The following is a 144179-nucleotide window of genomic DNA, read 5'->3' as shown; positions in this document are numbered from 1 at the left end:
AAGAGCCTGCTCGTTTTACAGATTAAAAGGAAGCTAACATGACGACGCCTGTTTTGTTGTATAATAATTATATGCCATTGTAATATTAAATGAAATGTAACTTAATTTTTATATTTATATGTTAATAATGGCAGTAAAAATATTGAGAAATACATCTTCAGCAAGTAGATCAATTTTAACTTTATTAATCAGAGAAATAAAATTATTATTATATACTATATATATGTCATATTGGGATATGGAATTCGTTGGGCTTACGAATTCCAAAGGGATTCTTTCTTTTATTCCGAATATTTTTTATAAATATTTTTTATTCCATATATTCCTATTAAAAAAATATAAAATATTCATTCTAACCTATTATGTTTAATGTGATATTGGGATATGGAATCCATAGGGATTCGTAATTTTTTAAATTCTAAATCATTTACTGAAGGCGTAATTTTATATTTGAAAGATCTGATTTTGACGGTAAATATATTCCAGGTTTTGCAGAGTAACTTTTCTATGAATTTCAGGATAATTTGATGAGTTTTTTTTTAAAACTTACATCAAAAATTTATCTATAAAAATTAATTAAAAATTAAGAAAAATTCGAAAGTTTTCTGGTGAATGTGTCTGAAATTTACATCCTGAAATACAATTCCCGTCAAATCAAATTTCTTAAGAATCCAGATTCGGGTCGATTTTTAAAAACAGCCCGATTAAGATTATAACCGAAATAATAATATGTAAGCTTGGTGATTTTGCTCGTGGAATGGCATAAAGATTAAGCTTCTACTTGCCAAATCTTGAGGTTTATATAATATTATTTTGGATAAAATCTTACCACCCAAATTGGGCTTTCTAACAACACTACCTTCACTTGATTCAAAGTTGAAAGATTCCAAATTCTCATGAATTCCATATCCCAATATCACATATATATCTCGTCCTAGCTCAATGAAATTAGTTACAAATTTTTTTAATTTGTTTGTCAACGAGTTTGCCAAAACTAATCTGGTATTTTTTTTTACGACCAATTAAATAATTTCTTTTCTAACTTTGCAATGACTAAATTTATACAAGTTAAAGTATAATATTATTTCAAAAAAAAGTAGCCTTATTAAATAAAATTCAGATCTTCCCCTTATTAATTTGTATAACAAAATATTTTAAATTAAAATATTCGAATCACATTTTTAACCCACCTAGTTGTTTTTTAATTGAACAAAAAAAACACACATGATTTATTTCTCGGAGATTTGAGAATATGAATGAATAAGTAAATTAATGTTAAACGAGTTAATATGCCTTTTCAGCTTGGTAAGAATAAATATTTTATATTTTTAAAAAAGGTAATATCTTTGTATATATGTATTTAAAAAATTTTTTATAATAAGGGATCGAGATTTCGAATCTTCATTTTGGAATTCAAAAAAATAAAATTAAAAATATTTTTAAAATATAAATCGTTATGATATAGATGGTAGGAAAGATGTTGTGATAGGTAAGTTATATTCTATTATTATCCAATTTATTATTAACCATATACGCCAAGAATTTAGTAGAATGTTCAAATATTATAATAAATGCAATGTGTTAAATCAATATAATTTAGGATCCCCAAATAATAACACTGTATCCATATCTATAGGTAAATAGATTTTTAATTCATTATCAATTTTTCTTAGTATATACCCACTCTGCCAGATCAAATAACAAATACCCTCAATTTCTCTCACGATACATTATATTTAAAAAAATATATATAGGAGGCAGTAATATTTTTAAAAAATTAACTTTTAGGCAGGGAAGAACCAAAATAAGGTTCAGGAATTCAGAATTGTTTGGTTGCACATTTTAAAACCACAAGCCAAGCTGGAACCGATTTATGAACAAACTCTCTAACCCGGGGTAATATGGACTCGGGGCGTGTTCAGACTCATTTAGGGAAAATATTCCAATTAGATTCTTATTATCAAAATTTCCGCTAATTATAGTTTAAAATTTCTGAAACCTATTTGGGTTCACATCCCTTCTTAGTAAATTATAGTACAATCTTTTTATATAAACAAAACTTAAAAACAATTATTTTCTCCTTAAGCCATATCAGAATTATCCATAAAATTAAAAAGCAAACGACCACCACATAAATTTATGAATTTAAATATTTTTTACAAGTTTCGATAATTTATATCATCATTTGCTTGAAGGATCGACTCAAACCCAAATTGAATATCATTCATAGCTATATAATTCCAGAATTTTCAGGAATAAGGGGAGGGAGGGGGTGGATGGGTAGGTTGTAATGTTGTTCGTTAAATAGTTTAACTTTTATCAATTCCAAAATAAATTAGTTATATATTTTTTTAAAATTGGTTTTAATCTCTATGTTGAGCCTCAACTCATATGTTTTAAGTAATTTTTTAAGGCTAAAATTTTGGTTAAGTAATCTACTATAGTTTCAGGTAATTTAACAACATTAATTGAGTGGTTTTTTCTTCATAAACTATATTGGATAATTCAAAGCCTCCTTTTTGAGGATCCTTTGCCATATTACAAAGGGATTTTTTTCCAAATAGTTTATATTTAGGAAAACTGGTCAATGGTGGAAATTTTTGCTTCCTTCTCCATATCGTTAAGCCTATGTAATAAAATGTAATTTTCTCTTTTAGCCAGCGAGTTCCAAACAGGGATGATAAGTTTATATATATAATATTATATAAGATAGTTTCTAATCAATTTCATTTATTTATTTTAGTCTATGGAAATATCACAATTACAGCCTATAAACGTACATACAATATATTTATAAGGATTTAACAGATTATCGTGATTTTAACAAATTATTTGAACAAATAAATTTTAACAGATAAACGATTTAGTGTAGATTATAGAAATGGTACGCAAATAACATATATAATTTTGTTTAAATTATATTCGACGATATACAACGAATCAATAAGGAAATTAAATTAACCCCCAGTTGTAGGGCGAAAATATTAAAGTGCTGGCTTGAATGTGATCCCATCTCCATCTTAAAACTGTCATATCTCACTCAAATTTCTAAAGCAGAGATTCGGGTCGGATTTTAATTTTTTAAAATATCCGAGCCGGGCATAAAAATTTTTTAAAAAAATACCCAGGCCAGGTTGTGTATTTTAAACCCGAATATTTTAAATCGACATTTTGCATAAAAATTAAAAATAAATGTAATACATTTTTGTTAATCTTATATTAATTCGTATCAAATGTTGCAAGATAATAAAATCAAATACAATTTTTTGAGAATAATTTTAAAGTTGAAAAATAAAGCCAAATTGTCTATAATTTTTATAACATGCAATTATCAAATTAATTAGATATTATACTATAAACTTAATAAAAATGTATATTTAATAATTGGCGTCAGGGTCAGAAAGGGGGGGGGGGAGAGAAAATTAATTTTTTAAAATAAGGACCCTTTAAGAAATCCTAAATCGTCAGTCAACTATATATGTTTTGGCAATCGTTGAATTAAAAATTTACATAATTTTGCAGAAATATAATCTTAAAAATCTCAAAAGGTGTTAGCTATATCCCAATATTCCACTCTAGGGTTCCCGAAGCAGCAAGTAGTGCAGTTAAACCACACGTTTTGAGCCAATTTTTAAAAACGGCTAATTCAATATTTGCGCCACAAAAATATTGCTCTAGATTTCGCTAATAAATGTCCAAACCTTTATGCTATCTAAGAGCAAGATCTTCAAGCCGTTTTTAAAAATCACCTTAAATCTAGCCGAGTAGCAAAACACCTGCAAGTCAAAAAAATAAAACTTTATAAGCAATATTTATAATAGGTAATAAGTTTAAGTATTAAAAATTTTAAATGATAAATTTTAAAGTTTGTTAAGTATATTTATGACGTCGTTTTACTCACTTTCATCAGATTGGTGTTCCATTCTATATTGGTTTTCTTTGGTTATATGGAATTTGATATCATAGATTATTTTTCATTGACGGCGGATTGAAACTGGATAATTCAGTGCCTCTAGGGAAAGTGTTGCAGGGGGGGGGGAGTAGGAAAAGTTTACCTTTACATTATGAGGGTTTAAAATATATTTTAAAGTGTAAGGGTTGAATTTTTGATGGAATTTGATATCATAGATTATTTTGACGGTGAATTCAAACTGGATAATTAAAGCTGTAAACAGTGCCTCTATGAAAAGTGTTGGAGGGAGGGGGGGGGGGTAGGAAAAGTTTACCTTTACACTAAGAGGGATGTTTAAAAACTATTTTAAAGTGTAAGGGTTGAATTTTTGTTGGATTCAAATTATTTTTTTCTTGCGATTACTGACTGTAAATTGGACCTGAACTGAGTATCTGTTTAATTTCGCCAGAAAATTTATGTTTATCAGAGATTCTATGGCATATAAGTACCATTTTTAATCAATAAATTTTGAACATAAAAAGACAGGAGTTGTGAAAAATAATGTTTAAAAAATAATATTTATTTTTCAAAATATATATATAATGCAATTACATAACATGTGTGCCATTAATTTTACCTAAAAATAATTCAAAATATAGGAACAATAACTGATTACTAGGGAACAAATTACAAATATGCTTTAATCCTGGGATTCGTAATCATTAATTTTATGTCAATTATAATTAAAAAAGCTTTAATTTTATATTGCTTAATTTTGGGATTCATTATATTCCTTATTTTTATATTGCTTGATCTTGGAATTTATTCATATATTCCTTTTATATATTGCTTACTATTGTGATTTATATCTAATATTATATTGCTTAATTTTTGGACCCATATATTCCATTATCTTTCCTAAATTTTAATTGTATATAGCTTAATTATTGGATTTCATATATTCATCAATCGTAGGTCATTTTAGAAATTTTTTCTTTATAACTATCACTTAATTATATGATTCACATTCAGTAAATCTTTATTTTTCATTTAAATGGAATTGATTATTTTATCAATAAATACATATAAATTATCGTGAAAGAATTGTGTAATTTAATAGTAGTGCTGTAAACATTTTTAAAAAAATCGAACGCGTTCGCGTTCAACGTTCATTGACAAAAATCGAACGCGTTCACGTTCACGTTCAAATTCAAAAAAAGGAACGCGTTCAAGTTCATGAACGCGTTCATACGTTCAAAATTTTATGATAAATTTTTTTTTCAATTTAATTTAATATAAATAAATGCCTTATATTTTTCAACACAATATATTAGCCATGATAAAAAATAATAGTTTTATTTTAATAATATAATTATAAATACAATATAATAGAGCGATAAAAAAATTTTCTTATTAATTTTTAATAATAATTGCTTTTCAAAATTTTCATCTGATAGGCATGAACGCTTGTCAGTTAATACAGCGTTAGCTATACTAAAAACTCGCTCAACAGGGGCGGATGAAGGGATTGCGGTGTTTTACTTGATAAACAATTCTTTTAAAAGGGGGAATTTATTAAAAACATTTAATGTTTTATCCATTGTTTCAAAAAATTGAGCTATGTTATCATCCTCCAATCTGCCCTCTTCTTCCTCGTCAAATAAAAAGGATATCTCGGAATTGATTTTAAAACAGTGAAATATTTTTGATATTTGGGCCATGGTAATTCTAATTCATCTAATATTGAATTTTGATTTTCAGAATCTGATGATGAAATATTTATATCCATGCAAATGCTAATCTATTAAATTAAAATATAAAATATTCAAATTAATAAACTTTAATCTTATCTTCTCTAGCAGTAGCACTATGGTACGTTAATTGCAATATGAAAAAGGAAAAAGTAAAAACAGCTGATTAAAAAGTATAAGACTTTTTTGTTAAAAAATTGGATTAAATATTAATTTTTCAAATAAATAAAAATATAAGACTTTTTTGTTAAAAAATAATGCGGATTAATATTAATTTTTCAAATAAATAAAAATAAAAAGTGTTTTTAAAATTGAACGAACGTAAAATTGAACGCGTTCATCAAAGAAAAGGAACGCGTTCGCGTTCAAAGTTCGTCAAAACAAAAGGAACGCCGTTCATCACCTTTTTTCAAAAAAAATAACTTCGTTCACGAACGCGTTCATTTTGAACGCGTTTGTTTACAACACTACTTAATAGCAATCTTGAAATTAAGTTGTGAACCAGAATAAGGGTTCAGGAATTTTAATTATTTAGCAAGAATTTTGATAATAGGAACTTAATCGAAACCAATTTTCTGAAAGAGGGCTGATCCCGCTAAGTGTCTAAATTACCTTGGGTTGATGGTTTACACATTTATCGGTCTGTTTGGTCTGTGGTCTCAAAATTTTTAAATTTCTGAACCCTAATTTAGGTTCATTTAAACATTAAAAATAAAGGGGGGGGGGGGTATTAGAGCCCTTTAAATTCAATTTTTTTCGACCTAAGCTAGGCCGCTCGAAATTTTCATTTAAAAAAATATAAATTGAAAGCATTTACATGAAGATAAAAATCACTAATTGTAGTACTTATTGCAAGTAAATTCTAATTATTTGATAAAAAAGAGCTTTTGCAAGTTATTCATATCGATATGAAAAAAATTTACTAGGTTCCTGGCATTTTTTACATAAATTTACAATTTTAGGAAAATATATTCTATAATACATATTGCCAATCGGCAAAATCTGAAGATAAAAAATGAGAAATATTTAAAATTAAATTCATCTTTTTAAGCTTGATTTTTCAAACTCTGGAAATAAATAACCATAAATAGATCAGATATCAAATTTTGAGAAAAGTTACATCATGTAAAATTTAATACATGGGGGTGGGGGGTGTTAAACTTATGAGATGCATGAGAAACCACTTTTATTTATCCATTCAGTGAAAAGACCAAAGGATGACGGTAAAAAACGTCTTGAAGGAACTTTGGAATTATATTTTTATATAGTGACTAGAAGGATTATCTTACTGATATTCTGCTGAATGTGGATAATTATAAGTGATTGGCAATCCACAATAACCACTTTTCCTAAGTTTGACTTGGAATAGAAGGCATCATAGGCATGGATATTAAAGGTCAGTTGTTTTGTAGATAATTGAAAGCCAATTATGATAGCCTTCATATTTAGCTGGATTGGGATTTTAAAATGGAATGAGACAAAATAAAATGCTAACACATTTTAAAAAACACTCTTTATTTGTAAATATACCAACTTATCAATCTTTATTTGCAAATTATTTGATGTCTATTTTATTTAACAGGTATCTTTCTTTTTGAAACTCCAGGCAATTCATGTTCAAGCTCTGACCATTAATTTGGCTTATAACAAATTAAATTACATCAAAGAACAATTTTTTTTAATGATGTGTACATTAAGTTAAACTAACTCCAAATCAGAATTTGAATAAGAAATTGAAAATACAGAATTTTATCCCTAATTTTTAAAAAATTATCCATTTTCTTGATGAGATAATATGAAAGCATTTATAATTACTTTCATTAATATACTTGTCATGCTATTTCTATCCTACAGCCCTTTCATTATTAGATCCATTATTTTGATATTAGTCAAGTTTTTTTTATCACCTTATTATCAAAATAGCCACTTACAGTTAAGATGTTAAAATATGCTTAGGCTAGCTTTGAATAAAATGATTTTAATTGGGACATGTTTTAATAGAAAATTTCAATGTCCAGATATTATTTTAAAAATCTATTATAGGAATAAATGATAACCAAATAGGTAAAAACCTTTACAAGATTTGTCTATTTGATTAAATATTTGTATTTTTTTGAGTTCCTTTATTTTATTTGTTAACCTGTTGATTTTTATTTGAACATTTCATTGATTCTATAATAACAAATATACTGCCTATTTTTTTAGCAGCATTATGCTGTATGTGGCAAATTCAGACTTCTGGAAGTATTCTTTATGCATTAAGAAATAATATTAATTACTCAGAACATGGATAATATTTTAACCAGTTTAGAAAAATAGTAGTAACAAGAAATTTTTGGCTAATTTTAGACTTTAGCATGGCTAGGTCCAAGTTATGTTTCAATTCCCTAAAGTAAAATTACAGAATAATTTTTTTTTATTCCGTGATCCATGATATATAGTGCATATGCCCTCTGGCATTGAATAAACAACAGAGCTACGCTAGGTATTCCTCATTTCCATCTAAATGGAACATAAGTTAATTTGGGAGAAAGTTTTAAAAAAATAGGAGCCCTCTACACATTTGTGGGCAAGCCGTACGTATTTGTACGTGCAACATTTTGAAAAAGGTTACAGACATTCATAGGCTTTAAGAAAAAGAGCGGGGCAAAAAAAGAGCCTATGCCCAAGAAATGCAGTATAAGTTAATTACTTTAAAGGTGAGTTGAGGCTGATTTTAAATTTAATTTTTTTATAATTAAAGCTGTAAAATTCATGCTAAAAAAAAATTTGAGCATACCAATTTCATTTTAGTTTGTCCTTATGTCCTGAAAAGGTTTGGAAAATACTAGTTCATTATAAAAATAAGCCTAGATTTTTTATTTAAAATATTTGTCTTTGATTTTGAAAAGCTTCTTTATGAAATTTTTGCAGTTATTTATGATAAATTGTTTCATGTTTAAATTTAATTCCATATAATCTTTTATGATTTTATACCATAAGGATTTATATTTTGTGTAATTTTTTTTAATTAATAAAGAAAATAAATTTTTTTAAAAATATTTCTGTGTTTATCATATTTTAAGTCACGTATTTAAACAGATTATTAATCTATTATTATATTTATGCAAACATTATAACAATTAATAATATATATTATATTTGCAATATTCACATATAAATTTGGATTTAAAAATAATATGTACAATATATAGATAAAAATTACAAAATGATGAAGCATGATATTATCTATTCATAACCTTCTTGTTTTTCTTTGATTGCTTCCTAAAATATTACTTATTTAAATTTTTCATTGAATTATTACTTTAAATCTTTCTTCCATTAGTGATAATTCACTTACTAAATCTGTAATTGCATTAGTAAAAGCATCATAAGGGGTATAATTTGAGGTTGTTTGAATTCTTAATATTACCTTGTGATCTAGAGGATGGGGGCATTTGTAACCGGCAAATATAACTTGAGGGTCTTTAAGAAGCTGCCTTTTAAATAAACAAAGCAATTATAAATAATATTAATTGAAATAATTATTACATTCTCAATATATTTCCTAAGGTGTGATCTTCTTTATTGATAGTAAAAATAGCGGCATTTGGAACTTTTGTATCTTTGTAGAATATTATTCTTTAAATAAATATAATAAACTTTATTTCAACTTAATATTACTTTTTTTCCCCTTCAAAAAGTAAAAAAGATTCAAATGTTGGTGGTGCGTTCATTTAAAAAATATATGGATTGATTATTGATAAATCGCAATATGATACGAGATATTTTCAGAAAATACTATACCTTGACCAATATAAAAATAGCTCATTCAGTGGTTAATAACAATGAATTTTGAAAATATCAAGTTTATTTATAAATATTTTTTTTAGTGTTTATTCAAATAATTTAGAAATTATTTGCTTTAAATATTATAAATTAAGTTATAAAGTATAAAAAATTATTCATATAAATAATAGTTTTTAATTGTTAAAAAAATTAATATCTACTGAAAAGAAAACTATAGAATAATTTTTTAATATATCTTCCAGAAGCATAATAAAATCAATAATAAAATAAAAACACAATAAATAATATGTTATAGCATATCTGAGTTTGTGATCAGGACCGCAAGACTTTTGACCTTGAACTATAATGAATTAGGTAGTATTTAAAAATTTCTAATTAACTTAAACTTTCACATTTTTACCACCCCAGGACCACTAGCTTACCCTCTCTCCCATTTACAATGGGCTCGCTCTATTATATAATTTATTTTATGGAGCTGATTGAAATAGTTTTAATTAATACACTATTATAATAGTATATTGTCTCTAAAATTGTGGAATACATATAGATATTTGCAATTTATATATAAATGTAATGTTTGATTTACTTTGGGTGGGGCTTAACCTTTTAAAGGATCAAATTAATATCTTTTACAAAAATGAATTATGAAGCAAGATAATAGTTCTTTAAATATATAAGGCCTTCACATTTATTTTTTCAATGAGTAATTTTTTTCTATAATCTTGAATACTTTATAAATTCCCAAAGAAAATTTATGGATAATGTAAAATAACAGTAAAACTATAATAAATAATATATAGCATTAATTTATCGTAAACAACGGTAATTTTATATAACAAATACAACAATAATTTTACAATTATAGTTGAACCTTTTAAATGCGAATAGGTTAAATGCTATATTCTTAAATGCATAAAAATGCACCATTTTGAATATATTTCATTAAAACTGTTAAATGTTATAGTATAAATGCAAAAAGGTTATTTTATCAGTTATATATAAAGGTGTTGAAGTGCCTTTTATATATAAGGTAAAATAATATAGGTTAACTGCGAATAAATATATTTTTAATCACACTTCTTAATTATTAATATTGTTAAACATGTGAGAGACATCAAAAGTCCGATTATTTATTAATTAAAATTAAAATAGAAATGATAATAATGTATATAAAAGTATTTCAAAATTGAAAATATGTATGTGATGTTAAATCATAAATAAATTTATTTGCCCCACAAATGTAAAATAACGGATAAATATCTAATATTACTTCGCATTTACAAGGTTTCAATTGTATATAACCACTACAATTATATAATACTGTTTAAAAATTATATATTTATTTATAATTTTCTAAATTATCCTTCAACAATAATTTAAAAAAAAATTAAAGTAGTTTAGACACCCACATTTATCATTAAGAACATGTTTTGCATTACTAAACAAGAACTCCACTAGGAGAGCTTTCAGTCAATGGCAAAGGAGCATTCTATTCTATATAGACTTTTTTTGAAGATTTACATAAATATAAAAAATTACATGATTCATCATTTGAATTAAAAAAAATTTATTAAGTGAATTAGCATTTTGCTATATATTTTTCCCTGCGGAATTTGAAACTTTATATGGTTGAAGTGTTTAAATTTACATTATCATGTTCTTCCTTCTGCTATTTTAATAATTGCAATTCCTTCTAGACCTGCCTCTTTAACTTGATTAGTTATAAGATAACATAATTATTGTTATGTTTCTATTGTTTTCAATATGATTGTTAACCTTATATTCGTTATAATTTAACTTATTCTATAAATATTTAGGATTATTTTTATGTGAATAGTATAATATAATTATAAAAATAAAAAAAGTCATTTATCACTAGATATGGGAACCTAATTCTCAGTGATTAGATTCAGTAAAGATGAATCATAGAAGAGTAACAAATGTCATAATTTTTTTTGAAACTTTTTTGAATTTCTTTGAAGAGATTGGGTAAGAATATAAATTGTAAACATGTTAAATCAATATTTCAGTGGTGGTGAATCATAGAAGAGTGGTAATTGTCATGATCGTTATTTTTTAACTTTTTTAAATTATTTTGAAGAAAATGGGTAATATATTTTGTAAATATCTTAAATTAACATTTTAGTGAAGATGAATCATAGGAATAACTGCAAATCTTTCGATATGATGATATTATTTATATAATTAATTGATTTTTAGAAATGGTTAATAAATATGCCATTTAAGTGAAGAAAATTGTTACTTATACTAAAAAAAAATTTTTTTCAAAATGTATTTGTTAAACTAATTGTGATTAAATATATATATCAAAAATTTAATAGTATTTTAATTAATATATCGTTTTAAAAACAATCGGATAAGAAAGAAAAGATACAATAGGGAAAATTTCTGTTATAAATCGGATGAGATAATATAATTTATTGACCGAAATTTTGGTGTATTTTTTTTCTCCTTTGCGAATAATTTTATTTAAAAAACGATTTCAACTTAGAAATAAAATACAAGGTTAACGATATCAAGATTAAATATATTTTAAAAAACAAATAAGAGTATATTGAAAATTATCTAAAAAAAAATATATAGATAAATTTTATATTAAAAACATTCAAAAGAACTTTAAAAGAGAGGTACATATCACCCTAGAGAGGAGTAAAAGTTTAGAAAATTTAGAAACCTTCGAATGCCTTAATCTGCCTCTATTCTTATTTATGACAAATATAAATTTATTTTAATTTATCTTAAAATTATTTTATATTTCCACTTCTTTAACAATAGTTATCAATTAATGACTATTATTGTTATCATATATAAACATATGTTTAGATGAGTTTTGGTGGAAGAGACATTGTTTAAGTATTAGGAGGCAAAATTTAATGTCAGCCAAATTTTTAATCTATAAAATAATTTAGATTATTAAAAAAAAATTATTATATGAAATATAACATTTTATTAAAATTTGTTTAAAAGCAAAATTTAATGTCAGCCAAATTTTTAATCTATAAAATTATTTAGATTATTAAAAAAAAATTATTAAATATTATATGAAATATAACATTTTATTAAAATTTAAAATATAATAAACCTTTAAAATCAATCAGAAAACCCCTAAAATGAAGAGCTCTCGAAAAGCGATTTAAGTGATTCCATCATCTTTCCCTGATACACTATGTCATTAAAAAGAGTTAAATTAATATTTTTTTAAAAAATGTAACCCCATAGCTTTTAAAAAGCGGGCCTAAAATTCTTTTATAAAAAATCATTTGGGGGATAGGAAGGCCCAACGGCATTTTCCCTTTTGAATGAATCATATAATTTATTATTGTAATTGTTACGAATAATAAAATTTAATTTTTATTCGATTCGCATAATAACGAATGACCAATTATTCAATTCGTTCATAAGAAACGTTTTTGAAAAAGCTTAGCCTAAGGTATCAAGCGTAACGGATTACATAAATCAAGAAATAGAAGAATGTCGCAACTTTAATCAAGATTTATAGATATTTTTTTAATATTACGCATAGATTTCCAGAGCTATTAACTTTTAGAATACCTACGCTTTAATTTTATAATATATATATAATAATATAGTACTATATATATTATATTCATAAATAATATATAAATTAAAGGATAGTGTTTGTTGATTAATTTAATACATTTAGAATTTCATTATATATATATTTTTTAAAATAAATATCAAAGACTGACTAGAGATCAAACTTTAGGGCCTACCTTCCCCGAATTTGATTATTTCTCTTCTTCTCCCATTTTCAAGCTTTTATATGTTTTTGCAAAGGATATTGAATTTATGAGCAACGAATAATGATATTTTAACTGTTTAATTAACAAAAATGTTTATATATATTTTTTTAAAATTGGCCAGGTCTGATTTTTGCAAAGGAATTTATTTATAGGCCCGACCCATGTATGTAAATTTTAATATTTTTAAACCCGGTCAAGGTTTTTAAAAATTATATTATTTTGCCGGGAGACCAGATATTTTGAGCCGGAGTTTCTGCAAAATAATCTTATCTAATTTAAACCTTTTGATTTAATATAAGATATCGGCTAATAAAATAAATTTTATTTTGCAATGATTTAACATAAAAAAAGATATCAACAAAAATAAAGATTTTTTTTAAAAAAAAATTCTTATGATTTTACTATGGGAAGATTCTTTTATGCATAAAAATCATAAAAGATTTTGGAATTTTGGGCAAAATTTGATCAAAAATCATGCTTAAAAATTTTCAATTATATAAAAAAAATCTTCATTTTTTTTTGATTTGAAGAGTTTGAGATACTGATAACATAAATGACGTTTATTCTTTTATTTACAGTTTGAGTGGAACATAAAATTTATATATAACATGATATCATTTTTATAATTTTATGTTTGTGAAAAATCCGAAAAACTCTCTCCCATGTCCGAATAGTCAGAGTTCTTTTTCTTCTTGTATGGACTTACAAAACCCTTTTTAGGTGGTTCTGTATCTTGATTAAAACTGTTGTTCAACGCTAGATCAGAATTATTTGCTTCATCATTTTTAATTTTTGATGGTTCATTCGCATTATTGTTGGGGACGTAATTGTTAGATTCATAATTAAACTGAGGGCTGTAGTCGAAAAATTTCCACCAATAAGATTCAGCTACTAAGCTAGTACTTTGGTATTGCTTGAATATAATTATTGCTATTATAACCATGATTATAATAAAAATGATCATTAATGATATCCAAATTATGGGCTTTTTCAAAATAGATATGGTTTCCTTAGATTTTGAACCCTTATTGAGATTATTATTATATGTTGTATAGATTTTATTGTATACATTAGTTTCTTGAGTGGTATAGTTATATAATGGACTTATATAAGGAATGGTAGATAACATACCCGAATTTATTTCTAATTCTTTCTCGGTACAATGAAATGACGTGTTTTGGAAGCTTTCTAAAAATATATTAAATGTCAGATTTGCTCCATTGATTGCGCATGTCAGTTCGCATTCTTCGTATCTCGTGTAGGTTTCATAATAATATTCTAAGGTGACTCCGGCTTTTTCATAATTTACGTAAGTATTTAGGACAGATTCGGTTAGCGTTTCCTTAAAAGTGGTAACAATTTCACTAATTTGTTTTATCAATTCATCCCTGCACACAAACTCGTTTTCTTTTAAATTAAGATTCTTAAAACGTTGAGAGGTGATCGGAGGCAAATCTTTCATTTCGTTGTAATTAACGGTCAGAAATAGAAGGGATGGCGGAAAATTTAATTCCATGATACTCACAATTCGATTATTATTTAAAAAAAGCCTTGTTAAACTATTTAAATTGGCAAATAAAATTTTGTCTAATACCTTGATAAAATTGTACGATAAATCGAGATGTATTAGCTGGATGTTATTTTCAAATGCACAATCTTCCACAAAAGTTATGTGATTATTTTTCAAATTAAGAATTCTCAATTTTTTATTATGTAATAGATTGTAACAAAATATCTTCTTCAAATGATTGTCCTGTAAATCAAGGACTTCCAAATTATGTGCGCAATTGAATACACCTTTAGATATATTGCTAATTTTGTCTTGTTTGAATAAAATTTCTTTATATCCGCAAACGTAGAAGGCCGTAAATCTATCAAGAACATATACAGATACATCTTGAACATGTAATTGGGTGTGGTTATAGGTTATGTTGAAGTTAGTGGACATAAAATGTATAAGAATCGAGTAGAGAACGTTAGTACAATAAACAACGTAGCCAAGTTCGAAATGGCAGTTTCCGTTCTTCATAGTACATGGCATCATATCTTTTTGTGCAATAAGTAATTCATTCTTCATAGATTCGGGATACTTGCAACAAACTTGGTTGGATTGGAAGATGTTATAATATTTAATCTGGGTATTATTATTCGAAGAACTTATAAACTCTTTATACCAATTAATATAATCCTGGCCATTACAATCACATATGAATTCATTATTTATGATGAACAATTCTAATATTACCGCGTTGTAATTGTATCGCATTGAAAAACTTTTCATTTTATTATTTTCGAGCCTTATGATCCTAATGTTTTTCAGGTATCCTATCTCAGCAAATTGGAGAATATTTCCAGTTAATATTAAAGATTCAATAGTATAGGCTACCGATTTGGGAAAAATATTTGTATTAAATGTGTAAATCTTGTTTTTCCTCAAGTCTAAAGTTTTGAGACGTTTAAACGGTTGTAACATATATTCAGCGATAGATAGGTCAGAGATTGTATTGTATCCTAGATCTAAATAATCAACATAATTTGTGAATTGAAAAGTAGAAATGTCTAGGGTACTTATATTGTTAGATTTTAGAATCAAGATCCTTAAATAGGTCATGTTATAAAACGCGTATAAATCCAAGGATTCTATAATATTTTGTGATAGGTCCAATATTATAATGAATGAACCATTGAATGTACCCCGTTTTATTCTCTTTAAGGTTCCCCTAGTTATTTTTAAATAGTTTAATCGACTGGCTAAATAAATTTCTTGGCTAGAAATCCCTGTAAATGTATGATTGTTAATAATCATTGATTTTAAAGTAGAATTAGCGTAAACGCTAGATAAATTAACTCGTTTGTTGCAAATAATAGACATCACAGAAAATTCCCCATTGCATGTACTTTCATACATTTCAAACTCCATAATGCTATTACAAATCTTTTGAAATATCGTGTCAGTATTGTTAGCGCAATGTGAAACGTTTTTTAAAATCAAGCGTTTAATCGCCATCGAATCATCAATAGAAGATACATTTGTAGTATCGATCCATGTCTGCACTTGAACCATGTTTCCATTTTGACATGTTAAATTCCCTTTTTGGAAATTACAGATTTCTGATATTCCAATAACTAGCTGGTAGAATAAAAAGACCGCCTGAAAATATTTGCACGGGCTGAGTGGCTTAGTGGTACATATCTGATTTAACATTCATCTATAAGTCAATAGGAGATAGACCTTTAAATATGAAATTGGTATTTAAAAAAAAATTATTGAAATAATAAAAATAATATTTAAATCATTAGTAAAAAAGAATTTATAATTTAATTTATTTTTTAGATCATTATTTTTTCTAATATGGTTGTCATTTAGGCGTCATTATCATTATCACAGTAATTATTGCTGTATTTTCATATTTAATGATTTCGATAATTTAACATTAAAAATTTATTTTATCATTTTTTTAAATTTATATATTTTTTTAAACCAAATTTAATTTATTTATCTATTATTTAAAACTCATGTCCTATTTGTTAATACGCTATTCCAAGTACAGTACAATATTATATTTCGCCAATAAGCAGAAGTAGAAAATAATTATTAAATAAACAAGGTATCATGATAAATGATATTATTTCTGTTAGTTTACATATCATGTTTAATAATCCATTATGAACAACAATGTTCCTTCTATATGAATAAGGTCACGTGTAAAGATGGAGACGCATTCGTTTACACTTTAGAGAAAATAAAGGATGATGATGTGTCTATTGAGAACGTGGACTTGTATACACCCGATAATATGCTTACTGAATATGTATTTGGTAGACATTGTCAAACAATTGGTTACATAAGTATAAATAACATGTCGTTACTTTCATTATCATTCAAATTTATCATGTGTTGGCCGGGTTGGGTGACATACTTGGAAGCAATAAATATAGTTGATTGTGATATAGGAGAAATGTTGCCATCAGAACTTCCCTTTTTCAAATATTTGCAGGACTTTACTATTACACGTGGGAAATTTTTGCAAGTTAAAACCAATCACTTTAAGAATTCTTATACTATGGGTTTGCATTTGACTTACACAGCTTTGTCGGCAATAGAAAAAACTTCATTTGCCAATATGAAAAACTTAAATGAGGTCAATATATCCCATAATAATATAAATGAATTGCCAATGGATTTATTTCAAGGGACATTTTATATTACTGTCCTAGATATTAGCTATAATAAACTGATCACCATACCTAAGGAATTATTTAAAGGTTTCAAAATTTTGAAAGAACTGTACCTTCAGAAAAATTCCCTCAAGGAGATTTCTTTTCAAAGACCCGAAAAATTATTCCCAATTATAAGTGTATTAAATGTGTATGGAAATGCATTAACTACCATTGAGATGGTTAAGATTGAAATTTATAATTTAGTATTAGACAACAATCAAATAAGAAACCTTTCGGATTCTGCAATATATTATCCCTCTTTATCAATGTTTTCCATTTTGAATAATCCACTGGTCTGCGATTGTCACAGCCTGATATACCTAATAAAGTATAGAGATTGGGCCTTAAGCTCAAGACCGTATAAGTTGTTCAACGTTAAAAAATACGAACAGGCCAAATGTTTGTTAGACACTGGTTACAAATTCTTGAAAGAAATTATCTTAGAAAATCTATGCCCAATTCAAAATAACTGTTTCTACCAACAAAAAGCCCTGATTTGTGAAAATACATCTTTAGCGGATGTTCAAAAATACTTTAAATTGCAACCAAAAGACATTATTACCATGATGCTCATTAATGTTAGCGTTATCACTTTAAATGGATCCGATGTTTTTTGCAAAGTTGAAAGTCTATCAATAAATCAATCCAAAATCAGTACAATACCTTCCAATTTTTTTGGTTGTTTTAAAAATATATCAGACCTTTCTCTATCTCTCAATCATATTTCAGAAATCAAAGAAGGGGCCTTTTCAGTTATCGATCATTTAATCCATCTAAATATCGATAGAAACGAAATAAAAGAAATAACGCAAAATTATTTTGGAAAAAATTACGATGTAAAATTTATTAATATCTCTAAAAACAGTTTAACAAACATACACAATCAATCATTTATCAACCTAAATAAATTAATAGTACTTGATCTTTCAAACAACATGCTAAAAAGTTTAGCGATTAGGTATCCATCCTCAATCAAGGTGTTATACTTGCATAATAATCTGTTATTAACGTTGCCCGCCATTTTATCGAAAATTATTTATGTGACCTTTTTTAATAATTTACTGGATTGCAATTCCTTAGCACCCTTTATAAAAAGCTCCTACATTCAGAATCAATCCATTTTGACTAACATAACTAATTTGGTGACTGACTATCATATTTTAGAGGTAGCTCAAACCAGTTGTCAAATAAATTGTCCAAATCTTAACGAAAGTAAGGTACTTTACGTCAAGTCGTTGAAAAATCTCGAGATGGTAAATGATAGTTGTAAATTTTTGCCATCACTCCCGACTAACCGAGATGTTTATATAATAAATTATACCCAAATAAATAATAATACACGTGGTGGTTTTACTGTTATAAATTTATTTAAATGGAACGGCAATGGCAGTCGAGAATTGTACAGAAAAGTCGTCAATGACTCATATGACACTAACATTAAGAAAAAGGACAAGCATGTTGATAGCAATATAATAGTGCTAATCATCAGTATAATCGTATCGCTAGGTATATTTTTATTCACAGTTTTGTTGTTTTACAAATACCGAGAAAAGTCCAGATTGGCTAAAAGGTTAAAAGAGGATTATTTAAACTATAATACCTTGTACGAGTACGGCCCTGAACAATATAATTACAATGATGCCCAGGACACTCAAATGAGTTATGATAATGAAGATAATTTTAAATATTCAGATAAAGATTTAAAATATCATAGCCCTTCACATAAAATAGAAAAGCGAAGTTCTAGTATATCTTTGTCAGATGAAAACGAAGACTCTTACAATAGAAATAGACTTTCGGAAATAGATCCAAACACAAATGGCATCGATAGCGTGAGTCCATCCTATGATTCATATAATTACGATGATTTAGCCACCTCAGGTTATGATATGCAAATGCTAAGGAAGGATGGCTCAGAACTGGATGAGAATGAGGTTCGAAAGCCCTCGAAATCATTTGCTAATTACGTTATCGACGACAAATCATCCGATTCCAAAGTCAATCATTTCGCGCTTTACAAAGACAAAATGGGCGAGATATTTCCTAAGGAATTGAAACATTGGAGCATTCGAGATATTAACGAGGTAGAACTCAAGTCGGATAATGAGGATTTTGGGTCCGGGTCAGGGGGTTTAAGCCATTAAATATAATTAACGACGTTTTATTATTGAATCTTTGAAAGGTGTCAAAGGGTAGTATTATAATAAATTTAAGTTTGATGACATATAAATTTTTATTTAAGGCCATCATTTAAAGAATTGTTTATACGTCTTGGTTCTTACGATGTATATAAATATAATTTTAAAATAAATGCTGCTAATATATACGAGAAACGGAAATCAAGTATCAAGAAAGGTTTTCAGAACCCTAAATAAAAATGTGAGGATTGGTTAAAGATCTTTTTTTTAAAAAAAAAGGATATGAATGATTAGTTATATAATTCAATCATTAATGTTCTGTTATTATAACACCCTAAACTTAAAAGGTTCAAATCTATTTATATTTTAAAATTTCTTAAAATATTGTCTAACTATTTATGTATGGAACAGTTTTCTAAAGAAATAATAGATTTAAAAAAAAACAATATTTACTTTAATCATTTGCACCATAATTAAAGAAATTTATTTTTAAAAAAAATTTTAAATCTTAAAAAAAAAAATAATTTGGTGAAAATAAAATCTGAGAAAATATGAATTTAAATTTCAGTATTTTTGATCCTGAATAAATAACAAAAAAATGATAAGATTTTCAGAATATTTTCGAAAATTAACCTTACATAAACCGGATTTTTCAAAATATATAAAATTTATGTTGAAAAGGGAGATAAATTTATTGGGGTAAAAAAATGAACCTAAAATGCCCGCTTTGTACTTATAATAGGTGATAGAGACTGAAAAAATTACTAAATTATCTTTACATCACATCAGATAAAGGTCACATTTAAGCAACTCTTGCTTATACAATAAATCGACCACGACTACTTATTAGCTATTTTAATACATATCGTTTATTTAATTTCAAAATTATCAAATCATATTTATTAATTTATAAATTCGAATGTTCCATTCTTTTTTTTTATAAAATATATAATATAATATTTAATACAATTTATTACATTTTAAAGTTAGATTTCCTCAATAAACTTCTTTGTAGGTTTACGGTTTCTTGATGAACAACGTAATGCATATTTGTACCTGCTTCATTCACTGGTACAACCATTTCTGTAACTTCCGAAGAAAATTCATAAGTTGGAATAACTAAACGATTTCTTAGCATCTGCATGTTTTCGCAATGTTTTTCGGAAGTTTCAACAATATAAGAAGATAGCCCTGTTCTTTTTTTGATCACTCCCTCTCTCCAACATTTGGTATTCTCATTGTTTAGCCACACAGATTGTGAATTTACAAATTCTCTCTCTTTCGAATGTAAATTATGATTATGACTTTGTCTATTATTTGCCTTTTCTTTTCATGGTCAACATTAGATTGATCCAATCCAAACTAGTTTTCAATTGTTTACCAAACATAGGAGATCTCCCTGTAGAGCTATGCTCCCCCGATCGATAGGTTGTTAAAACCTATATCATAGCTTCTTCAGGATCAGTAATAGACTCTCACGTCGCATAATACCGACCTTTCAAAAGCTAATCCATTAGTTTTTGGATGATAGAGTGCCGAACGTATATGAAGTATGTTATTTAAATCACAATACCTTCAGAAATCCCCAGATAAGAATTGTGGTCCATTGTCTGACACAAATTTCTTGGGCATTCCAAACCTAGCAAACCATTTTTTTAATCGCTTAATCATAGCATCAGCAGAGTATCCTGCATTAGATCAACTTCTAACCATTTGAAGTAGGAATCGACACCAATCAGCCAATATCACGAATCTACTGGTCCAGAAAAATCAATATAAATTCGCTCCCAAGATTCCTTACCAATATAGTTCATAGAAGTACTTCTTGAATACTAGGTCTATTTTTCAGCATCCAGAACATATTTTGATAAAATTCTCTATATCAACATCACATCTGGGCCACCAACACAATCTAAAAATAGATTTTATTCCATTTTCCCCAGGATGTCCCCTATGAATCATTCCTAACACTGCATACTGCATTTCTTAATTTACTAGGAATAACCAATCTCCCATTCAATTCTATAATATCACGATCGACAGAACGCTCTTCCCGACGATTATAGAAACTAACAATTTCTTTATCTTTAAGATGATAAAAGTTTCGCCAACTTTGCTATATGTGAATTGCTATTCTTTTTAATATTACATCTTGTTTCGACTCACTTCGTAAAATATTTTCTGACAATTTCATATCATCCAAATCAATACTTCGAATATCCAAAGCATGTTTAGAATCTTGATTCTCTTCCGTTTATAATATCGGAATTATTGATAATGCGAAGGCGATTACATTTTTATTACCAGGTCTATATTCTATTGTAAAATCATAAGAAGCCATCTTCCCGGCTTATCGTATTAAACGATTTTTAGAAATTTTGGGTATATCGCGTTTCTCCCCAAATAATCGCTCTAATGGTTTATGATCAGTTCGAAGTAAAAATTTTCTACCATAATTGAAATTTTTCAATACCAAATAAATGTGCTCGAGTTTCTTTATCAATCGGAGCGTAGTGTTTCTCTGATTCTAATAAAGTACGTGACGCGAACGTAATAGGTTTTGTCTTCCGTCTGCTAATTGATATAACAACACAGCACAAAATCCTGAATCAAATGCGTCGCATTCCAATTATAGGCAACTGCGCATTATATGGAATTAACGTTTCCTCGGATGACAATAATTTCTTAACCTCATCGATGGAATTTTATTCGTCTTTCGTCCAGCGCCATGGTACTTTCACGCTCGTTAATCTATGTAATAGAGCCTCTTTACAATGTAGATTACGAATAAAACGTTCATGATAATTCACGAGTCCTAGAAAAGATCTGTTGTTGTATATTTTTAGGTTTTAGTGCATTTCGGATAGCCATCACCTTTTCTGGATTAAGATGTATATACCGAATTTAACAATAATCAGCCCTAAAAATGAAACCGATTTTTGTAAAAATCTCACTTTTGTCAATTTCGCCGTAAGACCTGCCGTCTGTAATCTGTCTAACACGATTCTCAAATTAATGCTCCTCATCATTTCGACCAGAAATAATTAGGTCATCTAAGTAGACACCAGCATTTGACAATCTTTTAGCAACTCATTCAAATATCTCTGGAATAAAGTATCACTTGCCAAATCAAAAGGCAATCGTCGGTAACGGAAAGGCCCATTATTAGTCACTATCGTTAGTAATTCCTGAGATTCTGATTCTACATCCATCTGTAAATAGGTATCTTTCAAATCTATCACGGTAAATTTATTACCACCTTGGATTTTCTCTAACAAATCGTCGTAAGTAGGAATAACATGATGGTCATACAATAAACACGGATTGAGTGTAACTTTTAAATCAGCTCAAAATCGATGTTCCCATTACTCTTGCGTACATTTATGGTTGGCGTTGACCACTGTACCCTAGTTATGGTCAATCAATCTTTCCGATAATTCCTCCAGCCACTAATCGGTCTAATTCCTTTTCAATTACTTTGCGAAGTGGAAATGGTACCCTACGGGCTGGAAACGATCTTGGTACAGCGGTATCCTTTAAATGTATTCGCACCTCAAAATCACGTATATGTACCATCTTATCATCAAAAATTTCTTGATGTTTAATAATCAAATCCCGAATTTTAGAACCTAGTGTTATACAACTTTTTTTTCAATAGTGTTGACCAAATTGGGTACTTGTTTAATCATAACCTGACGACGCATTACTAAATTGAATGCTATAATCCATAGTAATCCGAGGCACCCCAGTTGTATTCATTATTACCACTGGTAAGGTCCTTGTCTGTGATCCAATCCTAACATTGACTTAGGTTTCGCCCTTAATATCTAACAGATGATCACCATATGCAGTCAATGGACTGGTTGGCCTAATTTTTGGTCGTCCAATACTTGTCATTATATCAATTCCTATCAATGACGCTTGTGCACCAGTGTCAAATTCAATTCAACATCTCACTCATTTACCTCTGCAGTTAGTTTTGCTCGATTCTTTCAATTTTATTACTTGCAAAATGACTAATTTTTTTACATTTATACATGCCGCGTTTGAAGCTGGACATCTCACTTCTCAGTTATGTCGTGATCCTTTTTTTAAAAAAAGGTCGATCCTGGATTTCGATTCTCTTTTTTTCAAAAGATCGTGATTCGATCTTTTTAAAAGGATCGATTAACAAGCCTATATTAATTTAATTAAGGTTATATAATAATTTAAATAATAAAACAACTAATTAAGCTTCAACTGCTAATGCTATATTAATATTTAGTGAGTGATATTTGTCACAGTTTGTAGAATTTAAGATTGGGAAATTAGAATCATTGTCAAATAAAGAAAGGTTAATTAGACTGAAATGTCCATAGAACATAATGTTTCGGTAACAAATGTTGTAATTGAGAATTAAAGAGAATACAAATAAATAGTATAAATAAATTAACTACTAATACTTTATTAATTAATATAAATTGTAATTACATAATCATAACTAAAATTAAAATAATATTAAAAAAAATTAAAATTAAAAGATTAAAAATTATGTTCGCAAATTCATAAATATTATTTTTTAAATAAAATATCCTCACTTATATATACTTTTCTATACTATTCATTTACATCGTCTTTACTCAAATAATAAAATAATTCGTTTCGTTTTTCTGTTTCAGTCGATTTGAATATTACTTCTTTTTTCTCGATTTTATTTAATTTACATATTACAACAATATTGATATATCTTTAATACAGAATTTGATTGCAAGCTGACAGACAGAGTGAACATATAATTTATATGTAAATAATTAAAATAGTATTTATTTAATAAAAATACAGATAGTTTTATTAATTTTTAAATAATAAAATTAAATCTATATATCACTCAATAGATTTATAAAAGAAATCGTTCAGGGGGAAATTAAAAAAAATTTATTTTTAGTTCAAGGGGATATTAAAAAGCAATTAAAAAATTTTTTTTCTGCTTCAGAGGGCTATTCAAATTTTTCAGGGGGTTCGAGCCCCCCCCCCCTTCAGCGACGCCACTCTTTTGGATATTTTTTACCAAAACATTTTTTGATCTGATGCATATACCAAATTAAAGCAATAAAATATACTAATTAGGCATTACTTAATGGTGTGTTATAGGTTACAAAATAGAATTTTCAAAATCTTGGCTCATTTCACATTTAAAGAATTAAATATCTCCTTTTATTTACGATAAAAATTTATTTTGCTAGCGCAAAACTAATTGAGAAATTGATAAGTACTAATAGTTATATATTTTTTTTCTATGAACTACCTGCCTGCTAAGTGAGTTAGCTAATTTAAGTATAGATAAAATGTATAGATAATACTTATGGTTGGTTTTTTATCATGAGCGATAAAAATTTGTTGCCACTAATTTTTTGCTATGCTGTCTATTCAACAGAGTATGGCCCTTATTATCATTACCCAAAATATTGGAACTGAATTTAGAACTAGTGCTTCCAATTGTTCCATCAATTTCACGGAGATAGCAAATGAAATATTTTAGAGAAAAATAACTGAAGAGATATTCTATAGATAAAACGCAGAAAAAGGCAGGTGGATAAAAAAATTTAAGAATCCCACTCAACCCTTCTATATTTACAGAGAGATTTTTATTACACCACTATTTTCAATATATTTATCCTTTTTAAATCTATTTTTATATAGATATTTTTTATAAGAGGATAATTGAAATAATTAATATTATATATATTAAATAAGTGATACGTTAGATAAACTTCATCTATATTTTATAAGGATTTATAGTCCTATCTTTAGTATATTTTTATTGTGGATCATGATATAAATGCTTCACTAAGATTAATTTAAAAATTTTGCCCGCACTTCAATATAACTTTAAATTAGCTAAAGTTATTTTATTTATTTATAATGGCTTCGAATTCTATAATGTCTGAGAAGAAAATTAGAAAAGAAAAGGAAATTTTACTGGAATTCGATCTAAATAGCAAAGGTAAATATAATTTTCACGATAATTATATTACTTATCTATAAATACAATACAATCGGTCTAACTATTTTCTATCATTGGTACATTTTCACTGTTATCTATAGTGATATGTACCTTTTTTTTATATTTAATTTTTTAAAAATATATTTTTAATTCAACAGTGTATATATAAATGTTTATGCTTTAAAATAAAATAAGATATTCAGTTTAAACAAAATCAATCTAAAATTATTACAGACAATATGCTGAGATAGAAATTTTAATAATTGATGAAAACTTTGGGTCAATAACCATATTATGGTTGGTTAATTATATTATATTTTGATTAAAATTGTTATAATAGTAAATTATAAAAAAAAATAATTATGTTTTTTTGTAATAAAATATATTTAAATTATGTTTATATTTTTTTTAAAAATCTTTTTATAACAGATTAGGTAAATATATAATTTTTTTTTTCCATTTAAGATATAAATTATTTTAAAGATACATTGCTAAACTATTTTATATAACAATAGAATAATGTAATTTATGTAATTGGCTGTAGTGCAAATCTTTTATTTGTTATTTTTCTAAAATCATTTTTTTTATTTGGAATATTTCTATTAGGTCTATAATTGCTTAAAAAGGGTTTTTGGGCTTGCGCCATAGAATAATTTTGACCAAATTGTAGCCTGGCCTATATTAATTTTTTTTATAAATTAAAAAGTAATAAATTTGCCTAATTTAATTGTAAGCTTTAGAATTTTGGTTAGGCCTAGAAAGATATTTTGCATAAGTTGTCTAGTCAGCCAAAAAATTCTTTGGTATAACTTTCAAGGTGGACTTAGCTGGACAATGCCAACTTTTTATCTGTATAGCCTTGCAGATCCACAATTATTTTATTGATCAAATCTAATAAGTTTGAAAAAAATCATTAAATATTTGAATTTTTTTAAAATATATTTTTGATTTTGTGAAAGATTTTTTATGCATAAAATTTCAAAAAATTACTTTTAAAAGACATTAACATTTTTAGGTAAAATTTGATCAAAAATATTTCTTCTACAAAGAAAAACAAGATTTTTGAAGATTATTTTCAAACTCTGCTTTGAACCAATGTCAAAAAAAGAATATTTTATACATAAAATCAAATAAAATAACATACTAACTATAAGCTATGAGCAAAAAAACTTTAATCTTCTGTTTTTTATTGCTAAGGTGATATTTTATGCATTATTAATGATTAAGTGTATATTGTTTTTTTATTCCCCAAAAGTTAATTTATTAAAATATAGGTAATGTTTATGGCTGAATAGATTGGTTTAATTTTTAAATTCCCCTTTTATTGCAATTGCAAATAATTTAACAAAGAAATAATATCACATTTAATAGTTCTTTTTAAAATAATTCTATTTTTTAAACATTACAATTAAATTGTAATTTTGTTCATTTATTATTTATCAGAGACCTGCAGATGTACCATTTTGTAAGGCTGGCCCAGATTTTTATAAAAAATTTCCGGCCCAGCCCTGGTTTTATATTTTCAGACCTGGCCCAGATTTTTTTGAAATATATAATATATTTTTTCAATTTTTTAGTAATGACAATTTAAACAATTAGGTTTTGAAATATATGGCTTAGCCCAGTTTTTTTGAAAATTTTTTTATCCCCTGCCTGGGTATTTAAGCCCGGTCCAGGTATATTTAAAAAAATTAAAATTTGGCCTGGCCAGTGTACCTCAGCTGGGCTTAGGGCTAGACCTGCAGGCCTCTGTTATTTATAAAAATTATAGATAAAATAATTAATATTATACAATTATAATATGCAATCATAAAATGACCCAAAACATTTAAAATATATGATGAGATCAGTTTTTTAAAAATTGGCCTTATTCAATTTTTCTTAAAACTGTAAACATTGTTTTCATTTTCAATATTTAATATTGGCACATCCTTAAGAATCTATTATATATGAAAAGCTCATATTTTTTTAAACATTAGAAACATGTTTTTTTTTCAAAATCATTATTCTATTTATAAATATAATGAATAACAGTTAATGTTTGCTTTTTTTTTGTCTCCTGAGCAATTTTTAAAATACAAAAATTATTTTACATTAGGCTTAAATAAAAGGATTTCACATTTAGGCCATGGCCTGATCTAGACTAGTCTGCACATCCTGGCTTAGGTACACTGGCAAAACCTTAAAATATATATTTTTCAAAATAAACCTGGGTCTAGGAACATATATTTTTAAAATACTTGGGCTAGGTGGAAAATTTTTTTCTTATGTAAACCCAGGCTGGGCCAAATATTTAATCTTGATTATTATATCCATTGTATAAATAAAATAATGATTGAAGTAAAATATAAGATTTTTGCATAATTAAATAATATATCACATTCATTCACTTCTCATACTTATATATTTACAAAACCATTTTATGGAAAATTTTTCATACACCCAGACCGGGCTAGAAATTTCATTTTTTAAGAAAATATTGGCCAGGTTAAAAATTTAAAAATTCAGGTTAGGCCGAAAATTTAAAATCCAAGCAAGACTGGAGCGATTTTTTTTTAAAAAATCCAGGGCAGGCCTTGCAGTTGGTATTTCTACAGGTCTCTGATATAATATATCTTATAAGCACACCTGGTGTTTTCTAGAGTTCTGAAATTAAAATTCGTTTAAAAGTTACGAATTTTTATGTCACTTCATTTATTTGGCATTTGAAGCCAATATCTGATGGCTCTGTTTGATTGATTTTTATGCAATATATTTATGTATCTGTAAATAGATACAGTTATAGCTAAAATTATATCAATATGATTGATATAGGTATAATTGAAACTTTATCTAAATATAAATATTTTTTAATAAAAATGTATCTAGATAAGATACGATACAAGATACAAAATTTAATTAACATTGAATATAAAAAAATCTCTAGAGTATTAGTATTTTTTCTCTTATCAAATTATTATCGATTTTTTTTTTCAATAATATTTTTTGTCCAATTTTTCAAAATTTATGCAATTTTTTTTTTAAATAAGAAAACGATTGTTTAATTAAAATAGGCTATTCTTTGTTCACTAGATCACTTCTTTCTTTCTTTTCAATAACCAAGTTTTTTTTATCTTCTAGTAGTTTTTTGAGTTGTCTTGTCAATCATATCTTATCTATACAAGGCTACTGAACAAATGTAACAAAAATAAATGAAACTGTGAATTCGTTTTTTTAGTTTTAAATGTTTACAAGTTTCACTATCCTGTTTGGATAATTTTTAGTCCGTTTCAGAAAACCTTAGTACGCGAAAAGGAACAGATTCTTAGTTTCTGTTTTTTTCCCTTCGAAACCCTATAACCAACCCCCCTCCCCCTCCTTTTCACATAATTCGATCAAACATCTATAAAAATTTAGCCTGCATCCTCCCGCTCCTTGGTTACATTTTTTTGGCCAACAATCTTGCCATTTTTTTGAATATCTTGTTCGGTTCTCGAACACCATCCGAATTCTATGTCTCCGGTATTTGACTAATAACCTAAAAAATGACGAAAAAGAAAATTTATCTTTAATTTTTTATTTTATTAATTTTGACTATTTAAAAAGAGATATAAATAACATTATTATTTATTATTAAACCATAATAATTTTTTATTTTAAATATAACAAAATACGTCCATATTTATAAAACGGTACAAATGTAGCATTTTTTTCGGATATTGGAAAGAAGGAGTGGGTAGGGTGGTGTAATAGCCAAATTGTCACCAGTATTATTTATTTTAAAATTTAAAAAAAAAATGTACTACAAATATTAGAATAATAATCATTGTTTATAATAAAAAATAATGATAAAAATATGTTTTGTTTGTTGCTTTGCTATTAGATTAAAAATTATTAGTATGCAATTTTTTCCATATATAAATTCAATACATTTAAAAAAAGATAGATGCATTTAAATCCAAAAAAAAAATTCGGTTAAATTAGGCGTCGCGTTTTAAAATTTATGACGGTTATTTACCTTAAAAAAATTATTTGTTTGTATGATAAATTATGGATACACATTTTTTTACACGATATAATATAATTGAATGAGAATTAATATTTTTTAAAAATTTGATACACCTTTATCGATACATTTGAAAAGTATCTCTTTTTTTTATAAAATCATATATAAATTTACAATGATTAATGATGCTTCTGCTTGATTTATTTGCCCTTTCTCCGGTAATAACGCAATTAAAATTATACTTGTTTGTTTACAAATTTTTAAAAAACTAACTGATTGATTATCTGTGCCGATGTGAGATGCAATTATAAATAAAGTTTATAAGCAAGGAGTGGAGGTAGGAGAGAAGGATTGATGAAGGAAAGAAGTGAAGGGAGTCAATGGATATTGTTTTTTTAAAATCTGCATCTTCTCTAGAAGACATCCAACTTTTTTAGGTGGACCTGAATAGTTGGAGGGATTGTCTAGAAAAAATCTTTGGAAACCTCTTAACTAATAAAAATTAATGATTACCCTAGGTTATTGACTCGGCTGCCTCATAATCATCTGAATTGCAACTTACAAAGAGCAGACATAGGTTAAATTATATTAAAGGTCAAGGCCGTCGACAACATCAATCATTAATAAATAAATTTTCTCAGCCTATTCTTAAAAAAGGCCTGATTCGTCAGAAAATGGCCTAAGACCCGTCACAACTATGCAATGGGCCATGGTTAAATCTTTCATTTAAGATTATACTTGGCTTTTCCACTTTCCTCGCAACTGTTAATAGTAACACTGACCCTAGCAGAAACCAAAAAAAGAATAAACAAATACAAAACACTGGTTTACCTTAGCCACACCCGCCAATGGACAACTTTCCCCCAAAATAAACTTTGCATAAAAAGCGTATCTAAACATTGGAGGCCAAAAATAACGGCATAAAATAAAAATTGTGATTTTTTTCTCAATTGAGAGTACCCCCCCCTCCCCCCCCCTTTCCTCATATCTTTTTTATAGCACAATTTTGTATATTGTATATGCTTTAAAATTTTTTTTTTATCGTGTTCTTATATTTGTGTTTGTGTATATTAGCGTCAATGTGTTATTTTTTTTTCTTTTCAACTTTTAAATCATTTGACCACCTTTTTTTTAAAAAAATTTTTAAAAATCATGATTTTATTAGAAATGTAACATCATGTACGTGGTTTTTGGGAAGTTTTGCCCAAGACTTTTGAACGATATTCGGAGCTCACATATGTTTTTTTTAAATATTTTAAATCATTTTTTAAGCGCGTTTTTTGAATTTAAAAATTTGATTTTTAGCGGAAATGTATTATATCATATTTGGAATAGCTAACTTATGAATTTACGACAATTTTTGACATGAATATATGGATTTAATATTTGACAGATTCCATTTATAAATTATACATTTATTAGTTTTGTCAAAAATCGCTACAATATTTTTTTTATATAAAATAATTGACTAATTATGTGATTATTTTTTTTGGAAGGGGAGAGGTAGTAGGACTTTTATCACTTACTCATTGTCTAGGCTCGTCAAAAAGTAAGAAGTTTTTTAGACGTATTCCGCTGTACCCCCTTTCTACCCACTAGCGAGTAGCGATGTCACTGTTTGATTTTACAATATTTAAAATCCATTTTTTTATGATTCTTATGTAATTCGAATGATATATTCGACTATGTTTTCGATGACGTAGTATAATTACTTATATTTTTCCACAATCATTCATATTGAATATGAAGACGTTATAATATTTTTGTTAATATATAACACATGCTTGTAAAACTACACGCATTTGTTTTACCTGTTGTATTTACTACAACAGATGATTTTTTTTAAAAAAAATAAAATAAAATATCTTGCCTTAAAAGGCGTAAAAATTGCCTAATGATAGTTATCATATATAAATTTGGAATACACTCTAACCAATTTATAATATTTATTACTGTGTTGGGCAGATTTAGTTCAAAACATTTCCATATTTTTTTTAATTCATTTGTGAATAAAATTATTTAACTTGTGAAAATTGTGAAGAATAATAAATATGTTATTTTTAAGAATTTTTTTTCCAAGTCGGATAATTTTATTTTCAAATGAATTAAAAAAAAAATAAGGAAATGTTTTACGTCAAATCTGGTCAACACTGTATATTTTATATTTATGAATATTCTTGTTTGATAAAGTATCATTATCATAAACCGATACAATTAAATTATTTTAATATAAATTCAATTTAAACGCTGTAGAAAAGGTGATATTTTTATTAGTTTTTTTAAATTTCGACTGATTCATCCCAGTCTGACTATCTTGTCTGGCCCGAGAAGATCTTTACTCAAAATTATGAGAGGTCTAACAGTAACCTCGAATTTTTGAATATTTGTTGATCATTTTTCAGTAAATGCAAACCCCCTCTAGGAGCTTTATGATGATAACGCTATGATAAAATTTAAAAAGTATGTGTTGCGACGTATAAATATCAGAGACCTGCAGAGGCACCATTTGCACGGCCCGGTTTTAAATTTTTTAGGCCCGGCCCGGATATTTTTTTAAAAAAATTTAAGGCCTGGCCCGGATATTTTAAAAAAAAATTTTTTACGGCCCGGCCCGGATTTAAAAATTTCAGGCCCGGCTCGGAATTTTTTAAAATTATATTCGACCTGGTATATACAAAAATTCACCTATGAGGTATTTTACCATATTTTTCAGCGATTATTATCGCTTATTATTTAGAAAATACATGTAAAAAGCTAATATTTTGAGAATATTATATTGAATTTATAAAAAATATAAAACTTATTTATAAAAATGGATATTTTGAGCATATACTATATTTTATATACTTTGAATAAATTTGCAAAATTAATAATTAGATCGATCTGTGGGTGTTAGGTAGTGTTAACCATCACCCAATATTATATTAATCATAACTATAATATAATATAATCTTATAACCTTTAACTCATAATGTAAAAATTTTTATAAAAAATATTAAGGCCCGGCCCGGGTTTAACAATCTTAGGCCCGGCCCGGATATATTTAAAAAAAATTTTTTAGGCCCGGCCCGGATATGTTTAAAAAAAATTTTTTTAGGCCCGGCCCTGCAGGTCTCTGATAAATATTATTAGCGCTATGTAGAATCAGCTGTGATTTCTGATAGCGTTAAATAACGCTACGCTTGAACATAACACGTATACTCTAACTCTACATCATTTACTAGTTGCCGCCAATTCGAGGCGAAGTATACAAAATGTTATATAAATATAATAATTTTACTATTTAACTTTCATTTTTTTTATATATTCTTCTCGAATTCGCCGTGACTGTGAATGCATAGTAAATGAGGCTTAAAGGCAGACACTAATCTCCTTTTCTAAATAGACGCAAAAAAACAATTATTTTTAAATATTTTTGTTACCATTTTTACTAATGGAATAATAAATAGTATTAAAATTAAAAAACTAAGGGAATAAATAAAAAGAAAACTTTATCTTCTTTTATTTTATAGTTTTTTTTAAAAAAAAACAAACAAATTTTAAATACCAATTATATATAAAGTACGAATTTCGATATTAAAAAAAAATATAATTTTTAGGGAAGAGCGAAAAATTAAAAAAGTTTTAAATTATATTTAAAATTCAAATATGGCAATGCTTCTTTATTGTTTGTTCTTTTATATTAAATCGCTTATATAAAATAGTTTATTTTTTATAATCTCGATTCATTGTCACTTTTTTAAATTATAGAATATAGAATTTTGGGGTGTTTTTTATAAAATATAATTATAATATAAATATATTAAAACTCGAATTATTCCAGTCTTTTACCTCGTAAGATTTAATTTTTTAATTTTCTTCTGCGAATCGTCCAACCCAGACGATTATATATAAAAATTTTGAAAAAGATTTACCCGGGTTTAGTGAGAAAATTTGATGGCCTAGATATGAAGTTTACTGTCGGTTATAAATTATCCGAACCCGAAGAGTATTCGATTTATTTATTTTTAATTAGGAATCTCTATTTAGGTGTTGTTAAGCGGGCCCGTTTTGGCTCCATTTTTAAAAATGAACCGGTATAGATTCTAGCCAAAATAGATGGGAGAAAGGTTTGGACTTCTATTTGCCAAATCTCGAGGTTTACATATTGTTAATTTAGCTTAAATCTTAAGCGCGCCGTTATCGGGATGGCTTGTTTCTTTTCTTTTATAAAATATGCCCAGCCGAAATATTATATATATAAATATTTTTATTGTAAACGTTACTTTTGGTAACGTCGTTACCATGAATCCTTATGTGTGCATAATATGGTATCTATGAATAAATGGTATTACATTCTTGTTAAGTTTCTTCTATAGCACCATACTGGTTACTTATCATTATAATTAAAAACTTACGACAAAAAATGATAATTTTCACTTGTTTCGGGTCCAGCTTGAGAGGAGTAATAACGGCAACTCTTATCTGCCTCAAAGGAGTCGATTCACGTAAGCACGAGAAAATCCGCTTGGAACACAAGAGAATTCCAAATCTGGATTCGAATCTAGAAAATCCTAACAAGAAAAATCACCCTCTACCAACTTTATCATTATACTAAAAAAAGTCAATCCATCTGCCTAGTACCCTTAAATGTTTGACCATATTTGCCTGTAGTAGTGCGGGGAACTTGAATCTCAATATAATACAAAATAAAGGCTCTTTCTTTAAGAGCAAAATAAACAAAAATATGCCGACTATAATTTTCAAAGATTCACTTTAAATAGTAGTTTATGATTTATTACATAAAGATTATAATATTACTACAATGCAACGAAATTCCTCAATGGTGATCTCATCCTCTTATTATCCCCCCCCCCCCCACTCCCAAACCCTTTATCCTTTTAAAAAACCTTATCCTCCATTTATATAGTTAATCTCCTATGATTGAATACTTATTCAGATTATTTATGGTCATGGAGATTCATCATGCAAAAATAGCATGACATTAAAAAAACAGACCTTCTTGATTTTAATAAAAAATGAAATCGTTTTTTTCCCTTTTATTATCGTCTGCGAAAAGAGAAGGGGGAAACTTTTTTAAAATAAATATCGTCTGCGGAGAGAAAAGAATTTGTTTATTCTTTTTTTTAAAACATTCAATTCAAGTCGTTTAAAAAATTATATAAGACCATTTAAAAGATATAAGAAATTTTTTTTTACCAGTAGTAAAATAATCGTATATTTAAAATTACCTTAATTCAAAGGTTAAAATCTTATTTCTGTTTGAATGACTTATTGATATAGTTCGAAAGGGGAGAAAAAAAATGGAAGACAGAAATTTATGTCTGCCATAAAGTGATTTTGTTAAAAATCTCTAACTTAAAATTATTAATTTTTAAACCTGGTAAATAGATAATTTATAAAAATTTATCGCGTAACTTCATGGTTGTCTTCCATATAGTATTCATCTTTATTTATCATCAATATTTGTGTATACATTATTTTTTTTATATTATATCTTATCTAGGCTTCTTCTCTTTAGTTAAAAAATAAGAGTTGTTAGTTTGCAATACAAATAATAAATCTTCTCTATTTTTAGATAATCATACATCATTCCTCATTCGCTAAATGTCATTTTATATACACTGATTATTCATTTTAAAGAATAAATTAATACATGAATAATGGAAGAAAGAAATGAAGGAAGAAAGAAAGAAATGAAGGAATATACGTTTTTAAACTATTGTTGCGCGACAATCCTACTGGAACGATTTAGAAAAACTACAACACTTAGACTTCGTTTATAGAAAGCGCAATATATCGGAAGCGATGCGAATTCTTTGCAAAGTTAAGTTATATTATTTAACTATGTATTTTACAATTTGCGCATTGCTTGAAGCGACATCACGGTATTTTGCTCTCATTATAAACGAGGCCATAGAATATTTAAATTTTTTAACTTTCGTTTTTATTTAAAAAATAAAAATTCCTATACCAAAATTATTATTTTTTGGGACGTTCCTAAAAATACGTCATGCTCTACGATATAGAATTGAGAATTCAACTCGGGAAAGCAGGCAATCATCCATTTTGAATGTTCTGAAAAATAAGTTAAAGAAAAAAATCAGAATTATTAAATCACGCTAAAAGAAGGTATCGTTATAAAAAACAGCTGAATCTCAGTTTCTCTTTTTTGCGAGGATCTAATATACCATAAATATAATACTTATTTGCCCCTATATCAGATCAGAGAACCTGTCAAGGTAATATTTTAGGATCGGACTGAATTTAATTTTTCAATTCAAGTCCAAATTTTCAAAATCATGCCCGCTCCATGTCTTGTCAAATTTAGGATTGACTGGTTCCGGTTCGGACTTTCAAGTCTGATATAGATGGACTATTGTATTTCTCAAAATATAACCCCTCATTCACAGTTGGCGCGAATTAGCCGCGCGTTATAAATTTTATAAAGTAAAGAAGGACAAGGATTATTGCTTAATTCCATAAAGGAAGAGGCGTAGGACGCGGGCGATAATTTTTTTAGATGACAAAACAAGGGTAATGTTTTTGTAATTTTTTCCTTATATATTTTCGAGTAGCGTCTTGGTCAAGTCAGTTCAGTGCATATATCACAATCTAATAGTTCTGGGTTCAAATCCAGCAAAGGTCACTTTTTTATAAAGCCAACTCGGTGGTTCCGTCCTTGGGTGATGATATATAGTAGATCGGATTCGACCACGCGATTCGTTAATATAAAAATTGTTATCAAGTAGACTAACGTGAATCATTACCCCCCAAAAACAACTCTTCGATCATTTTGAATTTAAAAAAATAACTCAAAGTTTTTTTAAAGAAAAATATCAAATGGATTATTTGTTATAAAAATGTATAAATACGAAATATAAAGCTGATATATTTTTTTTTTCGTCGGTAAGAATTATAAATTTTTTTAAAAATATTACCCAACAAGAGTTTTAAAGGGGCAAAAAATATCGATTTTAATTTCTGATTAGATCTCCTGGAATATTTTGTTGGAATAATTATGTTAACGGTAGATTGAATTGTGTTAATGTTTTATCTCTTCAGAGTAACCCTTCATTCAAGGTTAGCTCTAATTCGCGTCTATATTTTTGTATTCACCGCCACGAACGCTAACTGTGAATGAGAGGTAAAGGTGGAAAAAAAATCAAAATAAGTTAAAAAGTTGGGTCAAATTTTCGCCAACTTTTATCTGCTATATCTTAGAAAGTATTCTAAAATGAGGTCCAAAAGTTTTTTAATTTAAATTTTTTTATATTATATTCTGGATTTGTTTAAAAATAAATTTGGTACCATTACCTTAAAGAAAAATGGTTATATTAGATAGAATTACATTTTCCTTGTTGAACAAGTGCAATAAGTTTTACTTCCTTATAATGAGATTATTTCGGATATTTTTCCCCTCCTCCCTTAATCTGAGTAATCGTAAATTCCCATTAGCGATCACTAAGGAATTAATCGGCTCCTAGCTAATAATTTAATAGTGATCTATTTATAGTCTTCAAGGTATTTAATTTATAAATTATTAATTGAAACATAATATTAAAGTCTAAAAAATTGAGTGAGACTTACTGTCTAACTTCATCTACAATAATTATCTAAGTATAAAATATGTAGATTATTACTAATAGCCTATAGAAAATATCTTCCAATATTATTCTTTTTTTTCCTTCTCAATTTTAATTTCGTAGTGGTATCACTTTTCTCCCCCAATAATTAATGATTCATGGGACAAATACCAACCCTACTCTGGTGTGCTTTCATAATTAAATCGTTCAAAAAAAAGTTTTTATTATATATAAATAAAATTTTTACAAAAAAAAAATATTGTTTTTTTATTGATTTTCATAAGCCTCTTTTTATCTCTTCAAGAATTTAAAAAAAACGAATTATCCTAGTCAGTCCCATTAAATTTTATGCGATAATTCATAAATACCGTTTTTATTTAATGAATAATAATGATTACTTTAAAAATTAATCAGACGAAATTAGATTTTGTAATTGTTTGTTTTATATTTGTGTCCAAATTTATTTACTATATTTATGTGATGAATACCCTAATTATCGCGTCAGCTAGCTCAAAATAATTGAACTCATTAATTTCATATTAGGGTCATTATTAACTGCCACTCATTACAAAAAAATAACTAATAAGCGAAGGTTAACAGTCTTGTCCTATCGGCCTTAAGTCTGGGCCCGACCCTCTGACGGAGTGGTCTTTTTTTTGGAGAACCATAGCCCGTTCTTTTATTTTTATTTAAGTTTGCCTTACTATTCAATTCATATAATTTTTTACTAGATTTTTATGTATATATTTTATTTTATATTACTTTTCTAGAGAAGTTACTATAGTTTTTGTGATTCTTTTTCTTTTTTTTAAATTCATTTTTTATTTTGCAATATACTTCGAAAACCAAAAGTTTGTCAAAAAGCATTTTATTTTTTAAATTAATAATTATTATTACTTTAATATATTTTTCATATTTGATTTGATGTGGTTAACATAAAAAAATATTTTTAAAATAACAAAAAATGGATCAGTCTTGATATTTAGGAGCATGGTCTGGATCGATCTTTTATTTCAGGACCGTGATCCGGTCCGTGTGTAACGGCTGGTTGGACCAAAGATTTGATCGTGACCTTCACCGGCTGGTAGTCACAGGGTGTCCAATTAATATGGTTTAAAAATACCTATATTATAATCGTGGGACAATTTAGAAATATTAAATAATTATTGCAATATTTTAAAAACATTTTTTATATCGTATTATAAGAATATTTTATTATTTTGGTAAATATATTAGTTTTTTTCCCTTTTCTTGTACTAAATCTTAAATAAGGTCAGAAAAAATAAAAAATAATTTAATTATATTGTCTTTTTTTTTACTATTACACACAATTTATTTATTGCATAAGAATCCCCCCTAGAGTCATATATAATAAATTATAATTAAATACAAGTATTTTAAATTTTTTTTATAATATATATATTATAAATAGGTACTATAGAATAGAAAAGCAACATAAAAATCATAATTTTTTTTGGAAACAATCTTTATATGATCTCTGAAACGGTGATTAGATTGAAAGCTGACCTAGCAGACCAGAATGCTAGTAAAAAGTTAATTTGGCAGATTTTTTTAAAAAAATAAATAAATGAATGATAATGTTCTCTATATATAAAAAAAATTAGGAAATTGAAGGATTCTAGACTACAAAATTGTTCTAGTACTGTTTTTAGCCAGAACAGCATTGCCTAAGTGTCAAGATTTCGTTAATAAATTAAACCCTTGTGCCATTAATGAGCAAAATATTTGGGCTTGCGTAATATTTTTCTGGATAAGATATTGAGTTAACCTTTTTTAAAAATTAGCTCAAATCGAGCCGTTTAACAACACTATTGGGTTAAGTAGGGTTCAGGTTCGAATAATTTTTAAAATAGGGTTTGGTTTAAACTATCTATCGGATAGAATGAGGTGCTTATTACATCTAAAATTTTTGCTGGTAAATTTTTTGAAAAAACGCGGTAATCAAATTGTAAGTAACCTAATAATCATTTTATTTTTGCTAGAAATCAATCATAAAATGATTTAAAATCCATCGCGTTCTGTGCGGGTTCATTAAGTGAAATATTTATGGTTTCTTAAAACTTTCGCGCTTTAAAGACAGTCTTAGAAAATAGGATTCTAGTGAAATTATATATTTAGGCCACAAATTAAGGGTGTCCCTACAATCAACTAATAAATCTGAAATCCAAACTTTCCCTGCCATAACGAACTACAAAGTACTACACTATAATATTTTTTAAAATGACCATTATATCAATTATTTTTAAAAAAGATTTCATTTAGAATGAAAAAAAAATGAACAACAAACCGCTCGAAGAACTAAAACAGAAAAATTGGGAAAAACCAATCTTGGTTTGTTCAACAATTATTTGGAAGTAATTATGGCCCCTGTTGCATTTAGTAAAAGTATAGTCGGCGCATTATTGGCAGTCACGGGATATTAACTCCTCGGGGAAAAAATATCAAATATGAAATAAACTTCCCTTCCTTCCTCAAAAAAATTTTCGGGGGGAAATCATCCGATTACCTCATAAAAGGACTACCTATCGCGCATTAAAGTTGAATAATTTCAAAAAAAAAACGAATTCTTAATCCATACACTCCGCTAAGCATTGAAACACAAGTTAATTTTGTGCTTTCTTTAAAGTTCATCTATAAATATTTTCCTTTTTTAAACCCGAGGCTGGCCGTAGTTTCCGGCTAAAGATTATGGTTAAACCCCTCTCTTTTTTAGCCGGCTAAAAATTGGAACTAATACCTAATCGTTCACAAGTACAGATAAAGATAATAATTTATTATCATATTTAGTGGATTTGTTAGAAAAAAAGGAAATATAAATTATAACCCAGCTTACTATCTACAAAAGTTATTACCAGAAGAATTTGACTATTGGCTACATACTAATTTTACCATTAATAAGCATTTTTTTAACTATGAGTTTACGAATTATAATATATTTAAGGATAAACCCAATTAGTCAAATATTGGTAAATAATTATAATTTAAAACTTTATAAAATTTTTTCCAGCCTGACCTAGAATTTTTAAAAATTTCGTTACTTCATCAATTTGAAAATAACAAGTAAAGGAATATTAAAAGCTCCGCTCCAGTATATAATTTTTTCAATAAAAAAATTTTTTCGAAAATAACTACAAATTAAGGGTATTTTTATTTACCAAGAAAAAAAAGTAAAATTCAGCATAAGTGCTCTTCAAAATTAAAAAATCTTCAAAGATTTTGATCTTAAGATTTATTTTGAGAATGCTTAAGTCTTTTTTTGATAAAAATTTTAATTCGTTTATGATTTCTTTAGCGACCTAATTAAGGTTTTTTCTAAAAAAAGCAAACCAGTTTGCACTAGCACAAGAGAAATATATTCATGCTTGAAATAACTAATTTTATTAAAAATGATCTTGATCTTAAAAAAAATCTTAAATTTTCTTATCTTAAAAGATTTTTTTTTCCATACTCTAAAAATGATATTAAAATTTAATCAATCCATCAGTCGGGGAAATAGTATTTCATAACAGTTTCATAACATGCATAAAGCATTTGTGACTCATCAGCTGGATTCTATCTAATTAGCTTAAGAAATTATTCTGACTTATCAACCCCGTTTATTTTCTTTGGGATAGTGTGGGTTTAAGAATGCCAGTTCCGCTTATAATGCTAAGCAATTTTCAAAAAAAGTATTTGTCAATCTTATTTTTTGTAAAAATTATTTTGAAAGAAGATAATATATATTGGACTTATATCCCATTAAAAATAAAAAAACTTTTGAAAATTGAACATTACATTATTTAACGCCATCTATTAAACTTAATAATATTGATTTTTTATAAAAATTTAGTAATTTTATCAAAAATAAAATCTTTTTAGTAATTTTACCAAAATTATATATTATTTTTTTTAGCGATGAATTAAATTTATTGGATGAATTAAGGCCTTCATAGAGCAAAGAAATTATCCAGAACAGACCTCCTTAAAACTAATTTTTTCAGATATTTTATTTAGTATAAAGCAAAAAAAAGATTCAAACATTTTATTTAATAATCATACGGTAGATAATGATAAAAAATAATTAGTTTTTTAAAAAAAAAGTTTTTCCTAATTGTTTCCTTCTTTCCATGTGATTTTTTTTAAAAATAATATTTGTGTCTATAAAAATAGACATTCCCAAGATGATTTACTTCTGATTGGATAATCTTATAATTTGTATTTGTTTCAATTTTTAAGGAAATTTTAAATAAAAGTTTATTATCACAATTTAAAAAAAAAAAATCCTACCGCAAATGTCAGAAAATTTAAATATTTAATTCCCAGTGGCTTATAATTAAAAAAATTAATTATACGATTTTCCAAGATATACGAATAGTATTCCTAAATTTTGAATCGAATAGGGAATCTAAATGAGTATAGAATATTTTCTGATGTAGGCCTTGTTGTATTATTCAAATTATTATTTTTGTTATATTCAATTGCAGGCATAAAAAATTATATTTTGTAAGATGTAATTTCAAGCATAAAAGATTATTATCTATTCACTTTTATGCTTGGAATTGCACTTACAAAAATATAATTTTTTATGCTTGATCTGTTCATATTACAATTCATAAAATACAATCCTTTTCTGAATTAATAATCTTTGCTTGAAATTACATCTTACAAAATATAATTTTTTATGCTTGCAATTGAATATTACAAAAATAATAAATTGAATAATACAACACCCACACACTTAAGCAAGTCCTCCACCTCTTTCTGAGTCTTTATCAAGGATTATATTACTGCCTCCTGTCTCTACCGATAATGATAACAAAGAATTATTATTAGTCACATATATATATATTAGGGCACACTCGCATCATATGGTTTCCTCCACATGACCAGCATTCTATCTTTCTTTTCTTCACCATTTCTGAGTCCCATCTTTTAGCGACCATCATTCGTTTTGTAGGTTCCTGTAACATTTCTCCATATCTATGTTGAGCCTCTTCCCTTGCGGCATTCAACCTGGATTCTACTGAATCATCGATCTCTCTAATTTCTATCTTTATAATCCTATTTCCTACTCTAAAATAGGAAGCCATCTGTAACAGAATTAAACTATACATATATATATTACCTTATAATCTTACCACATATTATTTTTAACAAATCTGAAAGAATGAATCATAGATCTAAAGATTTATAAAGATTAAATTTTAAAAGAAAATCATTTAGGTTTAAAAATAATATGTGGTATGATTATAGGGTAATATATATATATGTATGTATGTTTAATTATAGATGGCTTCCTATTTTAGAGTAGGGAATAGGATTATAAAGATAGAGATTAGAGAGATCGATGGTTCAGTAGAATCCGAAATGATGGTCGCTTAAAGATGGGACTCAGAAATCGTGAAGAAAAGAAAGATAGAATGCTGGTCATGTGGATGAAACCATATGATGCGAGTGTGCCCTAATATATATGTGACTAATAATAATTCTTTGTTATCATTATCGGCAGAGACAAGAGACAGTAATATAATCCTTGATGAAGGCTCAGTGCTTAAGGGTGTGGGTGCTGTATTATTAAAATTATTATTTTTGTAACATTCAATTGCAAGCATAAAAAATTATATTTTGTGAGATGTAATTTCAAGCATAAAAGATTATTATTCAAAATTCAGAAAAGAATTGTATTTTATGAATTGTAATATGAACAGATCAAGCATAAATAATTATATTTTTGATGCAATAATTTCAAGCATAAAAGATTATTATTTATTCAGAAAACGATTATATTTTATGTATAAATATATCAGAGACCTGCAGGCCCGGCCCTAAGCCAGGTCGGGCCCGGGTACCAGGGCCGGGCCGTATTTTAAATTTTTAAAATATACCCGGGTCGGGCCGGGTCTGAAGGTATTTTTTAAAAAAATTTATACAACATGAATTATTATATTCGTCAATTAGATATGGTTATAATGATTATATATAGTTATGATTAATATAATGTTTGGTGAAAGTTAACACTAGCTAACACTCATAGTATCTATTACATAATAAAATTATAGTTTTCCTGCCATGGAATAAATGCGCAAATGATTAAATACATTATTATATAATATATATGTTATATTTTTTATTAAAAATATCATTTTTATTTTTTTTATAAATACATAGTATTTGTAATATACTAAATATCTGTTTAGAATAAAAAAAAATAAAATATTTAGTGTGTTAAACGGCTCGTTTGGAGCCGATTTTTAAAAACGGCTAACTAAGTTTTTTATCCAGAAAAATATTATGCAAGTCTGAAAATTTTTCTCATAGAAGGAGCAAAGGTTTAGACATATAGTATCGAAATTTCGAGTCTTAGTCAATATTTTTCTGGCAAAAATATTGAGTTAGCCGTTTAACAACATTAGCTAATATACTTGCTTATTAAATGATAATACTCGCCGAAAAATATGATAAAATTCGATTAATTTTTGAATATACCAGGTCGAATATAATTTTTAAAAATTCCGAGCTGGGCCTAAATAAATTTTTTTTAAAAATCTAGGCCGGGCCGGGCCGTAAAAAATTTTTGGAAAAAAAATCCGGGCCGGGCCGAAAATTTTTTAATCTGGGCCGGGCCGTACAAATGATACCTCTGCAGGTCTCTGAGATATGTAAAGCATGATATAAAAATCAAAAAATTACCATTATGATTATTCAATTTTTATATTTTTGATAATTATATCTTAAATAAATTTATTTTATATTAATCAATTGTGTTTTACAGTAATTAGATTTATTGTATATTATCTTTAACTAAATTAATTATTCTCAACATAGTATTTCTTTGTCTAACACACACAACTCTTAAAAAGCCAAATTCAGATAGAACGGATTTTATTGGAGGCCAATGTAGAAATATGAATCCTCCAGTAAAATAGAAACCCTCTTTCTGTGTACAAAAAAATAAAAGAAAGAAATTATTATTTTTTTCTCATCGACCATAAATAACGTATTATCAGATTATAATTTTTCAAAAATTTAATTGTTTATCAAATTAAATTATTTCCTGAATACAGTAATTTATTTTATATGATACATTTTTTTTTCATGTGTAATATTCTTCCACTATTCTTAGGGCTGAGGACCAATATTAAGAACCCAAGATTAACGAAATATTATATTGATATTGGGTCTACAATATTGGTATTGGTTTAAACAATATTTTCTATTTCTTGTATTGGTATTGGTTTATATTGGTGCATATATTAGTATTGGTTTAAATATATTATAACTAAAAGATCTGAAATAGTGATTTAAAAAACACGTAATTTGTAGTTTTAAATAAGCATGAAAAAAAATCATGAATGCATTACTGTTTTTTTTACTGAATTACAAATTCTTTTATTTTAAACTTGGAATTTATGAAGTGATGTGAATAATTTTTTTTTGTATAATATATATAATTTTTTGTATCAACAAATCTATACACCAAAATATAGCAAAATGAGTAAACTAAAATATCACTAACTGTCTATTTATATAAAAAACAAGCGCAAAAGATTGATGGAAATTTAATATAAGGTAAAGTAATTTTATGACTTTAAGAGGACCCTGCATGCGCATCCAACCTTTTAGGCACAGGGCAAGCTTGGATGATATGTTCATCTAGTGAACAACGTTGGTCCGTTTATAAATGATCCACGAAAAAACCAAATAATATTATATATTTCTATTTTTAATATTGGTGTTGGTTTTTTATATTGTATTTAAACAATATATCAAACCAATATATTTAGTTAATTCGTATTTAATTATATATTGGTATTGTAAACCATTAATATGTTTGGTATTGTTCCCATTCCTAACTATTTGCACAATATTTAATTATGTAATACAACATTTTCATTCATTTACCTAAGGATTATAAATAAGTTTACGAAATTGGCCGTCTGCATATCCTAGTCCTTCGATCGAATTTTTAAGTCAAAATTTGACTTTCTTGTTATCTTTATTTAAACTTTAAAATGACAATTTTAAGTTTTCTTCATTTTTTTTTACTGTAGTTACATTTCAAAAGTAACTTTTACTGATAACTACATTATAGAAAACTTAAAGGTGTTTTGTAGACTTCAAAATTTATTATGCTAATTATTTAGGATTAACTTCCACCATAATCTGGCTTGCACCATTATATTAAAAATATAATTAAAAACTCATCTTTGCTATCTTTACCCAATATTTTTTCTTTAATCTTTGTTCATGTTATCTATCCGCTATCCTCTATTATCTTCAAAATAAAAAACATTTTTTTTTGATAATTGATAATGAACCTTTAAATTCTTATATAGTTTTTTTTTTAAAAATAAATAGTTCTTCATTAGTGTTTTCAAACAAATGTCGAGAATTTATTGTTTTGATCAAATAAATAAATAAGGGAGAGAAAAATAATATCTATTTTTTTATTGGAATCGGAATCGATATCCAATCAATACTTTTAAAAAAATTAAAATTTTAAATAGCAAATATAAAGCCTGTCAAATTTGAACCTTTAAAATCCATATTATCCTTCCTAATTTTGAGATCTATTTTTAGTTCTGTCTAGTATATATCCTTTAAAGACAAATGGCGGAAGGTGTATACCCTCTCTCGATTTTAGCAGGATTTTGGAGGTTTTTTTAAAAATTCTGCTCAAGTTTTTATATTTTAAAATAACCAGCTTTAAAGTGTAATATGTGCATATTTTTCTTAAATAATTTAATTTATTTTTTTTAAAAAAATATTAAAGAACAAACCAATTAAAAACGATATGAATTTGGGAGGAGGGGGGGCGAGACATCTGTCATCACGCTTTAAGATGGATTAGAGAATTGATCGGAATAATATATTGTGGGTGTCGGATATTTTTCTCTATGGAATCGATTATTTAGATTTAGATATTTATATAACCCTTTAGCGTTTTTTTTGTTATTCAAATTTTATTTTATTGGTGGGACGGACTAGTGGGGAAAGTTTAAAAATAACTTTCAGAAAATGAAAGAAACGATGTGTCGTAAATCATTAAAAATGGTAACTGCACGCGAAATGGGTAGAATAAAATGGCTAAATAAATTACAGAAGCCAGGGACACGAAATGACCTCCAGCCTGAGCAGATTATTATTTTTTTTCCGCTAGGCTTGATAAGATTTCTTTTTAAGTCTCATCGCTATTAATTTTTATCATTTACCTTTTTTTATAAATTATTTGATTTGCTTAAACGAATCTAATACCCAATAATTCACTATTCGATTCATTTTTCTCTTTGAAATGATGAGCGAGTTTGGATTCGGTAAAATACGACACTTTGTAAAATAGTCCCAAATTATTCAAATTAACAAAATTTTAAGAATTCGGGTATGGGGTGTAAATTGATCACAAATAAAAACCTGGTCGGGTCTGAACATATATATTTTTTAAGATTCGAGTTAAGATAAAAATTTTGTTGACTTATGGCAGGTCTATGATTACAATACTGCTTTAAAATACACTCTTTAACTATATTTGTTTAATTATTAAAATTTTTAATGATATTACTTATGAATTATAGAAAATAATTGATTATGACATTTATTGACATTACCAATTTTTAGCAGATTTTATAACACTCATATTTTATTAATTGTATCCTTTTTTTGCTGTTATGGAATCAAGGCTTTTAAAATAGAATCATTTCGAGGTCCAATAATTGTTTAGGACATTTTATTTCCATTTTTAAAAAATATGAATTACGTCAAATACTCAAATCAAGATTAGTTATAAAACGATCACCGCGGTACGGTATACATATACGTTTATACACGTCGTAATGAAGATGGATGGAGAAACTTATATTTGGAGCGGATTTTTTAATTACAAAGTTTATAGTAATACCCTATGAATTTTAGCTTATTTGCCATAAAGTTTTGGAGTAATTTTATAAAGGAAAAATTGAATTAAAGTTAAAGATGATTTTAAAATTTGCGACAAAATGGTCTCAATTTTATAGGTCAGGGAGACTAACAAATTGCTGAATACAATTCGGCAAAAACGTGACAATTTACTGACAAAAGAGAAGGTTATGATATCCCGATGTCTTGTGATTTTTGTTTAATTTGTGCAAAATGTAATTTACATTTGGGAAATGCTAAGCGCTCTAAAATATCCGCAAAAAAATCGTTTTGTCCATGGGGTGGGGCGATAGTTATACTAAATGGGAAAAGCCAAATAACTCTAAAAACTTCTAGATAAAGAGTGGAATTCAAATTTTTTGTATCATCTTCCTGGTGCCTATATTGTGGGATTGGTTGGCCTATGCTTCGATTGATTTTTTTTACTTCCTAACAAAAATGTATTTCTTTAACCTTTAAATTGTGTTTGTATTTATTTTTGGGATATATCTAATTTGCAGAGTACTGTTGTCACGTGACTTCCCAAATCTCAAACATCTTTATACGGATTCTTTATGTTCTACATCTACACATTTCTTGCCCCTTAATCAAAATCCCTCCAACCTCCTACTAAACTTGGAAGGTTTTTTTCTTGTTAACCCTGCATTCACAATTAGCGCGAATTCGCGGCGAAGTTTACAAAAAAATGCATGGTTATCCTAAATTTTGGCGGGGAAAAATTCTTCTGGCAACCCTCGATTTAAAGCCAATAACTATCTTAGTTATTATTATAAGGTTTCCTGTAATTATTGCGTCACCCATTCCTCCATCTGACCAGTAATTACTACTTTTATGGTGGAAAAATCATAAATTTCCCTAATTCTGATTCTTACTATATTAATCTTTCTCTAACCATGCTTTTTAATTTTAAAGATCAGTTTTAGCAATTAATATTATTCCATTTAAAAATGAGAAATTAAAAAAAAGGCGCATTTTTACCAAAAATACCCAAAGATGAAATGGAATAAAAAGTTTAAGAAATGGAGTGTATATTTTGACCGAATCCACATCGCTTCAGGGTCTTACGTGTTAACCAAGTGAGCAATATTTTAAATTTAATATAATAATAAGAAATAAGTCCAAGGGTGCCGTCGTCAAAGATAATGAATGTTTCTTTTTTTTTGTCACAAGCAAATATATAAAATTAAAAACGCGTATGCGCTTCAATTAGGACATCGCGGCCTAACACTTATGGTCAATAATCGCTGCCTATTTATTTTTCAAAATAGTTAAAAGCTTCTTATGGGAGGGGGGGGGGCTCGTAGATTCAAGATTTTTTAATCAAATTTTCTTATTTGTTTACATATTTTGAATGCGGAATTTGCGTGCGTCAATTTCTATATCTGTAATTAAAAATTGGGATTGGGGACCTCTTTTCTTGGTGTAAAACACTCCCCCCCCCCCTCACCCCTGATGTCTTAACTCTTTTAGATCCCCCTTTTAAAAAAATATTTATATTATGGAATAATAATTTAGAAATTTTAGATTCCATCATTTATTTACTCGACATTTTTTTGGCAAATTATTTATAAATAATTAACTTAGTCTAAATATTATCCTAGATTTAAGGACCCAATTGAATGAGCAACTCAAATGCTTGGATTTGAAAGTCGAAACGGAATTCGCCATTTTATCGGAGATTCAGGATTTTTTCAAGAAAAGATCCGAGCTGGAAATGGAATACTCCAGGAGCCTCGACAAAATGGTTCGAAATATTCAACTAAGACATCGCAACGAAAAATCCAAGTTGATATTAAAATAAAATATTAGATATTTACTCCATAATTCCATTATTTATCCTGTCCCTGGATTCTTAAAAATGTTTTTAGGGACCGGGTTTTGAATTAGGCCGGGGGCTTGGAGCTTTCTATTCCGTATAAAATCTTATTATGATGGCCTAGCACTCAAAGGTTCTTACGTTTTGGCCATTATAATGAGGTTAAATTTAAAATAAGTAGTAACATAAAAAATTAACGCGTTGGGGGGGAGGGCGGATAATATTTTAAAAACAAACCCAAAATAAGCCTCTCCAAGCTTTTTCTGATAGAATGCTCTATTCAGAATTGATAAAAAAAATGAGACAAAAGACCTACCTAACCATTGTTGTTAAATAATATTGGTTTTTCCTCTATAAATAAATTTTTGTTTGATAAAATATTCAAGTTTATTACGGGTATAAAATCTAAATGATTATTTTAAAATTTTTATCGATTTTTCCCCCTTTCTTATATATTTACAATATGATTAGAACTTAAAAAATAAAAAGCTAATTAACACAAGTACTTAAAAATATATATAAATATTTTTTAATGATTTTTCTTCTTCTCCTTTTATTATTTGTATTCTGATATTATATATCTTGTTTTAGAAATATATATATAAAAAAATTAAATAAAACTTTAAAAAATTATGATAAAAAAAAAGAAGAAAAAGAAAAGCAAAGTTAAAATGAGATATATAAAGAAAAAAGGATTTGAACTGTAAGTGGAAATGGAATGCGATGGTTAAGAAAGGAAATTAAATCTTTAAATCTATTATTTTTGAATTCATAAAAAGTTTAATTATTTTATTTTGGGTATTTCTTTAAAAAAAAGAAGATGTTATCAGTTGTTTGAAAAAGGGATAGGGTTCGCCTTAAAATTATTTGTTTGACATCATGACATGATTGATGGATGGCTGATATCTTCGAGCTTACTACCTTCAGTGTTTGTGGTCGAGAAAGTCTTCACGTGTGAGTGACACTGTCAAATTTTGGACATCCGCATTTCAACTAATAAATAGGGGCCCCGCGATCTTTATTTTTATTTCGTTACCAATAAAAAGGTTTAAATTGAAAATTTTGAATAGTTGCGATTCGAAAAATTGTTTGCATAAAATGTCTTCGGACCTCTTTAAGCTAGAGATTAAAATTTCATTCGCTCATTGAATCATTCTTGATTGACACGTCGACTAAAAACGAAATACCTTTAAGGTTAGATCACCAGAGATATTTCATAATATTAGTCACTCTAAGATCATACTAGCATTTGCCATAAAATACGATTTCAATTTTTTTGGATCTTTTTTAGTGAATAGCTAAAATTGAGAGATTGATATATTACTTTCAAAGGCCTAGCAACATTTTTAAAGCTATATTATATAAACATCATGGCGTCTTTCTGGTTCTCTGCAAGAGAAAAGCATCTTACCGTTGATACTGCTATATTCCAACTTCAATAAAATTATTATATAAAACGACGATATATATATATATTATACACCTAAAATATATTTGTCAAGGTGGGCTTTAATAAATAATTTTGTTAGTAAAAAGCCTCATCAGCTAAAAAGTGGTAATTCTATATTAGAATATTAGGCTAACATTTAGTTTTGGAACGAGGGTGAGTGTATTTTAGGGTGTCACCTAGTGTTGTTAAACGGTTCGTTTTGAATTTTTAAAAACGGCTAATTCAATATTTCACCCAGAAAAATATTATGCAAGCCGCCTGAAGATTTTGCTCATAGAAGGATCAAAGGTCTACAATACTTTTCTGCCTTAAATTTTGAGTTAGCGGTTTTGAAAAATCGGCTCAAAATGAGCCGCTTAACAACACTAGTGCCACCTTTTTACTAAAAATTTAGAACAATGGAATTATTTAGAAACTTATTAATCTTTATGTAATATGCCAACTAGTGGATTTTTATTTATTAGCTAACAAAATTGCAAATTAACTCTTGGGGTAATTATAAGGCAAAGATATTATTGTCTACTTTTCGTGGATATAAATAATAGGTTTATATAATTACTAGAATTTTATTTTTTAGTTTGCATTTGATTATGATTGATTCGATGAAACCAGAGTGTAGAAAGGAACTGCAAAAAACGAACTATATAATTTATTATTTTTTTTATAAAGTAGATACCCTTTTGTAGAAATTTTTTTTAATAGAGTTAGTCAAATCTATTGTTATCTTATCTCTTTAGCATATATCTATGCCATGCAATTTTTAAAGTTATTAATATCATATATTTATACATTATATGGTAGTTGCAATTTGTTACTTTTTAACTATAGATTAATTTTTGAGCGTGTTTTTTAAGATTTAAAAATTACCGTAAATGGATTTTATCATATTCTGAATACCTACACTATAATCTCAGACAATTTTGACATAAGTTTTTGAACTTATAATTTTATATTAGTTTTCCCTTAAATTTTTTATGTAAATATAAATTATAAAATACTCAAACGTTACCGGCAAAATTGTCAACAAATCATCAGATAGGTATTCTAAACTTGCTGGAATACATTTCCGGTAAAATAAGATTTTTTAAAATTAAAAAAAATACTCTCAAAATAAATGATGTAAAGCTGAGAAAAAATAACACGTTGCTGGAAGAAGCGCATAAATGCACGATTGAAATTAAGAAACCTTACTACCGCTTTTGCTAATTTCTTCCATAAAATCAAGGGAGATAACTCTTTAAAAAAGGGCCCTCCTGCATGTCTAATATCTTAATCCCCGATATCAAATATTATTATCAGATGGAAAGAAAAAACAGCGAAAGCCTGCACCCAAAGTCCTGCTTGCCACCGGATGTACAGGCCGGTACGTAAAAATGTTCTAAAAAATATACCCTGTCCACGAAATCCGGGCTGGGCCGGATTTTTTTTTAAAAAAAATTAAAAATAAGTGCTCATATTTTCAATTTACAAAACAGGGCCAATTATATAATACTTGCCAATTTTATATTCATTCCAATAGTCACATCCACTAGCGGCTTTTTTTCGCATATAAAATTTAAATTTATAAAAAGTCTTTAGACAAAAGAAAAATAGAAAAGTCCAATTTCTCATTTTCTGCCATCGAAAAAGTAAAAGTCCTTAAAAAAACAAATATGTGGGCCTCAGCAACACAGTGTTCATACTAATCTTTACCAATACCTACCTTAGGCAATTTCGGAAGTGGGACCCTTAATTTCATTAAAACCTTAGGGGAAAAATGAGACAGATCACAGGCGACCAAGGATTCTACATTCGTCAGCATCTGCCTCCACTTACATAAGCAATCACTTCTGTCTAAGTTGATGTGCAATCTTTTTTTTAAAGTTCTTTTTTAATGGTTTTCTAGATAAAATTTATAGATATATATTTTATCTTATTTGTTTATTTTTTAAATATATTTTTAATTTGATATTGTTCATATTTGTATTTAGTTTTTTTAAAAATGAAATCGCTTTTTTAAAAATAAAAAATATACTACCAAAAAAAAATCAAAATTTTAAAATATCATTATGGTTCCTTTTTGGGAACACAATCGATTGATAAAATCCATAATATATTATACAATTTTAAATTTTAATTTTAATATTTTTCTTTATAGATATTATTCTTATAAATAATTGTAAATAAAACAAATGAATAAAAAAATAATAATTATGGAATTTTTAAAATTGTTCGGGTCTCGTATAATGTTCAAAAATATATTATCGGGTTGAACTTTTAAAATCAATTTTTTATATATACATAAAACTGTCTAATTGCTAAGACTTGAGAGTTGAGATTATAGAGTATGAATTACTTTTCAAAATAAAAATCTTCAAAGATTTTAACCCCCGGAAGATTTTTTCGGAGAATGCTCTAACAAGTTTTTTTCATCAAATACCGAAAATGATTTTATGTGTATCTTTTATTATTTTTAAATCACTAATTTTTTTTAAAAAAGTGATTTTGATCTGCTTTATAAAATCTTCAATTTTGTTATCTTCAAAGATTTTCGCTCATAATTTTGGGACATGTATCTCCAAAAAATCTTTGAATATAATTTTTTTCAAAACTCTAAGAATTTTTTTTAAAAATAATCTTGCAATTATTTTATTTTTCATAATTTATTTCAAGGATTAAGGAAATAATTTATTTATTAAAAACAAGTTTGCGTCTTTTTAAATTTAAATATACTTAATTTACATATACTTTTTTTTAGGCAGGGTCACACCGATACTTTTAGAATCGATACAAACTCTCATACTTTAAATTTAAAAAAAAAATGGCTTACATTAAGTCATGCCACGAATTGATAAGAAAGGAGGAAAAAAAAATTGATCCACAATTTTAAATATAAGAAAAGGAAAAGCAATTGTTAATTTCTCTTTTCTATAATCGTTATTTTGCTATTTAAATTTTGTTTGCGGAATTAACCTTAAGGTTAGATTAAAATTAATTACGGAGTTTTCATTTAATATTTCGTTCAAGAAAAGACATTTTTATAGCTTTAAAAAATTAATAAAAATTTTAAGCGTATATACTAGAAAATTTACCTTTATAAAATGATATACATTTTTTTAAGTATTATATTGATAACCTAATCTCGTAGTAGGAAGTAGTGATGTAAAATTATACCATTTGAGTTTTAACTAAAAAAAAATATTTCATAAACCTCAAGATTTCGCTAATAGATGTCCAAACCTTTGTACCTTGTATGAGCAAAATCTTCAGGCTTGCATAATATTTTTTTCTGGATAAAATAAAAATCGACTCAAATGGAGTGATTTTACATGCATCGCTAGGAAGAGCATTGACAAAAATCTATATATATTTGCAATTTATTTCTTACCAACGCACATCCGAAAACTCGTCAATATTTTTTAAAAATGAATTATCATTATTCCATACTGGTTATAAACACCTTTAATAAATTTAAGAATAAATATCTAAATGTAAATGTAAATATATATGACATATTGTAATCAATGATATATATATTCTACTAGAAAGGAGGTTATTTATCAAAGGTGTCCATTCATAATATACGAATCATCTATAGCGACATTTTGTGGTGTGTACGTCTATCAAGATATGAATGCACGTTTATATCATTTAATTGACTTGCAAACAGCTAACTTCCACATGGATGGACACCTAAATGCATTTAATGAATGATTTGTCAATCTAGTGTTATATATATATCATCATTGATTGGGATATGGAATCCATGGGGATTCGGTATCTCTTAATTTTATATCATTTGCCGAGGAAAATTTCTACAATTTGAAAAATCTGATTTGACCGGAAATACATTCCTGCATTCTGTAGAATACCTACCCTATAAATTTCAGAGAATTATCTCCATTTTTAAAAAAAATATATTATAAAGTTGATATAAATTATAAAAAATATTTTAAATGTTATAGCCAAAATTGTCTTAAATTTAGAATGTCGATGCTCTCTATACATGTTGGAATACATTTCCGGTCAAAAAAATTCGCCCTCGACAAATGGCCATATTCCAATACGACAGATTTATAATATATTAAAAAGCAGGCCATAGCTGAAAATTAGGAGAAAAAAGATTTAAAAATAATAAGTGTTTTGTGTTTTAAGAAAAGCCTAATTAATTTCCATAAATAATTTATTTTAACTTTGATGTTATTAGATTAAATTTGCCTTATGTTACTACACATATTATACTATAAATAAATATAAAAATCATAGAATATACCCGGGACGGGCCTAAAATTTTTTTTTTATATTTTAAGGTATAATATTTTAAATCGCCATTATTAGCTATATTCGGAGCTAGCCTGGTGTCGTGCAAATGGTACCTCTGCAGGTCTTTGCTTAATATAGTGGAAATAAAAGATAAATATTTTTAAAGTTAATCCTTTGGAGGCTAATTACCTCCCGAGCCTCAGTCAAGCAGGAGTTATTCCCCTCGAAAAAGAAAATTTTCTCTAAAATTTTTTTTTCTAAAATCTCAATTAGATAGATTTTCATGATCAAAATCGTTCTATATAAAAAACATAAAACACAATAGCATGGTTGATTGTATGAAAATATAATTATTTTAATAGAAATAGATTGCATAAAATAATGCCAAAAAGAGTATTATATTTCATATTAAAAAAATTGATATATTTATTGATTCCTAAAATATTTTCATTTATAAGCAAGTATCGCTGTGTATTTTTCAAAAGTTAGGTATAATTTATAATTTATAGCTATAGAACGTGTCGCTTGAACTATACGCTCTTTTAAATGTGGCCTAAGAAAAAATTATTACACCTCGGGACTACCTTCTCTAGAGTTTAAATCTGAAAAAACCATATTTTAGGCCAAAAATATCAGGCAAGCACGGAGATCTTGCATAGATAGCAGAATGGCTTGAAAATCTATAAACAATATCTCGAAGCATGCATAACTTTTTTGGTCCTAAAATATCGGGTTAGCCGTTTTTAAAAATCTAGTCGTTTGACTTTAAACATTATATTAATTTTTTACAATTATTTTATATATTTTTATACAAAATTAAACTAATTGAATTCAACGGCTAAACTAAACTAACATAAGTGTTATTTGACATTTATTTCTAATAAAATATTAAATGCATTTATAAAAAAAATATAATAGATTTGAATGAACTTATTTTATTTTTTTTAAAAAAATATGTAAATGAACGTTGAACGGGAAACATATTCTATTATTATTATTAAAACGTTGAACGCGAGTACAGCATTACAAATATGACCTATTTCAATATTCTAAGCTGCTTATTAGCTCCCATTTTAAATGGATTAATTCGTTATTTTCAGTAAATGGGGGGGGGGGGGGTTTAACTGGACTGTCGAATTCATTTTCTCCACTGGTTGTTGTCTTAGCACGGCTCTTGATCGTCAGGTAAATGGGACCTAATTTAAAAAATAATTAATTATTCAATATTTCGCATTTAATTGATAATTTAGCATTTATGGGCCATAATTAAATTTTTTTTAAAATCAAAGTGGCGCTAAGTAATGTTAACACCATAAAACGATATAAAATATAAAACGTTTAGACAAAAAATAGAAAAAAAGACAAATATCAAACCCTGAGCCCTATATTTTATATTAATTTTGAAACTATAACCCCTCTAGGAAATTCAATCTTTTTTTAACCTTTTCTCGATTATGATTTAGGCCCATCCACGATCTTGACAGATTTTTTTTAAATTATAGGGCCGACAGGGCTTTACCCATAAAGAACCAAAAAAAGTCCCTATTTTTCTCTGATCATTTCTAATTACCTTATTAAAACTTTTTATCATCCTTTTTCTTTCTTTCTTTCTTTCTTTCTTTCTTTCTTTCTTTCTTTCTTTCTTTCTTTCTTTCTTTCTTTCTTTCTTTCTTTCTTTCTTTCTTTCTTTCTTTCTTTCTTTCTTTCTTTCTTTCTTTCTTTCTTTCTTTCTTTCTTTCTTTCTTTCTTTCTTTCTTTCTTTCTTTCTTTCTTTCTTTCTTTCTTTCTTTCTTTCTTTCTTTCTTTCTTTCTTTCTTTCTTTCTTTCTTTCTTTCTTTCTTTCTTTCTTTCTTTCTTTCTTTCTTTCTTTCTTTCTTTCTTTCTTTCTTTGTCAGTATCCATTTTTTTTCTTTACCCACGAGAAAACATCTCATAAAATGAATCTTTTAGAATAAATTATGAGATTCAAAGTTAAACAAAATTGAAAGATATATCAGAGTCTTCCACGTTCGGCCCAGTCCGGGTAATAAAATATACCTGAGCCAGGCCTTAAACCTTTTCTAAAAAAATAATCTTGCAGGCCCAGAGAAATTTTTTTAGGAAAATACCCTGGTCGGGCTGTATATTTTAAAGCAAAATATTTTAAATTGCCATTATTACTCATAAATAAAAATAAATATAATACATTTTTAAAAAAACGGGCCGGGCTGTGCAGTACCTCTGCAGGTCTCTGAGATATAGATATAACCACTAGGGAGTAAATATTTTGAAAAAAATCCCCCAGAAACCAGAATAATTTGCATTTTTTGCTTCTTTTCTGGTGGGACAACGAATAAAGTACTCAAAATACAGGATGTCGACTAAAAAATATGGCAAAGCTAGTTAGTTAGGATTCAAATCCCGATTCGGGATCCAAAAATTTGAAATGATTTTTTTGACCATTTTGCCAGCATGAACCAAATGTAAACAATTTTTGGACAACTACTCATACCCGTATTTTGACCGGGGCGAGTTCGGACAATAGTTGTAGCATTTTATAATTATAATATATTTTTTGTTTTAAGATAAATTATTCTTTTTCATTCATCATTTATTATAACAATTACTCATACAAAACAAAAACATTTTTGTAATATATATTTTTTAAGGAATGTGACAGGCAAACATGACAAATGTATTATTTGCCTGACAAAAAAATATCGGTAATAATGTACTTCATCAGCCAGGCTTTAAAAGAAAATATTAATACAATTTAGCCCCCTTGCGTGATAAAAAAATAATTTTTTAAAAAAATTATAACCTGCATGTTTTTATATTAAACTTTGTTCTTGTTCCCCTCGATATTTCCATTCTATGACAGTTATAACTTGAAAATATCGTTTTCAAACGGAATTTAAATGGTTTTTCCAAAGTATATCCTGCTGTACTTAGCAGACACTGCAAATTCAGGGTTTTAGTCCGATGTGTGTTTAAAAAACTTTTTTAAAACAACGGGTGGGTGGGCAAACGGATTCTAAATATTTCATCGGCTTGAGCGGAACGGGAAAGATTTAGTCGTAACCTTCAACGCCTCATGTTTTTAGATCCTAGATCATATTTGGGCCAACTTTTACTTCTCTTCTTAAATATATTATGTATATTTATTTTATAAATTTAATCTTTTTTTTTAAAAAAAAAGGAGAGACCATTGGCACCTGTACACACCTTACGCCTGCTGGCAAAATTTGCTGCAAAGATGCAAGGAAGAAAGTAAGGACCACTCCGCCATTTCGGACCTATACCTAGCAGTCATAACCCCTCGTATATCTCAAATCATCGAAGATAATCTAAGGATACACAAACGAGTATATTTTATAAAATAAATTATCGATGATTATTTATTTCAAGAGCGAGAAGACGGACTTGCAAAATTTTCCGGTTCGGAGTTTATATTTTCTTCTTTTTTTTAAAACATCGAATAATTTGCTACTATTTTTGCTATTATTTATTAAAACCCAAACTTTATTAACCTTCACCATCAAATAATGTAAAATTATTATATTTTGTATAACTTCGCCACGAATTAGCGCTAATTGTGAATTCGGGATTAATCAGATTTCCACAAACCCATTCATACGAATGGTCAGAATATTATTTAGCCGTTTTAATCGAGATTAACAACACTACTTCATACTAACTTTTTATGAACTCGCTAATTTTCTTTTTCTCCTTTTATTTTTTTGATTTAAGATAAGAATCCGCATTTATTTTATATCTAATTTTTTTTTGTAAATTATGTATATACAATTAAAAGTGCAAAGAAATCGGCCTGAAATGTCACGAAGAAATATTCAAGGTTCTAAACGAACTTAATACGGTAAGAAATATGATAATTTACGTTTTTGGAGAGTTAAATAAATTTTACGATATCTTTTAATTAATTTTCCCATTATAATATATTCCTATTTTTTTAAAAAAGAAAATTCTGTGGATTATAAATTGTTCTTCCTTCTATAATTCTCGTTTTTTTCCACTTTTTTTAAAATATTTGTACATCATACAATTAATGTAATTGTGTTTGTAAATTATATATGTATTAGATTAGTTTTTTTAAAAAAAATGAAATGAAGTTTGTCGAGAATACTTAATATAGTATATCTTATAAACTTATCTTATTTCGTTATCATATTAAAAGATGTATATTTTGTTTAGCTTTTGGATTAGTTTTAAAAAAATAAATAAAATAAATATTAATTTGTTTTGGTAATTTTAAGTGTATGATGATAATTAAGTAAGTTATTTTATGGTAATAAGAATATTTCATTATCTGCTCAAAAAAAATTGTTTTTGCAAAATCCGTAAAAATTTTTTTAAAAATATATACGAATAATTAGTATTTAGAAAATAAAATACCCGGTTTATACCGGACCAAAAACCGATGTCGATAAACCGAACCGAATTTTGACCGATTACAAAAAAAATGAAGCGAATCGAAGACAGTTTAGAGCTTAGCCTTTGATCCTCTATATCAATGGCGTCGCTATCTATTATTTTGGCGCGCTAAAAGGGATGCTTTGAGAAGATAACTGTATGCTCAAAGCGTTTTTCGGCGCGAGCGATATTAAAATTTTGCTCCCTCCTAAATACGATCACCATCTTAATTTTGGCAGACTAATCAGTTTTAATAAAAAAAAATAGGGTTGTCAAAAATCAATTTATTTTTAAGTTTAATAATATAATAAAAATATTTTATTGTACGTGTCTTTGAAAAAAAATTCTTAGTTATTAATTAAACACACATTCATTTTATTACATTAAATTTGTGAAATTTTTGAAAAAAATATTTTATCAAATGTAATTATCACATTTAATATTAGCTAAATTTATTCTTTAATACATTACAATTAAGAAAATATTTTATAACCATATTTAATTAATATTTTATTTTTATATAATTTAATTTTCTTAGTATTAAGTATTAAAGTTTAAATATTTAAAGTTGAAATAATTATAAGGATTTTTCTAAAATTTAAAACTATTAATTGAAATGATTTTTTTTTGTGGAGTTTTATTATATTAAAAAATTTATTACAGGATTCACTCAATATATATATAATAGCAATAAATTACAACTTATATGCAAAATTGATGAAATGTTTTTATTTAAAAAATCATTGTTTAAATTTGCAAGCAAAAAAAGAAAATATAAAATCGATTTAAATCAATTTTGATTAAATCATGTCCAAAACAGGGTTAAAATATAATGAATAAATACATTTTTCTTGAAAACTTTTTGAAAAAGGCTATGAAATCGTATCACCTATATAACACATCCTTCAAAATATCCGAGCAAAAACTTAAAATGGCCGAGACCCAAATGAACAAACTGGAAATCAAGGACAAGATCTCGACAGCGAAAAAGAAAATCATAACTAAGACTGGCAAGGTAAATAAATGAATCTCAAAAGGACTAATATATTTTAAAAAAGTGTTTAAAATAACGAGTAAATCTATGATCGAAACAAGGGCATTTTCTTCGTCCATTCCAGTTACTCTAGGATTAAAAATTTTGAAACCGGAACGTTTGGGATCGTAACATCTAGTAGGTGTTCCAACCAATAGTTTATCTGGATTAATTTTTTTAAAAATCGTTCATATATTTTTCATGTGTTTTAAACAGTATTTTATTTAACTTATTTATATTATACACTAAAAAAACCATCTAATGGGCATGCATCCATGTAAAGAAATAACATTTGATCGGCATACTTCTATTCCGATTTTTTGTCGAATATAGAAGCTCTTCGTATCTATCCCAGTGTTGTGAGGAAATTTTTTTGCCGAGTATTTTTAAAAATTTTATGAAGAAATCGGGACTCCTGGTGCTATAATTAACTGGATAAAATTATGAGAAAAAAGTATTTTATTAGTTTCTACAATTTCTGTGGAACGGTCGTTATTATTCAGTACTTCGAATTTTCTGGCATGAGTAGTAATAAGCGTGGTCAGACCCAATTGCCAAGAGATGAGGGATATTCCATCGACGATCGTTTATTGTTCTCTAGTTTAGAGAGCAGGCGGTACAATTAGGACCTAGCGAATTATATTATACTACAATTTATGTCTAACTGTGTCGTCCCTTATGTTATTCGTTTTTTAAATAGCCTCTTACAAGAGAGATTATTTTTATGACTCAAGTCGGAGGAATCTACCACAACTTGAGGAATGAATCCACTCAATCGGAATTACGGTTTAGGGGTTCTTGGGTGGAGATACTTTAAACTAGTATTTAGTAACGTCAAAGGTATTTTGAATATTTTTTTTAAGCAAAACACGTTACTCGTTACTTTAAATTATTGAAAAAATGATATTTTAATGTATTAAAAAAAATATGGAAAAGATCATATTTTAATATATTTTTAAATTATATAAATAATCAGCCTAGTTTTTAATTCAGATCAACCACCAAGTTCCTTCATTTTTATTTTAGATTTTCCTTTGTTAAATATTCAGTCAAGATTATTAATCTAATTAACACAAGGTATGTTAATTTATATTCTTATTCTCTAATATTATAATTTATTTTATAAAGTATTATATCAAATGTACATATTTCTTAACATGAAAATTATCTAACCTTGCTCTCCCCACAATATGAAACATTTTTTACACCAATAAATTGTGTCCCAACTCAAATTTCAACCTGAATTGTGGAATGAGCATGGAGCTTCAAACTGTGCAGCCATTTTTAAGGAAAAATGGGAAGAAAATATCTGATTAAACCGGTTGTAACCTATAACTTTATGAAATGAATGGATAGTCTTATTAGAAAATGGTCACAAATTTGACTAATCTTGATAAATCCAAATTACAGAGATTTTCAGATGATGTCAAGTCGTTTATAGATGAATATTGTCTGATTAGTGTTAATTAAAAAATATATGATTTTATAGGTTATGGAACCTGTTGCTACTGCTCTTTCGATTTTAGAGAACGAAGAAAAAATGCATTTGGGATATCTTTCTCACAATAACTATTATAATATTAAAACTTTAAAAAATGGCTTTAAATAATTTCATGCAAGCCAATTATTAATGCAATTCTGCAGTTTACAACTTATATTTTGATTATATTTCAATATTCAATAGATTCGAACACATCTATAGAGATGAGTATATGCTATCAGCAATAATTTACCCGCTATTTAAATCGGATTGGCCCTGGATAAAAATATCAACGAAGGAAGAAAACTTGAACTTATTTCCGGTTTAAGAAAAGATCTTGACAAAGAAAAAGCAAACTTGATTTCTTTGAAGAACAATCCATACCAGATTATTTTCTGATAAAGATCAAAAAAAATTTTTTTTTTGATGAGGATGAAGATTCTTTTGAAGATGATCTTTTTTCAAAATAAAGATTTTTATTTAATTTTTTATAAATACCCATAATTAAATGTTTTTTTTATTAAATATTATAAAACCCTTCCATATTTTGCGCCTTGTGAAGGTTTCTTTAGCACGGCGAAAGCAGTGTCGCTCTTGTTTATCTGATCAAAAGTTTGAAAATCAATTGTTAAAAATAAATAATAAATGATTACAATAAATATCTTATGGTGTATTTTTGTATAATTTTATTTAATTATTATATAGTTTTTTTTGTATATGATTTTTTAAGTAATGAGAAACGCGTTACTTTTATGAATAGCAAATTACTAGTGAAGGTCATCGGTCCGGTCCTATTGGTCCTAGACCAAGATAGGGCCGATTGTCGGACCGATTTTTTTTTGAGGACTGTAATCCAGACCGGTCTTTTATTAATATTTAAGTTTGCTTTACTATTCAATTAATATAATTTTTGTATATTTTATTTTATGATTTTTCTAGAGGAGTTATTTTAGATTTTGTTAATTTTTATTTTACAATATGAAAATCATAAGTTTGTCCAAGAAACATTTTACTTATAGTCCCAATAAAAAACATAGAGTTTGTGTTCACTGCAGTACCAAATTTAATGTACCATCAGCAACAAGTAACAAAATAATTGTTTATAAATAAATTAATCAAAATAAGCAGTATTATAAAAATATTTTGGTTATTATTAATATAGTTCTATTTTTTCTTAAGAAACTGTCTGAAGAATTCATTGTCAAAATAACTTAATCTTATTCTTAATAAAATAATTAGGTACCTTAAGCAGACATCTGATAAAACATAAAATATATACCTTTAATGATGAAAATGAAAATATCTTAAAAACACAATCTACTCTTAATTATAATATGCCCTCCACAAGCAAAAATCACTTTCTTCAATACCATTGGATAAATTTCAAACTGAACATATGAACCAATTAATAATAAAATGGGTAATAATGGACTGTCTGCCAATGAAGACTTTTGAAAGTTCATGTCTTCATTTAATTAAATATTTAAACTCAACTGCTACAATTTGATCTAAAAACAAAGTTAAAAAATTTTATACAGCTAATTTTGAGAAACTAAGAAATTCTTTAAAAGATATTTTAAATAAAAATAATTCTTTAATAAGCTTTACCACAAATATGTGGGGCAGTATAAATAAAATTTCATTCATAGCCATTACTGCACACTATATTGATTCTTCTTTTACATTAAAAAATATTTTACTTGATATAAATCATATCCCATTTCCTCATACTTCTGAAGAAATATCCTTAGCTATAAAAGAAGTAATTGATGTATATCAATTGGAGGAGAATATACTGGCCTGTACTACAGATAATGCCAATAACATCCTAAAAAGCATGGATATTTTTAAGAATATTTATAAGGAACAAAAATTTAAAGTCCCTCTTCTAATTCCTTCCATGGCAGTTCTACAAACAAAGACATTAGCATTTGTATTAATTATTATATTATTCATAATTAATTTTATATTGTTTATATAATACTCTTATATTTAATATAAAACAAATTAAATTAAGTAAAAAAAATATGTTTTTTAAACATAGGACCGTCTGGACCAAAGACCGGACCGTGACCTTCACTACAAATAACGCTTGTTACTTTTTTAGACGTAACGAGTAGCGCCGTTTACAGCACCGCTTTAAACGTTTAAATGGAAACCAATATAAATATTATAAAAACAAAAATTAGATTCTTGCTCAAGACACTTACGCATTATTTTGTTCGTTTTCTATTTAAGGCGACCCCTCGCGGATAAGATTATATTTCCTTAATTTTGATAAATTCAAAATTATGAGAATATTTTTTATATAAAAAATATTGAATTTAGAAATACCTTGTACACCTGACATTTATTTTTGTTATAAAATAAATCAATTTTCTTTTAAATAAATGTTTACCCAAAAATTGGCTAATAAATATATTTTTATATATAGCAAAATAGAAATATCCTATATAAAATCGAATATTAATATTTCATTATAACTTAAATAATAAGAAAGTTTAAACCACTAACGTCACCAGGGGGAAGCGAAGGGACTCGAGCCCTCTGAAAAATATATTGCGCTCCCTAAATTATTAGTAAAATACCTAGAAAATATAAGTAGTTTTTAAAATATTTCCTAAATAGTTGAGCCCCTACTATTGCTTTATCAATTTTTTTTCTAACTCATTAACATTAAGAAATCTTAAATATCGGTATATTTTTTTAAAATTTTATTTTTAAAGAAAAATTAGTTAAATACTAACTGCTATTTACATATGGCAATTTTGATTTGTGGTTTTTTTCTAGGGCAAAACGATTTTTCGGTTAGACAATGTGTGAAAAATATTTTAACGGGCTGGGTAATTTCGCATTTTAAAGCTTATAATTTATAAAACATAAAAATTTTATAGGCCGATTTGTACGCGCCATAGTTTTTATATAATTTTATTAATTTAAATCATGCGTTAAACTATGTATTTCGACATCTAAAAATGAACTATTTTCAAGAATATTTTGGAATCTAAATATATGGCATATAATTAATTATAAATACATATTTATTTACGGAAGGCTAAACAATTATTTGGAAAAACAAATCCTGGGAACAAAAATATATTTTTTTAAAAAATTATAAAATATGATTTTAAAAAATATCACCAAAAATATATATATAAAGAATGAAATAGAATGAATACGCTGTGCGCAACGTTAGCGATTCTAAATCGTCATGTAATATTAGATTAAAAAAAAACACTTTTCTCATATTTTTATTATTAAAAACTTAAAAATAATTAAATATATATATTTATCTTTCAATAGAGGCAGGAAAAATTCATGGCCAATAAACTGAAACTGGATAGGTCAAGGAACGAATACCTACTGAGCTTAGCGGCTGCTAACACCACGATCTACAGGTATTTCCAAGAGGATGTCAATGATTTGATAGACGTAATAAATATAGAGATTTTTTTAAAAATGATCTATTATTTTGAATACTATTTATACTTAAACCATAATCAAAAGAAAACTTATATATATTATTTAGTATTTTTTAAATAACGCGTAAATTTAATATGTTCACTATTTTAAGAAGAAAAAACGGAAATATTTACAGGAAAAAAAATAGTTTTACATTTATGGATACATTTCTTTTATTATAAAAATACATATTTATTTTCACATTTCTCATCAAAAATAAGTGTAGTACAGTAGGCTTTCTTCCATCCTTGTCGGGGACTTTGCAACTGTACTTACAGGGGGAAGATAAACTGCTTAATTCGAGACAGGAAGGTATGAGAGATACGCTAAAGGCTATAAACGATTTAGACTCCAAATCTGATAAGCAGCGATTTCTGGAACTCTACAACAATCCATTCCAACTGCCAAACAAAATTGGCTTTCGTCATCACAGAGGCGATTCGGTTTTTATTTATATATTTTACTATTTCTCCTTCTCTCTCTTCTAGCAGATAAATTGGCATTACCAGAATTCGAATCGATTAATTTTGTTAAATTACTTGGTACATCTAACATGGAACTAATTTGTTATCATTAGCTTAACAAAAATGAGAAAAAATGGCATTTAATCATTATTACATTTTGGAAATATAACCATGCCGAAAAAAATCACCTAAGCTTAGAGATTTTGCCCACAGATGATATAAAGGTTTGGACATCTATTGCTTAAATTTAGAGGCATAGGTAATAATATTTTGGTTATAATTTTGATTTATTCTTTTTTTAAAAAAGAGGCTAAATCTAGGCGTTTAACACATTCAGCCGTAAACATTGCCCATATATTTGGAGAATAAAAAATATGACATTTGTTCATAGGTAGATTTTATTTAATAAATATCGGATTGGATCAGTTGAAAATTTGTAAATTGGCATGGCCCCATGGAAAAGGAAAGAAGAATTCATTTCTATAATTATTTACCTTTTCAGGTAGGAAGCTTTTCAGCTGTCCCAGAATTTGCCGAGGAGCTCAACACTCGTCATGCTCAGTTAACTTCTCGCCTGGCGTCTCTCCGAATCGAGAACGACGAAATTTGGAAAACTCTAGAAACGGCCGAGGCCTCTCTCTTGGCAATCATATGGGCGGCTTGTCAATACAACGTTGGGTCGCTCTTCGACAATAACAGTTATAACAGTGGGAATAGTGTTTACCCCTCCCACATTCAACCGTCGGACGAAGGTTTTCGATCAGGTGCCGGGGTGACATCAGCGGTCGCAGCAATATCTGGGTAATATGAATGGATTCTAAAGGAAGGGATAGAAAAATTGCCGAAGAAAAGGAAGGGAAAAATAGAAAAGCCTTAATTAAGTTTATTTTAGGCAAATACATATTTAGATTTACAAAATTGGCATTATAATCTTTATAGGTAGGTAAGCATTTTGACACCAAAACATGACAATACTAAATGAGTAATAACATGGTTATGTGAAGTAAACTTGAGAAAGAAAAAACGAATATTTATGAATAGGAGGCACCATAATTATTTATTCTATTATATAATTATGTAATGAATTAAGTTTAAAAAATTTCATAATTATTTTTCGGAATCGCCGTCGTCGTTTCATATACGTTCCTTAGTTTTACCCAAGTTCCGTTTCCTGTTTGTTAAATCCCAGTAAGTTGGCAACTCAAGTTAATTGCGCAGTAACTATGTGACTTTAAAAAAATAATAAATAATGTATGTTTAGAGGCTATAAAAAATCGCGTAAAGTTTGATTGGCATATTATTTTTTTAAAATTATAGTAACAGAATATTTATTTGCTATTTAAAAAATTATACTCATCTAGAGGGGCCACCCATTCGGTTCATGCAAACGGGATTAAATCTTCCTTTTCTGCCGCTTCAAATTTGGCCTCTTTGTCGTCCATCGAGGCATCTGATCTGTTAGCCTCAAGTGATATCACGTCAATCATAAAGAATAAGACTGACAGACAGGATGTCGAGGAATTTTATATCAAGGTTCACGTTTTTTTAAAAAAATTTATTATTTCATATTTTTTTCCGGGAGGTATACGGGTATATGGGAAAATTATATTAGTAAAATAAACTCCCGTCAGACCTAAAAATATGAGAAAATTTTACAAAATTTTGGGATGGGCAGATTTTTTTTAAAAAATATGAGAATATTGTTGGGATCATAAATTAATGCTGTTCGTATTTTTCAATTTCCATTTGAATAATTTATAAAAATATACAAAGCCAAAATTATTCAAAATAAGCGAAATTTTTAAAAAAATTCTGAAATGTTCAGAAAGTAAAAATTCTAACCAGGCAAAAAGATTTTGTGAAAAAAAAATACAGGGCGGGTTAAATCCAGGCCCCCGTGTAATAGGTACCTTTTCAGATTTCTGGATTTTAATGCAGCATTGTCGCTGGCGTGAGAGGCCAAAAGCGTTCTCATCTCACCCTATATTTAATTTGAGCAAGCGTGATGCCATATTGTCTTTAATATGTAAATATTTTTTATATGATATTTTATTAAAATTATTGGTCCTTGGAAAACGTCGTTGAGAAAATACTTTTGTCAGATAATTACTTTTGCTAGGCTTATTATTTATTATTTTTTTTAAGAATAAAGGGATAAAAAATCATTGAATTTTAATCAGGGTTCTCTATGGGGATTCATAAATGTTCAATTCATGCTTGAGCTATGGGAGGATGGTAGGTATATAAATCATTAGATTCCTACTAAAAAAATTAAGAATAAGTCATGTCCTGGTTCTGCAGATTTTGCTATGAAACCCTATTTTGATTTGTATGTGTGCATAAAATAAATATTTTGGATTGGCAAGAATCACAAAGGCACTACTTAAATCTAAATAGCCTATGTTTTTTAGAATGTTTAAAGAAAGATATAGACGGCTAAGTGGACTGCTGTTTAAAAATTTGACGAACTAGGACACGGACTAATAATTGGTTCGCATAGAAACTTGAAAAAAAAAATAATGTGTCAAATTATATTTTGATTATAAAATAATATTTTCAGATTCTTTATTACTGAGAGGTATAGCTTGGGTAATGGCCTAAGAACGACTAATTCGGCTCAATGTTTTGTGTCATAATATTTTTTTATAGATGAGCATCGAGACACGAGTTATCCCCTCCCCCCTCCAGCTTTTTAAAAAAAGATTTAGCAGAAAAATCTGAGGGTAAGATGACAGTTTTCAACTAAAAACTCATCTTGGCCGTTTCTGGAATCGGCTAAAAATGTATTCATTACCCAACAACTAAACTAATGAATGAGAGAAAACTAGAATCGTCCTGTTTTTTTATTTTCTCTAATTAACCTTGAAAACATTGTTCATATTTTTTTACATCGACCAACCTTGTATTTTTATTAATCCCTAACTCCCGTGCAGAAATTTAAGGAATATTTATTAACCGGTGATTTGATTGCTCGCCTTCAAGCTAAATTCCTCATGATTCATTCCGCCCTGCAGGAACTGCACAAACTTTCGGGTGGCTCGGGAAATTTCGAGAAATTCACGCTGCTCACTACATCCCTGATCCCCTCGGCCCATGGCAAAACGCCCAAAAAGAAAAGGGTCATCGGTCAAGCTGGAAAGGTCATACCAGCCGGACAGAGGCCTAAATTGTTTGGCGGTAGCTTGGAAGAATATCTAACGGTATATATTTTGCGTACCATGCTTATATCAGAACATTTATTACTCCATAATTTAATAACCCTATCCTTCCACTTTTTAAGCATTTTATGAAAGTTTCTTAAAATTAGGGTATTTGTTACGGATATTTCAAATATATAAACCAATGAAATTTAGCAATTTTTTTTTTATCAACTTTGAACATTTTATTTTTTATTCATTATTTATAATATATTATATATATTTATACTCATAGGCCACGGGTCAAGACATTCCACTTATAATGCTTAGTACTATTAGGGTCATCAACTTATATGGTAATATTTTAATAAACTGGGTTCTAATCAGAACTTACTAGTATTTCAATTTTAATTAGAATTAACGCTTAAATACTCCGTTCGCTCATACATTTTAATTAGGTAGCGACTTCTGAATAATCATGTATTTTATATAATGGTATATATAATTTCTTCATAAAAGCGGGGCAATTTTGATCTAACCACTAGGGTTTAGTTTTAAAGTTTTAGGATCAACAAATATAAGCACCTGGAAGAGTGATAAAAATTGTCCTCCGCTACTTCTCTTTTTTGTAGAAATTTGACACTCCTATCTAATATGCTTTAGTGAAGGAATATAAAAACCGGCCCACACCGCGTTTATAAAATAGATTTTAATTCTAGCTTCATCATTTTAAATTTTGAAAAATGTTAACAAATTTATGAATCAACAAGACGTTTTTAATACAAATATCTAATCAGAGATGCATTACACGCAATATCGGTATAGACCCGTTACTTATTGTAACAATATCGTCACTTTTTCGATGCCATTATTGCCCTAAAATAATATTATATATTTTTCTTGCAAAATAACGTTTAAAAATTGTTAGTGTTTATTTTTAAAACCATTTTTATTTTATATAATTTTTTTAAAAAAGGATGGTATCCCTCTTTATTTAAACCCTAATTGATTACTTTTTCGGTCTTTTCAAAAGAATTGGAATTTTTTGAAAAAAATATTTTTGATGTGCCCAGTGCGGATTTCACAAACAGGAGTGCAGAGAGGGGTCGACTACTATGGAGGGTCCAGGAATTTTGGGAGTGGGGACAAAGGAGACCAGTTTAGTTGGAATCTTCGTCACCAGTTGCTAATCTAAAATAGTTTTTAGTGTAACACAATCTAATGCATAGTTATAATAAAATAAAGAAATCTGCATCAAAATATTTATTTTAAATTTATTAATATTAATTTTTGTTAAAAGAAGTTATCTCTTTCATAATTACGGAATTGAGATAAGGAGGGGGGGGGTGTATAGAATTCCTCTCTGATTCTTACGGTCACATGGTTACTATGAATATGAATTTTATTTGGGAGATTGAATGATATATTTATGGAATTTATGTACCTGGTTGTTATATATAACCGCTCCAGCCATTCCCACGGTTCTGTTATCTTAATTTTCTCATGCTGTCGGAGGTTAATTGCTCCGCATTCCCAACGATTGCCATCTATATGGGAAAAGGTCATCTCTGGATCCTTAATTGCATGCTCAAGTTTATTAGCGATTCTGCTTATTCTCTGATGTTCTCCCCTTGCTCGAAGTGGTAGTCAAACTTATCCCATACCCCAAAACGTAATTACGAAAGAGACATTTTCATTTTACAAAATTACTGTCAATAGTTTTTTCGGGTTAAATATTTTGAAATGGATTCTCATATTTTCTTATAACTATGCACCGATTGTGTTACACAAAAAAGCCATTTTAGATTCGCAACCCGATGGCTAAGATTCCGACAAAACCAGATCCTTTTGTCCCCACCGCCCAAATTCCCGACCTCTCGATCGTAATCGATCCCTCCCGTTCGTAGTACCTGCGTAGCGGGCACAGAACATAACAGGTATGGCTGTCGCTCTAAAAAAGGAAGAAAGAAACCATTCTTTACTATAGTTTAAAAAAATTATTCTAATTTTACCGTGGAGTTTAAATAAACTATATTATCGCGTATTATATGTTTAAATGATTGTTGTATTTTTTTCAACAATATTTTGTATATAGTAGTTATCAGGGAAAAAAAGTGGTTTAGGTGCATCCTAATAACACATTAACCTATACTGGCGGATTCGTTTATTAAAGGTTCGCATACATTAAAGTCAGCTGTAGTTGACGTCATTGAATGGTATTTCATCTAATTCACTTTTAATGGCTGACTTCAATGTAAGTGCACTTTTAAAAAAATATACATTTTAATAAATGAAACATCATTATAATAGGTCAGTGTTGATGATCTAAATATGAACTACGATACTTAGTATATACAAAGTCTCTCCATGACCTAGTTTTGGGTTGGTTTTATAGACAAGACCTGTAAACTCAAATTAACTTTCACGAAATTTAAATAACTCTTTCCGCCCAGTCCTAAATACCTCGGTTTGATCCTTATTTCTACAGCAATTTAAAATTTCTGAAACTTAATTTGGGGTTCTCAGAACCGCCTATAGGACCATCGTTGAGCTTTATTTATTTTATATATTTAAAAAATATATATATTTCAAAATTTTAGGATTGCATCATCAAGGGATATTTCGAGTGTCCGGATCTCAATTGGAAATCAATGAGTTCAAGAATGCTTTTGAAAGAGGTTTTTTTTCTTCCTTAAATAAAATGAATACAACTTAATAACATTTAATTACGGGAGGGCCTTCTTTGATCTAAAGATTTTGATCGTATTTTCGTCCATTTCGGGTAATTATTCTATTTATGCATTCACCAAATAATTTTTTAATAAAGATTTAAGAAATATTCTTAATTTACAGCTATTAAATGGACCAATTAAAAAGGTGAACGAATTTACGATCATAGCTAACCTTAATTACACCTTACTCGTTTTTTTATATTAGAAATTAAAAAATCTCCAAATAAAACATTGTTTTCGAGAAGAATTGTCCCTTTTAAATTAGATTAGTTGTATGAAGAGACTGGGGGAACCAATTGTAAAACAAAACACAAAATCAAAAGCTAAAAATTAAGACAGAAAGTGTGTTTTATAAATAGCAAAAGTAAAACAAATTTCACTTTTTAATATAGATGAATTACCAAAAAATTCATTTAAAAAAAACAGAGAGGCTGCATCATAGCTAGTCTTTTTTTTTATTTAGAATTCTAATTGGCTGTCTGAATAGAATGTGATTTTTAGACGAAAGTAGATAATATACCATGTATTTATCATTTTAAAAAAAATCGAAAATACGGTGTTCTATTTGCTTTTCTAAAGAGAATGCTCTTCGGAATTTAAAACAAAGAAAAGTTAACCAAAAATAAAATTAAGATGTGCCATGACGTTGTTAAAAAATGCCATTTTCTTATATTAAAACTAGAGTTAATTCTAATTATTTTGGAAAAATATCATATTGAATATTTTAAAAAAAAAGTAAAATTTAAATTCAAGATTTTAAATAGTTGGCCCCAACCCACACTCAGGAAATACAATAATTGTTTTTTAAAACTAATAGCGTTTAAAGTAACGGAGATTTTACAGCACTTTACTTACTTATTATTTCTCTTTCTAAATTTTTTTTAAGGCGAAGACCCACTCGTTGATATTAAAGATAGTAGGGACATGAATTCTGTGGCGGGAGTGCTTAAACTCTACTTTAGAGAGCTAAGAGAGCCGCTCTTTCCTATATGCATGTTCGATCAATTAGTCGCCTTAGGTTCCAAGATAGCTTCTTCATCTGGCTCTAGTAAATTTTTATTATAAATCAGTACTGTAAACGTTAATGATTAAACAAATATACCGCATTCCCGTTACTCGTAACTTAATTTTTAATGTATAAAATATTAGAAACAATTACGTATCCTAGTCCATCGGCCGACTATTTGTACGAGCTTCGAGACCTGATTGCCACGTTAGCTCGTCCGGTTTATCTGACTACCAGATACCTTTTCGCGTTTTTGCACCACCTATCCCAGTTTAGCGACGAGAATATGATGGATCCCTACAACTTGGCTGTATGTTTCGGCCCTACTCTGCTTCCCGTGCCAGCCGATAGGGATCAAGTTCAATGCCAGGCCGGGGTCAACGAACTCATAAGGGTCATTATAATGTGTCAACAAAAGATTTTCCCCGTAAACAAGTTGAGTTACGCATCTCAAATTAGTAAAGCGACGACAGGAGGAAAGGCGTCCGGAGACAGCGATATAATTCTAGGGGCACCTGGTGATAAAGAGGTTGGAAGTGGTGATAAGGAGGACATAGAAGATAACGAGGAAGAAATAATCAAGGGTGAATTAACTAATGTTTTGTTATATAACAGAAAGTATACTTTGTCTAAGTTATCAAAAAAGATTTCGGTATATATATCTCTTGTTCATAAATGTAATCTACTCGATTCACCCCCCCCCCCTATCTTTTCTAACCATTTTTAGTCTCAATTAACTTCTCTTTTTTTAACCGATTAGAACCACTTTTACTTTCCATGTTATTATGTAAAATAAAAATATTTAATTTTATTTGTTGAAACTAGACGCCATATAACATATATCTTTATGATATTCTGACACGTAGAAAAGATGGTTGTTTATCTATAAATTATCTTTATCAAAAGTGTATCTTCATATCCATTTAAAATTAATTTGCCAAGTTTACCCGGGTAAGCGAGTTTCCTATGATGCCCACTCTCCATTGCGGTCCTGCCCCTCACTATTTGTGAGATCTATTTTTCCCATATCGTCCGTTATCACTTTTATCCAAGTAGTCTCGGGGTTTCTTAATGGCCTTGCTACACATCTACCGACTTTTTCTTTGCCAAATCGTCTTTCGCTTGACATGCCCAAACCATCTCAGTCTATTTTTATTTCATTATTCCAAGGGCTGGATTATATAATATATTCTCCATAACTTTATATGCTTAATTTGGCCAATCACCCAATATTTTATCCAAAAATTATTACGCGAGTGGAAATTTTGCTCATAGATGACACAGAATGGTTTTGACATTTATTAACGAAATATCGAGGCTTGCATAATTTTATTTTTGTCTAGAATCTTGATTTAAAATTAACTTAATTGAGACCTTTAACAACACTACATCCGCCACGCATTATTTGTGACAAACTTAAATCCACCGTTTTACCCTTGGATAAATTTTACTAGCATAAGGGTGACCGCGGAGTTGAACAATGGGCACTTATCTTTTTAACTTTATATTGAATTTAAAAAAATTACTGAAGCCATTGGGGGTTCTAACAATTACTACAGGAACGAAGGCCCATTTTACGACGAATTTTGTCGCTACCCGGTTCAGGGAGAAAACAATCCGACTGACTTGGACTACTTGGAAGATTTAGATTTGGTGGATAAACAAGAGCTCAAAAAGGAAGCGTCCCTCGAAAGAACCGAGGATGAACTCGAAATTGCTCGAGATAAAAGTTTATTTTTTATGCAAATTTTTAATTTTAAACATTACAATTCGTGGCTTTAGTGTTGTCAGATAATCTAGTTCTTTCTACTCAGAGTCTATAGTCGTAAATCGATTTAATCGACTAACTTAAGTTACGAACTCGGGTTATGAAGTCGAGTCATTATCACTTGATTTATAAAATTCCTAACCCTGACCCTTAAGCTTTTAAAATATTTTCTGTAATATGTCAGGTGTCTAAAATATGATTTTTTTTGAAAGAGATTGCATAAAATGCTGGTGTAATTAAATATTAAATTATTTGTTGATGCATTTAAATAGTTCATCAAAGCGTTTTTTTCTCAGGATAAGCTTTTTTAAGGCCATTTTCCCATTTTATTAAGAACGCATCTTAATGGGCTTCTCAAGCTTGGTAAAATCAGTGATTTATTTAGATAATGAAGAATTTTTCTAAAAATATCTCAATAATCTAAATGTAATAAAGAGGGGAGGGCATCAGTTCACAACCTAGACTATTAGATATTCCAAGTTGACTATTTCCCCTTAATCTTTCAGTTTTGGTACTTTCGTGGGGTCTATACGACCCCAAAGGGATTCCATAGCAAATCAATCACACGCGGCCATCGATTTTGATAAAATTTTTCTTATAGGTGAATAAAGTGTTGTATTTGGTGAGTCCAAATATTTAGGCTCTTTGCCTGGGATTCAAACGAATATCGGTTCAGGTTCGGTTCATAAAAAATAAAAATATCGGTTTGGTTCGAACCTCTAAAAAACGGTTTGAAAACTTTTGTATTCAAACCTACATTCGAATTATGTATAGGTAAGAATATTATTTTTTTATTTTATCATTAAAATAAAAAACACATATATAAAACCTTCATTTTTATTAATTTCATATTATAAAATAATATTTAATTTATAAATATAACAAATAAATATTATTCCCCGCTAACACCAAATTTCTTTTTTCTTGTTACCAATCCCCTGTCATGTTTTTTTACGAGAGTAATGTAAGTTTTAATAGTAGCTGATATTAACTTTATTGCCAAAAAAGCAGGACAAAATTTATATACAAGAAAAAAAAAGAATTAAGGGGTGAGATTTTATTTGTAGAATGTCCGGAAGTAAACTATGAGTTTATGTTAACTAGAGGTCTGCAATGAGTGGGTTTTTAGCCCGCTTGCCTGTTTTACGGGGGGGGGGCGTTCAGGTTAAACCCCGTTCATTGCAGACCTCTAATGTGAACCTTATTATTAATTTTAATTAATTATACACCAACCGAATGTATAGAACACGGGCTCACCCTGAGTTCAAGATTAATTCACGACTCGAGCTCATAACTTGAGCTTAGGAACTGAGTTTGCAACTCGAGTCAGTTTTTGGCTCGATTACTTTTGACCCAAAATTTGGCTCCAGTTCTCGTTCTATAACTAAATTTAGTTCTTTAACAAACACTGCATGACCTAATATAGGTCGTTTTGAAAAAATAAGGATTAATTACTATTTCCTGTATCGGCCACTGGAATCCATGGACTTCTATCAAGGAAGAGGGGGTGACGCCAGACCGTCTTTTAGATTGGAGGGTGGTAGGACTGATTTTTATTTCCGTTTTTACTCATTTGGTGGTGAGAAGATGGGTGGGTAAATTTAAGAAAGAGTGTGGTAGTTGGTAAAATTTTTCAGGGGACTAAAATTGTCATTTGCTTAGTGGGGGTGTAGAAGTCCCTACTCTTATCGGTGCATCATTAAAATTATATGATTTTCAGTAATTAATATCTTTATAAACCTTACAATATAAGAGTAGAGTTTTATTTGTTTTTAAAATATTATATATTAAAAGCACTGGAAATTATAGTTGAAATATGTTTAATTTTTTTATATTCCAAGGACTTTTAGACGATACGGATCTGAAACTGGGAGCGAGAGAATCCTTTTCCATTTCGGAAGATAACTCTTCTGATGAGTCACCACCACGTTCTCCTTCTCACGAAGATGTAAATGATATCAGCGAGGAAGAAGGTTTCTAATATATTTTTTTAAATTGTAATCAGCTTATTATTATACTTTTGTATATCCCCATTTTTTTACAATTAAAATGTTGAAATATAAAATTTAATAATCTAAAGATGTTGGGCTATAATACCTTAGAAATATATATATATATTTATTTTTAGATTCTATCCTAAATTTTTAATAAAGGAAATTAAATAAAAACTTCTCCAATTTAAGTTAATTATGGTCACGAAATATTAGCTATAAAAAATATACAACGTCAGTGGATTTCACATTCTTTTTTATTTTTTTTTATTTACCTAAGAAAATTTAACCGTTACCGAAATCAAAAAAAAACGTGCGTCTTTCAAAATCCATTTTTAATTCGTGAAAAAAAGGTGTTTCATCGTTGGGTCAATTTGAAAACGACGTTATAAAATAACAAATCCTTAATTTATAATTGTTATCAAATGTAAATACTACCCAGTTCGATATAACTACGTCATCTAGTGAAGATCACAGTCCGGGCCGATTACCGATCCGATATCACTAATCTGATTTTGTTCGTTTAAACATAATTGATATATTTTAATTTTTATTAAACTATAAGATAAGTCATATAAAAGAAACTTACCCTCCTTATCAAATTTTAATTAACTTAACATTATAGGCATATTTTTTTCACTTATATTTATCAGTAAAGGTATATAATAAATATTGATAATTCATTTTATTTATAGAATAAAAATCGCTATAATATATTTTTTTTATCAATAATCATAATCAACATTCAAATAAAAATAAAATAAATTTATGTATTTAGTTTTTTTTTTTAAATTATCATTTCAATTATTTAAGAAGACTTAAATATATTTTCTTATATTAATAAATTTAAATGAGACGCAATTTTATCGGATCCGATAGGAAAATTTGATAGATAACCGATATTTAAAAAAAGACTGAATTGGTCTGATTCTATAAAATACAATCCGGAAAAAAATCATTTTATTTACTACACAAATCTTGGATAAAACGGTCCGGCCAATTTTTTTGATTTTTCGGGTTGTGAAGCGGTTCTGAACATTTTATGTTGTTAAGTTTATCCATCCCACTATATATAGCACAATTACTAGGAGAGACCATAATTTTATCCAAAGTTATTTCAATATATAATATATTTAAAAATCAATTATTTTTTAAATAAACGCTATTTCTTGGTACTCAAAAAAAGGCAACAGAAAGAAATCTAGCTTCATAGGCGAAGGCAGGAGAAGGCGTTCATCATTCTCCTTTCTGGGAACCTCGACCGCAAATTCTTGCATCGCCGCCGCCGATATTTCCGAGAATCATAAGGACGGTGTCGATATTCTCAGCAAAGACGATTCTACCGGCCGCCATAACTCGGGTAAAATTTAAAACATGAATGCTTGTATACTTTATTATTTACATCTAGTTTTCGCAATTAATATTTAATAACATATGTTTAAACTGTCTGACTTTGATTGTTGGTCTCACTAAAAAAGGGGGAGAGTAGGTCCTACAGCGCACGCTCTCTGGCTGGATTTTTTTTAATAGCCTAATGTATATATTTTTCTTTTAAAAAATAATATAAGCGAGCCAATTAGCTGTGGCCCGGTTCAATTTCAAAGCCCGAAACTCCAGCGAAATTTCTTTCGAGAAAGGGGACATCTTGAGGCCGCTTTACAAAATTAGTCCAGATTGGTGGAAAGTTAGTTTAGTCAAAACTGGTAATAAAACGGATATTATCAAGAAGGAAGGCCTAGCCCCTCATCGATTTCTGTCTCTCGTTAGCGTGGATACCGATACCAAAATCAAACGTGGGGAAACCGGTGAACATAGGTTAGTTCACTGACATGCCATAATTTTATTACTCGATTCTTCATGCCTCATAGTTTCAGATTTTTTCTTATTGCCTATTTACCAACCCTAATAATTTAAGAATCGATAAACAATTATTGAAAAACATTTAACACCAGAAACACCTTGACTTCGTCTAGAGTTTACAAATCCCGCGCAAATAGCGATACCAACGTGTCGAACCCTCCGGCTCCTTTCCCTATCCAAAGCATCATTTCAATTCCCGCCGGTCCTCCTAAAAATGCCCCTCCCTCGCCTCCCTTGACCCTCAAACAAAACCCTGTCAAGCGGCCCAATAAAATAACGAAACTCGGGACATCCCTCAAGGAAACCCTCAAGAGTTCTAAGAGCTTAGCACGTTACAATGACTCTTCAACGTTGCTAGCAAAGAAAAGCGATTCTTTCTCTTCCCCTTCTCAACGATCTACAACGTTACCCTACGGTCAAACCGACAAACATAATCACACTCTCGATACGATAAAAAAACATGACAAAAGAAATATGGTAACCGAAATTGCTCCTGCGTTGCGAGGTTACTACTTATCGGATAGCGAATATTCCAACCCTACGCCAAATTTGACCAGTCGCAGGATCACACCCCACCACTCCCCTCCTCTCCTTAAATCCCTGTACAAGAGCCTAAAACCGGCATCCAATTATCCTTTCCCCGAAAAACGGCCGTTTAGTCCCGAACTTGGCTTTAAAAAACAAGTTAAACCTGTTGGTGATTATTGGCTTCCTTATGATGGTTCTTCCGATAGCCCGCCCGTTATACGGGATATAGATGACGATGAAATCCAAGAATTTTCAAATATCGAAAGTATTTTTAAAGGATATATGATTATTTTTATCAGGGTTTCGTACCCACTCATAATTTTGGTCGGGGTTTAATTTGAGAAAAAAAATTTTAAAATCAGGTTTGCTATAGAAATTTTTTAGTAAATCAATTCCCGTTTTAAGAAAATATACAAGTTTTTACTTATATATTCTTTTACCTTGCTAAGCATTTATTTTGTTGTTTTTTGACGACTCTGTCAGGTATTCCTTCATTCTGACTCCCCAGCTTAGGGAGTAACCCGAATAGCAGATCTTCGTCATCTCGATCATTGTTTTCCCGTCTATTTCTGGGACATTTATATTGAAGGTGTCCCTTTCATGACATCCATAGCATCTCTGCGAGCCCCCCCCCCATCAATTGCACCCTTGGCAGTTGCAACCCCCCCCCCCCCTCCTCCCCACCCCTTTAGCATTAACAACATTAATTTTTGCACTTAAATTATTTGGTTTTAATTTATTTACACATTTATAGGTAAATTCACCCATATATTATTTTGATTATAGTGAATTTAGTGTTTCATCCGATAATTTGGACAAATTTCAAACACTGAGAAGACTCTTTCAGAATCTTTTGAAGTTGGTTATTTATCGTATAAATTGCATTGTACAATTGCTGAAGATCTTCAATACGCTTTTCAGTATTTTTAGACAACATTCACATCTTTTTATTATCATGTTCAATTCTCCTATAGTCATTGTCTCGTTTTTCTTCGACCAAAACATTTTATTGAAAAACAATCATTTTTATTTGCGACCATGAAATCAGTATAATCTCCCATCTCTCAAAGAATCTTTTCATAATTTCGATTGCTAAATTTAATGACTGTTTGGATGGAACCATGCTTCCTTTTTTAAGGTTCATCAAGAGACTTATTAAAGTTAGGTTCATATGTTTCTCAATACGCTTTTTGCCATGTTAGGGATATAAAAAAACAAATTATTATCTAAAAGTTTACCGCAGATTACATGCAGATAATACCATAATCTAAGTGTTTTTTTGCGAGATACATCAAGATAGCCAAAAAAAATGCGCCTGCAAGTACAACCCCAACATGTGTAAATTTTTGCCTCCTGGTTTTTAAAAAAAATATTAATAACAAAATCTGGTATTATATGGAATTGTCTTCCCTTTAAGTCTAAAGGTAATTGTGTGTCGTTCAGGCGATAAATACTCCTGAACCAAAAATCTCTATTATCTTTGTGAAACCCTGTGATAACTACGGGACATTTCATGCCAAATCGATCAAATAAGGCACATTTTCGGCCGACCCCTTTTTAAAATTGTTAAAAATTTCTGGAATTATTTAAATTATATGAAAAAAATGAGTAAACCGTTAAATTTATCTCTCTCAGCACACTTGGTTTCCGAGAAACAGGGCCTCATAGGTGCGACAAATATTGACTTTCGAATTTATAAAGTTTTTTAAATGCATATATCTCAAACCTTAAGAAAATAATTCCAGATGTTTTGGCAAATTTAAAAGAGGTTGGCCGAATCGTGATTGATTTGGAATGGAATTTATTCTCTCCCCTCAATTATGATTTAATAAAGTAATTATAAAGAAATGTCTTTCTTGAATCATCGGGATCATCTTAGCTACCGCATCGACAGATTAATTATAAAGACAACATTTTTGTGCCTGGTATAGATGCGGGTTGAAAAATTAATGTCCTAAAAAAATTTGAATTTGGTAGAAAATTTCCTGAACTCAGGTTCGACCCAGTGATTTGGGATTATATAGACCCAGTGATTTTTATTCAGTTTTTTTGTTTCCATATCTCTTCATTACCTTTTTCTACTTTAGACATTATCCCTGATCTTTTACTAAACCATACCATGGGCCTTGCAGATCACAATTTTTTTTCGATATTAATGTATTGGATGGATTTAATACCTCACAAATGTATAGCTCGCAGTGTTATTCTTCTTTTTAGTGACCCTTTCCAGGTTTACCTGGGTAGGCCATTTTCCCTTTCAATTCTCTTTTTCCGTTGCACTAATTTTATGTGATTATCTTCCACTTACAGCCAACGGCATCTATTCAACCAATCGGCCTTTGCCTTTCGTTCAACATATCCAAACCATCTCAGATTATTTTTCCCTCACGACATAACCTTTTGCTTCTATCCCAATCCCTTTTCTTTCTCTCTCAGAGCCGCCCCATAATATCCATCTAATCATTATTAACTCTTCTTTCCAATTTGTCTTCGCTTATGGCTTTAATTTCCCATGTCTATCATACAACTTCTCACACAACTTGCAATGAAATTTTCCCTTCAAAGCTAGAGAGACATATTTTTTTTATCCGTTAAGATTGAATACCTCTCTAAAATCATATAATAATTATAGAATAAATATCGAAAGATAACGGCATTATTTATATAAATATAATCGTACTAATAGCCCGACTCAACGACCCAACTAGCGCCCTATCCAGCAAACTTCGCACTACCACGGCATACTTGGATTACCGACACAGGATAGACAACACTGATTCCACATCTCGAAATGCCTCAGATTTTTCGAATAGCGAAACCCAAATTTTCGATATCAACGATTACAAAGGTGACGCTAATATTAATAAAGTCGATATCCATAAAATTAACCACCGGTTATCTTCGTCTCCTCTCTTCGCCGATACAAGACACAAGCCCGACAATTTCAATGTCCTATTAAGCGGGTTTCCCGATTTGGTTAGCGACCTTCCCCGTAAAATGGGCCAAGAAAATTTGCCGTCCCCTAAGGCTAAACCTCGCGATAAACATAACCTTAACAGCGAAGACACGACCTCTTATTACAACATTAAGGCGAACTCAAATAAGGAAAGATACGGCCTCCAGAGTGATAAGGGTGAGTGAAATTATTAGTATTTTTTTAGATCGTTTTATCTTATTAATTATCTCGAAAGTGGGCAGTATTATAGGTTGGCACTTTTTTTTAAAAAATGATTCGGTTCTTTCTTTTCTTTCCTATAGTTTTTACGTGTAAAAAAATAAATAATTTGGTATCTAAGATGTGTTAAAATCTTTATTCTTATCTAAATTTCCCGCTAAAGTTAAATTTTAAGGTATTATTTTTACATAATCTTGGCATCTCAATAATAATTTACCTAATAATCTGCCCTAAAAAACAGTCAATTTCTAGCCCAAATTTTGAAAACCGATTATATAAGGAAATATATATTCAGAATTTAGCTCATCGGACCCGAGCTTGATCGACGACAGCCTGCCTCCCCCTGTTACCCAAATCATAAAGGGATTCGAGCGAAAAGTCGATTTTGGCGATAATAGTTCTTCGATAGGTTCCTTGCCGCTTATCAAACCCGCTCTTAGGATAAAGCCGGCTTTCCTCCAAAAATCTTCCCCATTTTGCCTCGATCTAGAACCACGCCCCGGCAGCAAGTCCGATTACGACAAAAAACGCCAAAATCAGCAACGGAATTAGTTCGGAAAACCAAATACCCCTCTTAATACCCATTCGCGTCGTTAAATTAAGGCATTCATATACCTAACGATTTTGCTATTTTAGCACACACTTCCACGTTTTACTTTTTACAAAAAAAAGATCCACTATTAATAACCAAATATAATAGGTTGAGAAAAGGGCATTCTAAATGACTAAAAAAAATATCCGAAAATTAAATAATTTCTGTTTGTAAACCTTAAAATATTATATAAAAATTTGAATCTCTTCCAAAAAAATTAATGAATTTTTGGGCATAATTTGATAGGCATTTTATATAATTAAATTTTAATAATTTTTTTTATTCTCTCATATTTCGTTTTTTTCTCATTATATTTTCTTGTAAAAATAAATGAGAATTCTTAAATAATGAAATATCGCTGTTTAATTGTCTAATATCATCGTTTAAATTGTCATTGTTTAGAATATTTGCTTTTAACACAATGATAATTATATTTATCGATCGAAATTTGATAGAACAAATAATCATTTTCAAGATGTTCATTTTATATGCTTAAAGTTTTTTGTGTCTTTTTTAGACACTTTTTCATTTCAAAAATCATTGTAATAAAATTTATATTCCCCTAAAAAAGTATTTTACTTTTATTTCGTGCTTCCAAGCTTTTATTATTGATTATTTATTTATTCTTGTTTACAAGCGCAATGTCCCATATTTTACTCTTCCCAATATTTTTGAGCCCTTTGGACTTGTCATTTCGAGTTTTGTCATATCCCGTTCTACCCCGGATACAAATTACAATCAGAACTTAGCTATTATTATAATAAAAAAAAGACAGTAAATTAACATGAAAGTTTTATATAAATTTATTTATAACATTGTAATATTTATTATTTTTCATTTTACAAATATATTTATCCTTTTTTTTTGTGAACATAATATTTTAAAAGATTGTGTTTTTTTTAGTTAGATGTAAATTATCGCAATATTTTTTTTTTGAAAAATAAATATTATTATATTATAAAATATATTGTGTACATTTATTTCTTCCTTTGCGTTTTAATGTATCGATGATAAAATTTAATTTTTTTTCAAGTGCCGTCCTACTTTTTAAAAATAACATGTGGGAATATATACTAACACCTGCCAAAAGAATGACCTTTAAAAACCTTTTTTAAGCTAATAAATAAGAAGAGTTTTTTTTCAGAATATCTAATTTAATGGCATATAATGCTGACGATTCATTCATTTAAATAATGTGTATTAATAAAATTTTGATGGTGGCAACGCCATTTTGGTTTCCCCATGTAATATGTAATATACTTTAAATAGATATTCTTATATGAGAAACCAAAATGGCATACCACCAGCTGATTTGTATTTTAACAACGCGATGAATGAATTAATGTCATTGTATCAGGTATTTAATTTTTCTGTTGTTCCGCTCGGTCGATTCATTGGGAAAAAAAATTGGGCAACAGGTGTTTATTCCATAATTTTTTTTAAATAATAGCAGACAATTATTTTTATAAAGTTATCTAGCTATGGCAATGCTGCCAATCAGAATATATATAACTTATTTTATCAAAAACTCGTAGAGAACAAAAAACAGGGGAGAACTGGCGACACTATGGCCTTGTGGGCATTTTTTTTATAGAGGCCTCATTTTTGGTTCCCTTAAATGGCTTCTTCGAATTACTTGATTTTTATTACTTCTTATTTTTGAAAATAAGTTCAAACGATTTACATTTGTAATAAAAAAAAAGAATTGTATGACACGATAATCATATTTTATTTTAAAAAATTGCACATCTAAAATCATATTTTCCACTTATAAAAAAATATTCATTGCACATATATATTTTATATTAGATTTACAACCATATTGCACTATAAAATTAAATCATAAATCACATGTTAAATATAAAATAATACTTAATATATAAAATCAATTAATTACACATAAAATCATTGCAAATATACAGTATTGCACAGAGAATAAAATTGCTGCACTTATAAAGTCAGGCACCTATTACATTGTTAATCTCGGCCTCTATTAGCTCTCAGCCTATTTTTAATTTACTAAATGTTCTCTCGCAATTAACCTGCATAAATGACAAATTAAATTGTATTCATATGCCAAAAATAAATTAGTGTATGCACTTGTGTGCATATTGTATCTTTTAAGAATTTTATACACGCATATTAACTTGTTACATTTATTCTCACACTCTGAATTATTATCATATTGTAAATTCCATCTTCATTTGACTCCTCACTTGATATGATATCATCGTCCGTTTCATTTAATTTGCTATTAAATCTTTGATTACACTGGTAAATTAACACAATTTGTGACGTAATTTAACACTCAATATATTTGCCAATTGTGACAGTTTGTACAATGCCATTTCAGAAATACCTTTGCTATTTATTTCATCAAAATGCCTTGGATGCGAATATTGCTCATTCAAAATAAGCGCAGAAAACCGTTCCGACAAGCTGCCCATAATTTGATCAATTATAGGCCCAAATACTTCGACCCTATAAAGGTCAATCGCTACTTGAGGACGTTCATCTTGGCCTTTTTCACTTATATATTCTCTTCGCTGTTCCTATTCGATATTTTGGCAGAGCAATCTGTGCCCAGATACTCTCCGGGAGCTTGAAATATGAAAGTATTTCATTTAAATTAAAAGCCATTTTTATTGAGTTATTTTGAATCGATGTGTTAGTTATTGATGATAGAGAAGACTTAGCATCTTCTATCATTTTCCATGCTGACATATCTAAATTTTTAGTTGAAAAATGTAATGACAGTGGCCCCATTATTTTAAAAATTTGAAAATATATTATTGCTGTACTAAGGGTCATAAATTTACATAAATCAGCGATCAATGACTGCTCTTCTAATGTGGTTTTTGCCTCAAATGATTTATTACCTATTATAAATTGAAGTGCACTTATCGTTATTGGGAGCAAGCTCTCCCATATATCCATCTATTTTCACGTGCCCACCAGCTTGTCTCACCTATTTTTTGCAGACTTCTCAACTTAGTTTGGCCAGATAAATTATTCTGTTCCACTCAAGCATCCATCCTTTTATGTGACTCCCTAAAGAAAGTTGCTAGTCTGTTCAATAATCCAAATAAAATTTTGCCATATTATCGCATGAATCACATATACAGCGATTTAATATCGTTAACACCAAATATAAATACTATCTGGAGTTGCAACCCAACATATTAACCCCTCCAATTATATTTTCTTTTGTATTCCATGTTTTAAAAAGCATTCACTCAAGATATCAAAAAATCCTTTTCCAGATGAATTTGTATCTTTTGTAAGTGCGAAAAGCCATTTTGCCATTATATGTGTATCGTAGGAAAATGGTTGCTTGATCATAAACGCTAATGTCTTGAGTACTATCCATTTGCAAACTAAACCGTTTGTTACCAATCTCCTTTTTATTAAATTCCTGATTTGACCAAGAACAACATCAATAATTTTGTTAACAGTTGTATTTGACAACAAGATTATGGGAGAACCTCTTCCCTTCGATTTTGATTTTTCAGAAATTTTATGCTTTTCTTTTCTAAAGAGATCTCTGAGGATTTGATCAATCTTTGATATAATATGAATCATCATTTCCAGGAAATCCCCATTCAAATTTTCATTTTCAAAGTGTCTAAATGTTTCAGTAGCATTTAGCGCTCTGTAGGGTAAGTTTTGTTTGTCTGAAAACTTTATTATCTAGAATATTTGTTTTATTATATGGACATTGTTATAAATTTGTCGATTTCTTTCATTCAATATTTTAACACTAAATGAATTATCAAATGGCTTGTTTTTTGATGCTCAGAGATAGGCCTCAACTGCAATTAAATGTACACTTGAATTTTCATACTGAATACATATGTTGAAAATTTATTAAGCCTATTGTGAAAATATTTTCGCATAAAGCAAATGCCAGGCAGATTGAGCAGTACACAGCTTTGTATTGCATATTGGTTTTATTGTAATCCATTCTAGGTATTTTTTCACTCATTATCATTCGATAATATAATTTATCATATTTACTATTTATTGGTTGTATTGTAAAGGATGTTGCATTAAAAATGTTAGTTTTTGAGATATAGTAGCTGTTAATTGCAACTTAAAATTTTCACGTGTATGCATATTCAATTCTGAAGGAGATACTGTATGATCTCCTGAATCGATTTGTGGCAAGGAGTTCTTTAAAGGAATAGATGATGAAATTGTTACAGATGAGTGTGACGTTAATATTTCTATACATAATTAAATTGTTTCCGATATCAATAATCCCTTTGTTATATATCTGAAGCCATTATTAATGTAGTTGCTTCTGATAAGTGCGAGGATAATAAAGATGGGATTGCTGTAATTGTAGATAATGTATTATTAGGGTATTGAATGATTTATCTGCTGTAATAATGGATAATATAGTTTTTGGATGTGGCAATGATTGAACTGATGCAATAATAAATGAAGATGTTGCAGACAATATAGTTGTTTCAGGTAGATGTGAATGGGAGGCAGTTGTGGATATTCCTAAGAAGATAGTTTTTTTACATGAAGTAATAGTATTAGAAAAAGAAAGATAATTTAAGTTGTTGTGGATCAGCACCTGATACTTTGAGACCAGCAGCATTTTTTTTTCTTAATTTCTCAGCTCCACCTTTAAATACACTTTTGGCATAAAAAATTTGGATCATACGTTCAAAATAATACATACCCATGATAACTATAAACAAGATAAGTGTAAAATTATATTTAATATAATTTTTTTAAAGAATTGTATTTTAATATAAGGCAATAAAGTAATCATGTTAGGTTATCCTTTCATATGATGTTGCATAAAACATTTACTATTATTAATTTATAACTTAAGGCTAAGCAATTGCATGAACTATGATTTCGATTTTAGGGATTCGATAAAGATTGAAAATTGAATAGAAAATTATATTTATGCATCAATAATGATAATAGATATTTTCAGGAACTCGTACTCGAACCTGGGAACTTAACTTTATACTTTTAATATTATGATAACAATTTTAATTCAAAGCATGTATTATATAATTGAGAGGTTGAATCAGGAATGAAATTTTGTTACAAATATACGAAAAAGTTTTTAATCGTTTATATTGTTTAGCACTTTGATATAAATATTTTTGATGTGTCTTCGCTTTTTATTTATTTTTTATTATACCCCTCCTACCTAATCACAGTTACTTTTATGGAATATGTTTTGAAAAAGTAGCATAAAGATCCTTCTCCCAATATAGCAATTAAAGTTTATTAGAAATTCATGATTAAGCAACTTGTATCTCTTTTAATTCTTGTCTTAAGCGAAACATTAGTATATGATCTAACCACAATATATATATCAACAGCAGAGTTGGGCAGTACCGCGAATACTTGTATCTAAGATACAAGATCCTTTTGTATCTTGTACTCAGTATCTTATTGACATTTTTAATAAGATAAGTATCTGTATCTAAGATCCTTTATTTTGAAAAGTATCTTGTATCTTTTTCATTTTCTTTAAAAAGAAACAGATACAGATTCTTTTTAATATTCATGTTTAAAACATTTACATATCACACAATGTAACTTTATTTTCTTCATGAAATCTTGTATTATTTTCTTTATTTTTTCCTGCTATATTTTAAATATATTGATAACCAAAATTAGTTGGAAATTTTACAAATCACAAAGATAGATAGATTAAAAATAACAACACCAAAACTAAATAAGTAAAGGTTATATTTTATATGTAATATTTTTTAATTTGTAGAATGTTAAACATTTATAGTAGTGAAGATGAAATTATGGAGATAGGTTCTCCTGAATCAAACCTGAATCTTAAAATTCTAGATGGAAAATTATATAAAGTAATTCATGTGAAAAAGGACAAGGTACAAGCCGAATGTCAAAATTGCACAAGTAAAAAAGTTATTAAAGATTGAACAAACTCCTCTACAAACTTTGTAAACATATTAAAGTATAATGTATTCATTTTTATTTTATAATTATTAACATAATAATACCTATATTTAAGTCCCTCTTAGATATTTGTTATTAAATTATTTTACAGAAGATACTTGATTATCAAATTAAAATCATTTTGGATATATATATATTTTAGGGGTGTACTGATACCACTTTTTAGAGGTCGATCCGATCCGATATTCCTGATATTAAATTGATATCGGCCGATTTCCGATCCGATATCATATCTAATTTAGTATTCTGTAAAAATAACTATGGTTTTAATTTTTAATGCAATTCTAAAAGTATAAAAAATATTTTTATTGTTAAATCACTTTTATATAATAAGTAATAACATTAATCTATATACATATTAAGTAATAAACAATTATATTATGAAATTTGAAATAAATATTTAAAATAATATTTAACATTAATATAGCGAAGATTTCTTTTTAGAAATACCAATATTTCCAATTTATCAGAGGTCAGCTTGCAGCGATAGCAACTGTCAATATCACCAGCTTCACTAAAAACAGATTCTGAAGTGATTATCGCACACTTTTATAAACAGAATGAGCAAAAAAATAACAATAGGTAGTGTGTTTATTAATTAATTATAATTATTAAAAAAATATACATAAAAATGGGTTTCGATTTAATTTATAAAAATAAATGATTTTAGATATAACTATTTTTAAAAATTTTATAACAGTTAAAGAAGCCATTTTTATATCGGATCAAATTTTATAATATTGACCGATAATTGATATTTTAAAATGGGTGAAATATTGGCTCGATCTGATTCGATAAAAAATATCGGCACATCCCTAATATATTTTATATTTAATTATTTTAGCAAGTTCTTATTAGAGATAAATATTTAACCTACAATTGATATATAATATTAGATATTTAAAAGGCTCTTAATAAAATAATTATAATAAGGTAGAATTTAACTTTATTAGTCACTTTTATTTATTAATGATATAAGTAAAATTACATTACAGTATTTATTTACAAAATTTAGTCAATTTAAAATGCATTAAAGAAAATTGTTATGTAATTAATAATTAAATAATATAATGTTGTACATTATTTTCATATTTTTTATATATAATTAATGATTTTGCAAGAAATATAAAAAAAATTTGAAAAGAGATTTAAATGATATTTATATATATGATATTACAAATGCAAGAATTAATAATTCATATTAGAAAATAAAACTAATTTAAAAAATACATAAATATCACAAACAAGTAATGATAAATATTTATTAAAGATAATGAATAAAATAAAACTAGTAAATTTTTTTTTAGAGATGCCATTTAGCCATATACTCCGAATATAAGCTATATTTAAAACAACGCAGAAAATAACCTGCAAATTCTAATAAATCATTTGATTTAATTTTTTTTCTTATTTGCACATTTTTTATTACCATTAAATAACTCTCCCTTCCCTGTTTAAGCTATTAATGGGTAAAAATTAATATTAAAATCCCTGGTTATTATAATTAATTCATCAATAAATATTTTATTAATTATTGCAAATATTCATTCTTATATGCGTATGCTATGTTCTTCACAAATAAATAATATAAACTGTATTTTATAAACTATTCTAATTTAATTGGTAATGATAATTTAAAAGTATCTTGTATTTAAGATACTCTAATTTAGTAAAAGATACAAGTATCTTTTATCTTGTATCTTTTTGATATTTTGAAAAAGATACTAGTATCTGTATCTAAGATTCATATTTTTTATAAAGAATCTGTACTCTGATCAACAGCACATGATTTATAGTATAATATTTTAGGGGACATGGGATGAATTGATTAAACCTATTAAAAGCATCGCTCTCAGTATGTTTGTGATTTGAACCTTTCACGCGGTCAAAAAATATCTACCATTTATTATATTAATTGACCGTTTTCAATAGATCTTTAAGTTATCAAAATCTTATAAAATTTCATCTCTCGTTAAAAATACCCTTAAATTACAACTCAATTAGACTACCACAAAAGCGAGTCAAGGAATCAAGCTGCCCCACAACTTGATAGTGAAGGGCAATGTATAGTTTGAATCAAAGCCTGATGTCGTTATAGTTTTCCTGCAAAAATACAATATTGAATTTCACAATTTTTAATTAAAAATAAGATTCGTTATTTTATATAACTGATTTCACATAAAACATAATGGGTGTGTTTATGTCCACTATATTTTTTTTAGTATGGCTATATGGTATACCCCCCCCCCCCCCCCAACTTTATTATGCAGCATGAGCCCTCAAATAACTTCATTTGTTATTACCAAATAATCCAATAGGTTTATTAATTCTTTCACAGAGACAATTATTTATCTGTTTTTTTCACTCTAATATCAAATAAAATGTTATCCTAAAAGAATTAACGGGGAGTATTTATCTAATGCTACATAGCGTTTAATTATTAATATCTGTTTTAATAAAAATTAATGTCGTAATTTTATCCTTATATATAAAAATAAAATGTTGTTTCTGGGTAATATATGTGGCCAAATCGGTGAGTGCATGTCACCTACAGAATAGATCTGAGCTCGAACCAGGAAGGTTTGAGTTTTTTATGTAGCAAGCTAGGTAGTTGGGGCATGAAGAATATCATGAGAAACGCCTGATTAATTAGTATATTTTAAAATAAATGTGCATTATAAATAGGTCGTTATTTAGCTGTATATTATAACCCCTAAAAAAATATATATATACTAATCCACACCTCACTATTTTCTCTATTCGACATTGTTTTAGCTCTTACTTCTACCTAAACTATCATATTGAAATAAATATCTATCAGATTTTGCCATTTAGAGTATTATAATTATTGCTAATACATACAGCAAATGACAACATATATTAAATTCAGTTCCATTAAAAAATTAAAGTATATCCTATCTTTTAAAATACAAACTTACATCTTCCCAGTGCCTACATGAGATGGAAAGGGGGGGGGGGATTGCCTCCAATTTTTTTGATGAGGGATTGGTATTTATAGGGGTATAGAATAAAGTAAATATAAACTCCATTTGTAGTAAAATAACTAATATTTGAATTTATTAATAAACATTAATTTCGATTTTAATGGTTAATTAAATTTTGTATCGTTCATTCACACAGATCATTTTCATACAGTTTAAATTTATGCACACTCGTGGCGAACTTTTAGTAGTTAGTAACAATTAGTTGATTGTCACTAGCAAAGGTTTACCTGTTATCTAGGAGAGAACTGCAATGGTTTATAGCTCACCGTCCTATTGGCGGAGGCCTCAGTGGGCGAATTGAATAAATATTTTTAAAGCAATGGGCGGACAAATAAAAAAATCAACAATAATTTAAAACAACAAACGGTTGTTAACCATTTTTCGAATACCATTTACCGGCAAACGTTCATAAATGTCAGTCACAAACTGACATAAATACATACCCTTTTCATATTCATTTCAACTCTAATTTTATGAGTTAATAAGTCCATCAGTCAACCATAATTTTACTATTAGGCACGAACTCATAAACATTATACATTCCACGAGAGAAATTGGGGCCATAAATCGCCTCAAAAAGTTTTCTAAGAAAGCGGGGGACTCCAAAATTTTGCCTTACGCCTCTGCATGAAGTGTTTGTCATTTACAAGGAAACAGCGCTACTAAAGAAGCTCATTACATCTCTATATATTTTGTAAATGGTGACAACAACTTAGACCTAAATCATTAACGAATTTCTTCCCTCAGAAAATAAAACCGATATTTCCAATATAGGTTTGGTTATTGTCAATTATATTCAGATATATTGTTTTATCCCTGAGGTTCAAACTAAGACTCATTTACTTATATCTAAAAAAAAATTTTTGGCACCCAAACCTGGTCCCCAGAAAAAATATTTGGCACCCTGGCCCCCAAAAATTTTTCTGCCCCCCCCCCTATCACAAATTTGAATTTTTTTTTAGAATTGATTATTTTTATATTTTTAATATAAATTTTGAATATTTATTCAAAAATATTCAAAAAACATGTCTATTTAAAATTGATTATTTTTATATTTTAAAATAAATTTTGAATATTTATTCTACAAACAAGTCTAGTTTGTAAATTTTTTTCTATACTGTTTTATTTTTATTTTTACCCAATATTAAATTATCATTCATTCATTTTTTTTTTCATTTTTTTTTGTTGTGTATAACATTCTCTATCTCTATAGGTATCACATTTATATTATAATATATAACCAGTTATTTTACTTTACAGCGTTTATTTTAAAATTATGAAGAAACAATAGTTATTAACTCTTATTTTAAGTTAAAGTTAAACAAATGACACGCAACATCACCTCTACAAACTACTAGTAATACTACATCAGAAATTTCAGAAACTGATTCTTCTCATAGTTAGTATAAATTTATATTATTATTTCATGACTTATATGATATTGGTATAGGGCAATATCTATATATTATTATTTCATATATATTTATTTTATATAAGATAAGAGACAGACATTTATTATTAATATTATCATTTTTGTATAATAATTTTAATTATTAAAATAAATATATTCACTCATATTTCAAAATATGAATGGAGCTAATAACCTAGAAAATGATCCTCACTACACTCAGGAGGAAGAAGATGGTAAATAGTTTAAAATTTAACCCAAATTTTTCTATTTATATATTTTTGACAATATCAATAGGAATAGGAGATTATGGTGTTTCATTATTACATTTTGATTTTAAAACAAATAAAGACGAAGAAGAGACTCAATTATCTTCATCTAGCAGTTCAGTCTCTCATAAGAGGCAACTAGTAATTGATTTATAAATATAAAAATATTATATTTTTTTGTTAATCTTTAAAGATATAATGTTTATGACCTTTTTCTAGTTTTTAATACTGAATATCTATAATTTTACTGATCAACTTTACTGATAATCTTCATCAGGGTTGGGCACTACAGTATAGCAAATACTTGTATCTTAAATACAAGATAAATTTTGTGTTTGTTCATTTTCAGCATGCCTTTCCTTCGCCCATCCTGATGACCATTATTACTTATGACCCTTTCCCTCATTACAATTTATTAATTATAATATTTTTAGTGTCAAAATACTCCTCTAATGGTTCAATTCAAATCCCAGGTGACCTTGGCCAGAATAAACCAAATCAAATCAAATTAAACAATTACGTGAAAAAAGATATCCATGGAAGGCAAAGATCATTTCAAAAATCATGGTATAGAGGCCGAGACTGGTTGGAGTATAGTGTAGAAGCTGACGCTGCCTTTTGTTTCCCATGTAGGAAATACTTGCGTAATCCAAGTGATGAATTTGGACAAATGGGATTCAGAAATTGGAAAAATGCTTTAGCTGCCAAGAAGGGACTGCTAAAACACGAGAGCTCAAAAGCTCATTTAAATTCAATTACAATATGGCATGATAAAAATCAAAATATAAACAAAGGTACAGAAATAACTAAAATGTTGGGAGGTGATCAAATTAATCGTAATCAATATTATATTAAATCAGTATTTTATTTGATGCTATTTCTTAGCATAAAAGAACTACCTTTCCGTGGGACTGGTTCAACAAATATTACGGATGCTGCAAAAGTTGAAAACATAATTTATTCTTCTGGGCTATTTATAGCAATGTTTTCCTACACCATCCAAAAAGACCCTGAATTAAATAAAATTATGAAATTTATACCCCAAAATGCCCAGTATACATCACCACAGATTCAAAACAAAGTAATATCCATTATGGCAGATATGGTGCTTGAACATATTTCAGACAAATATAATAAAAGCGAGATGCCTTTTTTTTGTCTTAAGGCTGATGAGACAAAAGATGCTTCAGGTTGTGAAAATCTGAGCATAATAATTCGCTATATTTTTTCTGGAGAAATCCAAGAAAATTTAATAGGAATCATTAATTTAGAGTGTCTTTCTGCTGAAAGCATTACAGATTGCATTTTAAAGCAACTTAATGATCTAAATATTAATTCAGCTAATATAATAAGCCAGGCATATGATGGTGCAAACGTTATGTCTGGCCGAAATAGAGGAGTGCAAACACTTCTTCAAAAAAAAATTAATTAAAATGTTCCTTTTATACATTGCTACAAACACAAGTTGCATCTTGTGATTTAAAATTGGTATAATATATTATTTCTAATTTTTTTTAATTTATCAAATGCATTGTATAATTTTTTCAGGCGTTTTAACGTATCCTGTAAATATACAGGCCACACCCTTAAGAGACTTTTAGACCAGAGGTGGACTTGTCATTTGGAAACATCTCGTAATTATTTATGAGAATTTTGAGGCTATTGGTGAAGTATTATTTTACTTTTCTAATAGAACTCTTAATTCAGAGGTTTCAATTCATGATTCAGTAGAAGCCTCAGGTCTTTTATCTCAGTATTAATATAAATTACATTATATTAGCCATCATAATTTATGAGATATTAATTACAATAGATCCACTAAATAAGTAACTACAATCAGTAGGTACTAATCTAGTTGATGCTAAAAATTGTATTGATTCTACTATCAATATATTAAAAAATAAAAGAAGTGATAATTCTTTTGTTTTGATTATGATTAAGGCTGAAAAACTTTTATCAAAATTTAATCTTACTCCCGAAAAAATCATCATGGGTACGTAAAACGCCTAAAAATTTCCAAGATTATTTAGTTGATAGCAAACTAGAATTCGATTGTGAAAAAGACTCCAATTGGAGTTCTTTAAAAAGGATATATTATAAAATTATAGATAACTTTGTGGATCGTTTTTTAGACTGATTTACAGAAGATGATTTTAATCTTTTAATACATTGTCCCCCCTTAACCCTGATTATTTTTTATCAGATAAAATGGCCCCATTAAAATCTCTGTTAAATTTAAATATAGAAACACTGCATCATGAAATGAAGATAGCAAAAGGATTGCTAGCTTCGGAAGCTAAAAAAATTATAATTTTAAAAATATCTTACATATTATGTATAAAAAAAAATATAATGCATTTAAAGAATTATATAAATGCTACTCAGCAGCGATAATCCATAGGCGTAGCCAGGATTTTCATAAGGGGGGATAATTAAAAAATTACTGGGGCTTCGCCCCCAGACCATCTTTTGGGCGGCCTTCGGCCTGCTTTTTCCCGGTCTTCGGCCGGGTTACTTTAGTCTATATATGGTCATAAAATATTTTTACAAATTTTAATAAAAAAAATAAGCCTGAAACAAATATGAAATATATTTTTATTAGTTTATATAAAATAAAAATATAATAAATTACTTGTATTTTATATACCTTAATATAAAACATGGTAATAATTTATTCCAAACAATTATAAGAAATTTATTTATAAAAAGTAAGTAGACATATAGTTGATTTTACACTATTATATAATTAGTTATAAAATACTAGGTAAAATTCCACTTTTACAGACATATAATATATTACAGTTAATAATTTTACAAATTTTACTAATCAATGCTCTTGATAACGCCATCTATTTGTTTTAAGTAAAAATGATATTTAAATTTAATCTTCATATTATTCATCCCACAATGTCTTAAGATATTTTCTGATGTCCTTATCAATATTTTATTGTTTTCTGTAAAATATATAATTCGCTATATTGGTAAATATTACTTGATTGTCATTTGATAATTAGATATACTTTAAATCTACGACATATAATATTCCACTGTTTGTATTGTGTTTTAATATTTTTTTAATTTATGATTTAATTCTATCAATAGTTTTATAATTATATTTTACTTTTATTAAGATAAATAAATTAAAATTACTCACTTTATAAAAAAATATATTTGATATATTATTTTATTTAGTAATTTTATGGATCTATTATTAATAATTATAATACATTTCACTTCTGTCTTAAGACTTATCTTTGGCTTATATTCCATTTATTAAAAAACATTTTTGGTTCATTTTATATATTTATAAATTTATTTTCCCAAAAATCTATAAATTATGATGAATAGTTTTATTAAAAAATATCAACTTTTACATTCTTTCTTTTAAATTATTATTTAAGATATATGCATACATATTTGAGGGTCAGGGAGTAGAGGGAGGACTAAGGGGGATATTTTTTATTAACTAAAAATGATATTTACAAAAAGTGATAAATTTCTGAAGGGGGGGGGGAATTTCCCCTTGTTCCCCTTCTGGCTACGCCTATGGATAATCATTGGGATATCAACGGCTTCTTATGAGGCCTCGTTCTCTACATTAAAGAGAGTTTTATCGAGCAGTAGAGAGTCTATGAAGGATAAACGTAAACAAAATTTAGTATTAATGGCGTATGAAAAAAGAATAACGCAGAATTTATCTTTTAGTTCATTTATATTAATATTTAAAAATAAAAATCGCCGTATTCTATTATAGTAATATTTTGTTTTGTATATGCATATTATAGTATTATTTTGTTTTGTATATGCATAATATAGTATTATTTTGTTTTGTATATTTATATTATAGTATTATTTTGTTATTAAATTTTTAATAAAAATAGGAAAAAATTTCTATGAATGCGTAATTATTTGTTTGATTTTAAAACAATAGTGCCCCCCCCCCCAAGTAAGCACTTGGCCCCCCTAAGTGAAAATTCCTGGCTACGGCGCTGTTTTCGTATCTCCCTAATGTATTTAAAATTTAAGGAGACTATATAATGTAATATTAAATTTTTTGCTATTTACGAGAGTCGAACCACAAACCGCCCGTTTCAGGCGTATGATTTACGCATGCACCAACTTGAATATAATTAAATTTAAAATATTAAATATATAAATTAATTAATAGCTGATATTTTTAAAATTTTGTCGTTTATTACCATAACTAGATGACTGGCGGGCTTGAGAAAATTTTCTCAAAATGATTATGAGCATGAACCTGTTGGGAATTTTTTTATATTAGATATTAGGCATAATATTTATATGGGTCTCAGGTAAAAGCTAATTTAAATATATTTTTACTCAAATAGTATTCACTATTAGTCCTAATGAGTTGGTCTTGGTCTGAAGTAGGATTGAGCGGGATTATAATGAATAAAAAATAAATGTGGTTTTTAGAGATTTACCTATCTCCAGGCTTGAGAAAAAAGTTTCAAAATTATTACGCGTTGGCCAGGTTTGAGAAAATTTTTTTAAAATTATTATGGGTGGGGCTGCAGTGTTGTTAAACGCTACTTTTAAAAGTAGCGCGATATCGCTACCGCTATTTTATAAAAAAAATAGCGCGCTACCGCTATCGTTTTCAAATGAGTAGCGCGTTATTGCTAATTTATACGCTATTTTGATTTTTTTTTAAAATATTTTTTACGTAACTTTATTTCCACAAATAAAATATTGGTATAAAAACATGACTATAATTTGTTACATGTATATATAAAATTTATTTATTATTGCACTTTAATAATAATAACATTTCGGTACTGTCATCCCCAAGTTTAGAGCGATGATCAGAAAGTATAAGTTTTGCCATACTAAATAATCGTTCAGCACTAGCACTTGAAGGCAACGCAGTATTAAATGTAATAAACTCATAAAAAAATCATCAAAAATATTTAAATGGTATTTTTAGATTTAAAAAAAGCATCTAGAGGTTCAATATTATTATTATTATTATTTATTTCAAAAAAATCATCTATGGAAGGACGTGGTGTTGATGTTGCTATAATATTAGTATCTTGGTTAGGCATGGCATTTTTTAACGTTACCATCAGCCTATCAAATTGCCCTTTAGATTCAGTCAAATTAATGTATGGCCAATTTAACTTGAGCAGCTTTTACATTATCATCATCATACAGATCTGGAAATCTAATTTATTTAAAGCGATTGTATTTATTATACAAAAAGAAGAATACCTTTTTAATTTTCAAAATTTAAATTTATCTGAGATTTAGATTCATTCATAAAAAAATATTAAAATAGCATTAAATTATGGTAAATAAAGATTTTAAAAATATAATTAAGGTAATTAATAATATATTAATTTTGAATTTTATATTAATACTATATATTAATATTATAGAAAGGATAATCTATATTTTTCTCATTTTCCAAAGAAATTTCGCTATCTTCAACAATCTCACACATTTTTAATAACTAGATTTATAATGCTAACTAGATTTATAATGTATAGTTTTAAATATAAATTTCAAAATTAAATTAAATAAAAGAATTATAATTTTAGATTTAATAAAAAATATATTTTAATAATTTTTAGATGTATTTATTATGTAAAATTAAAATTACCGAAGTAGCGCGCTACTGCGCTACTTTCTAAATTAGTAACGAGCTACCGCTATCGCTATTTTCTAAAAACATAGCCTGCTAAAGCTACCGCTACTGAAAAAAGTAGCGCGCTATTTTAACAACACGGGCTGGGTTTGGAAAATTTTTTATGAATTATATTGGACTGGGGTTAGGGAAAATTTTTCAAAATTATTATCAGCTTGGACGCTTGGGAATTCTATTATCAATTATGGATCAGACATTGACCAAAAACAAATATTTTTGCAGGCCTGGGGACCTGGCCTGAAGGGGGGAGGGGTTATAAAGAATTAAAAGATATTATTTTCAAATAACAGGTAACAACTATCATAAAAGTAGGGAGAAAAAACTAACTAATTACCCCTCAACCCCGTCATTCTTGGCAGGTTATTAGCTAGTATATATATATAGCATATGTATATATATATATATATATTTATATATATATATATATATATATATATATATATATATATATATATATATATATATATATATATATATATATATATATATATATATATATCGAAACTAAAAATGCTACACTTATATTTCATATTCCAAGATTCTACTTCATCATTCAACAATATTATTTTTACTTCCTCTATTTACACTTCAACTCTTCTTTATTTTTTCTATTCAAATATATCCTTTATTAATACATTATCATCAGAAAAGTAGCTAGATCAGCTGTTTAACGGCCATTGTCCCATCATTACAACTTTTGTTAAATACGTGTATTGAAAAAGAAAAGTTATTAATAATTTTAAAAATATTTGAATATAAAATTTGTAAAGATAATTGAAATGTTTAAATTGTAAAGGTAAATTTGAAGGTTTAAATTGTATTCAAATTAAATGACAATTATATGAAATAATTATCGGTCGTATGTAAATTTTAGTAGCATAAATAGTGAGATCGAAAATGTATTAAGGAAGAAAAAGAAAAGAGAAAGTTTTATAATTTTTACATTTATATTTATATTTTTAAGTTTTAATTTAAGTTATTTTAGAATAATTTTGATTGACTATATATTTTAATAAATTAATTTGTCATCTTCAATTCTTGATTTTAATAATTAGTAATTGAATTAAACACCACACCCACGCCATTTATATAACTACCTATTCGGTTATAATAGATTATGTAGCTATATTTTAAATATGGTCTTATAAATTGGTGTTAGTAAACCGCTTCCAATTACTCCAAAAATAGGAGAAGCCAAGTTTTTACCCCAAAACTATTATAATCGCAAACCTTTAGCCGAATTGGTCAATCTTTAAAAAGGTGGGGTAAATTAATCAGCTTTTCAGGTATAAGGAATTTTATTTTGACAAGCAACTGTAGATCGAGTCCGAATTAGCTGATCAGTAGTTTAATATTAAGGCGTATGCCGATAGAAATCCGTTAAACTTCAAAGCTACAAATTATTACCCCCCCCCCCCAGAGTTGATCCATTCCTTAGGACCTAAATTCGCAATATATTATCGATTTAATAAAATATAAAGATTATTAGAATTTTTTTTATGATCGTTTAAAATGTGCCAAACTAAAATATATAATAAATTTAATTTTGTTTTTATTAAATTAAATTAATTATGAAAACCATATGTAAATTTTCAAGAAACAATAAAAAAAATTTAAAAAAAAAAAACTAATCCGATATTTAGAAAAGATTTAGAAATAATTTTTTTTTGAAATATTTTTTATAAAAAAATGAATATCATAATGATACATTCTATGCCCTGGCATTAACCTTTTTCCAATCTAGTGTTGTTAAACGGCTCATTTTGAGTCGATTTTTAAAAACGGCTAACTCGATATTTTATTAGGAAAAATATTATGTAAGCAACTAAATCTCGTGGCTCAAATAATATTTTTCTGGCTAAAAGATCGAGTTAGCCGTTTAATAACACTATTCCAATCAAGCGAGGCGAAGCGATTCACAGACCGAAATTAATAAATCATCTATCACTAACCCTGAATTCGCAGTTAAGGCGAATTCGCGGTGAAGTATACAAAAATGAATGTAGAATTATTATATTTATATCATATTTTGAATAATTAGTCGCGATTTCGTGTTAACGGTTAATACTGGGTAAATTTCGCCTGGGTTATGAATAAATATGGAGAAGAGGGAAAGGAGCGGGAGGTGGGGAATAAAATGCTAGCCTAAATTTAATCCTAGTTCGAGGAAGCAAAAAAAATATATTTTAGTGTGAGCAAAATGTAATTTTTTTTTCATACGGCCTAAAATATATATTTGTTTCATTTATTAAAATTAAAATGACTCTTTATCTTTAGACAAGTTTATACCAAGAGCTCAAGCTGTGTTCCATCTTACCTCTTTTCTTTCCAGATTTCTGGATAGCTAACTAAACGAATTATTATTTTTTGACCAAATAAGAATAAGTGTATACCATTAAGAGTACTTTAGCTTCATGTTATTTCTTTCTTGAACTTTGGGTTCTAACACAACAAGCATATGTCAGGATTTATAAAAAAGTTGGAGGGGGGGGGAGGGATAGCGTTGGACACTTTCACCTTCTATCGAATTGCTCTCAAACTTTAATTACTTAACTTGTATTTAGACCTCTCGCTTAACTCTTTTGACATAACATTTTTAACTGAACTTGGATCCATCACTCCGCTCTTTGACATAGATTCAACGGGATATATATTTTTTAAATATGGTACCGAAAAAAATGGAAACAAATTATTTAAAATTAAAATTTTTATCATCATTTTAAATGATTTAATTATTAAATATAAATAGATTGTATTTGTATATTATTATTATTAAATTTTTATATTATTTTATGTTATTTATTTCTAACCGATTCCCATAAAAGGCTTAAGACCTTCTGTTTTTTGTTTCAAAAAAATAAAAATATTATTAACTATAGTTTTTTTTATATTAATTTTACTATTATTTTTTCTTAAAGAAAAATTTATTTCAGTGAGCAAAGAAAATATAAGAATTTAAAATCAATATTCCTATGCTAAAATTTTTATTTTTTTTTTAAAAAAGAAGAATTTTTTTTTGATGAATATTGTGTTTATATGTTACTTACATGATGTAACCTATCTAATAAGAAATTTTATCATAAACTAGATTTTTATGGTGATTGATATGATTATAGGAATCTCGCTCAAATGGTGGGTTTATTTTTATTTTTAATTTTATTTTTTTGTTATTATAATAAATTAATTCCTTTTATATTTATTTATTTATGGGGAGAAGGGGGAGGTGGAAAATAAGGAAGTGTGGATCATTCTGGCTCTGGCTTATATCCCAAATTATAGTTTTGCACCCAATAAAATAATCAATAAAAAAAAAAATTTGAAAAGATTGGCAGGTGACGAATGTAGGTGGATTTCACGAATAAAAAACAGTTAATATCATGATAAATATTATTTTGTTTTGGCAACGTCTAAAGTTATTATGTAATCAGAATGTATCTGTCCAAAAACTTACGTCAGCTGCTTTAGTCGGAAGGTTAAAAAAAGGGCCATGGTCACCTTGTCAAACGCAGTTTTTCAAGATGACAGCCAAAAATGGCCCCAGAAGTTGACAAGTTAACTTAGGGTTCTAAATTGTATAAGCAAAGGTTAGAAAAATTTTTAGAGTGACACCAATTCCACAAAGGGCAACATTATTGAATGTTATAAAAGTCATAATTTGTATCACACCTTCGTGTATACTAATATATTGATATTGAATAATTTTTTTACGTACAATTTTAGAAAATAAAAATAAATTAGAGTTACCATATAAAATGATGTAAAGAGAAACTACCATTTTATTTCTTTTATTTTTGACATTTGTCCTCTAAATGTCCTGGACAAACTGACCCCGGACAAAGTAACCCCAATAAATAGATATTAGTTTAAAAAAAACATTTATTCAAATTTATAATTAGCGTATTTTGGTTGCCACTGGCTCAGCCCAAATAAATTTCTTGCAGACATTACCCGGCCCAGAGATAGAAGATCTCAAGAAAATATTTTGTAGAAAGAGAAAAGAAAAATTTTTTTACGCACGCAGTATAAAATTACACTTAATATTAATTAATTATAATTATAATCATGAATGTTGCCTTGATCCATTTCACGATTCTCTCTTCCATCATTATTATTCCTGACTTCGAATTGCTTTTCAAATAATGAATGATATATAATTGACTGCTGTTATTTATATCGTTTGATCATTTTAAGAAAAAAAATTTATATAATCTTTAAATTATGATAATCGATATTATACCATAATATTAGATAATATATTTTGTAAAAATAAATATAATATAAATAAATATACTAACAACATAAACACGCTGAAGGGGAATTCAGTGCAACAGAGGCAGAATATCAGATGTTTTAGTTATTAGAAATAAGATATAATATTAAATTTTTATTTATTCAAAATCTTAAATAAATCTAATTCTTAATAGCATAAGTTTCGTTTTAATTTTAAATTTTTTTTAAAAAACAAATTAAATATAAAAAAAAAACAAAAATAAAATAAAATAAAATATAATATAATATAATAAAATGATATTTTTTGTTTTAAACCAAAAATTCATTGAAAATATTTTCAAAATATAATTTATCCTTTTATTCCTTTCAGCAGCAACAGTCATTCTTAATCATATATTCACAACCTTGATCCCAACTTAATTGTAAATTTAAAATATTTTTTTTGTAAAAAAAACAAACTTTTATACGTTTATCTAACAGTAATATATATATATATAATTAATTTTTAGTCCAGGTATAGTATATTTAAAAAATTCAATTATTTTAACCGTAATTTTTTACATATAGTTTTACCTTTTACATTTGTTGTTGCTGTATGTCCTATAGAGAATGATAATTTACCTACGATTTTGTCAACAATTATTTCTATTATATTTCAATGGAGGTGTTTCTTACAAAAAAAAATGCCTAATGTTTTGTCCCGCGATTTGATAGTACGTTAAATCGCATGACATGAGAAAATCATTCTCTAGGTCATAACCTTAAGTTTTTTTGCTTTCAATTTTAGAAAAAATTATTATACTTTTATATGATTAAGAATGAACAAACGGCCTTTAATAAACCAATTTTTATGTGATTTATTAATTTGTCCTTTGTCCTTTTAATCAGTCATTTGTCGTTAAAATTCGTCATTTGAGACATGATGACGAGATTCTTACATCTCTAAATATTTTGTTTTCTCTTTGGTTCAAAATTATTTTTTAAAATTTCAATAATCGTAAAACGAAATTACAAATTAATTATAATCATTTTCGATTTATATATTTTTTTTAAAAAAAAAAAAATTATTTAATAAAAAATATTGTTTTGATTTTGATCATTTCAAATTTCTAATTAGTATAAGAAGTAGCCTTTCTACGAAATTTTTGCATAATTAGATCCCATTATCGAATCCCATCCGATATATCATTCTCTTGTTATACTAATAATACTGATAATAAATATCATTAAATTCCATCAAACCGTAACTCTTGCAATTGATGAACATTTAAGATAATTTTATGTTTTATTTTCACACAAATTTCTAGTTATTTATCAATGTGTTTAATTTTCTTCTTCTAAAAAATTACACAATTATACTCACACAAAAGTCCTCAAGATAATATAATTTATTAATTTTTTCCCTTTTTTATATTTAAAAAAAAGCAATAAACACGAAATTCAATTCACGCGTTTCATAATTTATATTAATTCTAAAATTATAGATATTTGCAAATCGACCCAAATTTTTAGGACAAATAAATGTCTGACAAGAACGATTGGCCGTTAGATACTCACGGCTGGCTCAAATGTGCCATCCCCTTGCCAGCAAACCCCATGAAAGATAATCCCGAGAAATATCTACGTGTCAGCGATGCTTGGAGGTTGCATCATAGTTCTATGATTTTGGATAATAAAAAGATTTGTTGGGTTCCGAAAAAGGGCAAAGCTTTTGTTTGCGCCGATATTATCAGCACCAAGGGCGATCAAATCACGGTTAAAGCTGACGGAGAGGTTAGATTTTTCCATTTTACTTATTTTTTCTAAGATTCAATATATATCATTATTACATTGTGGGTGTCTTAAAACCACCTCCCCCAAAAACCATTAGTTGTACTTTAAAAAAAAAGAAGTATACTCTCATTCGATATTATTTCTATTAAAGAGTTTTAAAAATTGTAAATTCTGATTTTACTATCTAAAATGGGAATGGTTAAGCACTTTAAAAAGTCTCGATTATCATCTGCTAATACCAGTGGCGTCTGCTAGCTCTACATTTTCTAGTACTTTAAAACATCTTCTTTTTTTTAAAAAAAATTGTTTAAAATAAAATGAAAATGAAATATTTTAAATAATTTATGTTTCACTAAAATAATTACTTATCTTTAATGGGGGGTTTTTTTTTATTTTGAATTTCATTTTAAAATATTTAATTTGTTTAGTATTTATATAAAATTTTAAGGGTTGTTAATGTCATTGATTTTGTAACCTCAAAATAGGTGTTAAAATCTTATTTTTTTTAAATAAAAATTTCTTTGGCAATTGCTCACCAAAATTTTTTCTCCCACTTGACGCCATTGGCAAATAATCTTACTTATTGTATAATAGTATTCTGGACAATGGGCATTTCGACGTTTGATTATTATAATAAGCTAAACTCTCTTGGCCAATCAAAAATGATTTAGGGGTAAAATGTCAGAATTTTATTTCAGGCTCAGACTTGCCCCATTTATTAACGAATGAATCGTTTACAATTCGTATTTATTGGATTTGCCTACATGTATAATAATAAAATTTAGTTTTTATAAATCAGACGGCGTTTTTCCTTTTCAATAAATAGAAGGACTATAGAGTATATATAATAAATAATATGATGGCGGCAATATGTTTTTTCATGCAATGTGGTATTTATTCAATGAGCGCGAAATTTAAAAATCTGGCTGAAATGTATTCCACCAATCAGACAATTTTGTCATTAACTTTTGAGCTTAATGTAATTTATATCAGTTTTTCCATAGATCTTTTTTACAAAAATTATAAATGACTCAATTAATAGCTAAATTATCTACAATTCATAATATTCTAAACATGCTGGAATACATTTCCGGTAAAATCAGATGTTTAAATTTTAAAAAACGCGCTTCAAAAAATGATTTAAAATTGAAAAAATAGTAAAACTATAAAAAAAAAAAATTTTTTTTAAAGGTTGGTGGCGCAAAATGAAAATTTAATTGGCATTTTTACCAAACATGTAATTGTATGCAATTTTATAAATAAATCTTATTTATATACAGAATGGCATCGTGTCATTTTTTTTTATGCTCAGGGACTTCTACCATGGGGGCTATTACACAAGATCATCATCGAAATTGAAGGGTGGGGGGGGGATAGGGGTTGTAGAATAGTGTTGTTAAACGGCTCGATTTTGCAAATTTTTAGGATTTTAGCAATAAATTATGCAAGCCCCAAAATTTGATTAGTGAATGACCCTAACCCTAACCCTTAAAAGTAGGGGAGAGTGGGGTTAAGTCGAACCATTTTTGCAAAATCGGTTATTGCTCATATATTTTTTCTAGATATTATAATAAACAATATATTAATAGATACCTAAAACTATAAAGGTGCCTTATAAAAAAATTTAAGAATATAATCATATTTTTGAAATTCTATTCTATTTTTTGTAAAAGTGGAAATTTTGTCCAACAAGTCCTAATAACGGGGTTAGGCAAATCACTTCAAGGAGCTTCCTATACCATTGCCTCTTTTTTAGGCTATAATGAATTGAAATGCATTTTTATTTATTAATAATGATACGTATAGAATAATTTTATTGTTTTATTGATCAAAATATCATAATACTTTATAAAAATTGAAACTTTATTATGGTGAATTTAGTAAATATTTTAGACATATAAAAATTTGTCGAATTTTGAATATATACTATGTGCCCATTCTTGGCACATTCTGCATTGGTACCACTCTTCATCGTTATGATGTTTTATAAAATCCAGCTCACAACAAAGACATATATCTTGTGAATAGTTTTTTTTCATTATTTTTTTATTGGAAATATTTTACTTTCCTGATATCTCTTGTAATATCTCATAAAGTTTGATCTAGGAATACCTAAAATAAACATGCCAGATTAAATATTAGATTATATTTATTATAACTTAAATACACTAATACAATAATATTATATTTCATCATAATTTTAATCCATAATAAAATATAAGAACATGAAATTTATTACGTTTAAAAATAATGTAATAAATAATATTTTAATCTCTTTACAATTACAATTTAGATTTTAATTTACATAATCTCTATTATCATATTTTAATATTTGATTATATTGTTTAATACATAAAATTATTGATTATACCTTAAAAATAAGACAGATAATGTAGATAAATTTACCTGTAAGTTGGCTAGTGATCTGTTGATTTACAATCTTCATATAACTTATTACTTTATAATTAATTCATCAAATTTTAGTATATTACTAAATAATTATTAATATTAAATTATTGACCTTTTTTAATTTTATTGGATTTGTATTCTCGCACCATATCGAATAATGTATTAATTACTAAAAAAAAAAAATTCAAATGGGATTTACGTGTATGGTTTAGCAAGCCCCGCTAGCTCTAAATTTACTAATTATGATTAAAATAATATCTAGAAGACATAATAAATAATAGTTTCAAAATAAACAACAAATCAAGAATTGTTAAACTTTCTCAAATCATAAAAGAATGTTAAAACTTTTCTATAAAATTTAAATTTTATCATTATTATATTTTTAATAAAAATTATAATTCTGTCTTGTAAAAATAATTAATTATTTCAAAAGATTTTTTTATTGATAGATGTATACTAATAAAGGCTATATTAGGATTGAATTTTAACCTTCTAGTGCATATAATTTTAAAATGTGATTAAATGATTTGCCAAGCCCCGGGGTCTACTTAATTCCAGTCTCCCCTATGCACTTTGTTTCCCAAGCAGACCAAATCTAGTAAAAATAATATTACCAATAATTTAAAAATTTTAATTAATTATTCTCATCGTTTTTTAAAAAAAAAATTATAGAGATATTATATAATTTAATGAATAAATATTCATGTTACATAAAGCAAAAAAAAGCGAATTTTTTGAAGGCTCTTTTTTCAATATATTATTGAGAAAACATTTGTTCTCTAATTAATAAGAAAAATAAATTTTAAAGAAGAAATTAAAAAAATTAGAAACATTTAAAAACCCTCTTATAAATGTCATTATGTCAGTTATTGCATGGGTAATGAATATCGTAAATGTTAAAAAAAGAGCGAAATATCAATTAAAAAAATTAGCCTAGGGACCCTAGCGATTAAAATTTGGCGATTTTGTTCGCAAAAGTTGTCCAAAACAAACCCCATTTTCGTACGAAAATACATATGTTGAATTGCTTGCTAGGGCATATCCTTATACCCTTATGTGGTAGTAAAGGATTTGATAAATTTATCTAGAGATAAATTATCTTATATTTAAAAAAAAATCCTGACTTTCAATTTGGTAAGTGAGATCGGGGCACGTTGGCCCCATTTTTTTGTTTTAAGCTAAATTGAATAAATAAAACATGCACTGAATTCTCTAAATCAAGGCTATTTAAAATAGTTAGTGATTATATGTATTCAATCTTCTTTTCTCCCCCTTATAGCTTTTCCTTGTTCTTTACTGAGAAATTTAACGGAAGAATAAACAATCCTTATCTCAACCCCCATAATTTGTATTTTTTAAACTACCATTAAAATTACAAATGGGTAATAGTCACCCTTATTAAACTATTACCTTTTTGTAAAATCTAATTTCAAAGTTTTTTTTGTTTTACCAACATTTCCTAACACTAGTATTTGTATATAATATATGTATATCTCTCCACCATTTAGGGTGCTGGGTACTCTAGTTCTTCTTAGATTAGAGACAGCTGTTCTAGTAGATTTTGATGATCTCTTCTTCTTATTTACCTTGGTTATTAAGGTACGTTGGTTCAACGCGTGTTTAGAGTTCCCATAAAATGAGGGTGTAAATATATAATTTAAATAAAAATGCAAATAAGGCTATATAGAGTAGGACTTCTATAACATACAATTAAATAAAGAAATACTTTAAAAGTTGGTGATTTTGATCACAAGCACTAAAATTTAAATAAAAACTTTAAAGATTTTTCATAAAGGCAAAAATTTTGGGATAACTTTCCCACTTTGTTATAGTTCCCCATAAAACGCAATGTGTAAATGAAAAAATAAAGTAAAATAATTGTGAACTAATGTTTCTAGGACCATCCATGACCGCGACCTCTAACTTTATAAAGGCTACTGATAATAATATGTTTCATAACTTTTAAAATTTCTTAGACTATAAGGTAGAGTATAAAAAAAAATAAATTATTGATATTTTTATAAAGTTTATTTATATGCATAATGAAAAGGCTTGCAATTATTATTTTTTAATTACTTTTGGTAGGCAAATTTTTTTTAGCCAATGGTGTATGACATATTAAATTTATACTCTTATACCCTGATGGCTTAGAATGGACTTTTCGCCCCTGTACCCATAAACCCCTTTACCAATATGCTGATCTCTCTTGTCCAATCCTCTTTTGAAAATATTATTCCAAATAATAAAGGTAATAATTTAAATGCCTTGTATTATAAAAATGAGTAAAATAATTTTTTAATCAATTAGTTAAAATATTCATATTTTTCAACAGTCAATTCCGATTTCCTAAGAAAAGACTAAATTTAATTAGAATAGATACCATATTTTTTTATGATAGGATTCCATTATGCGGGAGCGCTTAAAGGGAAAGAATAATAAATCACTATAATAACACAGTAGGGATAAATAAATTAAAACTCTACATCAATCATTGGATTATCCCGGCGCAAAAAGATGACTGGCCCAATTTCCATGAGAATTTAGGATATTTTATAGAAAACATTATTTAGGTTGATAAATTATATTTAGACAGGTTAGGTCATTGGACAGGATCTAACGATGAGATTTTTTATTATAAAGTCAGTCGCATAGGATCTCTTATATTTGCAATACTCATATTTTATGAGATTAATTTCTATAAAAAGTTTCAAGTAATTCCCACCCCACCATCGTCTTTTTGAAACTTTCGTGAGACGCTTGCAAATTTTTTTTTTTTATCTCTCTATCCTTCATAATTTTTTAAATGAATTTTTACTTGAAATACCTATATACATGTTTTGCTGTCACAATTATATACAGGGTTGAAATGCCTAGTATATAAAATGCATGGGCAATATTTTCTTTAGTATTAGCTGTTCCGAATTCTCACGCCTAACTTTGGCTATTTCGAATATGATTAAAATATTCCAATTCTTACTAAGAAATTTTCGTGTTGCAGTATTCCAATGTCTTAAAAAACACATCTGAATTACAATAATATCGTTTTTTTGATACAAATTAATGTAATCTTATTAAATGAAATAATGAAAAGGGTTGTGCTTAATATACTTTACTTGTCCACTTGGTAGATGATGCTGGAATGGAAAGCTTTTATTTATCTTTTTTGAGTTTTAGAGGTACCATAAATTGCCTGCTTTTCGCTGAATGAATTTGCTGACAAATCAACCCACCTGACTTATATACTCTTTCCTACAAAATTTTGCCGTTTAGGGGTTTGCAAATAATATGTTATATTTTTCAAAAAGGCCTGATAGCTCAGAGACGACTCAGCATGTATGAAGTTCGAACCCATGGTCAATATTTTTTTTAGTAAGTCAATTTTTAAAGATGTTATTAAACTTGGGAATTCCCACTTACATCAAATCAAACAGAAACATATGGCTACTAAAAGTTCTAGTGGTATTAATTAGATCTCCCGGAGGCGGCGAGACTGCGCGTCTAATGTCAAATTAAAAAATTGGAAAAATCTAACCCGATCTTCCTGATTCCAGAGATTGTCTAACTAAAACAGAGATATAGGTTAGTAAATTGTTATCGATACTCCTATTGTTGACCCTTTTATTTTTAATCCTAACCTAGCTATAACCTATTCTAAGATGTTAATTTAGAAAAAAAATTGGTTCCGACAAGAATCGATTATTTTTCATAGTTTACCCTCTGAGCCACAGCTGCCACCATTAAAAGAATGATAATTTATTTATTTATTTATATATATATCCACCGCCTGAGAATTAAATTGTTTCATCTCTATTTTTTTTTGTAATTTTGCAGGAGAGCAAAAAATTATTAAGTTTTTTATTTTAAATTGTAACTTTTATATTGGCTAAAATTGAGCCCCCCTGAGATTGTAAAGGTTAATGACGCCCCTCATATGGAACAATTTAATTTTCTGGCGACGATATGCTAGTTATACACACACACACTTCAATCTAGCTAACATACGAACACAAACTAATAAAATAACTAGCTAAAGGTACAAACTATCTCTCAATTTGTTTTATGAATTTTATTTTCATATTTTTGGATTTTTTTAATGAAAATCAAGTTGATTTATCTTGCAGTTAATGTATATTCAACCTATTTATAAAATAATAACGTTGATTTTTCTCATTTGTTGTCTACCTTTTAATTCTTTCAACCTACTTTTCATTTCTTATTTACTTATATTTTTTCCCTTTTTTTAACCAGAAATATAATCCAGCTGGTCAAGAGTATACTACATTAGGAATTTCAGGCAATTTTGCCATAAATTGATTTCGAGCAGCATCTGTCGCCTAATCGGTTAGTGCATATATCATTTACCATATAGATCTTAGTTTGAATCCAGTAAAGACCTGGTTTTTTTTTCCAAAGACAACTAGATATTTCAGTGCTATTGAGGTATGATATATAGAATATCGGAAGCGCACTAATGGGTCTTTTAATCATATAAATTTAGTCGTTGGCAAATTTTTATAATGGCCAACACTATATAACATTACCCAAAATTCACAAGTTGAGAAGTACTCAAATGCTAAATCAAAGCAAAATGAAAAAGAAATTTTAAAAATTACCTCCTACCCCCCCCCCCCCTTCCCCACTCTACAAATGACGATAGCGCCTTTATAACTACCTCCCTCCAAATTCAATGACGTTTTCCTTGACTAAGTCAGTGAAGTGTTCTTGCGATTAAGCGTACAAGCAATTTTATGTCCTAATTGGAATAGTTAAGCACCAAGATGCTTGCTGTAGGGAAATATAAATATTTTGATCTATATCTTGTAACGATTGATTTTGAAATTACCTTTATTATGTTCATTGTTAATGCTCAATAATTTATATATTATCTTACACTCAATTGCAACGCTTGTAAGATGATCAATTTTAACATTGAAACGCCCAATTTCTAATGCACTCTTTAGTTAGGATGCAGCATAACTTGCATGGCGATGTTTACAGCGCTAACTGTGAATGCAGGTTTACACTTAAATGCAATTCAGATTTTACAGTATTACACTTTTTTTTAAATTTTTACGCCAGAAAATTTTATTTTTATTGTTTTAAAATTGGCTAAATTTTTTAAAATTATTATATAGGAAATGACTATAAATAAAGATCAAGCAGAACAAGTTAACCCAGGAAAATTCGAAAAATGTGATGATATGTCCTGTTTAACCTTTTTGAACGACGCCAGTGTCTTGCATAATTTACAACAACGATATTTCATTTGGATTATTTACGTAAAATTAATCGCGCATAACATTTAACCAATATAATTGTAAATACAAATTTGTATCTTAAATATAGACTTATTCTGGATTGTTTTGCGTGGCTATTAATCCCTACAAAAGACTACCTATATATACCCCAGAAGTCGTGCAGATGTTCAAAGGTAAGAGAAAGTCCGAGGTACCTCCTCACGTTTTCTCCATTTCGGATGACGCCTATACCAATATGTTATCAAGTATGATTAATTTTTCGTAGATTTCTTTAAACTATATAATTTACTCTTGAATTTGAACCATCAATAGAATATATCAGAGACCAGCAGAAGTATCATCTGCATGGCCCGGCCAGTGTATATTTAATAAAGTTACACGGGTCAGGTCGAGCCGGGCTTAGGACAGGGCCTGCAGGTCTCGGGAATATATAATCATAATAAATTTATATTAATATCTATTTTTAAAAAAAACATTCTCATAATACAGACAGAGAAAATCAATCTATATTGATCACGTAAGTTCAATTTTCAATTAAAAAATTATAAAAAATTAACATCTTAAATTTAAAAATAATACTAAGCCATATTCAAAAACGAATATATTCAACGAATTTCTAAATTTACTATTCTTAATTATATAATCGAATAACCCTGCATTCACATTTACATGAATTAGCGGTGAAGTATAGAAAATATGTTGTATTTTTATGCACTTCGCCGCGAATTCGCGCTAACTATTAATGAAGGGTAAGGGTATAAAGGATAGTGAGACTTGTATTTATTTTTGAAAAGACATAAATTTCTTTAATATATCTATATTAACTTTTCGTAAAAATCACAACATTATTATTATTTAATTTTTTGAAATAGTGGAGAAAGTGGAGCAGGTAAAACGGAAAACACAAAAAAGGTTATCCAGTATTTTGCCATAGTAGCTGCTAATAAGCATATAACCGACCCCGGTGTGTCCCATTTTACCGCCGTAAGTGTTATAAATGTTGTCTTCTTATTATGTGTATGTTTGTCTTTCTATATATGTTTGTCTCTAACTAGTTTTAGTAAACGGCTCGTTTTGAGCCGATTTTTAAAAACAGCTAACTTAATATTTTATCTAGAAAAATATTATGCAAGCCTTATCAAGATTTGAATCATATAACATAAAGGTTTGAGCATCTATTAACAAAATATCGAGGCTTTGTCAATATTCATCTGGCTAAAATATTGAGGTAGCATTTTTTAAAAATCGACTCAAATCCAGCAATTTAACAACACTAAAGGTCCTTCATTTTACCAAGTGTCAAAATTAATTTAAACCGAGAACAAACTTTTTAATTAAAGGATATATTTTAATAAAATTGGTGCATGCCATGATTCCCTTTGTAGATTTTGTTATTTTGTACATGATAGAATGAATAAATACTGTATTACTTTAGTTTTTCTATATTAGCCTAAAGGCTTGACCTATTTACAACATTAGTAAATAATTTGTCTTCAGTCTTAATTAAATTATGTAATATCAGCTTTACAGAAAATAGATATCAACCAATGACATTGATACTAGCCTCTAATGAGATTCATTCTTTATAAAAATTCTCAAAGTATACATACATTGAAAAAGTACGTATATTTGAAATCCTAAACTTCAAGCATTATGACTTCAATGGATGTATATATGTATTAACTTCAATGTGTTTTTTTCAACTAAATCTTTTTTTAAGTACAGTTTTTTTGTAATATAAAAAATAAATTTGCTGGAAATATATTCTAATCAGATTGTGCAAAATAAGTCTTATTCTATGATTTTTAGAAGATTTTGCCCAGAAATTTTTGAACTTAGTAAAATTTATTATTCGTTTTTCTATAAATTTTTTTATAACAAATTATAAATGGCCAAAATGTTATCCGCAAAATTTTCTGAAATTTATTAAGGTATGTATTCTAAATATGCTGAAATACATTTCCCGCACAGATTTTTAAAATTTGAAAAAAAAACGCATGCATATTTTCGAAAATTATTATCGCTGTGAAGAGTTAGCGGTGGTTTCGATAGAGCCAAATACCGTACCGCTTAACAAATCACATTTACTATAGATGAGGCGTTAGACTGAAAAAAAACACATTGAATCTAACTTCATACACTTTAAAAAAAATGGATCTTTAGTCTAGGCTAGAATTAATCTCATTGCTCATAAAATAGGTCATTTGTCTTATTATATCATATGTCCGTCTTACACAATTATTTATACAAATATATGTTTGACTCTAATGCTGTCTTTTATAAATGTTTATTTTTGTTATACCCAATGTTCGCAAAAACTGCGCAGTTTGTAAAATTATATATTAAATATGTTAATAGTTAAATATATGTTCACAATGCCGTCTTCAAAAGTATATTTAATATGCAAATTAGGACCGTGTAAAATTATAACCAATTTAGTATGTGTTTATTTTGTTGTTTTACATGTTTATAATTACGATAATGTTGTCTATGTAATACTTAAAATGGCATAAAAGAAGAAATGAATTTTGGCTTATAAAATGAATGTTATTTATTTTGACTCAGAACGCTAATTTTCAAGAAAATTTATTTTGTAAACAACTTCGAAAAAAGGGTATGAAAATAGTTTATATATTTGTAGGTAAATATAATGATCATAAAAAGAAACTAATTCCATGCTTGTATATGTATAATTTGTCCCTCTTATTATATGTTTGAATCTTACGTAGAGGCGAATCTGGTGCCGGCAAAACAGAAAATACCAAAAAGGTCATTCAATATTTTGCGATCACTGCTGCATCTACAGCCACCAATACTGGAATCACATATGGAGCTGTAAGTCCTCCACTTAAAACTTGTTAAAAAATTGAGTCTTTGTATATATTCATTTTTTTTTACATGTAGAGATTTACATCAATGAAATTCATCTTCCGATCGCGTTCATTTAAAAAAAATTTTTTTTTATTTGTATTCATATCGTAAATATTTTAGTTATAATGCAAAATTGAACATTTGTTGAATATTATGTTATGTTATTTTCGTCTACATTCGCGACATATTCCCTTAGTCAATACTCCGAGCAGAAATGTAATGTGAATCTTGAAGGCTCCCTCAAAAAAAGCAAAAAATTCAATGTATCCCCTCCCCAAAATACGAGGCCTTATAGGCACCCTTGTTATCTGTTAAAAATTCCTCGTCAAATGATATAAAAGAATCTAATAAATAATTAAAGGATAATCGAAATGATTTTATAATTTCAACCTTTCTTTTTTGAAAAAAGGGGTTATTTATTATTACATCATTAAAATGTTATTTCACCATTTATATTTTAATAGTGGAGAGTCAGGTGCCGGTAAGACAGAAAACACCAAAAAAGTCTTAACTTATTACGCTATAATAGGCATGAATCCAGTCAAAGAGGGTGAAGTGCAAGTTTCAAATTTTTTATAATTTATCTATAAAGCATCTTATATATAATCTGTGCTATCTATACTTGCTGTTTACTCAATTTCTTCAAATATTTTTTCGAATCTTGCACAGATTGTTAAATAAAATGGATATTCTTGAGATGTGTATGTTTATATGTCAATGAAAATGCCGATAGATGCTAACATATATTATTTGTAATGTTTTAATCATCAAGTGCTTACGTCAACAAATATTACCCATTAAAATTATACTTATAATTTGAATAAAACTAAGCAAATTCATAATTCTTTAACCGCATCGAATTATTTTTCAATAAGCCCCCCACCACCCCCCAACACATAAAATTTCGAAGTTTAACGATAAAAACAATTATTTTAAATTATAAATTTATTTTAAATCAACTTAACCTAAAAATATTTAATGTCTTACATTTCATAAAAGTTAGTCCTTAATCGCAAGACTGTCTCTCAACTCATTTATTAAATAAATTATAACCCTTTAATTTTATGATACATTTTTTTTCATTATTCATATTACATCTAAAATAAATTTAAATCTAGTTTTATATTTGGTGTGAGGGAGGAGACGCTAATCATGGTAAATTATAACAACAAAAGAATAAATATTGATATGAATATAAATAGAGACACAGATTCCTATTATTAATTAATTAATCAACTAAAAGTGAAGAAAACTACACATATCCTACCCTTGGCCGTGGTAATACACAGAAACATGTGTAGAAAAACAAGCTACCCTTAAGGGAGATATATTATTTGACCTTTTGTCGCGGATTATGCAAGATGTAAGATTTACTGGGTATCTTAGGCAAGTTAATTTCAAGATCAGACTCTTTAAACACGAATTCATTAACTATAGTTGCTTTATTTTTGTAAAGATGAAATCAAATTAGGTCAGTGAGCTAGCATTCATATACATTGAAGAATCAGCGATTGGGAAGACATGTTATTTTTTAATGATGGTTTTTCAAGATTACTTTTTTAAAAAGATTTTTGCTTAGGTTTTAATTAAACTTTGTTTAAAAGAATTAACCAGAGACGGCACCCCATAATTTTCGAAAAATACTATTTAAAAAAATGGCCAGATGATGATAACATTAGGCCTAGCCTATCTCCAGTCCTGATTTTAATCCTATTGGAAATATATATTATATTACCTAGTGGCGACATACGAACCATCTCATATTCTAAACCCGATTAATTTTTAATACTTTTTTTTTACAATTTTAAGAAAGATCGATGTTAAATAATATATCTTAATTTTTACTAGAGATGATGGCAGAAAGCGCCCCTCTAAAATTTAAAAAAAATAAATATTTAAAATGTTAAAAAATATATCAGATAAACGTGTATAATTGTAATTTACTTAATCATGGTTAATTCTATGCTCAAAATTTGAAACAAAATAAATGTCCAACGAATTTTTTTTATATAATGAAAGTATTATAATACGATTAGATTTTATAATAATATGCTATATAATTTTGGTATACATTTTATAAACGATTTACAAATTTATTAAATTCCATGAAATATGATATTAATGATTTGTAATTTATTGATATGAGTTCTGGTGCATTTTTATAAATATTTACCTTAAATTAAAATTTATATCAACTATATACACCGTCCACACACACGCATAAATAAACAAATATTGTAAATCACCAATTCATTGCATTTCCATCCAAAATCCATTAAACCATGTTTACAGTATAAGTGTAATACTTAAATAGTATACATATAATAATGCTCGAAAAATATTGTGCCAAATGTGTTTAAAAAATAATGTGCGTATATCAAATAAATCTTTACAGGGAACCTTAGAAGATCAAGTTATCCAAGCCAATCCAGTTTTGGAAGCGTTTGGAAACGCTAAGACCATAAGAAACGACAACTCTTCGCGTTTCGTAAGCGAATATAATTATTTTTTAGGATAATAAATGTTGAAATAATATGTTGTCATTAGAAATCAAGTGTTTGTCTAATTTGTCGTAGTTTTTATTCATTCTTATTTAAAACCAGATTGTAGCAATCATGCAGATTAGAAAATGGGCTTATTCTAATTCCATAGAAAACCATCGATTCAAAATCATATAATTGTTGTATAATTGGCAAAATCTAAAATGTTGTATACAGGCAATTTAATGTTGAAACTTATAAATTAAATGCTTAATTAATGTCCTCTCTACCATTTCTGTTTCTGTCAAATCTAACCTGTACATATTGTTTGTTAGAAACCTCGATTTCGCCCATTTTTAAAAGCTATCAATCAAGATTTGAGCTATAAAAAAATTTAAGGAATCTCGAGGTTTAGGTGATATTTATTTGCTAAAATTTTGATTTAGCTGCTTTTTAAAAAAATGGGTAAAATCTAGGTTTTAGACAACACTAGTTATGTACATATAGTATCAAATCAAGATTCTATGTTTTTTTTCTTCATGTAAACAATTTCGTGTTTTAAAGAGGGCTCACTCAAGTTCGTGTTTTTTTGGATCGATATATCTGATACATTCCTTGAAAGCAAGGACTCTTATGTATTTTTATATATATCTTGTCGATAAATGAATAGTATTATGTTGATTTTTTATATAAATTTATTCCAATGTTGTGATGTTCTTAAATGCCGTGCAAATAGAATCTACTCGCATCTACTCTACACTCCTACTCTATGCTACTCATTGGATTTGATTAAATACTTTATTCAATTTTTTTTCCTTTTTTCTGTCTCCTATTTGTGGACTTAAAACTTAGAAAGCTTCTTTGGAAGATCAGATTATTCAAGCTAATCCAGTGTTGGAAGCATTTGGTAACGCTAAAACTATTCGTAATGATAACTCTTCGAGATTTGTAAGTGGAATTTACCTGTTTACTATATAATCCTGACAATCGGTGATATCTTTTATTCTTTGTTGGTTTTAATATATATATTAGCCCCAAAATCGACGATACATTTAAATTACTTAATATATTAATTTCAATGATTTATAATATATATACTTATATTTTTAGGGGAAATTTATCAGAATTCATTTTGGAGCTTCCGGAAAATTAGCTGGTGCTGATATAGAATCATGTAAGCTGATTCTTTTTTTAAAAAAAAACAGATATATCCTATATTTTTGCAGGCTTATTGCCATTTATATAACTCTCTTTTAAAATTTGTTTAATAATATTAAAGATCTATTGGAAAAATCCCGTGTCATATTTCAACAGGCCGCTGAGAGATCATATCATATCTTCTATCAAATCATGTCAGGAGCGATCTCTGGATTAAAAGGTGGTTTTTTTTTGCTAAATTTCGATTTCCATTCGAAATCCCCAAAAACATAAAAAAAAATTGGGAATTTAACTTATATTCCCTATAAATTAATATTGATAGATGCTAGGGGGGGGGGAGTAAGAACTTTGAGTTTTTTTAAAATAATTTTTCTATGATTTCTACACTTACTTTAAAAAAAAACCTCAATTTAAATACGAGTGTTTACTTCCCTAGCATCTATTGATATTATTTTCAATATTACTTTAAAAATTTTTCCAGGAAATATAAGCGAGAGATTTACAATTTTTTTTTATTTTAGAATCGAATCCCGAATTTTTTATATGAGGATTCCATAAGAGTGAACTCTATGGGTCCTTTTTTTTGGACGAAAGCAATTTTAATATATGATTTTTATTGATGTCTCACATTATTTTAAATGAAAATGTAAATATTTATAAAGAACAACTTTTCCTTTCCGATAATCCAAAGGACTACGCATTCTCATCTCAGGGTAAAACTTCGATTGAGGGAGTCGACGACAAAGAAGAAATGAAATTAACAGATGTATATATAAATAAAACAAATAGAAAGATAAAATTATTATCTTTAATATAAAATTAAAAGTGTATTTTATTCAACATTAGATCCGGGTGGTCCAGACCAGGGGTCCTTCGGGTTACAATAAGATAAATTTTGGTTACAGATATTTTAAATATATCGTGTCTTCCATAACAAGATAGCATCATCAATAAAGGTATCTTATCTCTAAATCACCACTTTTGGTGGGTAAGGAAGCTTAACAGTTACCTTTAATAAATGTTAAGAGGGATAAGAAATTTAAAAATAGGAGTTGAACGGAGAGGATAAAGGATGCGTAGAATGTTTAAAAAGTTTTTTAGGAGGAAGAATGATTTATGTGAGGGTAATAAGTAAAGAAGGTTACCAATCTTAAGGAGGATATCAAAAGTAGAGTGGAGGAAGGCAGATTGAGTGAATCCAACCGCTTACAGGGGATTCTAGATGTGTTAACTCCTTGTAATTTGAGATTTTGATCATGAGACTAACGGCACATACCATTTTTTTGATAATGTCCGACCTTATTGATTTCCAATTGAGATCTACTATTGATTCTATCGTCTATGTACTAGACGTGCAGTGGGAATTTTGAATTAATGGCTTGAATTATTTTATTGATTCCGCGACTATATATAAGGGATTCTAGTTGATTACCTTGTTGGGTGCCTTCCTGAGAGTTGAATTCCAAAATTGAAGAAAATTGGTAAGAAGAATATAGGAATTTGGGGTAGCATTGGAATGATATGCGCTCTGATTGCAAGTGAGTTATGGGAGAGGATGCTTTAGGCATTAGCAAATTCAATTTTTAGTATTGCTCTTCAAGTAAAGGCATGAGATGTACAGTCGCCTCACATCCTCCATAAACTCTACCCCTTAATTATAAAGGGGTTAAAAAGTGAGCGGCCTCATATTTAATCTGGATGTAAAACTTTTGTGACATGACAGCGGAATGTTGAACAAATGGTTATTGGTTTGATATCTTTGTTAGGCTTCTGTAAAGATAGGTCTGCCTCCACAAACTATATTGAGTGATTGGTGTTAGTGGAAGAAAGATATTTTGGAAGGAGTTTTATTTTGGTCTCCTCAGAGTGTGGTGAGCTAATGAATCATAATTAGAGACTAATTTCAATTTTATTGAAATATGCATAGCTTGACGAGAACGTTTTTTTGTTATAAAGATCAGGAGAAACGTTGCAGGAAATTCTTGAGGATTTGGTAGGTCGCCTGATAACCAAAGAAATATGAATTTAAACCATTCCGTCACGTTAAAGTTTTACGGTAAAGAGGAGATACTATCAGAGAGAGAGAGAGACTTGGAGACTTGTATCCTAGCGCCTTTGGGAATTATTGATATGATGTCAAGTTTTTTGATGTTGAGAAAAGTCTGAATGATATTAGAAGCATGAATTGAAGGGAGTTCTGTAAATGGGCTGGGAAGCGGTATGCTTCTGAAAGAGAGGCGAAAGTCTTGATTGATGGTACCTGTTAATGATTGGTTCATGAACATAAAATACACCATCATTTGTTAAATGTATAATATCTTGGCTCGATCGTGAATAAAGCAAAAGCTAATGCGTAATATTACTGATGTATAAAGCAAATAATTGAGTAAATGGCGCTAGTAAATATTTAAAAAAAAATGAATCAATGTGCTAATTGAGTATATCTAAAACTAAAGCTAAATATATCCAGAAGCGAAGAAAAAAATTAATGAATAACGAACGCGAAATTAATCAAATACGACACAGATTAAACGACGGAAATAGAGTCATGTTATGGGTCTGAAAAAATAAAAGCTTGATTGAGGCTTAGTACAACCGAATTAGGATTCGCAAGTATGCCTGATATGGCTGATTGTGGTTATAAAAAATAATAAGATGACGAAATATAATGATTAAAACTGAGAAAATATATCCAAAATACGAATGAATTGAAATGAGGAAAAAAGATCAATAATAAATATAAATGAATAATATATCCGATAAAGCGCGAATGAATTAACGCGAAATTTAAATATTATTGCCCTAAACTATTAACGTTAAAAATAGTTTGAACCATTTTTTTTACAAAAAAAAACAGGAAGCATTTAACATTTTGGGCTTTGAGCCGCAAGAAAAATTGAACATTTATAAACTCACTGGAGCTATAATGCATATGGGAAACATGAAATTCAAACAAAGACCCAGAGAAGAACAAGCTGAGACTGATGGAACAGATCGTATGAAACTTTAATTATTTTTTTTTTTGAAAAATCATATTATAATTATCATAGGATTGATGATTATTTTTAAGGATTTATATAAAAATAATAACGCACTTTTTAACTCGTTCCAGGTTTTTAAGTCTTCGCTTTTTGACTCACTTAATATTTATTGAGAATTATATTTCATATAAAATTTTAAAAAAAATCTCCAATATAAATTTGTATCAAAAATATTTTTACTTTTGAAATGCTAATTTCTAATACAACTTTACAAATTAGATTTATAAAATTAAAATTCGATTCAAGATTAATTTTACAAAAATTTCAGCAATAAAAAAAACAGCATGTTCGTTTAACTCTCTATAGAAATTTACATTGTAATTAAAATTTTGGTTATTAATTAACTCCATCCTTAACACTATTTTTCATTGGGAGAGTGAATTAATATAGTGCTATCTTAACTCAAGAGGTATATAATAAGGGGATTTAATGCTTCATGATTTAATGCTTCATATTACAGTTACTTCGATTATAAAGTTAAATTAACTAACTAATTATAATTTTTATACCACAACATTATCATCTGTATTAAATGACCATTCCTTTTTTTCATATTAATAATGATAGCCGGAGAAAAGGCCGCCAAATTAATGGGCATCAATGATGCAGAATTCTTTAAAAATATCCTGAAACCTAGAATCAAAGTCGGAAGCGAATACGTAGCTAAGGGCCAAAATCTACAACAGGTATCCTTATTATATTAGTAAATCAAGCTTATTGTAAATCTGATAATTCTTTTAGGTCACTTACGCTATCGGATCATTATCGAAGGCAACTTACGACAGAATGTTTAAATGGTTGGTAGCTAGAGTCAACAAAACGCTGGACACCAAAGCCAAACGTCAATTCTTTATAGGAGTCTTGGATATAGCCGGTTTCGAAATTTTTGAAGTTAGTTCTAACAATTTACACGATTATAGACAGAGTTGGGCAGGTCCAAAAGAATCTAGATATATATTCTTTATGAAAAATCGATCTTAGATATAGATAGTAGTATCTTATTAAAAATATCAAAAAGATATTGAGTAGAAGATACAAAAGGATCTTGCATATTGTATCGTAGATACAAGTATTCGCGGTATAGATAGATTTATTTTTCTTAATGACTAAAACATAAGGTATAGATTTGGGGGTTTTTAAAAATTAAAAACAATGTTTAAGGTAGTGATCTGCATCGGGCATAATTTTTCAAGCCCGGCCCGGCCCGAAATTTTTTTTTAAAAAGTTTTGCCGGATAAATTAATTTTTATAATTACTTAAAATAAAAGACATATGTTATATAGCGTTAAGTTTCAATAAATTAAATCAAAAATTTTTATTTTACATAAAAAATTCAATATAAAATTGATAAATTTAGATATATTTAATAAAATTTCCAAACTCCGACCCGACCCGGCCCAAAATTTTTTTAAAAATATTAGGCCCTGCCTGGCCCGAACTCAATTATTTTAAATAGAATTAGGCCCGAGCCGGGCCTAACTTTGCAGATCTCTAGTTTAAGGTATATATATTATTTTCCTTTATAGATAATAAAATTTAATAAACTAAAATATATTTTAAATAAAATATGCAAGTATAACAGCTTCGAACAATTGTGCATCAATTTCACCAACGAAAAATTGCAGCAATTTTTTAATCATCACATGTTCATCCTGGAACAAGAGGAATATAAGAGAGAAGGAATCGACTGGGAATTCATAGACTTTGGACTTGATTTACAAGCTTGTATCGATTTGATCGAAAAGGTTATAATCAACATTTATAATTATTGATTTTTTTTCTAACTTAACAATTTATAGCTAATAATAATATCATGAAATAGCCTTAAAAAGTCTAATATAAAGATTTGAATTATTTCGCATTTAAATAATGCTCATTCATGTATTATACTTGATTATAAATATTTAGCCCATGGGTATTCTTTCCATCTTGGAAGAGGAATGTATCGTGCCAAAAGCTACCGATAAGACATTCTTGCAGAAAGTTATGGACACTCATTTGGGAAAATCACCTTGCTTGGGTAAACCTAAGTTAGCGCAAAAATCATCGCGTGAGGCGCACATGGAAATCAAGCATTACGCTGGCACCGTAAAATAAAACAAATATATTTTAGTAGCTTGATTATTAAAATGTTCTATATGCGTTTTAGTTTACAATTGAGATCAAAAGGTTATATATTAGATATACTTTATAAAATCATCTCTTTCCGATATGAATGCTCCATCTGCAATCTATAACAAAAATTAAAATGTATATAATAAAAAATCCTGCTTCCTATTTAAAAAAAATGCATTGCAAGAAGTTGTGACAGAACATTTTAATAATCAAGGAAATATCAAAAGCATTTTGGTGTTCAATATTCCACTCAAAATGAACACCATTTTTTAATAAATCATACAATAGAGATGCCACTTTTGCAAATTTCTCCACAAAACGATGATAATAATTTATCATACCCAAAAATGATTATAACTCAGCTTTATTGGTTGGCTGATTCATATTTGTTATATTTTTTAAATTTTTCTCAAGAGGTTTCACCTCCATTCCTTTAATTTGATGTCCTAAATAGATAAATTCTGTAACCCCAGATGATAATATAGTTATTATTTAATGTGTATTGTTGTAATCGAATTAAAGAAATTTAGTAATAATTCTCCTAGGATAATTGTTTTGCCAGTAGATAAATACAAAATGGCTCAAAAGTATTTGACCAAATTGTCTGAAATTTTATAGAATAGGTATTCTACACATTTAGTAAACCCTGTCTAATTTAGGCACCGTTGAGATCAAGATTTCTGTCCAACCTAAACAGTTGTCCAATATATCAAGACAATAATTTATAGGAATTTGATTGAAAATCAAAATTTGGTCAAATTAGGCAGTTTTCTGAATTATCAATAGCCGAAATTATACAAATTTTATTGTGTATAATACTGGAATAACCTTTTAGACAAAATCAGATCTTTTTAAATTTGAAAAATGGGCTCAACAAAACTTTTAAATCATATTTATTTTAAGGAGTTTTTTTTTAATTTTAAAAATTTGATTTTATTGGAAATGTATTTTAGCATTTGGTGGAATAACCTGACCTATTAAATTTCTGGATTATGGTTCAATTCGAGGAAATTGCCATTATAACAACTGATATATTTAAATTTCTATTCATCTATTTTATAATCACATGACCTGTCAGATTTGACAGGTTATATAACCCAATCGAAACCTTGACTCATATCTCTCAAACTTTTAAATTACTTAACCCATACCTCCCTAACCTTTAATGCCACTCCTGATACATATTTAATTTTAAATATATTTCATCCAATTGAAAAATTTCCCTCAGGTGAACATTCCTTGAGTTGAACCATTATCAAATTTCAGACGAGTTCATAAGATAATACGTATACATGATTACGCGAACCAGACTTTAAACCGAATCTACAGGAACAAACCGTTATAATTTTTTGTAACCGTAACCGAACCGTTATAAAGAAAATATAAAAGAGCGAACCGAACTCTTATCGCCATTATTTTCAATCAATAACAAGTTTATTGCTTTTACCAATTTAATAGAAATTAGGCAATTTACTAGTTAGATAAGAAATAATCTTCAAGGTTAAATTAAATAAGGAATTAAAAATATAAATTAAAAGATTTTTCTCTAAGATTAATGATTAATAGGTATGGTTTATGATTAATTTTTTTAAGGAACGAACCGTTATAAATTCTAAACCGAACTGAAACCTATATGAATTTCTTCAAAAAAAAACCCAAAATGGAACAAAACCTTTATAAAATCTTTAACTAAATACCGGAAAAACCCGAGCCCGCAAAACTTAAAGGTTCGTAGTCTTGTTACGAACTTTGTAAACATTATTATAATAAAAATATTAAATGGTGGTATATTTTTAACCCATCAATGAAATAACTTTGTTAATTAAACCTAAATATATGTGATATAATGAATCATAGGCAGAAACGTGCTTATACTTTTGGCGGCCAAGGGCAATTATATTCTAGGTGTTGCTACATCACGTGTTTTCTTTTAAAATGATAACTTTTATGAGTTTTTTTATTAATCAAAGGTGCCTTACAACGTCGACAATTGGTTGGATAAAAATAAGGATCCTCTGAATGAATCGGTCTTGACAGTTTTCTCCAAATCTACAAATCATCTCTTGGCCGATCTATGGAAGGACAGAGCTTCTGCTGACGGTTTTTTTAAACTAATAATGAAAAATAATTTAATAAAATTTTAATTAATTAAAATGATTAGACGAAAAGAGTTCCGGAAAGAAAGGAAAAGGATCTAGCTTTCAAACTATTTCGGTACTTTACAAGGTAAAATAATGCTCTACTTGTTTCTTAGTATTTTTTTTTTAAATAAAAGGAAATAGAAAACCATATAAAAACGAAAAACCCAAACTTTTAATTTTTAAAATTTAGGAACAATTGAATAAACTTATGACGACTTTGAAAAATACTCACCCACATTTCGTAAGATGCATCATTCCCAATGAACACAAAGGACCCGGTATATAGTCCATTTTTTGTTTTCGCGAAATTTTTTTTTAACTATAAAAACATTAATAAACAGTTTTTTATTTTAAGTTTGGTTTTATTGGGGGTTTTTTAAAGGTTAAATTCATTCCCTTACTAAATAACCGGTTTTTTTTCCATATTAACTACATGTTTCTTGCTCTATTAACACAATTTGTTCTTTATTACTGATGTGTGTGGGGGGGGGGGGGATATATTGAGAAACTACAAAAAACGATCATTTTTATTTTAAGGTGAGTTGGACGCAGAATTGGTCATGAATCAATTGACTTGCAATGGCGTATTGGAAGGTATCAGGATTTGTAGGAAAGGTTTCCCTAATCGTTTAATGTATGCCGATTTCAAGCAAAGGTAATTTCATTTCCTTTATTAATTTAGTATTCGGCAAAACAACCGGATTGAGTCGAGCCCCCATATTTTTTGACATATTTGGGTCGGGATTCGGGTTTGGCGACCATCTTTTACCGATCTCAAAATTCTTCATAATTACAAATTTCCAAATGATGACTTCGCTCAAATCTTTTTCCTTCATATAGGTATACCATTTTGGCTCCACAGGCCGTGCCCAAAGAAGGGTTCGCTGACAATAAAGAAATTACCGGAAAAATTATCAACGAATGCCAGTTGGAACCTAACGAATACAAAATGGGCCATACCAAGATATTCTTTAAGGCCGGTATTTTGGGTCAACTAGAAGATATGAGAGACGAAAGGATAGGCAAGATCATTACCTACTTCCAGGTTTCCTATTTTGTCATCTGATATATATTCATTGAGGAACATATTTTTTATAGGCCTGCTTAATCCCAATGAGATTAAAGAATTTTGAAAATGAATTGATGCCAATTTTTAAATATATATTTGTATATTGTATTTTATAAAATAAATAAATGAATAAATGAAAGGCATGGATCAGGGCTAATCTCATGAAGAAACGCTTCAAGAAATTGAAGGAACAGAGGACGGCTCTTGTCATCATTCAAAGGAACATCCGAAAATGGTTATTAATGCGCAATTGGTTATGGTGGAAGTTGTACACTAAAGTATTTTATTATTTATGTCCTTCTTTTAGATTTGAGAAAGAAAAACCACTGAATTTTGGAATCGGGTCAAATTTAAGAACCGGAAACAGAACCTCGAACTGTAAAAAGAACCATATTTTTAGTTTAGGTTCCAAATTCTCTTTGTTTTTTTTAAAACACACGAATTCAGATTGTGGTATTTATGAATTTTTTTTTATAACTTAACTCTTAATAAATGTATATTGTTTGATTTTAAAAAAACTCACATAAAAAAATATACTTTTTAATAATAAATTTATTTTCACCTAGGTCAAACCTATGTTGAGCGTCGCCAGGCAAGAAGAAGATATGAAAAAATTGAAAGACGAATTCGATAAGTTGAAAGAAGATTTCGATAAAGAAACAGCATTAAGGAAAGATCTAGAAAATAAAACGACCCACTTGACCCAAGAGAAAAACGATTTAATGTTGCAACTCGAGGCCGAGAAGGAAAACACGAACGATTTGGAAGAAAAGGCCGAAAATCTCATCAAACAAAAAGTGGAATTGGAATCACAAATGACGGATTTGAACGATAGACTGGCAGAGGAGGAAGAACAGAACGCCACCCTTTCATCCGCCAAAAGGAAAACCGAACAAGAAATGGTCGAACTGAAAAAGGTTAACCTTTATTCATTTTACAAATTCCACTTAGTTTTACAATTTTCAACATCTTTTTCCCATTCAAATCTAAACCACAAACACTTCCCATACTATGGAAGCAACATGAGTTCCTCCCCATCTTTCTTTTACATACTGCCTCTTATATATTCTTCTGACATTCTTTCAGCTGTGATGTAATATCATAATATAATACTACCAATTCTCATTTTTTTATTATATTTTTCTTACTGCCCCCTCCCCTCCTCCCAAATATCTTTTAACCCCCTTTTTTTAAAAAAAATACCTCGCTAGAGTTTGTACATCGATATCCATTTGTCAGATGTTTTTGAATTAAATTTCTCCCTAATAGGATATCCAAGATCTGGAATTATCGCTCCAAAAAACGGAACAGGAGAAACAATCCCGAGAAAATCAGATCAGACAATTGCAGGACGAGATGACCAAACAGGACGAATTGATTTCCAAGGTGAGCAAGGAGAAGAAAAGTTTGGACGAGACCCTTAAAAAGACTCAGGACGATTTGAACGCGACGGAGGATAAGGTTAACCACTTGAATAAGGTCAAAGCTAAATTGGAACAAACTCTGGACGAGTTGGAGGACAGCTTAGAACATGAGAAAAAAATTAGAGCCGACCTCGAGAAAAGCAAGAAGAAATTGGAGCAAGACTTAAAATTGTCCCAGGTAAAAGGATTTCCCTAAATTTTAACCTTTTTTTTTTACCTTGCTATTGGAATTGAAAAACTTAATAATACTATTCAAACAATTTATAGTCACATGGGGTTTATCAGATCTGATTTATTTTTAGTGAATAGAGTTAGGTATATTTTGAAAATACGCGCTTTCGAAGGTGGGAAAAAAATATAAGATCGAAATTATTTCCATAACAAATGTAGTTAAACCAGAGTCAATGAAACATAGCTCTTGAATCCTTGAAGCCCCTGCTATATATATTTGTATAACTAGGAACAAGCGCAAGATTTGGATATAGCGAAGAAAGAATTGGAAGAAAACCTGAAGAGGAAAGAGAAAGATATAGCAAATTTCCAAACCCGTTTAGAAGACGAACAAAACATGGTTGGGCAACTACAAAGGAAAATCAAGGAATTACAGGTCTACACAAATACTTTATATTTATTTTACTCTAAGAATTTTATCGGTATCACTTAGATTTACTTGTTTTTTTAGTTTGGCCGTGGTTTGAATGAGTGCTCCAAATCTGAATAATTTTATAAACCCAATTCTTTCTTTTTTGTGAAAGGGCTCTCCAAAATTTTGGCGAGGGTCGAGCTTTTAACCCTAGTAACGCCATTGGTTGAATTATCTTTATACAATAATATTGTAATTTGCGGCTTCAATCTTTTTTTTTATCCTTAATTTTTTTAAAAAAAAAAAAATTTGTGGAAATATCTCATATTTTGAAAAAAAATTAAATTTCGATTTGCTTTCAAAAAATCATATAATACGTAATAACCTTGGATGTTACACATGTGCTGGTATTTATTTTTAATTGAAAGATGGGAAATTTTCTCGGACATTCTATTGATAAGGCAGGCTATCAATTTTTTCATTCTAATTATATTTAATACTTTAAAAATTAAATTTATCATCGTATTCGTTAATTGATGTAAATTTACATTTACTATAAACGTTAAATAAATTTCATTATTGGGCAATCTAAATTTAATATGAATTTAGGATTGTTCCACATAGTATCTTAACGATTTTTGTAAGGAGGACATAGTATAATTTGAAAATAGTGAAATATTACAGTAAATTATTTGGGACCTTTCCACTTACTAGTAAGCTATTAATACTTGTTAGCAAGAGGATCCAACAAAAATTTATAAATTTTAAAGCATTTTAGATAAATGAATTTTTTTTCAGGAAATATATTAATCTTAAACCTAAACCAAGTCGAAAGTGGAAACCTTTATAAATCTTCTTATCACACTTGATAAGAATGAAAAGATATTTAATTCGATTTTATTTTGAATTTTTAAAGTTATTTTGTACAATATAATTTTTTTAATATTTATTTATATAATAATTTATATATAATATTTTTTGAAAAACAATTACATTATTATATTATAAATCTCGCATTAATAAGATGCAAACTTTTCCTTATAAAGCAAGAGAAGGTAGCACAAAAACATAAAATCTTCAAGAACACATTAAACACAATTTTCTCTTATTATCAATAATTGAAATGCTTATGAAAACGGGATTGAACAAATGTTTTTTATAGATTCTGTTGTTTTCTTTCTGAAATTTTATTATCTTTATTTTGGATTATTGGTTTAAAATTAATGAATTGAGTAAAGCAAATGGTTTTCAAAAAAAAAATTTTTTTTTTTACAAAAATATAAAAAATTTTTGATCATATTTTGCCATGTGGCCAAGCCATCTTCATGAACGTAAATTGTTAATTTGAAAGAAGAAAAAAATTTTTATCAATTTAGTTTTTAATTTTAAACCAATTTTAAAACACAAAAAATTATGAAAATCTTAAAAATTATATAGTTTATTATTTTTTTTACCTTTATATCCTCATTATTAGATATATTTTTTTTAAATATAAATTTTAAATAATTCAATAATTCAAATTAACCAAAAATTTAAAATAAAACATTGCGAAAAATTAAAATATTTTCTTGAAATAATATAACTTTTATAAATCGGCCGCATATTTTTTAGGATACGCGCACCCGCAATATTATAATATTATGTATATACTTGTAAATATCTGGAAAACACTTTTTCGTCTTCTATAAATATAAACCTTCCTAGCATTCTATTCTTGCATTAAAATAAATAAGGGATTGAAGCATTCTTTTTCCTGAAAAGCTTGTATTATTATATAGGCTATCTCGCATTTACAAATTATATATATAATCATCATCTACCATAATCCTATATTCGCCCCAATCTCATACCCGTAATTTAAAATATGGACCAAGCTAAAATCGAATCTTACGATATTCAAGAGGTAACGCCAGTACTTGTGGGGACTAAAAACGGTAACGGTAAAAGGGGGACCAACGAGAAAAAATCGTCTGGAGTTAATTCTGATGATAGCCCATTGGCATCTATCAGTGCCACGACTAACGGAGTTCAAGTTATGGATGTAAAGGCTAAAGCTGCCCCTGTTATCACTCACCAAATCCACAAACCCACCCCACAAGTGACTGCGGAAAGGGCATCCCATCGCACCAATGGCAAGGATTCGACTAGATCCTTTGCACCATCCCGGGATTACCATTATGTTAACCCGGACCCTTATTCCCCTTATTCTTCTTATTTCAGCTCAGAATATAATCCTAGGTTGGACCATTTAAGAATACCTGGTAGGGATTACATGTATACTTCCCCATCACCCAGCCTCTCCACCAGGAGTCGTAGGATCATCAGGGAGAGTGCTGAAGTTGAATTAGGACAAATATTGCCAAGAACTGAACGTTCGATGTTAGAAGTATATCGTATATTTTAAAGAAAAATTGATTTATTACAAACTTGTCTCACATTTTCGCATAATAGTAAAATTGATAATTTGCCACCAAATACAATTTTTGTTATCAAACTTCAAAAATTTTTTTTTACAAAATTATAACCAAATTTTTGGTCACGTGGAACCCCATTTTCTGGTTCCTTTATAATTATTAATAACATCATATTTTGGCGTTTAAAGTGGTGACTACGAAAATTCCATTTTATCTGGTACTATAATAGGATTTTTTTATCGTTTCAAATTATTACAGAGTCGCATTGAAGAATTGGAAGAAGAACTCGAAGCTGAACGCCAAGCTCGTTCTAAGGTATTTATTTATTGATTAATTTATTTTTAAATTCTTACACCTGAGACCCGACGTGCCGGGCAGGATAAAACCAGGACCGGGTCAAAATCAATAGATTTATAATCCGGGCAGGTTTAGTAAACCCAAATTAGATATGTAAATGGGTGCTTATTCAGGTCTCTGATAAATGTAATTCAAAGGGGGTACCACACTATAATTCAAAAGGGATATTTTTAAATGAATCAAATAGTTTATTAAGAATCATCAGATTAGTTTTAGATCGAATTGCCTAAAATAAAATATTAAATTGATTGTTTATTAATCAAATAAATAATTTTTAGAATTTATAATATGAGTAATAATGTCCCATCTTATAGTATGCGCGATTCGTTCAGGTGTCTCGAAATTGATTGCTAGAATAATCACAGCTAATTCTTCGCAGGAATTTTAACATTTCGCTCAGTATATTTGTAAATTATACCTGTTATTCGCTTATTTCGCATTTTATTTTTACGGATTAGTTTTCTTTCTTAAATCATAATGATCGATCTAAGGTTAACTACGCTGGAAACTCACCTTGAAATACTAAAAATTTACAATGTGTATGATCACAATATTTATCTTCTCGCCTAACAGGTGGATAAACAAAGAGCCGAGTTGGCCAGAGAACTGGACGATTTGACAGAGAGATTAGAAGAGCAGGGAGGTGCCAGCGCTGCTCAGATGGATTTGAACAAGAAGCGAGAAGCCGAAATCCAAAAATTGAGGAGGGATTTGGAAGAATCGAACATGCAACACGAAGCCACTACGAACGCCCTTAGGAAAAAGCACAACGACGCCGTAGCGCAAATGGGCGAGCAACTAGATCAATTGCAAAAAATCAAGGCCAAGTATAAATTGATTGACTATAAACTATTTCTTCATTATTAAAAAAATTAGCTGTCATAATTCTATGTATGATATATATCTCATTTTAACTAAGGTGGTCTATAAAATTGTTCAAATTTTATTATTAAAATTGCTCTGTGATTGTATTTCAATTTATAGCATGTTAATTTATATGTAAAAAAAAATATATATTTATATAAAGACTAGAAAAAGAGAAGGCTCAGATGAAATCCGAATTAGATGATCTTTCATCTGGCGGAGAACACGTTGTTAAAGCCAAAGTTATATTTTATTTATATTCTTATTGATTCCCGAGAAAAATAAAAATCTCAAATTTTTAAAATATTATACTAATTTTTAAAAAAAATTAAATAAAACTAGGCTCAAGCTGAAAAGGCCATTAAAGCTATCGAAGCCCAATTGGCCGAAAGTCAGATAAAATTGGACGAAAGTTCTAGAAACGTGAACGAATTAGCTAACAGTAAAAATCGCCTGCAAAACGAAAACGCCGAACTTCAAAAGCAATTGGAGGAAGCGGAATCTCAACTAAATCAAATCAACAAGGTCAAAACTCAGCTCACCACCCAGATAAACGAATTGAGAAATGCCTTGGAAGAAGAATCTAGGGTAAAATGTCTATTACTTTAATTTTAGAATTTTTTTGTTTTGTAAAAATGCGCTTTCCATTGGTTGTTACTTCGGAAATTTTTAAAAAATATATAATTTATTCATGGGGGTAAATTATTAATTTCTTTTAAATAATAGGAAAAATCTCAACTTAGCTCACAGCTGAGGAACGCCCAGCACGATCTAGATCAATTAAAGGATCAACTTGACGAGGAACAAGAAGCCAAGACCGAAATTCAACGACAATTCACTAAAGTTAACAGCGAATATGCCGCTCTTAAAGCCAAATTTGACGGCGAATCCGTACAACGATCCGAAGAATTGGAAGAATCAAGGTACTATTTGATGGATTGAAAAGGGGCGTCTTAATTGACAATTTTCTTTTGGGAAGTTAATTTAATTACCCAATTAAAATAACTTGTCATTATGAAAAATTTGTTTTATAGAAGAAAAGATTTGACTATCTGCTTATATTCGCATATTTCTTTTCTATTCCAACCTACACCTTTTCGAACAATAAAATTATAGGAAAAAGCTTCAACAAAGATTGCAACAAGCAGAGGAAGCCCTCGAAGCAGCCCAAGTTAAAATTTCGTCCCTGGAAAAAACTAAGCAACGTCTGACCAGCGAATTAGACGACGCTCAAATCGACGTTGAAAGGGTATATCTAATTATTTTTTCTTTTCCTCCTTATTTCATTTCAATATGTTTTCTCCTTTCTTTTAATTTTATTTTCTTTCATGAAATTGACAAAATATAAAATAAAACTTCAAATTTTATTTGCCACAAAATAAAGGCCAATAATAGCGCTTCATCGTTCGAGAAAAAGCAAAAAGGTTTCGACAAGACAATCGCCGAATGGAAGCAAAAAGTAGCCGATATCAAAGCCGAACTAGATAATTCCCAGAAAGAAAACCGAAATATTTCTACCGAAGTAATCAGACTCAAAACCCACCAGGAAGAGTTTGATGATCATATCGATTCCCTGAAGAGAGAAAACAAAAACTTGCAAGGTTTTATATATTATGTTTTTCCTTAAGGATGGTCAGAGCTTCATCATGGACATTTGTCGTTCTTCGACAGAAAATGGATAGGATTGACGGGCGGGCAAAGTGACATATTTCTGAAGGGATGGGGTTATGACAGTTTACAACTTACTATGCGGATCTTGCGATTAATTAATTATTTAAATTTCTGGTAAAATTAGATATTTTAGTAATATGAAAGATTTAGTGATTTGAAAATTTTTCACGTATTATAATATAATTCATTTTTTTCTTTATAGACGAGATTAAAGATTTAGTTGATACGATGTCCGAAGAAGGCAAATCGGTTCACGAACTCGATAAAACCCGCAAGAGACTCGAAGTCGAAAAAGAAGAAATTCAATCCGCGCTCGAAGAAGCCGAATCGGCTCTAGAACAAGAAGAAGGCAAATTAATGAGAACCCAATTGGAGTTAGCTCAGATTAGGCAGGAAATTGACAGGAGATTGCAAGAAAAGGACGAAGAATTCGACAACACTAGGTTTTCATGTTTGCGCTAATTTTTCAAATTTTTTAAAAAAAAGTAGTAGCTGGTTTATATCATATAATTATTTTATTATTAAAATTTATTATCCCCTCCAAGGAAAAATCATTCTCGCATGGTGGAAAGTATGCAAGCCAGCTTGGAAGCGGAGGTCAGGGGCAAAGCCGAGGCTCTGAAGATGAAGAAGAAACTAGAATCCAACATTAACGAATTGGAGATTGCCGTCGACCAAGCCAATAGAGCGAACGCCGAGGCCCAAAAGAACATTAAAAAGTATCAAGATCAAATTAAACAGCTTCAAACCCAAGTGGAGGAAGAGCAGAGGTCACGAGACGATGCCAGAGAACAGTACAACATGTCCGAGAGGCGCTGCAATATACTTCAAGTTAATTTTTTTGATATATTATAAATGATGTGACGACTCCCCTCTCTACCTTCCACTTACAAATTAGGAAACCCACCCTTACCGCCCTCTTTATATTAATTTATTCGCCCTCTTCCTCCCTTCTATTTTAAAGCATCATCACAGACTTCTTCCTTTCTATTACTGGCGCAGTTGGGATTTTATCAGACTATATAATATTTGAAAATTTTTGAATAGAATAATTGAATCTTATAAATGTCTCTTGTAATATTAGTCTTTCTTTTTATGGGGTTCATCTAGAATGGTCTAGTAAGATGTTATGTTTTTAAGAGTCCATGATGTGACAGGTCAAGTTGATGATTTTCATAATTAGATACTTTAGAATAATATTTATTTTTTTAAAAATTAAGATTTATATATTTATATATCGAAACATTGTTTAAATTAATAAGCCGCTTTTTGGGTCCAGTTTCGGTTGTGGGTAGTTTTCTTAGTTCTTAATAAAGTCTTCTGTCCAAAATAAGGTTATGATTGGCAGGAATACTGTCCGAAGGTATATAAGGTTGTGATTAGCAGGAATATTATACGTTGCAATATTTTCGATTCTTAGTTTCTAACTCTTAACTTGGTTATTTTATTGATCAATCTGGAATTAGTTAACTTATATTTATAATTTATTATTTTTTATTATTTTTAAAATTCAGGGTGAAATCGAGGAGATCCGATCCGCCTTGGAAAATTCTGAAAGAGTGCGAAGGAGCTTAGAATTGGAACTCAGCGATACCAATGAAAGAGCTAATGACGCCACTGCCCAAGTTACGTCCCTGAACGGTCAAAAGAGGAAAATGGAAAGCGAATTAGCATCCCTTAAGACCGATCTTGACGAGAGTATCAACAATCAAAAAGATTTGGAAGATAAATTTAAAAAGGTTTTATTATACTTATTTACCATTTAGGGAAAAATATTTCATTTGTAATAATTATTATGTAAAAATATAGAATTGGCTTAAGCTATACGTAATCTTGATGTTGATGAGTCTTATGTTAATTGATTTATTAAAATTATTTGGTTGGAGTTGCTCTTTACCCATTAGGTAATAAGAATGATGACTTTCCTTATAAATAATTAATCTAATTTATGCGAATAAAACTATTAAAAACGCTATTTTCACTCCTAAATATATTTTGTGTTTTTTTTTCTCTGGCAAATATTTAAAGAGCCTTATGGATGTGCAAAGATTGGCTGAAGAATTGAAGCAAGAACAAGACCATTCATTGCAAGTCGAAAAAAATCGCAAACAAATGGAAGTTCAAATCAAGGAGATGCAAGCGCGTTTGGATGAAGCTGAGGGTAACGTTTTGAAAGGCGGAAAAAAATTGATCGTTAAATTGGAAACTAAGGTTCGAATAATTATTGATTAATAACGATTTTCATCTATTTGCATGTCTCTAAGTAGATGACGCCATCGATAAATGTGGATCATCAATATGACATTTAAAAAATGTAAATGCACATATAATATATTAAAAAGATTCGTGAATTGACAAATGAAGCCGAGGCAGCAAATAGGCGATTCGCCGAAGCCGATAAATCGTCCAAGGCTAAAGAGAGACGCGTCAAGGAAATGCAATTTGAAATTGACGAAGCCAAAAAGAGCCAAACCCATTTCCAGGATTTGGTGGATCAAATGCAACAAAAGATCAAGATTTACAAGCGGCAAGTCGAAGAAGCGGTAAGTTTATTTTAACAGCAAGTCTTATTTAGTATTAAAATTAAACTTTAAATAACTTATAATTCTCTTTAACGAATGTATTGTGTCTCGAAGTTCAACAAAACCTCAAAAGATTTACTAAATTAAATATTTTTTTACAAACAAGTTCAAATTTCTTAATTAAACACTCATGCCCACGATTTTGTTTATGAACAAACAATAAAGGTCTTCTTCTTATTTGAAATAGAATCTTGAATGAATCCTCTTCTAACCCTATTTTATTCAATGATTTATACGAATAGGAAGAAGTAGCCAGCATGAACTTAGGCAAATACCGCAAACTACAACACGAATTGGAGGAAGCTGAAGAAAGAGCCGAAAGCTCTGAGCAAGCACTCACAAAAATGAGGGCCAAGAACAGAAGTTCCCCATCTGTAGGCCCCCCAGCACCCCGTCTACCATCTGGAATAGGATCAGCTGTAAAAAATTATTTATATTTTTTTTAAAAAAACATGGAATAAGGATTTTCTGAGATGTTTATAAATTTAAGGATATCATAAGCGCGAAAGAGCATTGGTTATAATTTAGGCTATTACAATTATTATTTTTTCAATCTAATCTGTTGTCAGGTATTGAAAGTTGGTAATCTCTCAAAAGAGATCAAAATTGATAAAAGTTAGGAGAACTTGTGACTTACCTTTAAAGGCTGTTTTTTTTCGAGCTAAGAGATGATTTTATATGTTTATCTAAGAATATGAGGTGATTGAAATTAATGATTGATTTGGACTCCAACTTAAAGATAGTTCTTAATGGTCGCAAAATTGCTCATTTTATCAATTTTTTTTAAAAAAAATTTACTATATAAATTAGCGACCAAGTCCCATGCCCAGGTCACCCAGAAGAGCCTTAGAAGACCTCGAATAAATGATCCTTCAACACATTTTTAAAATTTTATATATTATAACAAATAATGAATTTCAAATGTTTTGTGACAATATTTATATATTTTTTTTCAAATTGATTTTTAATATAACAATAATTAGTTTTTTTTTTAATAAAAAACATTTTACAGGTCTTATACCATAAAATGAAGAATATTTATCATTTTTTTCATGAAAGAGATTGCATTAGAATAATTTTGTTCCCTACTGATTTTCTAAATGAAATAATATGTGCATTATATAGTTTTACACCTCCCCTTTCTTTTTTTTTTGATAAATCTGCCGCCTTCGAACTTATCTTAATATATATATTATTATACTTTTTTGATTGAAATATGTTATTACCCATCTATCATACTTGAAAATATAATATCATCAATATTCTCCGATATTATTCTGTTTTACCGATATACATTGTATTTTTTTTCTTATCTCATGCATTAGCGGATAGTTTTTATAACATTAGTTTACCTTTAATTTTTGTTAATTTTAAAAAATCATCATCATTAATATTTCTTTATTTTTTATTTTCGGTAGTTATAATTTATAATAATATTATTTTATAATTGATTCTTAAATTTGGGGTTTCCTTGCAATAAATTTATTTCTCATCACATTAATAAAAAAAAAATATATATGATTCTTTTAAAATAAATAGCAGAATAAAATAAATTTGAATTGTTTACTCAGTTATAAAAAATAAGGAGAGCGTGGAGGCATGAACACGAATGTCTAAATAAATGGAAAATAAATTATTTTATTAATATAATATTAATTATACTTTATACTCTTCAAACACTGGAAGGGTTCAACATTGCCGCTTAAAATGTTAAAATTTCTTACCGAAATATCGCTTTATCATTATTATTCATAATAATAATATTTTTATTTTTTAAGTAAGTTTTATAGATAGAAGAAAATGTAAAATATATGTGGCTGAAGTAATAGAAGGAAAAATAAAGACCAAAACTAACTCAAAGCTATGATCTAAGTATACACCATTTTACTGACCACTAAGCAAAGCACTGGGAAAAGTAAACATACACACGATTGAACGAACATCCGCTCATAATATCCAAGCGAGAGGCGTATTTTATTTTTCACGTTGGGGAATTCGAACGTTTATCAATTATTTTTTAAAATATATAAAATATTTCCAATTTTTATAATAATTTTTAAATTTTAGAATATTATTATTTTTATTATAAAAGCTTTTATTTATTAAAACTTTTTATCATAACATTATAAAATTATAAAACAATATTAAAATAAAGACACAATTTCATATTTGTGTTCCCAAAAAGTATTATATCTAAAAAAAAAATTTCTTTGAATTTTTTGACGTATATATAAAAATTCTATGTTTTCTTTTGCAAAAATGCCGAATTTTGCTTGCCAAATTTTTTTTTTCAACTTATAGGATCGCATTTATTTAGCCATTAAAGCAATTAATATTGGTTAATGAAGTTCATCGAGCATTATCAATTTGCTTCTAACAACATGGTGATGAAAATCGTAGGGAAGTGGAAGAGAAGGCGGAGGTTGAACAATAGATAATTTAGTGTTAGATAGTTAAAATCTCAAACAACCATGGAGCTTGAATCACGTGTTTATATTGATGAATACAACTGATTTAATTCCATCCCCAATTTTTTTTCCTCAGAAAGAATTACAAATTTATTTTATCCTGTATTTTTTCTTAATTATAAACTTTGCAGCTATATTTTATTTCTTGAAATAATGATAAGAACCCTTTGGAATGAGATGTCTAAAATCTTTAAATGAATGTACAAAGTGCCAGAGAATGTAGGATATGATAAAATGGATCATTAGAGAGTATCATATCAAAAACCAAATCCATGTGCAATTAAGTAAAAAATTACATAATTTAGAATTTTCTTAGAATATTGGACTTTATATGAATAAAAATGAAACTATTTATCAAAACTTTCCTTACACATTTAAATTCTGGGTTCGACAAAAGTACAACATTTTTCTAGAGAATTAAAGGAGAGGGGGGCGAGGGAGGAAGTTTAGAGGAATAATTTTGATTGGCTTAAAAAGTTTTTACGAAAGAAGTCCGCCATAGTACAGCCAATCATATTGACTACACTGACCTCAATGTATGCACACTTAATAATATAATAAATAGCAGTAGCGCCACTGGGGGGGGGGGGAGTGCACAGGAGCTAGATGCTCTATGAAAAAATTTAAAGAGCCCTCTAAATATTTTGAATTTTTTAAAAAATATATATTATAAAAAGGGTAATTTTGAAAATGTTAAAAATTAGGGTCATTTAAAAAAATTATTTCGAGTCTCTTGATATTGTAAAGGTTTATGACGCCACTGATGAATAGTCAATCTAGGGAGCATAATATTATGTGCATTACAATTATCATGATATATATTTACAATTAAAATCATTTTTTGAATCTGGCTCAAAAAGACTAATATGGGAGGGGGCAAGAGTGACATAACTACATCCAAGAATCCCGGGGGGGGGGGGAATGGCGCAAACTTATAGATATTATATAGATTTACACATATATAAAAATATAATCTTTTTTTTAAAAGTTATTTTGTATTAAATTCACCTTTGTTTTCTCACAATTCACTCCAAGAAATGAATTTTGCTGTTGATTTGAACGAAACTCGGCTTACAAAATTATTTTTGGATTTATAATTTGCAACATTGTTTATATATGGATAATATTTATCATAAAAATAAAGCATTAAATATCTATTTTTACAAAAATAGAGAGGTATATTTTAAAGAAAAAACATTTAAAATGGAAAAGGCAGATTCCGCTCTTGCCCCCCCCCCTTATTCCACTGAGATTCGATTTAATCTTAAACAAAAAAAAATTTCAGGTCATTTAAATTTTATATTATACACAATTCAAAGTTTTTTTAAAAACTTTTACTATACATTGGCTCTAATTAGATATGAAAAACGGTTTATTTCGAGAAAGAAAAAGGACAAAAAAAACACGAAAAAAAACAGACCAAAATAAAACAGACGGACGAAAATAAAACAGGCGAAAAAAAACAAAACAAATCTTCACTTAAAATATAAATAAACAATTTTTTTATTGCAAATTTTAATTTATGACCAATCATTTGAAATATAAGTTACTTAATTGTTCCAAATTTTTTTATTGCCATAATCATTTTAAAAATTTTTTTCACTTGTTTTAAAATTTAAAAATCGTCCTTAATAAATGATTCAAAATTGAGAGATTACGAATCTCCCATGGATTCCATTTCCATATCCGGATACCACATATATAAGTTATTTCTTTATTTAAATTAATTGTTAATATGTTTTATTATATTGAAGAAATTCGAAAAGTTTCAAAACATTCAGAAATTTTTAAATTTGAATTAAAATCATGATTTTATTTTTTATATATATAAAATAAAAGCTTATTTCTTATTTTTCGACGAAGTTTCTAAAAGTTTGCAAATTTCTTTTTTTTTGATATTCTTGGAAACATAATTAAATTAAAATAATTATAGTCAATAATAAATTTGAATATGCATAAAATTTAATAAATATTTTTGTATAAATAAAAATTAATAATATAAGGTTCAATATAATATATAATATTTACAATTTAAGATGCTATGTTTGTTTTTAATCCGATTTTCCTGAATACGTTTCATAGCTTATTCCATCACTCTGAAGAACTATATCGGAAACTAGGAAGTCCTTATATCTTTTCTCTATCTCTTGAATGATTTCGGAAGTGTGTGTAGTGGTTCCTGACATGTTTTCAATATAACATAACAAGATACATAAATTTTATTTATATTTTAAACAAATATTTTGTAAAGCTATGTCCAATTTTTAAAAAAAAATTAGAAAAGTTAAATTTTCAGAAATTTTAATATTTCAAAAAATTGATTTGGATCGAAGCTCTTCAGATTCAACGCTCAGATTATTTCTAAACAGCTGTTTTAGCCGTCATATAGCTTCTTCAAAACAGGCTAAAAAGAAAGAAGTGATTTAGATTTATAGTACCTGGGTCGACCTGAAATACATAAATTACTAGTAATATTTATTCAATCCTAGGCTTAATAAATAAGTTTTAAAGTTAACCTGAGTGTTGACACGGCCTCACTACCTTAAAATTGAATGATTAATATTTTAGCTAAAATAAAAAAGACTCAAAAGTTAAAAATCTTTGTCCAAAATTTATATGATTGGCATCTTTTTTTAACATTTATTACTGGAATACATTTATTTTAGGCAAAATCTGTTTTAAAAAATAAATGATTGTCTTTCATTTTTTAAAAAATTTTCAATATTCTAATCTTTCCTGAAATGTATTCAACCATAAATGTAGAATACCTATCCTGTTAGAACATTTTATAAGATATTATTACAGGCAATATATCTATTTGACTGATTGCGAATTGAATGTAACGTAACATATAGATATAAGAAAATGTAAGATGTAGAAGTACTAAATTTAAAAACTTACTAAGAGCTCTCATCAAAGTATATGCCATTTTAATAGCCACCAGGCAGAGCATCACAGAAAAGAAAACGTATATGTGATTGAACGAATGCCCGCTCATAATATCTGTGCGAAAGGTGTGAGGACAGACATTCAATGAACTCGAAAGTATAGGATAAATCTGATTTCCGCATTGGGGGCTCCTACATGTGACCATGGCTAAGTCTGCCTTCACTTTTTGTGGTAGTTGTTGGAAACCGATTTATTTAATTATTATTTTTTGTTGATTTTAGAACAATAATAAGGTTTGATATAATGCTTATTGTTCCTATATTTATACCAGAGGCCCTAGAAATATACCCGGGCCGGGTCTGAAAATATAAAACCAGGGGTGGGGGAAAAATCTCAAAAAATATCAATTGGGCCTTCTCTACAGGTCTCTGATTTCTTTATTATATCGAAAATAAATACGCTACATGAATATAATACGAATGAGAGGTCTGCAATGGACATAAAAATTAATAAATGAACAAAAAAAATTCTTGGGTTGAATTATACGAATGCTGATATTCGAATGAAGTGGTACTTCGTGAAGTGCATAATTTATAACAGGGATGTGAACTCTTCGACAAAAAAAGACGGTCCGGTCTGGGTCCGGGTTCAGGATTTGGAGAGCATAAGGAAATATTGACTAATAAATAACATAACCTTATATATATATATTTTTTACAGAGTATACACGTAATTTACAAGTAAAAATTTTTTTAAATTATTATATAATTTAATGTTTTAAAATGTTTTCTTTAATCGCTAAGCCATTATTATCATTAATAAAATATTAATACCTACAACAGAGATATGTAGTTTCGGGCCGAGCTGGGTCGTTTCTATTTTAAAAAATAATTTAGGGTCGGGCAGGTTGGGCTCAAATTTTCAAATATGATACAATTACATTTTATCAAATAAATTGATATATCTTAAAAATTCTTGCAAGCATCAAGGCGATAATATATTTTTTTTAAAAAATTTAATTTTTCTATATTTAAATAAATTTGGACTAGGCCGGGCGCACAAATAATAATTTTTATTTTTATTTCGAGTCGGGCTTTTAAGGTAAATTAAAAAAAAAAATTTACTTCGGGATCTGGAGGTCAGTAAAAATTTTTATAAAAAAATTTTGGGCTAGGCCGGGCTTGAAAATTAGACAATGAAGATCACTAACCGGCACTACAAAGCATAGGTGTTTCAGGATTTTGATAAGAGAGGGTGCCTATTAAGTGAGCTTTCCCCATAAATTTTATTAGAGTTCTTTAGGTCTATTTATTGTAGGCCCTGTAAATATATAAGATTTTTATAAAAATAATTTTTGGGTTTTCATTTTTTTTTATATAAAAATGTCTTTTCTTTAAAAAATTTGAATTATAGATATGAGGGGGGCGGGGAATTTTTATTAGCTTTAAATGTATGAATAGACAAATTTCAATGGAGGGGGTTGGCGATTTCCCCACCCTTGGTCACACGCCTGCTACAAATTCTCAATATTTTCCTTCAACAAGAGAAGCAACGCACATTCCTATATAAAAAATCACAACATTTCACTTTCTAAAAATGATATAAATTGAAACAAGATAATTACCTTATAAGATGGAAGCATAAAGACCAGAAAATTTTTGAAAAATACAAAAGCGGTAAAAAAATTTTTTTTTTTACTGAATTATGAAAATCCCCACTATAAAAATGGATCCGGATTTGGGTCCATCAAAACCGGGTTCCACGTCCCATGTTTTTTTATAAACTCCCCGATATCATAAAAATTTTTTTATTTTAGTGTTTCGCTACATGTATTTCGGGTTAAACCTTGAATTAAAATATAAACAGAAGCGGGCTTG

General features: G+C 28.1%; 5 protein-coding genes and 1 long non-coding RNA gene across 8 annotated transcripts; 5 read left to right on the top strand and 1 right to left on the bottom strand.

The window, feature by feature from the left end:
* Positions 1–8794: 8794 nt before the first annotated feature.
* LOC135931753 (DNA-directed RNA polymerase II subunit RPB11-a-like) lies at positions 8795–9407 on the bottom strand. Its single transcript, XM_065469042.1, has 4 exons — positions 9307–9407; positions 9175–9264; positions 8948–9122; positions 8795–8907 (listed from the first exon to the last, which is right to left on the bottom strand). Exons 1-4 carry the CDS (start codon positions 9357–9359, stop codon positions 8872–8874), a joined length of 354 nt encoding a protein of 117 aa, XP_065325114.1. The 5' UTR covers positions 9360–9407; the 3' UTR covers positions 8795–8871.
* A 7499-nt stretch (positions 9408–16906) lies between these two features.
* LOC135931265 (uncharacterized) lies at positions 16907–19582 on the top strand. The gene has a single exon (XM_065468255.1). It carries the CDS (start codon positions 16907–16909, stop codon positions 19580–19582), a length of 2676 nt encoding a protein of 891 aa, XP_065324327.1.
* A 5849-nt stretch (positions 19583–25431) lies between these two features.
* LOC135922898 (uncharacterized) lies at positions 25432–82431 on the top strand. The gene is made up of 21 exons (XM_065457410.1): positions 25432–25559; positions 48644–48827; positions 57729–57894; positions 58344–58406; positions 59832–59975; positions 64777–64905; positions 65157–65378; positions 65902–66200; positions 66761–66932; positions 68333–68599; positions 68832–68892; positions 71137–71214; positions 72155–72316; positions 72418–72858; positions 73806–74003; positions 75884–76015; positions 77220–77393; positions 77602–77848; positions 77986–78686; positions 81108–81554; positions 81892–82431. Exons 1-21 carry the CDS (start codon positions 25478–25480, stop codon positions 82146–82148), a joined length of 4626 nt encoding a protein of 1541 aa, XP_065313482.1. The 5' UTR covers positions 25432–25477; the 3' UTR covers positions 82149–82431.
* Positions 82432–92746: 10315 nt separating this feature from the next.
* Positions 92747–94269, top strand: LOC135931261 (uncharacterized). The gene is made up of 3 exons (XM_065468248.1): positions 92747–92804; positions 92866–92978; positions 93187–94269. Exons 1-3 carry the CDS (start codon positions 92747–92749, stop codon positions 94267–94269), a joined length of 1254 nt encoding a protein of 417 aa, XP_065324320.1.
* Positions 94270–103012: 8743 nt separating this feature from the next.
* Positions 103013–138413, top strand: LOC135922201 (myosin heavy chain, striated muscle-like). Of its 3 annotated transcripts, none has more exons than XM_065456624.1 (38): positions 103013–103157; positions 104220–104508; positions 112053–112196; positions 112264–112420; positions 112665–112692; positions 114905–115010; positions 117442–117534; positions 118637–118700; positions 118806–118904; positions 119347–119450; positions 121542–121680; positions 122293–122411; positions 122467–122616; positions 123300–123470; positions 123634–123813; positions 125811–125940; positions 126002–126066; positions 126172–126259; positions 126519–126636; positions 126822–127026; positions 127191–127328; positions 127617–127967; positions 128320–128652; positions 128935–129081; positions 131730–131786; positions 132402–132655; positions 132856–132934; positions 133035–133280; positions 133419–133615; positions 133809–133941; positions 134077–134293; positions 134566–134806; positions 134909–135194; positions 135878–136102; positions 136392–136574; positions 136706–136906; positions 137188–137364; positions 137756–138413. In XM_065456624.1, exons 2-38 carry the CDS (start codon positions 104257–104259, stop codon positions 137807–137809), a joined length of 5931 nt encoding a protein of 1976 aa, XP_065312696.1. In that variant the 5' UTR covers positions 103013–103157; positions 104220–104256; the 3' UTR covers positions 137810–138413. The 3 variants fall into 3 exon arrangements, with proteins under 3 accessions (XP_065312696.1, XP_065312694.1, XP_065312695.1); XM_065456622.1 differs by lacking the exon at positions 114905–115010 and adding an exon at positions 113048–113159 and having other exon boundaries at positions 137756–138412; XM_065456623.1 differs by lacking the exons at positions 103013–103157; positions 114905–115010 and adding exons at positions 103838–103978; positions 113048–113159 and having other exon boundaries at positions 137756–138412.
* On the top strand, positions 105716–110480 carry LOC135922202 (uncharacterized). The gene is made up of 3 exons (XR_010570780.1): positions 105716–105745; positions 110223–110250; positions 110388–110480. It is a non-coding gene; the product is annotated as an uncharacterized LOC135922202 (long non-coding RNA).
* Positions 138414–144179: the final 5766 nt, after the last annotated feature.

This window comes from Gordionus sp. m RMFG-2023, chromosome 1 (genome assembly GCF_954871325.1).
Source record: "Gordionus sp. m RMFG-2023 chromosome 1, tfGorSpeb1-WG-v2, whole genome shotgun sequence".
Classification (NCBI taxonomy): domain Eukaryota; kingdom Metazoa; phylum Nematomorpha; class Gordioida; order Chordodea; family Parachordodidae; genus Gordionus; species Gordionus sp. m RMFG-2023.
The sequence above is the reverse complement of the archived record's forward strand: the minus strand, read 5'-3'. Positions and strand labels throughout refer to the sequence as shown.

Excerpts from the sequence above, each read along its gene's own strand:
- LOC135931753 (XM_065469042.1), bottom strand. The coding sequence starts at position 9,359 with ATGAACGCACCACCAACATTTGAATCTTTTTTACTTTTTGAAGGGGAA. Across the intron at positions 9,265-9,306 it reads CTTTTTGAAGGGGAAAAAAA|AATAATATTCTACAAAGATA; the intron begins GTAATATTAAGT and ends ATTTATTTAAAG. Across the intron at positions 9,123-9,174 it reads TTAGGAAATATATTGAGAAT|GCAGCTTCTTAAAGACCCTC; the intron begins GTAATAATTATT and ends TTTATTTAAAAG.
- LOC135931265 (XM_065468255.1), top strand. The coding sequence starts at position 16,907 with ATGAATAAGGTCACGTGTAAAGATGGAGACGCATTCGTTTACACTTTA.
- LOC135922898 (XM_065457410.1), top strand. The coding sequence starts at position 25,478 with ATGGCTTCGAATTCTATAATGTCTGAGAAGAAAATTAGAAAAGAAAAG. Across the intron at positions 65,379-65,901 it reads GTCATCACAGAGGCGATTCG|GTAGGAAGCTTTTCAGCTGT; the intron begins GTTTTTATTTAT and ends TTACCTTTTCAG. Across the intron at positions 77,394-77,601 it reads TACCGGCCGCCATAACTCGG|CGAGCCAATTAGCTGTGGCC; the intron begins GTAAAATTTAAA and ends AAATAATATAAG.
- LOC135931261 (XM_065468248.1), top strand. The coding sequence starts at position 92,747 with ATGAATGGAGCTAATAACCTAGAAAATGATCCTCACTACACTCAGGAG. Across the intron at positions 92,805-92,865 it reads CACTCAGGAGGAAGAAGATG|GAATAGGAGATTATGGTGTT; the intron begins GTAAATAGTTTA and ends CAATATCAATAG. Across the intron at positions 92,979-93,186 it reads TCTCTCATAAGAGGCAACTA|CATGCCTTTCCTTCGCCCAT; the intron begins GTAATTGATTTA and ends GTTCATTTTCAG.
- LOC135922201 (XM_065456622.1), top strand. The coding sequence starts at position 104,257 with ATGTCTGACAAGAACGATTGGCCGTTAGATACTCACGGCTGGCTCAAA. Across the intron at positions 121,681-122,292 it reads TGAGACTGATGGAACAGATC|CCGGAGAAAAGGCCGCCAAA; the intron begins GTATGAAACTTT and ends TAATAATGATAG. Across the intron at positions 133,281-133,418 it reads CCTTGGAAGAAGAATCTAGG|GAAAAATCTCAACTTAGCTC; the intron begins GTAAAATGTCTA and ends TTTAAATAATAG.